We start from the raw sequence: 144,179 nt of genomic DNA on the forward strand, positions 1-144,179 counted from the left end.
GGGTATAAGATGGTTTCCATGAAAGTAAACAATTCCCAGGCATGAAGTTCCTTGTAAAGAAAAATGCCCGACTTTATATAGTTAAAAAGATTAATGAAGTTAGAGTCTAAATACAAGAAAATTTTCATTATAAAAGCAATATACCCAGAACTAGGAAGGCTGAGGCAGGAGGATTGCAAATTTAAGGCTAGCTTTGACTACACAGTGAGACTCTGCCAAGATAAAAAAAGAAAGAAAAAAGAATGGGAGTGAGAGAGGGAAAGAGAAAAAAGGGCAAAGAGAAAGACAGAAATGGTTTTGCAGAGCTAAGATGGCCAATCAGTGTCAGGCTTGAGAAGGGCCTAAGAGTTTGCCCTCCCATAAGCTCTTGAGTTAACCTGCCACTGTGTATGGATATTTACAGAAGACTAATGAAGCTCTTCAAGAAGGGCAATTTATTACTCTCAGTAATTAGCGGCAGCAGTGTGCTTGTGTGTGTGCATGCAGTGATTTGTAGTGTCAAGTTTTTGGAAGCCCTGGCTTCTCTAAACACGGTAAGCGTGGTGAGCTATAGTCTTGGATGAAGTTCGCTGAAATCCAAACCATTTATAACAGGCAGCAGGCACTCACTTTGCTCTCAAGGGTGGCACCCCAAACTTCCAAATGTTCTCGAAGAGGGGGTCAGAACAAAGGTGACCTCTGCTCAGTCAAGAGGGACCCCTGCAGAACTGTCTCGCACCGTCTGTAGCAGGGAATTCCAAACATGTATATAAATGGGATCGGGCCTTTGAAGCAACCGTATTGAAAGCAAGCCAATCTTTCCTGCTTGCCAGGACCATCCACTTGTAGAATCTGCCAGAACAAGGTGAAGCCGAAGAAGGCTGACCAACCAACTTCACTTACTTCCTCCCCCAGGAGCCTAGGCATGGAGAAAGCATGTACCAAAAACAAACCTAGCCTTGATTACAAAGTTGAGCCGGTACCAGAAAGCAGGTTATGAGGGCTTTGTCTGTAGCTGTTTTAACCTGAGTGTCCTATTGAGACATCAGGTGCGGTATTGTGTGGTGCGGTGCGGCGCGGTGCAGTGCGGTGTGAACGGAGTCAAGGGAGATGGGAAGAAACCAGGTCCTACAAAGTAATTCATCCTCAGGCAAAAATGCACCAGAAGCAAGACAGAACCCGTGAGGATCTCTCCATGGTTCTTCATGGAGAAGCGTTCATTCAGTATGCTCCTGAAGTTGGTGGAAGGGTGCTCACAGAGCCTGGGCAGCTGGGTATCTGAGGCTGAGAAGATGCTCTCCCATTCACAGGCAATTTATAAATACATGGTAGATTATTCTCCAAATCACCAAGGAAATGGAGCTAGTTTTCAACAATAACCCTGCAGGTTTATTTAGGATAAGAGGAATTCAAGTTAAAAAAAATATACACTTGTGTCCAATATGAAAATGACTTTCAGAAAGTTCCAACTGTCAAGTGTACTTGTTTTTAGAAAGATCACAGATGAGAGCTCTGCTACCCCACAACATTTCTTTCTGCATCCTCCTGCACTTGACAGCACCATTGAAAGGGCATGAGCCTTGCACACAAAGGTGAGAGTCAGTCTTTCTTTCAGAGAGAGGGATGGACGGAAGCACCCCCAAAATGGACGGAATCCAGGGAAGATACCAAGAGGGACTCCCAATGATAATGGACTTATATGAAATTCAGTGCTACCGGTGTATGACCCACAGCCCTGGAACCTGCTCTTCTCTTGCTAAACTGGAGTCACATGGATGGTGGTTCATGTTCCCAGCAATTGTGCGTTCTTCAAAAGATCTGGAAACAACCACACTCTCCTCTACTGTTGCTAAGCTCATTTTCAGTCTTTCAAGGAGACTCCGGGAGGTAGGTAAAAATCCAGTATCTTGTGCGTTCCAAACACCTTCCCCGGAGCTCGGTTATCTTGCCTTCCCAGCAAATGGATATGTGGCTATTCCATGCTCAGCTAATAGGCCAAGTCCAGGGGCATTATATTGGGTCAAGGGGTGAGGGAAGGCGTATAAGTGTTCTGAAACAGAGAGGTAGAACCAGGGTCGGGATGCTGAGCAGGGAGCCTCCTGTCTCCAGGTATGAGGAGGAGCTCAAGTGGCTAAAACCTGCCCATCATCAAAGCCTGCATCCCATTGCCACAGCTCAGAGATCTGAAGCAACTCAACTCCAGCTCTTCAATTTCACTCCTAGGCATGGTACTGATGGTGAAGCCCCACAAGAGCCAGGAAGTCCAGTGGTCATGAACCATGGGGAATATTGGGGTTAGACTGGCTCCTGTTTGAGTCTGAGGTCTAAGGTCTAATTACCACTTTAGGGAGGCTGTCAGCTCTCCTGAGTTTATCTTCTCGGATGAACAATGACGACGATATGGCCTGCTTCATGAGCTTAAAGCCGGAATTAAATAAAGGTACAAAGAGGCTTTGCGCAGAGTGAATGCTTACAAGCGGAAGCATACCATCAAGTTTAATTTGTGTGTCCCAGGGTTCCGCGGAACCAGACGTTGACATCATCCTGCAGTGACGAGCACCTGTGTGGTGAAGAACCAGTGTGTCCATGGGCCAGCTGCCTCCTGCAGCCATTGTGTAAATGAAGGAGACTGACCTCAAGTCAACATACCCTATAAGACACTAGGGGGGCTCAATGCGGGGATCTGGAAAAACAAGTACTGTGGACTTAGGGCATGAGTGTAATGGGTCCGAGCCGACTGAGGCCTGTGTTGTTTTAAAGCTCAAGTAATTCCAACAAACACTCAGACCCCAGAACCACCACCCTAGCTGGGGAGGAAGGCATCTTCTAGAAGATGCTTTAACGTTCGCTGACTTCTTTGATAAGCCAGGCATAGGACTGGATGCTGAGTTACAGTCCATTCCCCAGAATGGCAATGCCAGGGCCTGATCTGAGGGATTCACATGAGGGCAAGCAGGTAGAACATTGTTGGTACGCGCTGTGATGGGGTACATACAGAGCCATGGAGGACATCTTGGAGGACTGGGGTAATCTGTTCCAGCCCTCTCAACAGAGCCAGTTGGTGAAGAGGGTGTTCTAGGCCAAGGTAAAATATTTTACTAACCCCTGGTGAGAAAATTACATGGGGCATTCTAGAAACCACAAGGGTTCAATGATATCCAACAGGACCAAAAATTGAAGCAAGGAGGCAAGGGCCATGTTCTTCTGAAGGTGTGACAAGGGGTTAGTTTTGTTAGACAAAGGCGATTGAATCATTCTAATTACTAGGTAGAAATAGCAGAAAGAGATAAAACTGGACATGGAAAAGCCATTGCATTGGCTGTGCAATCTAAGGAGGTTCAGCATGGACAGGCTTAAAAGGTATTAATTAAGCTTGGTGACTGGGTGTTTTGGAGAGGGAGAGGAACCAAGAATGTAGCCTAACATCTACCAGGATCACCCAGGAAGTCCGGTGATGCCATCGAGCAAGGGAGAAAAGCAAGGCCAGAGCACGCACAAGTGGGATGAGAGACCTCGGGTGGAAATGGGACTCCTGCTTCACCTGCTGAATATGATGCCGGCTGGTCAAGCTTGATAGAAACCCTGCACATATCACATATTCCTGACTATTACTGTGCATGGCATTCTATTAACAACTGGAATGCTTTCTTAATTTCAAATCCCTACAGGTTTGTCTCAGATGGGAAAAGGGGAGTCTGAATGAAATGAATGGGGGCACAGCTTGGGAGAACGCAGGAATAGGAGCCCACTCAGGGCTGAGTACACATTGCTGGTCTTGCTTCTTTCCCAGTCCAAGACCATGGTGGGTCCTCTGCTGAAGAGAGCGAGAAAAATGTCATGATTAAATGCTGGCACATACTTGGAAAAGAGTGGCTAGCCCTCTGAGTGCTTGGTATCTTCATCTGCAGAGAATGCAGGAAAGAGAACGTGGCCTTGCAAATTCTACAATCATACACACAGACGAAGTGAACATGGCCTTGCATAGTCTGCAATCATACGCACAGACAAGCTTGTAAGCAGCTCCCTTTATTTGAGTAAATAGCTTGTAAATAAATCATTGGTAAACATTACAAAATTAAATACATTTCCAAAAGCTTGCCAGTATACAGAAAATTCACAAACATAGTTCTTTTAAAAAATAAAATATGTTCAAAGCACCCTTGATATAAAATGCCTGGTCCCTGTCTTCAGACAGGGCCACCTGGAGACTTCTTACAGCAGGCAGGGTATCCAGGGGAGGCAGTAGGGGCTTCCTGGAAGGAAGGAAGGAGGGAAGGAAGGAAGGAAGGAAGGAAGGGTTCCACTCATTTTTTACCCCGCCTACATCCCATATGAATTTTAATTCTTCTCTAAAGAGCTGGTATGTAACTGAGGGATAAGGGTAGGCACTCAGGCCTAGCTCCCAACATGGAAATCAAAGTCACAATTAGGACCATGAACCACTGAGAGAAACCAGAGATGAAGCCACGCTTCTAAATCAACAAGCATCTTGCGGGGGCTTCCCATCTCTACATTTTCTCAATACTCAGTTTACGCTTCCAGACTGATGGTATCCAAGCACAGAAGGGGCCAGAATCTACTTCTAGGGAGGAAGAGATTCAATCTGTTGGCTTCCCTTTGGCAGGCTTTCACTGACAGAGATGATACACAGTATTGCATTGAAAGTAGAGAACCCGGTTGCTACATGGGGCTTCCTTTCTCCATTGCAAAACTCTCTTCAGGAAGTGTGGGTATTTCTTTAGAAATCTGGTTGGTTCTTGAAATTAAAAGTTCATAAAACTTCAAAAGACCACAATGAGGCAATAAGGATTTGACCTGGCGAAGCATCTCAACCAATGAAAAAAAAAGAAAGTTCATATTGTAAGCCCTTGACCAACTCAACGTGTGTCGTATGGCTCATTATAATAATGAACACACCTAATTCTTCCACTTTGGCCCAGAAAGTGGATGCCGAAGGTAGACCACACTTGTATGAAGAATGCCTGGAGGCATCTTGAAAACACACATCCTGTGACCTCTTCTATCAGGACAGGCACAGGTTTATTCCATCAACGTGAGATAGAGGTCACATTCTATTTTTGACTTAGAGTTTGTAGATATATATATATATATATACAACCATGAGACATTTTTGACATCTCAGTCAAATGTATAACTTAAAAATGTCTCATCAAACTGACCACAAGAAAACCGTCTTCCCTGTAGAGTAAGATCCTAATTACCACTGAGTCCTTAACAGAAAACACTGCCTGGCTTCGCCCATCCTTACAGATGCATCTGTTTTTACAGTCTTTGCTTGGGCTGCAGTCCAAGTTGTGATAGCTTTGCCATTAAAATATTACAGTAACAAAAACCCTTTAAAGTAACAAAAGAAGGAACACTTTTGAATAAATGTCTAACCCCCCCTCCACACACATACACACCAAAAAATGTTGTTTGTAAAAGACAACTATGGTTATTTAATAAAAGTCTTCTGAAGTCCAAATCCCAGGTTGCTTTTTTCGTCTCCGAGAGAATTCTACCCTGTTCCAAAATTATACATTCTTCTTCTGCGGAGGGCTCAGCTTTCTCATGCCTCTTATCCGGGAGAGCAGTTCCCTGATGAATTCCTAAAAGACATGAAGGAAGTTAATACAAGAGGCCACGTTATTAAAACCTGTGCTTGTGAATGTGCCTAGTGTCATTGATATCAACTGCAGTGTGTGAATCTGCTTGGAGGTTTAAACTCTGATGTAAAATAGCAAAGGAAGTTTTAGGAAGCTGCAAGGTGCGCGAATTTCACAGCCCAACGCCTTCTCCTTGCTCTGCTCTCTGTAGGGAAAAAGTCAGGTGATGTCACTGACAGACATCACCCATGTGGATTCTACGCGTGACTTCTGAACTCAGTCCAACCATGTGTAGGAATACACCGAGACATCTTGTGATCCTAACTGTGTAGGGTCAGGTTAGAGCCTAAGATTCTGTCATTTCCAACTAGATTGCAGCTGGCCCTAGACTGTACCTGGATCAGCAAAGCTGGGCCATTGGTTCTCACAGCCGATTATCAGATCTATCCAGGGGATTTAGTGACAGGCTGCTAGGACCACCTCCGTGCATCTGGCTCAGTACATGACTATAGAAAATGACAAGGTGCCTTTTTGGCAAGATCCCAAGTGAGACTGATGCTCCTGAAAATCAGTCTCTCCAACTGCTTAAACTGTGGACAGTGACCTCACGTGGGTGAGGTCATGCAACCAAGTCCGGCAGCCATGAAACATTTGTCAACAGTGCAAGGTTTTGGCGCACACAAGGCCTGGGATGACGGCAGAATCACATGTATTAAAGCCCAAGGCATTCCTTGTGGCACCTGCTGCAATGTTGTTTTTGCTGTGCACCCCAAGTGTTCTGATGTGATAGAAACATAATGCTTTAATTATAGAAAAAAGACTTTTAATAATTTCTACTGTCTATCATAGAAATGTCAAATTATTATATCCTTGTACTGTGTCATCTTGAAAGCTTTGATTTCTAAAAAATTGCTGATTGAGTTGCTTACTTTATATATATGTGCGCGCGCACACACATACACACACGCACACGTATATATAATTATTTAGTATATTTTGGCTTAAGATTGGGACAGAATTTCCAATGATTTTGAAATGGCCCTAAATGTACTTCCGTCACATTATGCTAAGTATTTCTGTGAAGTGTCTGGTTCTCTGTATTGTTTAGATCAGTAGTTCTCAACCTGTGGGCCATGATCCTTTTAGGGATTGAATGACCTTTCACGGGGCCATCAGAAAACACAGATTATTTACATTATGATTGATGTAAGTAGCAAAGCTACTGCTATGAAGCAGCAATGAAAATAATTTTATGGTTGGGGCTACCACAACATGAGGAGCTGTATTAAGGAATCACAGTGTTAGGGAGGTAGAGAACCACTGGGCCATATCAACCCATTCTGGAAAAAACTACTAAAATGTTCTATACCCTGAAGTTTCAAATAATCAACCATGTTTACCTCTTTATGTAAAAATAAACAAGTACATTGCTAGAATAAAAAAGTTTTTGTCTTAATAAATGGTAAACTACATGTATAACAAAGAATTGTTTTAAAATACATTTCTTTATAATTTATAAATGTCTTTATAATTTACTGTCAGTGGGTGTTTTATTTGTATTCCTGTTTTAAATACCTATAATTTTTCTAAGGCAAATACATTGTGTTCATGTATGACATTATCAAAGAATAAATATAAATATTATACTAATTACAGAGAAATTCTTGCGTAAAAAGGTACTGCTAGTAGATAAGGTTTTAGAAGCTCTGCTCTGGGGCATGCTAAGGATCCTTGAGATTTTTTCTTCTTCTGTAAATCATACAAACAAACAAACAACCAGAATCACATTTGGTGTTACAGATCGGTGCCTACACAACACCTGCATTGAAACTCTCAGAATAAATCCCTGCTGTGCACGTGCTTCTGTTTTCTATTCTCATCAAATTTATTCACAAAGAAATGCTGGGGAGACCCACTGAAGTGTGTTCCTGATCTGCACTGCATGACTGATTTGTGCAGAGTTGGGGTGAAATCCAGGACTTGGAGCAAGTTAGGCAAGCATCCCAGAGATGGAGTCAGATCCCTAGTCCCGGTGATTGCCTGGAGACCAAAAACCAAAGACTGAGCACTGACCTACAATAACTGTCTTGTACCATTAAGAAACTGTCATTTTTGCCTTGTATTTTTAAATGCTCATGTGCTATCAAAGTCGCATGTATTAAGAAATGATTGCATCTTTTTCCTATTTTGTATTTGTAAAGACAAAGCTGGTAGCCAGCCGGACTTTCTGGCTGGTAAAAAATAATAAAATTATGTGTCATACCAGGGCCAACTGAGAGTAGACACAGATAAACTGATCTTATGAAAATATCATGGCTTAACTATGTGGAGACCTTTCAAAAACTAACTCTCTGGCAGTCTCCTCCTGCCAGCTACACCTGCAGTCATTAAGACCCAGGCTCTGTCAGTCCTGCACTGTTATCGGACCCCACCCAACCCATAATAAGCTGTAGCATGTGATACTTTGCCTACCACCACCATAATTTGATTTTTAATAGTCTTTGCTAGTATAAAACTAATACGTGTTTTGCTTAAATATTTGGGAAATACAAACCAGGAGTGGTATACTCTGAATTAATCGCACTTAATGAATTTGCTGCCGTAAACCTTGACTTTAGCTACTTAGATCACACTGTGATCCTTGTTGTCTACTTGACATCATGCCAAGCTTTTCCTCACTATAAGAAAGTCTTTCTAAAAGCAAATGCTCCTGGCTACACAGTCCTTTTATAGACAGCATCAATACTAAATTCCTCAGTACTAGATTCTCAGACGCTTCTGGCATATTCCAAAATATAAACAATGGTATAAGCGAAATCTATGTGCTCAATAACTGTCCTCAGTCCAGATAATTCCTCTTGGAGACTGGTCCCACAAGCTGGTCAGCGAACTCACCCATCTTAATGCCTGCCATCCCTCACAGAGGACAGCAGAGGAGTGAGATGAAAGCCCTATTTTATTTTTCGGTACACCTATCTCATTTAAAGAATGCTCATGATTGAAATAACACCATTTTCCCCATTCATATCTAACTTGCATTTTGCGAAGCTAAGTTTCTCATTGTTCACAGCCCATAGCATTTGGCACATTCAGTTTTCCTTTCACTGTTTTGGAAACTGCTATGCAAATCATTGTTATGTGTATGAATGCCATGCAAATGAGCGGCAGGAGCCCAGTATTCCACTGTGCGTTTCCTCTTTTGATAAAAATCCAAGGTCAGAATCATTAACCTCATCATTTAGTTCATGAATAACTCTGCTGATTTTCTACTCTTTTAATAAAATTTTCACAAAGTAAAGATGAAAATCATGAGGAGCAGCATACCCTAAACTGAAGGCCTACTTCCTCAAGACAAAAGTGGCTTTATCATTTAAATCGAATTTAAATTCCACACAAATTTATCATAAGGTAGGTGAATCTCATAGATTAAAATGTTTCAATAATATAATTTGTGTTTATAATTAATTGTGTGTGTTATACTATGACAAACATGTAAACCAGGGGACAACCTTGGGGTTTTGGGTCTTTCCTTCCACCAAGTGGTCCCAGGGAACAAACTCAGTCAAGCTTGGCAGCAAGTGCCTTTATCCTCTGAGTCATCTTGCTGATCTTTCATTTTAATTTTACAGAAACATAACTTTGATAGACTTAATATACTGTCTGTACATGTGACGACTAATCCTGGTGGTCAATTCATCTGATTACATCCGGAATCAACTAAAATTTACCTCACTAGGCAACACCTCCGAGGGATTTTCTTAATCAGATTATATGAGGTAGGAAGAACCACCCTAAATCTGAGCTACACTTTCTAGTGCAGCCCACATAAAATACCACAGAAGAAGGAGTCTTTTATTTTTTGCCTGCTTGCCTTCACTCTGACTGACAAGCTTGATTATCTTGTTGCTACAACAGGTATTAAACCCAGCTTCTTCAAGATTCCAACATAGACCAAAAACTATTAGCTCTCCAGGAACCCTCTGGGTCTCCAGCCCTAGATAGGGACTGCTCAGACATCCAGTCTTGTTGAGTAAACATTACTGAGTTCACTGACTGTCCCATTGTGACAGCCACCCCTGCACCAACCAGGCTGGATCCTGGAGGTCAGTCTAACAACACTCCTATTTATTTATTTATTTATTTATTTATTTATTTATGATTTCTGCATCCTCCCCGCCACCGCCTCCCATTTCCCTCCTCCTCCCCCAATCAAGTCCCCCTCCCTCATCAGCCCGAAGAGCAGTCAGGGTTCCCTGCCCTGTGGGAAGTCCGAGGACCTCCCACCTCCTTCCAGGTCTAGTAAGGTGAGCATCCAAACTGCCTAGGCTCCCACAAAGCCAGTACGTGCAATAGGATCAAAAACCCATTGCCATTGTTCTTGAGTTCTCAGCAGTCCTCATTGTCGGCTATGTTCAGTGAGTCTGGTTTTATCCCTTGCTTTTTCAGACCACAACACTCCTTTTTAATATACATCAGTTCTGTTCATTTAGAGTCCTGACTAACACAAATACATAATGCCTGTTTAAATTATCCATTAAATTTGCACATTTGGGTGCTCAGTTGAGTATGTGAAAAGCAAGAAGGCCAATATGTATTCCCCAAATGGAAATGTGGCAATGGCACTTATCCAGAAAGACTCAGTTTATTTTCCAGATGATTCTCCAGGAAGACTCAAGGATTTCTAATCAAGAATACCTAAATGACTCTATGTTTGTTTCTCAAAGATACTTTCAGCCAGTAACAATATAGACCATTTATTAAAAAGAAAAAAAAAAAACCCAGCCTTGAACTGAGGACACAGATTTAGACGAGGGGGGGGCTGTCCCTTTGAAGAAGTGACCTCTGAACTGAGGCCTGAATTAGTTGGTGTGGTAGTTTGAAAGAAAATGGCTCCAAAAGGGAGTGGCATTGTTAGGAGGTATGGTTTTTTTGGAGTAGGTATGACCTTGTTGAAGAAAGTATGACACTGTGGAGGCAGATTTTGAGGTCTTATACGCTCAAGCCACACCAAGTATCTCAGATCACTTCCTGCTGCTTGTGCATCAAGATGCAAGAACTTGCAACCCCTTCTTTAGCACCAAGCTTTAGTCTGCTTGCATGCTGCCTTGCTTTCCACAATGATGAAAATTGACTAAATCTCTGAACTGTAAGTGAGCCACCACAATTAAATCTTTTCCTTTGTAGTTGTTGCCATGGTCACCGTGTTTCTTCACAGCAATAGAAACCCTACTCAGAAAACTGACCATTTTAGAGGAGGCTTGGAGGGGCTTGCTGACAGTACAAGTACAGAGACCTTCAAATGAGTGAGTCAGGAGATGGGTATCCCTGGAACAGAATGCCAGAGTGAGTGGGTAGGGAAATACTGGGGTTCATAGGGCCAGACAGTCAGGACCTAGTTTGCCACATAGCAGAGTCTTGTCTTTGCCACGGAAAGCCATGGGAGGCCTTGAAGCATAGAGCAATGTGATTTAATTTAAGTGTCTGAAATAACCTTTTGGAAGCTGTATGGGCTTTGAAGACATGAATGGAAGGAAGGCACATCAATTTGGTGTTATGGTAGTGAACCTGGCAATCAAAGCCATGGTCAACACTGAAATAAACAAGAGTATAGATTTTGCATGCATTTCAGAGGCAGAGCCAACAGACCTTCCTGCTAGGCTGAACATGGGTGTAGGATGCGGAGGGGAGAAGAGGCAGAGAAAGCCACCATGGCTCAGTAAAAAAGGTGATGTTGTTGGCTGAGATGAGGACAACTGGAGGGACAGTAGCGGGCTTGCAATGAGATGACAGATAAGATGAATGTGAGGACTGTGGCCCCACACCAGCATCCATCCCCATCAGAAGCTTTCAGTTTGAGTACAAAGGAAATGGCCATTATTGAGTCACAAAGACTCAAGACCAAACAAAACAAACTTTCCTGAAAGAAATACAACTGTTACCATTCCATTTTGAACAAACACAGGTCAAGATCAGCTAATAGGTCCATAGGGAGGACTTGTGAACAAAATAGCTTAGAATCACACACTTCAGGACTGTGGCCGCTGAGTGCATACGGCCATTGAAATAAGTAAAACGTAAAATATTTTCTGTTAGTCACACTGACCACATTTTAAGCAACCCATACTTGTATGGGTACCCAACGGCACAATGCGGTCAGCTAGGTAATATTTACATTACACCAGAAAATTCTATGGGTCAGTGCAGATGATGACGCCTTAAGCTGCACAGCTGGATGAGGAAAGCTTGGAGGCAAGTGTAAGCACAGAAATGCAGATGGAAGAGCAAGGCAGGAGGCTGAGGGACAAGTGGGGACTGGTGGAGGACAGTGTGGCATAAGAGGTGGGGGGGATGCAGACAGGAAGTGGGAAAGGAGCCCAGAGAAGCATGTGCTTCTAGAAGGAAGAGGTGCTAATAAAGTCCCATGCTAAAATAACAATAACAATAGAATAAAAATGTTGGGCAAATGAGGGACAGAGACAGAGCCTCTGGAATGGGTGGGAAAGTCACTGTGTCATGGAACAGAGAAACTTTAACATAATGATTAGAAAAGAAGCCTCCATCCCTAAGAGGTTCCTAGGGATTTTTTTAAAGAAAGAAAACAATAACAACAAAACAAAACAAAAAACAAGAACACCTCCTGCCCAGTGTATTAAGGTTTAATCGAGAAGCTACAAACTAAATATTCTAAGGTGTACAAGTACCACAAGCGTACTGTCTAGACCAGCCCCACTCAGCCTGTGGCTCATGACCCTGTAGGCAAAGCTCTATCTCCCAAAATATTCACAGTTCATTCTAGTAGCAAAATTACAGTCATGGAGTAGTAGCAAAAATAATTTTTTGGTTGCAGGCCACAACACGAGGAACTGTAATAAATGGTTGCAGTATTGGGAAGGTTGAGAACCACTGAACTAGATAATCAATATAACAGAAATTCAGAAATTTCTTCATCACTCTAGAATCCCTCCCTTCTCCCAACCCCAGAGAAACATGGCTTTGTTTTCTGACTATATGTTAGTTTTTATTAACTAGACTATCACATAATTGGAATCCTAACAGTTTGTTCTTTATCTACCTTCTTTCAGTCAGCCTATTTTGAAAATCTAGCAGTATTGTGGTGTATATTAAAAGTCCCTTCCTTTTGATTGCCAAATAGTATTCTATTTTATAGATGTACCACAAGTGGTTTATCCATTCACCCAACTGACAGAAATCTGTTGTTTCTGGCGTGGGACTGTTATAAATAAGATTGCTTAAAACACACACACACTCACACACACACGTATGTATGTCTTTGAATGAAATATGCTTCCATTTTTTTTGGTATAGGTTAGGTGTGGAAGAGCTAAATCTATTCATTTGTCTTTCTTTTATAACAATAACGCACTGTCTCTGCAAATACAATCTGTAAGTCCTGATAATATTAGGTAATGTCATTCTGCCAATTTTGGTGACTTTTCTCCAAATGATTTGGCCATTCTAGGCCCTTTAAATTACCCTAAGAATTTTAGAATAAATATACGAGTTTGCACTCAGCTCACACTATTCCAGGAAGTCCCTGCTGCCCCGCTCCCACAATCCTTTTCTAATAGCATGCCAAGTCTATGCTGCACACTCACGCTTCACTTTCTAAACCCCATGGTTCCCTTGTTCTGCCTCCGTGGAGTTTAAAGGGTCCCGCCTCCACTGCTCAGTCTAACTCTAAATAGAGGTTGATGACCCTTTCTATGCCTCTGCTAACTTTTGCAATTGCACACAGATTTCACACCGCAGTTTCGCACAGGGCCCTCGGAGGCACCTTCGCTCATGTTTCCCAGCCAGGCGTGAAGCACAGAGACTTCCCATTGACGCTCCATTATATTCAGTCCCCAAGTGGATGCATCACCATTTATTTACAATTTGGAAGACTAGTGACAAAAACCAGGGAGGAAAAGAGTGCATACGATGAGTATTTTACATGACCGGGTGACAGTGGGTGGAATGTGTGGTCTCACCCTTCCTCAAAGGAGTGATGCTGGATTTTGAAGGATGATCATTATGTTCAAATACTTGCCAATTTGGGAAATCTGTGACCACAGGGACTGGGTTCTGCTGTCCCCTTACTGTAATACATAGCTCTCTCTAGCTCTTAACTCGGTTTCTTGGTTTTTAGAAAAGCAAACAAATAGTTCAAGTGAAATGCACATCCTGCTTGGTTTCTGGCACACTGTCTCTACCAATCGCTTCTCTCAAGACTGCACCCATCTACCCGGGAACTGGATGAGATAAGCTTAGAGAAAATTCTATTATCTATTCATTAATTTGATTTTGATATTTTTGTGTTTGTATTTTTTTTTTTTGAGGCAGAGTTTATGTAACCCAAATTGGCATCAAACTCACTGTGTAGCTGAGGGTGACCTTGAACTCCTGAGCCTCCTGCCTACTTTCACATCCCTAGTGCTAAGATGACAGGCAAACCAAATGACACTATTCCCAGTTTATATGGCATCTGGGATCAAACCCAGGACTTCACCCATGCTAGACAAACCCTTTACCAGCTGAGCCACAACCTCAGGCTGACTTAAGAGATGCTCTAGCAAAGACATTTAGTGATGTTTTTTCCCCTCCAAGCACTGCTTGAACACGTCTTTCATTTTCATTAAATTTCAAAATATCTTCTTGCTGGGTGGTGGGGGCACCCACCTTTAATCTCAGCACTCAGGAGGCAAAGGCAGTGGATCTCTGTGAGTTCAAGGCCAGCCTGGTCTACAGAGTGAATTCCAGGATAGCCAGGACTGTTTCACAGAGAAACCCTGTCTTGAAAAACCAACCAACCAACCAACCAACCAACCAACCAAACAAACAAACAAACAAACAAACAAACAATGTTCTCATTTCCCTCTCATTTGAAGTGTGACTTGAATCCCTGCCAGTATGAGATTCGTTTTATGGCTCAGAACATTTCTACACTGGCTACTGTTCTGTGCACGTTTTATCTAAAAATATAGGCTGCTTCCAAGCCCAACAATTTACCACTGCCTTTATATAGCTTCCTCTCTCCTAAGCCCCATGCACTACACATGCTGAGAGAAAGACTGGCTGCAAGTGGCTTCTCGCTGCATGCTGAAAAGTCGCTTCCCACTGCAAGCTGCTGGATTCCCATAGGAAAGTGAGGGCCATTCAAGGCAATGCCCTGCGCACAAAGGCTGTGACTTTTGCAATACTCAAAAGGGGTAATTCATTCTTTTGGGGACTTTCATTCTCTGGTGACATGGATGAGTGATGATGGATGGAGTGCTCCCTGGTGGCTGTGGATTCTGTACTAGGATCTGGCCCTGGGTGGGCTGCACACAAGAAAGAAGAAAACTAACAGTGATTGATATTCTACTTCAGTACAAGTTGTTCATATTAAATCAGAAGACAAGTGTTTGAATGCAGGACTGTTGATGCCATCTGAATTGGACAAATGTGGGCTAAGCCCATACTTAGTCCTAGGTGGGATCCATAAATGATTCTGTCCTAAGTACTGAGCTATGCAGTGGAAGTGGTTGGAAATCCTTTATTCCAGGGGCTCCTAGGCCAGCTGGGAAGGAAGATACAGAAACACATCCATCAAACAAGGCATGAGATGGAGTGTTAAGTGTGTCTGTGTGTACACTGACAGAGGGGCAGCTATGGCGGCCAACACCTGGATCTTATAACTGGACTCTCTCTCTGATGCCAGGACAAATAAGGGCCATGGTCCTGAAAGTTTATGAAAGAGGAGCTGCCTAGTAATTGTAAGAGTTGCAGCATCAAGACTGACTACTCTGGTCCATGCCCTTGACCTCAGCATTTGAGAGACGGGAGCGGAATCTATGAATTTGACACCAGCCTGGTGTCATAAACATAAAAAGTTTCAGCCACCCAGGCTACATTGTAAGACCCTATCTCTAAATGTTTTTGAAAAAGGAGGAGGGATATGGAGAGGGATGGGAAGGGGAAAGAGGGAGGAAGGGAGGGAAGGAGGGAACAAGGAAGGACGGGAAAGAGACATTGCTTTGGAGTAAGGCCTTGTCCTCTACCACCTTCCCCTTCTTTCTCTCTTTATGAAACTTGTATTAGCTAGCAAGTTTTTAAGATCTGGCCACTCTAGATCCCTGAACATTGAAAGACTGTTTGGATTAACACAACAGGCACAATTTTTAAAAGGCAAAAAAATCATTTTTTCTCTGAGCCCTGTTTCAAAATGAATTGTTTATTTTATTTGTAGCTGCTTCAGCTGGCTTTGCTCAAATGTTCCTAATGTAGCACCTAGAGATGCCTGACACCACCTGAAAGTCACCCTCCGGTGATTCCCTGTGTAGATGGGCGAACTGGAGAGGACGGGACAAACTATCGCTCCCAGAGACACCTTTTTGCTGCTTTGTAAGGAGGTGTGAGCCCAGAGTGTTGAAGACTGGAAAGTGAGTTGAGACCCAAGAAGCAGAGAACAGAAGATAAAGACTCCTAGCTGTGAACACAGGAAGGACCCTTTGAAGTAAATGCCTCAAAAAGTCATAATGGGTTTATTCTAGAAGAAAAGAGTTGAACTGTATACACTGGGTAATAAATGGTGCAATTACATGGCAAGGATTGGTGATTCTCATTCAGGAATGGCAGGGTGTAAAGGTTGTGTACTCTTGCTCAGTTGAGTCCTCCAACTTGAAGCATCCTCTCTTGAAGGGAGCAGAGAACCTCAAGTAAAACACCAGGATCTCAAGAAGTTTCCAGATTCACAAGATCCTGTCCCAAGGTTATATAAGTAGGGACAGTTGCCAGACAGGGAAGATGTGCTCACCAGCCAAGCTACTTCTGAGCTATGCTGGGCACTCCAGGATATAGCTTTCCTGAGTTGTCACTGTTACGGAGGATTTGAATGACACTTCTTCCTTTGAGTCCTGTAAGCAACACCAATGAAGTCACAGGTTCCCCTGTGCTGGGTGTGGGGTGTCTTTTCTTTGTTCTCTCACCCATGCCCTATCTGGGGTAAATAGACATTTGTTATCTCCCCAGGAAAAGTGATGCAGCAGTTAGTGTCCCTCTCTTCTAAGTGGGAGAGATGCTAGTGAAATTGCCCTCAAGTTCACTGGAAAAACTCAGCAAATTCACAGGTGAGAAGTGCTTAGGAAAAACCAGATCACAGTAAGTGCTGTGTAAAATCCCTTGTCATCAGCCACCCCTGTCATGGCTTGGCTAGGAAGTGTTCCTCCAAAGGTTCTCATACTGACACTATGGTCCCAGTCAATGGAACTTCTCTGGAAGGTGCTCTAGACTTTAGGAAAAGGGGCCTCAATGGAAGAGTTAGCTCATAGGGTATCTTGTTCCTGGTGTTCCTTTCCCTAGAAGCCATGACATGAAGAAGTTTCTCTTATGGCTCTCATATGGCTAGGATGACTTATTGAGAAGGGCACAAGGCTCGGCCCTTGGGGAAGGAGGCCTCTAAAAATGGGAGTAAGATAAACCACCATGCTTCGGGGTCTGGGCAGCATCACCATCATGATAGATAGACCACCATGCCCCAAGGTCTGGGTAGCACCACCATTGGGACAGGTAAACCACCATGCCCGGAGGTCTGGGTAGCACCACCAATGTGATCAAGACTTCTATTCCTAACTTTAAGGCTATGTCCAGTCTTCTCTGGTTCAATCACATCCTACTAAATTCATGTGGAACTTGAATCACTATTATGACAGTATTAAGAGATATGGTCTGGAAGAGGTGAGTGGGCTCTGAGGTTCTTAGAGTGGATTAATGTCATGATCCTAAGAGAGGATTAGTTCTCTCAACAGTAGATTAGTTACCTTGAAAGTGGATTAGTTATCCTGAATTGTCCTGAGAAGATAAAAAGTATAGAGAGTCATAAAATAAAATTTGTGCTTTAAAAAAGGGTGGATTAAGAGAAGTTAAAAAAAATAAGTCATGTAAAAATGGAAAATTCACAAAGAGTCTGGATTATGTATACTATCTGAATTTTTTGACTGTGAATGAGCTAAGTACAGAAAGACATTTCATTGTATGGGCTGCTAAGCTAAACCAGCATGTATATTATAAAGGTATCATGACTTCCAAATTTGGGTCTAAGGATATGTTTCCTTGGAAAAGAGGTTCTTCTCTTGTTTCCACAGAGGATGAGAACCTGTGAATTGCTTCCAGACCAATATGGTTTGATGGACTAAGACCCCCTGAAAGGTCGCCTTGAACACCCCTCAAAAATTACTTTGCCCAACTGCTGACTGAGATGAACCTAGCACACAGGATACACCATAAAAAACCTGATTAACAGTGCCTCCAATCAGCAGGAAGCAGTATGGACAAAACTATGCCCATATTCCCAAATATTGTCTATAAATGTTTGTTTACATTTAAAGGGAGATATGATATAGATATAAATAATTTGCAACGGTATGGATCTTGGTTTATTGATACAAATTAAGTTCAATTTTGTTATATGTATATGTATTTCTGATATTGATTAAGGTATTGTGTTTGTGTAGCTCATTTTAAAATGTAATGTATAATATAAGTTAATAGATACTCATCTATAATAGTCAAGCTTGTAGCTATGTTTCTAGATGTATAGAGATATATTAGAATATGGCATTTAAAATGTTTTAATAACTTGGGACTTTTTATAACAATAAGACACATCTGATCCTGGCAACACCAATCTACTTCAAGAGGAAGATGGGCATCGAAAAGGCTCTTTATGGAGTTTGTTAACCATTTGGACAAGAAACTGCTCTTGCCTAACTGCTTAACTGGACATGCAGGACCCACAAAGAAATGACTACTGAACTTGCCTAAAGCTGAGATGGTCCTTCAGGATTCCTCTTTCATGAAAGAGTCTGCTTCACATTCTGCAGGACACAGAAAAATGTGACAAACTGCCAGTATAGGCGGAACTGTCTCTGAAATTTCTTGCATTGTGGAAAAGTCTGCTAGATACTATGGGCCTGTAGGCTGAAGATGGATGCTCTAACAGTACAGAGGAACTTTGGGTGACTGTCCAGGTAGCAAGAAGTCTCTGTCAATTCTAGAGTTTGGAAGTTGTTTACAATGTACTTCCTGTTTACTTAGGTAATATATCCTTCTGGAGTCTTTGATTAAGTTCAAGGATTTATAGTTATAGCTATAGTTTTTTAGTTATGATAAAAGATAAAGTATATATAAATATTTTACCTGTTTTGTTATATGTAATTTTACTGTGTTAAAGTTGAAGCCTTCCTTTTTGTTTAAACAGAAAAAGGGAAATGGTGTGGGAGGTCCTTCAGTCTATGTGTTGTTTTTATTGGTTAATGAATAAAGAACTTCTTTGAGCTCATGATAGGACAAAACAGAGCTAGGTGGGGAAAAACTAGACTGAATGCTCAGAGGAAGAAGGCAGAGTCAGAGAGATGCCATGGAGCCGCCAGAGTTTAGCGGTAAGCCACAGCTACAGTCACGTGGTAATACACAGATTAATAGAAATGGGTTAAATTAATGTAAGAGCTAGCCAATAAGAAACAAGAGCTAACAGGCCAAGCAGTGATTTAATTAATACAATTTCTGTGTGATTATTTTGGGGCTGAGCAGACCAGAACGACCAGGTGACCTCTCTCCATGCAATAAGCCTCTCCCAGTACCTCTGAGCAGAAGGCCGCAGTTCATCAGACTCCTGCCTTTTCCCTCTCCTTCCACAATCTGAAAGACAGGAGCTAACAAATCAGCCACTCCAAACCACTTGTGTTAAGTAACTTCCCCTCTTAAAGGCTTGCAAGTGAGTATTTGCTCTTTTTCAAAAGGAGCTTGAAGTGAATGTGGAAACATTCCTTCAGCAGCATTTCTTAGCAGTCACCACCCACTACAATCCACACCATGCACAGACAGGCATGTGTCCCAGATATGTGTCACATAAGCGCCCCCGCCCCCCCAGTAGCAGCACCACCAGCACCACAACTGCCACCATCTCCCATCTCCAACTCTTTCCTTTGAATCTGAGCCTAGGAGTGCCATACTAGGCCAGAGTAACTTCTTTTAAAACAACCAAAAAGCTTTTTATCTTCAGTGAACACTTTTCTTCTAAATGACCTTTGGGCCATTCAGTGCTAGTGACTACCTTTGTATCTAAGAATGCCTCACACTTAGTCTTTACATATTTTAGTTTACCCAAAGCCTTTTCTTTCTCATGGTGTGTGCATTTTGCTTGGAATTGTACCATGTTCCATTGGTACTCGGTGCCTGTTGAGGATACCTTCCAGATTAATGCTTTTTGAGCTGTGTGCTGCAGCCCCTTGTGGGTCACTGAAATTAATGTGGGGATTGGGGATTGTGACACATGAGTGACATTAAAACGTTTCTGAACTCAAGTGATCCAAAACTTTGTAGCATGCAGAGGGTCCCTTGTTTGTCCCAGTTCCCACACCCAGCAATTCCCACAGAAATCACATAGAGAGTCTATATTAATGATAAACAGATTGGCCCATTAGCTCAAGCTTCGTATTAGCTCTTATCACTTATATTAACCATTATTCTTATCTATGTTAGCCACAAGGCTCGGTACAGGTCACATCTTGCTTCTTTCATGATCTGGGTAGTACTGGGAGGAATGGGCTTCCTTTTTCCCAGAATATTTCTGTTCTGCTTGCCCTGCCTCTACTTCCTGTCTGGTTGACCCACCTATACTTCCTGACTGGCCAATTAGCGTTTATTTAAAACATGATTGACAAAATACAGACAATTCTCCTGCACCAAAACTTAATAATCCACACGTAATGAAGTCGTGTTTGCCTGTGTCGTAGACCGTGACTCCAACACAGCCTTGGTTATGACCAGAAACCAGTCACATTTTGTACTGTGCATATGTGTTCTCATACCACACAATTCCACCAAATGCTCCCTGAAGCACCTCGGCTCAGATTTGAGGTATTTGTTTATTTGTTTTTGAGATAGGACATTACTATATAGCCTTGGCGGGCTTGTCAGCTCAGACCTGAGGCTACTTTATGTCATGAACTGCACACAGGGTTCTGCTCTTGTAGACACAATGGTTTAAGTATGGAAAACAAAGATTTTTTATATTTTCCTACTGGCATTCTTCAGCGTGAAAGCATTAAATTAATCTTTGAATTGGGTTGTGTTAGATAAAAAGCACATTGATCTCATTCATATGCAAATTCCTTTTATTATTTACAAATGCTGATTTGCATGTATGATGATTATTTTAAGGATAAATTTCTGACTTATTATTAGTAAGTCATAGTAATAATGGGTATGTAAAATGTCTCAGGTGAAAGGGGTTACAAGTAGAAAAAGCTTAAGAAGCTTGGTCCATGTGCCACCTGGTATGACATGTACTGTCTGACTTAAACAGTACCAATGTCTAAGAAAACAGGATGCCGATTTAAAGCAGCAGATCCCAACCTGTGGGTTTTGACCATTTTGGAGGTCAAAGACCCTTCCACATAGGTTGCATGTCAGATGTCTTGCATATCAGATATTTACATTATGATTGATAACAGTAACAAAATTATCACTATTAAGTAGCTATAAAATAATGTTATTGTTGGGGGTCATCACAGCATGAAGAACTGTATTAAATGGTTGCAGCATTAGGAAGGGTGAGAGTCACTAATTTAGAGACTTTCTTGGGGTCATGCTGCTACTGAGTAATCAGACCAGGATTCAAATACCATTCTGATGCGAAGACATAAGGAACCTGGAACCACCACCTGGTGGTTGAGTAACCCTGCCTCTGTGCTACCAATACTGAGGATGAGAAATTCCTTTTTTTAGAGTTGTCGGGTTATGTGATTTCAGTCTAATTACAAACAAAATTACTAAAGATACACATGCCACACAGAACAGCCTTTTCATTGTGACTGAAAAAGGAGGAGAGGGATGTAAAATATTGTGTCCCTGGGGAGACTCTGCATTTTGTGCTGGGAATATGAACCTGTCTTCCAGTTTTGCCCATTGCCTCTTCCCAGCAGCAGGCTGCCAATGGTGGGTCCTACCGGGAGGGAAATTTGGTGCCACTCAGAAAGGCGTTACAGAACAGTGGAGGTTAGGAACAGTGTGGTATAATATAGCAAGATGTCAGATTAGATCAAATTATAGCAAGATTTCAAATTAGATCCCTACCTCACACTCTATAGGCAGATAAAATGAATAGATTTTGAGTGCATGGTTAAAGTAAATACATAAAAAATAAATGTTTAAAGTGAAATGCAATGAGATTATCTTTAAGACAACCGTGGCAGCAAACAATTTCATTCAAAATATTTTATTTTTAGTGTATTTAATCATGTGCATTTGGCATGTGTGCATATGAGTACAGGGTCCATGGAGGCCAGATCCTCTTGAGCTGGAGTTACAGACACTTGTGTGCTGTCCTGAGTGGTTGCTAGGAACCAAACCCAGCTGTACTGAATCACTGGGTCATTTCTCCAGCTCCATAAACAATTTCTTAAATAAACTTCTAAGAGATTACTCATCATGAAAGATGTCATTGCTGAACTTGGCATTAAAACTTATAATTTCTGTACATAAAAGGCATTACACATTGAAATAAACTCTAATCTGAATTGTCCTCCTAGATATTCACATATATAAAGAATTCTTTAAAAATTGATAATGAGCCGGGCAGTGGTGGTGCACACCTTTACTCCCAGCACTTGGAAGGCAGAGGCAGGGGGATCTCTGTAAATTTGAGACCAGCCTGGTCTACAAGAGCTAGTTCCAGGACAGACTCCAAAACCACAAAGAAACCCTGTCTCGAAAAACCAAAAAAAAAAAAAAAAAAAAACCGATAATGAAAATGCTAACACTTAAAAGAAACACAGACAGCAACAGCTTCAAAATGGGATTTTCTAAAGGAGCACACACAAATGCACGTACACACAGACACACACAAATGCTAGTTAAGTATACACCCCCTCCCAGCCAACAGTCATGGAAGATCTACTGAAACAATGAGATCTCATCAGACTGACAAATAAGGCTGAAGAAAAATTTCACACTTACTGATGTGGAGCACGGAGCCAGCCCAACAACCAAGAGGAGAGTCATCTCCTCCTATATTCCTTGAAGAATTCTTGCGTACCAGACATGAAGGCAATAGTAATATTAGTATTCTCAATAATTAAAAGTTGAACACAACACAAGCAATTACCAGGGGAAGAATGGATAACTACAGGCGTGGCAGAAGAGAAAACTGACTTTTGTAGCATCCCTCTGACCTCCACATAAACACTGTGGTGCACACATAAGCACACACAGTGAATAAATGAGAAAAAGAATGCTATACACAACCAGACAGATGTCTTGGCAGATAAAAGCCTTTGTTGAGCAAGCCTGAGACCTGAGTTTGAGCCTCAAAATCTCCACACACAAAAACAAGCTGGATTCAGTGGTATCAATCTGTGGTCCTGGGGCCCTTACAGTGAAATGAGTGACAGAGACAGGAGAAACAGCCAGACGGTTGCAGGCTAGCCAGTCCAAAACATGCAGCATGGCAGAAACAAGAGAAACCTTGCCTCAACAGGGTGGAGGAAGAGAACCTGTTCTGCAACATTTTGACTGCATTCTGACAATAAAGTTTGCTTTGCATCAGAAGATGGAACTAGCGACTAGCTGACCAAAATTAAAATAGAGGTTTTGGAGGACTGAAGCTAGATAGACAGGAAGTAGTAGGGTGGGGCTTAGAGAGGGTCTTGGTCCTTGGGGATGGAGGAACAACAGAGCTATATAGTAGGTCACTGGTCGCTTCTCCACCGCTTCTCTGATCATTCAGGTTCTTACCCTGATATCTGACCCCCAACTTTTTACTGATAAAGAACAACCATATAAACGCATCAAGAACCAACTCCTGAAGACTGTCTTCTGACTTCCACACGAGTGTCCTGGCACATATGTGTGCCCCCTCACACACACACACACACACACACACACACTAATAATAATAATAACACATAGAAATAATTTTTGAAAAGGATGTTGAATAGTAAAAGATGATGAGGAAGAATTAACAAAGTATACATCCCATTGCATTAATAGTTAATACAATTGTTAATACCATTGATAGGCAAAATAAGTAAGGTTTCAAACAAGAGAACTGGTAACATAATCATAAATTGAAAAAGAACACAAAATAATCTATGTGTATACTTGCCACCCCTGTGTCGTCATAACAGTCTAGTTCCACATTGCTGTTTGGTCAAGACAAGACATTAGGAGAAGCCCAGCAAGGATTTGTAGAGAATGACCTGACGGAATGAGTGAATGCACACAGTGGTGGCATGGAAGTAAAGAAAGGGGTATGGGGACCTGGAGACATGGCTCTGCTGTTAAGAGTGCTTGTTGCTCTTACAGAGGACCCAGACTCACAACTGCCCATGACTCCAGTTCCAGGGGATCCAGCACCCCCTTCTGGCCTCCACCCACACCAGGCATGCATGTGGGACACAGACACACAAATAATCAACACTCACATACATACAATTAAAATACATAGATTTGGGGGTGGGTGGGCAGCACTCATGTCTTTAATGTCCATTAGGGAGAAAACTGTAGAAAATATCCATTGACTCAAGGAACTCTGAAGGCTCTCAGGGGTATTTCTTTAAGACTGGATAAGTAATGAGTAATAAAAAAGTGGAGCTTATGTTTTTTTTTTATATATAATGAGAGAGAAAAGGGAGGGAAGAGTAGAGAAGACTGGATGGTAGGGGAGAGGGAGGGAGGAGGAGGAAGAGGAAGGGAGGGCAGGACAGGGGAGTCAACACAATCACGGAAAGGCTAGCTTTCCCAGGGGTTTGAAAAGTTAACTCCCAAAGCATGCGGTCACCAGATTACTAGGCAGCTGAAGACGAAGTCAAGGCAGGTTCCGAGAAGCCCTGGCAGCAGCCCCGAGAACAGACGGCTCTTTCTAGAGGCAGAATTGGTAACACATCTACTCCGAGACCTTATTTTCCCGATCCCTCTGGGCCCTTTGGCTTTTAGCATCCGCCCCCACTGCCCACACACAAGCCTGCCCCAGCCTGTACCACAGGCAGCAGATGGACACATGCTTTGTAATTATCCCTGTAGACAGATGTCGGGGGCCTTCCTGGGCCATGCAAAGTAATGAATCTGTTTCACCCATTGGTGACAGTGTGCTGCTTCGAAGAAGATGGGTCCCTGGAAACCAGAGCTCTCTGCTCTGTAGATAAACTACATTTAAGTCATCTCTTCCAGTATTCCGCACCACTTAGAAAAAAAAATAAGATGAATAGATACTAAACAGCGACTCTTTAATTAGAAGTATTTCCCAATATGAGGACTCTTAAAAGCCACTCCCTGGAGAACAGTGTCACCAGCCGCAGTGACAGTGCCAGGGAGGCAAGCTCTAACAAAGTGTGCCTGGAAGAACTATGGATGTTTAACCTGTCTTTCAAGGAAATACCACCTACTCCTGAAGCCTAGCTCAGGACTGAGAGCAGAGATGGAGAACACATGAGAATTCTTAAGGATGAGATACACAGGGGACACCAATCCTGCCCATGCCCACATGGCCATGTGCCCTCCCTTCTTTGCTCCCCAAAACAGCCACTGCCCTAAACCTGCATATTGACAGAATCTACCCACCCCGGGGCCCAGGTTCACTGCCAACTTACGGGAAGTCTAAGGGTTTCTCTGGGGTTTTGGTTTATTTGTCATTGCCGTTTGCTTTTGTTTTGTTTTGTGAGTCAGGGTCTTGCTATGTAGCCCAGGCTAGACTTAAATTCAGCCTTAGTGTCTCACGCACTGGGATTCCAAGTGTTTGCCATAACTGGCTTCAAGTGCGAGTTTGTGCTAATTAGCTTTTCGTCAACACAGTGAAAAGCAGAGCTGTCTGGAAAGAGGGAAACTCAACCAAGACAATGTTTCCATCAGATTGCTCATAGGGAAGACCTTGGCTCATTCTCATGACAAATGGTTGGTGTGTTCATACTGGTTTTGGTCATGATGTTTATCACAGCAACAGAAGATGAACTAGAACAGTAGCCAAGGTAAGAATCAGGCAATGTGCCAACAGGGTGAAGAGCAGAAGAACCTCCCAGTTCAGCAAAGTTTAGATAAGCTGGTCGCACCGCTTTGGACGAGTGATGGCAACACCTGGAAACTGTTCAAAATAACAAAACCTTGACACAGAGAAGTATCTAGATATTATCTAGAAAAATCACTTCAGAATTTTACTACCTTAACGGTACGGTTGCCCAGGAGACCAGGCAGGAAACAGCGAATCACCAAGGCAGAATCCTGCTTCCGGGTGTGCTCAGCCCAAGGGATGCTGGGATATACTCCCAACCCTCACAGCCTTCTAGCTCCCTCCCTCCAGTCTCACTCACCATTGAGTGAGAAGAGTGTTTATTTCCTCTGGATGCCAGGCAGGGATTACTTTTCTCTCCCTGTGCTGGGAGGGCATAATTGATCCTGCTTTCATTATCTAAAAAGAGGCTTAAGGAATCTCCTCCAGGTAAGGTCTGTCGCGGCTGCTGTCACGGTGACTTCTGCCAGTGCCAATTCCCAGAGGCCTTAACTACAACCTGGTTTTGATTTCCCTCCTTTAACTTGAAGCCACAGATACCACATTGTCTGCTTGATTTCTGGACGTCTGCCTTTAAAATTTATTTTACTGCAAGGGCAGTCCCCTTAATCTCAGAGATTCGACCACTGCTCCTAGATGAATTTGTTTTTTACCCGAAGTCCTCCTGTGTCTGCATTCAGCAAAAGAAGCTCACTAGCGGGGCTGGAGAGCCGGCTCAGAGGTTAAGAGCATTGCCTGCTCTTCCAAAGGTCCTGAGTTCAATTCCCAGCAACCACATGATGACTCACAACCATCTGTAATGGGGTCTGGTGCCCTCTGCTGGCCTGCAGGCATACACACAGACAGAATATTGCATACATAATTAATAAATAAATATTTTTTTAAAAAAAGAAGCTCACTAGCGCTCCAAATTATCAACTTTAGGATGTGTAACTCATTCTTTGCTTACTAATGCACTTCTTGGAATCTTTGCATTCACAATTCAAGCAATACTAAGTAAAGTCCACATAAATATCCTAACAATGGAAAGCGATTGACAGGACAGAAAAAGAATGAAATGCTAATTTCCAATTTTCTAATCACTAAAGAGACTAAAGTAATTCTACCACATGAATAGAATGTTATATCTTAATATTTGCTCAGGTGGTCTGTGAAGCAAACAGGCTTTTTTTTTTTTTTTTTTTTTTTTTTTTTTTGTGGTTGCAGAGCTGCAATTCAGGAAGCATAGATTCCCATGGAAACCAGGATGTGCCCCTTTAGGGAGGCTTAGAGATTCCTCTCAGGGTTAACCAAGAATGTGTATAAATGGCTTACACGGGCTCTTATCAAGGACAACGATTGGAGGATAAATCTGCTTCTGTAGCTAAGGGCCCAGCACAAATCCTACAGGGCCATACCACTGTTCTAAGAAAAAGTTCAGGATTTTTCCTTACATGGCTCTCTTGTGATGTGTCACCAAGTTCAGACTAATCACCATGGCACAGGAGGGAGTACTGGTCACAAAATGAAGTCAGCTGTAACTTTATGTGGTGGCTTCAAATACCCCTTTTCTTTTTATCCTGGCCACATTTGCCAACGATATAGAAATCTCAAATGCCATGTAGTCATTAATCTTTAATTCCTATTTATTTAGGTCTATGTAATTCTAAACAGAGAGAAAACTGAAAAAGAGTGATCGTTTTGAATTTAATAATAAGAAGCCATAAAGTCACCAACAATCATTAGACAATGTCAACTGGGCCCAGTGTTCTTTGTAGGCTGTGCGTCATGGCTGGGGACACAGCTCAGTGGTAGAGTACCAGTCTCAAACTAGCAAGGTTCCAGTTCTACTCCTAGCACAAAGAAAATAAAGTCTGTGTTTTATAAAAATAACATCATTAACTGCGGATGGCAAGTATTCAAAAGCAAGATGTGGGTGACTCTTCCCATGAAAACATCTGCTCTTTCCTTTTGCTATTGTTGCTGTTGTCGTCATCATCATCATCATCATCATCATCATCATCATCATCATCATTGTCAACATCACCCCTGTCACTGCCCTGGGCTCACCTGGTGCCTTAGTTAGGATTTCTATTGCTCTGAAGAGACACCATGACCACAGCAATTCTTACAAAGGAAGCATTAAATTGGGGCTGGCTTACAGTTTCAGAGATTTAGTTCATTACCATTACGGTGAGGAGCATGGCAGCGTGCAGGCAGACGTGCTGCTACATGTTGATATGCAGGCAACAGGAAGTATAATATGATAGCGGTGTGGCTTGAGCATATATGAGATCTCAAAACCCACTCCCACAGTGACATACTTCCTCCAACAAGGTCATACCTACTATGACAAAGCTATACCTCCTAATAGTGCCACTCCCTTTGGGAGCCATTTTCTTTCAAACCCCCACACCTGGGATCTAAGACTGGGTGGCACAGAGTAGGTCTTCCCTCTGCCCTCGTGTCCTGAAAGGTCACTCCCTTAGTATGTCTTCCTCAACAAAGTCTTTTTATTTACTTTGGGCTAAAATGGTCTAATGAGGTGATTTCAAGTGGGGGTTTTGGGCCAGAGTATCACCTAGGGACTGAGGTCAGCTGTGTGGGTAGTCAATCATGTCAATACATTCAATTCCCCAGACAAACTCTGGACACCTAAGCTCAGAGGAGTCTCCAGTGATGCTACTCTGAACATGTTGTCCCCTATCACTGATGAGAAAATTAACTGTCCAGTCCACTGTGAGGAGGAAACTAGAAGAGAAGCAGCATGTCTAGAATCTTTCCAGCTTTGTCTCCTCGTAACTCTTCCCTTCTGTTATTTTAATCTGTTGTCTTGACCAGACAAATCGAACAATAAAGATAACAGATTTCAGTTCTTCTGTGGGTTCCTCTAGAGAACCAGTCAGCAAGCACATAGCTAGCCTGAGGTACCCCTCCACTGCAACTGGCTTTTCAGTGAGGGTGGTCTTGTGAACAGTTCTGTAACTTTGCAGAGAGCTGAATCTTTACTAAACAGGAAATAAACACACACTTTTGTCCCATGACACATGTCAGGAAACTCTTCCAGGATGTTTTCTCTCCATAAAGACAGCCTTAATGGGCTTTATAGATATCCCAGCAGGGAGCTGATGTTCACCATGTAGGAGTACAGAGAGAAGTAGCAAAGAGAAGAGAGAGCATGGGGTTTATTTTAAATGTCAGTCCAAATGTCAGCTCCAGCACAAACTGGGCAGAGAGGCCTGGGGCGTACAGAGTAGGAAGGCGCTGGGGATGCAGCTTAGCGGGCACAGTGCTTGCCTAGCAAGCTTGAGACCTAGGTTCAATCCCCAGCACCACACAAGGCCAGCATGGTGCATCCCTGTAACCCCAGAACTCTGCAGGTGGAAGCAGGAGAATCAGAAGTTCAAGGTCACCCTCTGCTATGCAGTGACTTTGAGGCCAGCCTGGCCTACATAGAACCTTAAAACAAAACAACACAAAAGGCTTGGAATGAAAATGTGCAGGGACCGAGATCCTTTAGCCACCTGCTACAGCCTCCTGGGTATCTCACCACGATTAGTGAGATTGCTTCTTTAGAATCTACTGCCCTGTTACTCTACAGAGCTTCAGGGCTGTCCCACCAATGGCTGTAGCACTGCAAAGCAGCTCCTTATGACTCTGGTTTATCTTTGAAAGCACCAAGTTCTGTCTTCTGAGAATGGCAGCTTTGCTTTTCCTTTGTTCTTGGTAAGCCCATGCTTATGGTGACTTTACTCTTTCCCCAACATCGTTTTATTAACTAGGGATATATAAGAAGTTTTCTGGGGATCATTTTGAATGAGGGGTGAAGCGTAATACCCTTCAAAGGACAAGTTTCTTTTTGTTTTTGTTTTAAAATTTTTATTCATTTTATATACCGACAGTTTCCTCTCCCTCCCCTCTTCCCACTCCCTCCCCCTTCACCTTCCTCCACTCCTCAGAAAGAGTGAGGCCTCCCTTGGGGAGAAGGGTATGTTTCCAATTCACTAATCTCTTACTTCGACAAATTCTGTCCCTCTTGTATCTTACAGAGACAGAGACCAACATTGGAGCACTGGACTGAAGTCTCACGATCCAAAGGAGGAGCAGAAGGAGAGTGAGCACGAGCAAGGAACTCAGGACGGTGAGGGGTGCACCCACACACTGAGGCAATGGGGATGATCTATCGGGAACTCACCAAGGCCAGCTGGCCGGGGTCTGAAAAAGCATGGGACAAAACCGGTCTCGCTGAACATAATGGACAATGAGGACTACTGAGAACTGAAGAACAATGGCAATGGGTTCTTGATCCTATTGCATGTAATGGCTTTGTGGGAGCCCAGGTAGTTTGGATGCTCACCTTAATAGACCTGGATGGAGGTGGGTGGTCCTTGGACCTCCCACAGGGCAGAGAAACCTGCTTGCTCTTTGGGCTGAGGAGGAAGGAAGACTTGATTGGGGGAGGGGGAGGGAATGGGAATGGAATTAATTAATAAAAAAAAAAAGAAAAAAAAAGTCTCATCAGGAGCCGGTTGGGGAGGGCTTAACATGGGCATAGTACAGAGTTTCCTGCCTGAGAACTCAGAGCCCTTAGGCTGAGCAGTGTGGATGCCCCATGCTGGAGCAGTTCCTCTAAACCTGGCAACCACTTCAGTTCCTAACTTAGAAAAGCACTGATGGGCTGAGCAAAGGGTGGTGACGCCTTCTTTCCTATTTTGATAATCTTTTGAGCATTTAAATTCCAACCAAAGTTGCCTTCTAAAGAGATTGCCTTTTATATAGCACTGTGTGTTCACTGTTGTGGCCCCGTCTTTAAGTCAATCACAGTCTGTAAACATGTGGAGCAAATGAGTAAAGCGGTTGAGGTAAAGCAAGGGCTGTGCCTCCTGCAGACACCCACACAGCTTCTCTGTGCCATCAGTACGTCAGTACTCCGTTCATATGACCTCTCCACCCTAACCTATTCCAGGAAGACTGCATGGGTCAGTCCATGGCAGCATAAACAGGATAACAGCTTGCAAGACTGCTTAGGATGCTACACTGACAGAGATCTGAAACACACATGATGAACTAACCACAGCCACCACCAAAGCCCCTTAGAAAAGTGACATGCACCAGGCTTGAACGAGGAGAGTCTGCCTTCTTCCTGCCAGCAAGGGGGAAGAGCAACAGGGGAGGCTGTCTTTCACAGAACACCTGTTTTTGTTGATAAACCACAGCATGTTTACCAGGGCATGCCCCTGACATTTCTGTGACCCCACAGATGATTAGGACCCGGAAATGCTTCTTATCACCCCTGCCTTTCAGGCTGAATCATCCTGAGGACCTCTGATCGCACAGCAACTGACAGGCTTTGATTGTTCAAAGCCAAGCCTGTAGCACAACTGCTGGGCGAGCAATGACATCACAGCCCTGAAAGGAAAACTCAATGTTTCTACCCTGAGCAGCGGCACAAGCACCTTCAGCTAGAAGCGGACTTTCCAGAACGGCCCACCCTTGGTCTTGCTGATCTGTTTTTATATCAACTACATCACAGATGTATTTGATAGATGGCATACACTCATAAGGAAAAGCTCAGAACAACACTCTTGGCTTTAGACCTCTCCTTCCCCCGTCCGCCTCTCTGTGCGCATTTCTTTGTGTGAATATGGTCGCGGCAGTACCACGACACATATTTGAAGATCACAAGGCAGGCTTGTGTATTAGTCCCCACCTGGTTCTTCCTATCTCCTCACTACACAGTGAGCCGGCCCTGACTACTTTACGAGTTTGGGTGTACCCAAGTCAAGAAAGGCACGTGTGCCAAGAGGCCATAGTGTGGATCTAAATTAAACCGAAGAAATGAAACCCTTCAGTTGTATGCGGCACACAGAAGAGGAAACCATAGCGGAAGAGAGATGACAGAGGGTGACACGCCCAAAACAATATACTTCTGAGAAATCAGCAGGTTCTTTGAGAATCACTTTTTAATATCACCATTCGAAGAATGTAATGGGTGGTGAATTGGGATATTTTGCATGTTTGTATGTAAGTGGGAGGTTACTTTATTAGATTCAAATTCAGGAAGTAGGTTATAGCTCTCTTGTGCACTAGCTTTACCTTATGGGTTTTCTTACGTACTTTCACCTGTCTACAGACAAGCATGGGGCTTTTGGTGGCCTTTCTATGTCTCAGATCCCTTAACTGCTGGCAGTGGCGTTCATCTACTAGCTATAGTGTAAAGATTAAATACATCTTCCTGTTTCCAGCCTGAGTCAGAGGCATCCATACAACCACTCCTTCCTACCAAGAAGCAGAAAGCCAGCAGGCAAATGGAAGCTTGGCAACCCCTTTTCAGATCTGTAAGAGAAGGGAGGCCACGGGAAAACTGATAATGTGAATGCAGAGACTGGTAGGCCAATATACATGATTAAAAATGGAACTAGAAAAATCACAGGAAGCAGTTTCTGTGGGGACCAACACCCAGATATAGGTGGGACCCAACCACAAATGAGAAGTTATTGGAGAGATAAAAAAACACAAAGGGGACTCCAGTCTGAGTGTGGCATCAGTTTGTGAATTCTGCCAAGTCCTTACATTGAACATCAGAGGGGAATCCTTTGTGTTTCTAGAATATAGGACCCTTGGGAGATGCAAAAAAACACAACTCTAGCTGTCTGTATACATTTCCGGGTGAGGGGGTGGAAGGCTAGAGCAAGGTGCAGTAGGGGTGCTGGTGTGGATACTGAGAGGAACTGGTAAACTCTACAATCCAGGGACAAGAGCTCACCCAAAGTCTGAGACTGTGTCATTAGCTTGTAGAATGAGTTCCTTCTCTGCCCAGACCTAGACTGCCAGTGATGAGTAATAGCAATCTCCTGTACCCGATTCATCAAGAAAAAAAAAAAAAACCACACAAGACAACAAAAGAGATCAAAGGTCACAATTTAAAGAAGCAGCAACCCTCATAACGGGATTCAGATATGACAGGAAACTTCTCAGGCTAAGAATCTAAACCAGCTACGGCCCCATACCAAAGGGTCTGGGGAATAGGCAGACAACACACAACCAAAGTAGAAAATACAGACAGAAAGTCCTGGTGATGGAAAACACTCACAGAAATGTAGGCAAACTCTGGTGGTTTGGTGACTGAAGAAGAGATTGGACACAGTTAAGGAAAGAATCCCTAAACTTGAGGCTATATGAATAAAAACAGACAGCAGGCCTGATGGTTGGTGCCAATTGTCAACTTGGTAGGATCTAGTGTCAGCTAGGAGACAAGCCTACAGGTACCTATAGGGACACCTATGAGGGATTATCTAGGTGAGGTTAGGAGGGGCTTATGGGGATTATCTCGGATGGATGGAGTAAGGTGTGAAGGCCTTCCCACTCTGGGCGGTGCCATTCTCTGGGTAGGGTCCTTGACCACATGAAAGTGGAATGGGAGATCTGAGCACTGACATTCATCTTGCTCTCCGCTTTTGGTGTGGATGTGACATAGCCAGCAGCTTCGCGCTCCTGCTGCCTTGACTTCCCTGCCATAAAGGACTGCATCTTGAACTGTGAGCCGAGATAAACCCTTCTTGTCTTCATTTGCTATTGTCAGGGCATTTCATATCACAGCAATGGGGCTTAAAGAAACTAATGCGGGGCGATGGTGGCGCACGCCTTTAATCCCAGCACTCGGGAGGCAGAGGCAGGCGGATCTCTGTGAGTTCGAGACCAGCCTGGTCTACAGAGCTAGTTCCAGGACAGGCTCCAAAGCCACAGAGAAACCCTGTCTCGAAAAACCAAAAAAAAAAAAAAAAAAAAAAAAAAAAAAAGAAACTAATGCGGGGAGGGATCCCAGTTCTACTGGTGAGAAGACACAGTGTCATCAAAACGGTGATTCTTCCCACAATCTCACAGGAAGTTTCTTTTGTGGTTACTGCTAGCTGATTCTAAAGTGCAGAGGCCCGGGACTGACAACAGTGATCTTAACACCAATAGAAGAATGCCTTGTTTTTTACTGCTGAGTAGTACTCTAATATGTATATATTCCATACTTTCTTCATCCATTCTTCCATTGAAGGACATCTAGGTTGTTTCCAGGTTCTGGCTATTACAAACAATGCTGCTATGAACATAGTTGAGCATATACTTTTGTTGTATGTTTGGGCATCTCTTGGGTATATTCCCAATAGTGGTATTGCTGGGTCGAGAGGTAGGTTGAACCCGACTTTCCTGAGAAACCGCCACACTGCTTTCCAAAGTGGTTGCACAAGTTTGCATTCCCACCAGCAATGGATGAGAGTGCCCCTTTCTCCACAACCTCTCCAGCAGAGGCTATCATTGGTGTTTTTGATTTTAGCCATTCTGACCTGAGGCAATGGGGATGTTCTATCGGGAACTCACCAAGGCCAGCTGGCCGGGGTCTGAAAAAGCATGGGACAAAACCGGTCTCGCTGAACATAATGGACAATGAGGACTACTGAGAACTGAAGAACAATGGCAATGGGTTCTTGATCCTATTGCACGTAATGGCTTTGTGGGAGCCCAGGTAGTTTGGATGCTCACCTTAATAGACCTGGATGGAGGTGGGTGGTCCTTGGACCTCCCACAGGGCAGAGAAACCTGCTTGCTCTTTGGGCTGAGGAGGAAGGAAGACTTGATTGGGGGAGGGGGAGGGAATGGGAGGTGGTGGCGGGAAGAGGCAGAAATCTTTAATAATTAAATAAATTAATTAATAAAAAAAAAGAAGAATGCCTTGGAGAACTGATGCTATCTCTCTTCAATCCTTACTCTAAAGCTCGAGTAATTGAGACTGTGAGGTATTATGAAATAACAAAACACCCATCTATGACATCGAATGGATAGCCAAGAAATAGAGCCTTTATCTTTGATAAAGGATCAAAGGCAATAGAGTGAAACAAGAATAAACTTTTCGCAAAATGGTGCTGAGACGATTGGACATGCATATTCAAGAGAAAAGCAAATAACGTAGATACAGCTTTTCTCTCTCCAAAAATTAACTCACTATACACTTCTCAGAATGGCTCAAAGTCCGGAGTACCAACAACTCTAAATGTTGTGGGGGATTGGGGACAGGAGGAACATTCATTTCTGATGAGAATGAAAAATGACCTGGCTACCTTAAAAGGGTGGTTTGATAGTTAACCACAAACTCAAATACAGTCTTTTTTTTTTAAGATTTATTTATTTATTTATTATGTATACAACATTCTGCCTTGATGTATGCCCACACGCCAGAGCAGAGGAGGGCGCCAGATCTCAGTACAGATGGTTGTGAGCCACCATGTGGTTGCTGGGAATTGAACTCAGGATCTCTGGAAGAGCAGCCAGTGCTCTTAACCTCTGAGCCATCTCTCCAGCCCCTCAAATACAGTCTTAAGATACAATACTGTAATCATGTTCCTTGGACTGTACCCCAAAGACATGGAACCAGGTCATTACAAAACCTTCACATGAATATTCAGAGCAGCAATGTTAACCCTTGAAGGCAGTCAAGACATCCTTCAGTAGGTGAGTGGAAGGGAGTGAGCTGTCAAGCCACGGAAAGATACAGAGGAGACTAATATGTGTGGGTACAAAGAAGCCAGTATGTTGGGCGACATGATGTACGACTCCATCTGGATGACAAGCTGAGGACAGCAAAGAAACCAGTGTTGTGTCCAAGGAAGAAAGAAGGGATGAGAAGGCAGGATGCAAGGTAGTGAAGCTACTCTGTAAGACCCTATGATGATGGACACTGGCCAAAAATCCCTGAAAACTTGTGGTAGGACAAGTGTGAACCCTAGCGTAGACTATGGACTTGCATGGTTACCATGTGTCAAGGCAGGTTCATCAGGACCTACAGATGGCTGCACCGGTGGGGATGCTGATCATAGATTAGTTTGGAGGTCTGGCAGGAAATCTTTCTCTCCTCTGGACTATTACTTTTTGGACCTAAAACTGCACTGAAAATCTAAGTCTATGGAAAATACTGAGCCATGAATGACTTAATACGTGTTTAAAGTGTTCATAAAGGAATAGTCAATACACAAGATGTGATTAGATCAATGCCCAGCTTATTAATTAACTAGCTATTACTGTTGTTATGGCTGTTAAATTTTTCGCTGCAAATAACCGTTACTGAAATGCAGGGGGATGGATGGCTATGATGCTTCCATCCACGGGGGCCTCGATGACGAGAGGAAATGGAGGCTCAGAGAAGTTGAGAGCAAGAATTAGGCTTACTGAGCACTAGCTGGTTCTGCCTGAAAGACTCAGCTAACTCAGAACCCATTCTCCTTCCCACTGCCCATCCCCTCTCCACAGCAAGAGTCTGTAAACCAATCTATCTCCATCAGTAACGACTCCTAATTTACATTCCAGACTTCTCGGTGACATGACTGTCTATAAAGAGACTTTGATCAAATACAGCAGTCCAGAGATGGCTGCTTTAAAAGCAGGGGGTGCTTCAATTATTCAGCATCTCGTTCAGATTGGGTAACACTCTTTAAAGTTCTGAACCTCTCGCTGAGGCTGGGCACTTGGAAGACTGGTGGGATGGAACGACAGAGCTCCAGGCCCAGTGTCAGAACTCAGGGTCAAGCACTGGCTCCCTGGCTCCCTGCTCTGGCCCTGCAGACAAGGTGCCCGAACCCTCTGCAGTCTAACTGATGGCTGTGCAGATTAAATATGACAATGTAGGTTGATACGGTGTGAACCACTTAACTGAAAATATAGAAGCCGGTGGCTTCTCTCACAGTCCAGGTGTCACAAACTGTGTCATACGAGCGCACACCAAAACACAAAGCACTCCACCTTTCTCAGGGAACCCTTTAGGGTAAATGAACAGAATCCCTCATGCGGCACTGTTTCCATCCCTCGAAACCGTAGGCTAAAAAAAAAATCCAGAGACGTTCGCTTGGAAACTCCAGTTCACTTCCCTCCTTTCGGAATAGTTAAAGCCTGCATTGTTATTATTACTTCTATTAATCTTCTAAACCTCCACATCAAGCGTGGAGGTTGAGGCTAAGGAGAAAGATAACTCAGCTGGCAAAGTGCTTGCTGTGGAGGAGCATGAGGAGTCAAGTTCAACCCCCAGCCAAGGTTGGTAGTTAAGACTATAATCCCAGCCCTGGGGAGGGAGAGGATGGAGGATTCCTAGGGCTTGCTGACGAACCAGCTTAGGCTATGTGGAGAACTCCAGGCCAATGAGACAGCCTCTCTCACAGAACCAACAAACCACAAAACCAGGCCAAGATGGACAGCACCTGGGGAATGACAGGCAAGGTCGCTTTCTAGACTCCATGCATCCACACGTGCTTACATCCACACACACACCCATATGAAGAAGTATGCACAAACGAACATGCCAAAAGGGGGGAGGGTGAATTAGCCAAGCTCTGCTGCAGGAACAGGACCCTCTGTGTTCATTTATTGGCATAGCTGTGAACCACTGGAGAATTTTGATCTCCAGGCACAGCAAAAATCAGGGAACACAAAGAGGGTTGTTCAGGGTGCTGTCTACAGGGCTGATCAAAATATCTACCAGCCAGTCCATGCTGGCTCATTTAAATAGCCATCCGGTTAAGAGGGGAACAGAACAAAAAGGGAGTGAGTGTCTGAGAAGCGACTTCCTGCACTCACCAATGTGGTTGCTCTCAGCAGCAACTAGAGCCTCTCCACAGTGCAGGCATAAGCCATTGCTTTTAACCTCAGCCCTGGGGATGGAAGTCAAGACCCTGCTCATGCTAGGCAAGCACTGCACACCGAGCTACATGTCCAGCGGAAGCTCCATCCCCAGCAGCCTTGTCTAACCTGCCAGAACAGCTTTAAACCCTTCTCCAAACATCAGACTGTTGTAATTCAGACTCATTCTTCAGCGCTCCGTAGCTAAACAAGCTCTATTCCCCAAACAGCTAAGGAGGGAGGTTCTCCTCCCTCCCTCTGCTTCCAGAAAACCTGGAGTCAAGCTGGCACTCTTCTGACAGGCGGCTAGACCAATCAATATGACAAAACCTGAATCTCCCTGGTGTGTGTGTGTGGGAGGAAGAGGTGAGACATCGAAGTAGTCATCCACCACTTAAAGTGGGGGATCTGTTCTCAGGAAAGTGTGTGATATTTTTGTTGTGTAAACAGAAATCTCTGTGTTTATGGCAACAATGGTGACAGCTCACTATAATGTAATTTTAAGAGGCCAGCATTTTTACATTGCTCATGATTATATTGACCTTCTCTCATTCCACATAAAACAGCATAAAAAGTCTGACTGCCAGGCTGCTCACCTCATAATAAGACCCAATAATAAAATTGAAAAAAAAAAACACCTGATTAAAATCCTCACATAGAAAAGGGAATAAAATTGAGCCCTGAACCAGGAAGAAAAACTAACACAAATGGAAACCAGTTCAGAAAGACATCTTGGCTGTTAGATGTCATTATAAGATGTCAATAAAATCACTAAAATAACTACAGTCCAGGAAGCCTTTCAGAAGCTGGGATGAAGTGAAGGACAGGGAAACCAAAATGGGAATGAGCTTCGAGGTTCCATCTTAAGTTGATTTCTAAGAAAGAAGAAAGCCCAAGATGCAGAAAGCTGAGGAAGAAATAAATAAAAAGAATGAGTAAAACATAGGTGATTTCTGAAACACAGAAAGCTCTAAGAGTTAATAGAATACACAGCATCACACCAGAGCTACTGTGAAATTTAAAAATATAGAAAGAACTCCACAAGATCACTGGAGAGAAGCCGGCACATGCAAAAGTCTAAGAGCAGAAATGGCTTTGGACTTCTTACCACTAGAAATGATACCCACCACCATAGAATAGTGTATTTCAACTTGAGTTTAATTATGACTTTATCTTAGACTTCTATTATATTTTCTGTTAAAATTGATTGAGGTATAGTATCCCATATACTGGAATTCAAAAAATGTACCTATAAATATCCTTTCCAAAAATATTACTGGATGGTGGGTCCCAACCATCTCCAAAGTACAGGAGACCGGGATATGGAGGCTGATGATCAGGGACAGCAATGAACAGAAATCTCAAGTCGAGCTCTCAGCAGAGCCCGGGAACAGCATCTCTAAACCACTGAGCAGCAGCTCCAGGAGGAAGGTTTTAGGGAGAAGGGGCGAGAGTGAAGCACTGAGCATGCGGGAAACATTATGGATAGACAAAAACAGTGGAAGTCGACAAAAATAACACCAGAGATGAGGCTAGATCAAAGACCCAGAACTTATCAACTCCAGGAAAGTCAAAGGGACACACACACGCACATACACACACACACACGCACACACACACACACACGCACACACGCACGCACGCACACACACACGCACACGCATACACGCACACACACACACACAAAAGGAGCCATGGCCCTAGTTTACTGTTGGCTTAGTAGTGAAAACACTTCTGTCATAATATTATAGGCTTCAACTATTGATTTAATAAAATATGGCTAGATTACTTTATTGAGGTGATTTATGGAAAGGAATTATGGCAATTCCTAAAGAACTATCATTTTTCCTCTCAAGTCAACAGACAGATGAAGAATAAAAGCAATAAATACATATCTAGGGATATAATAGCAAATAAAAAGAATTAGACAAATGTGTTAAATATAAATGTTAAATTTGTGATTCTAGAGATACGGGGGAAGGAACACAACCTTTGCTTTCTCAGGTATTATAACATTTGGAGGTTTTCAAAAGTACGAATGTATGTTATGTTCACCAAAATGCACTTTTAACAGACAAAATTAATCATTTAAATTTCCATAGGATGTAATCAAAACTGGAGGCTTTAAATATATAGTTCTCACTGATATCTACCCTCAACCAAATGATTACAAAACACTTTCAACTCACACATACACACACCTAAAAGCGTTTTTCCTACATAATTTACTACATCAGAAATCAGAAGAATTATCGCCATGCTTTGGTATTAAGTAACCCCCCAAACACCTGGTAAGTTTTCTAATATCTCTGGTTTATCATAAGAACAAACTGAAAGTATTTGGCAGGGGGCAATAGTTTCATAACTTTAATATCTTAACATCTTAATATCTTAAAATCTTAATATCTCCCTTGTTTTTGCTTTTAATCGTTTAGATACTACATCGATTGATTTGGTCTAATCAGCAATATCCATTGTTTCCTCTGCTAATGCATATCACTTGAGAAATACCCAGAGAAGGCATAACATTTTTCTCCTAATAAAGGCAATCATGTGTATGTTTTCCTGCATGTATGCATATACACCATATGCATAGGTGTATGTCTACTACCCACAGATGTCAGAAATGGGGCACTGAATCCCTCGGAACTGAAGTTACAGGTGGTTGTGAGCTGCCATAGAGCTGCAGGGAACCGAACCCAGGTCCTCTGGAAAAGCAACCAGTGCTCTTAACCACTAATCCATCTCTCCAGCCCCGGTTTTAAGCATTCTTTAAAAATGTATACCCATAAAGCCATAAGGTATATTCTCCCTCTATGATGATTCTGCATCCCCTCACAATTTTTTGTGAAGATTTTTCCCTAAAGCATAAGCACACCCTGTTCCATTAGCATCTTCCTGAACTAAACAGGTTGAGGCTTAGAAACAACGACACCAGCACAGCGAGAGCACAGGCACTCAAGGATGGAAACCGGCCATTTGTATTCACTTGCTGTAGCTAAGCTTTCAAAACAGACAAATTGATTTGACAAAAACCAATTCTAGCACAGTACTTAGTAGAGTAATTTGCTTACCTCTGTTGGTTTATAGCAGTCTACGAGAGCTTCCTAGAATTAAACACACAGAAAGTCACTTTTTATTTTAAATTCATTGCCTTTAAAGTGAAATAAAAAGTCATTTATTCTTAATTTATTTTATCTCAAAGTATGTATATGGTATGTCTGTGGAGTATGTACACATACGTGCAGTATCTATGAACGCCACACGAGGATACTGGACATCCCATGGAGCTGCAGTTACAGGTAGTTGTGAGCTACCTGATATGGGAGCTGGGAACTGACTTCTAGCCCTCTAGAAGAGCAGGAGGTGTTCTTCATTGCTGAGCCTTCTCTCCGGGCCCCTCATTTCATCTTTAAATTATCATTTAACAACCGTCTGCCAAGACTTCCTTTTGACTATCTACAATCACATTTTATTTCAGTATCACTTGGTCAGCTAAGATATAAAAATGTCATTCATATGCAGCCATGTTTTGTCCTTAGCGTGGGTACATATGCACACAGATACTCATAGAGTTTTTGATTTACAAAAGACTTGCTTTGGGGGCTATTAGGGTTTGGAAAATCAGATATAACCCTCACTAGGTTGTAAATGCCTTATTGAGCAGAGTTTGCTTTAAAGATTTTTTTTTACCTCTTTCTACACACACACATGCACGCACGCATGCATGCACGCACATATTCACACCCTTCCCTTTGAACTCTCTACCTGGTTAATATTAAACTAGACATACTTAAAGCGGAGACCCTGCCTATGTAAAGACGGTGGCAACCACGTGGACATGGAGAGAGGGCACTGGCCATGCTTCAGCCATAGATGGTCCTTGGCTCTTCTTTCCTTACTCACCTGGACCAAGCAAGAAAGGGACTGGAAGATAAAAACCTTTCCCAGTTCTCAGCTTATTTTTTATGTCATTTTATTTTCTACAGAACTAACACCTATTTCACTTTTTTTTTTTTTAAAAAAAAAAAGCTATTGTCTCCCGGTGAAATCTTCACACAAGGAATAATCATTGTAGCAAACGCTGCTCTCCACTCCCAAGGGCACTGGTAATTATGAACACATTAATCACATCAATGAAATAAAATGGGCACTTTGACTGGTGCCAGTCACCCTGTGCCACTGGGGATTGTCAACAGCCACCAACAGTGATTACCAGTGGGCGTTAAGAACAATGGCAGGCCATGGGTTAATTAGTTTTAGAAACTGCGCAGTGCAGATGGAGAAGTGGTGGACCCGATCTCCCATGGGAAGAACTGTGTTTCATTGCTTTCTGATATGGAACATTAAACACTTCAATCCCAGCTGTTCTGGCACAATACAATCAAGTGAGCACCTAATAAAAATATACTTTGCTAAACCGAATCACATTCCAAGCCATCTAATTCTAGGAATTGCTCTCATGAATGATTTAATCCACAGTTGCAAGACTAGTGCCCAGGGCTTGGATATTCCCCAGTCTGGCACAGTTTCTTTCCTTCGTACCTGCCTGCATGGTAACCCTCTCTTCCCTGGAGATTGACTTTTCAAGGTAGAGACAACTCTGTCTCCCAAGATAATACGCCCTCGGGAGCACTGCCCCAGAAGGTCCCTGGACCACTGTCTGCTGTCAGCAGCTGTTCTATTATCAGACATGCACTAATTGGTGAAATGCTAGCACTAATGCCCTCTGCTCTGCCAAATGCCACTGTTCAAACCCTGGTGACCGCCAGTGTTCCCACCAGGCAACATCAGTTCTGCCCAGGTTCTGGAAACCAAAGTAGATCAAACATCCATGCTCAGAAGAATCTAGATTCTGAAAGCTGTTTACCTGTAATTTCGAAGCTCTTTCTTCCTCGCTGTCGGCATCAAGAAGGTCATCAATGTCAATTTCTACATCTGGCATTTCTTCTTCCTGGCGGGAGTGAAGAGGAAGACTTTAGTACAGGAAGAAACGAGGTAGTACACACTATGGACTCAGTTATCCAGCCAGAAGGGTGATGGGTAAGAAGGTGAGAGCAAGGCTAGAGGGATGGGTGGAGGTGGAGAAAGAGGGTGAAGAAAAGGGGGGGGGAGATGAGAGGTGGGACAGGAAAGGGAGAAAGGAAAGGAGGGATGAGGGGAAACGAAGGAGCAGTTAGCATTGCATTCTGCTTCTAACAGTAAATCACACCTTTGCATAGACGACAGACTGGCAGAGCAGAGCACAAAAACGGTGAGAACTACAGTTTCTGATCCAGCATATGCTTCTCTCTCAGTGACCACGCCAGTCTTTATTGTGGTCCCCGTCTTCCCTCACACTTCCCGGTCTGTAGAAAACCTGAGGTCACCTACTCAGGTACAGACCCACCATGAATGTGGCATCCAAGACCCAAGGGGATTCTGAGAAAGGTTCCCTCCCTCTGGACAAGTTCAGGCTGAGGAAGTGGGGAGCCCTGGACATTGCTGGTAGCCTCTTGCTGCCATAAAAGAGACCAAGTTTTGGACAAGGTTGACACAAGAGTGGGGAGAGCTGGGAGGACCAAGACAGTCACAGCAGGACAATCTCATATATATAAAACAGGACAGGAAGGGTGGGAGAAGGGTGGGCCAGGAGGGAGTAGCGGGGAGGAGAGGGGAATGAATATGGTCAAGATATGTTGTGTGAAATTCTCTAAGAAATAATAAAAATATTTTTAAAACATTTTATAGATAAAACTAAGACACCAGGTCAAAGCACGTCTGAGCAGATGCCTTATATTATATTCCAGCTAACTTGGGCTGAGCAATCAAAGACATCCAGGCCAGAAAAGGGGGCAGGAAGGGTGAAAGCCTTCACTGGTTTGGAAGCAGAATATACAGCACTCGGTAGCCTCGGTCCCCTGCCCTCTGCTCTGTCCCCTGAGTCTTCCCTTTAATCACTGAGTAACACAGTCAAATGTGAAAATAAACCAAAATGCAAGAGAGATCTGCACCTCTGTGTTTCATCTTGCTACGCGAAATCACCAACTGTCTGACTCTGTTCAGCAGCAGTGAGAACTGAGGGGAGTCAGCAGTGGCTGGCAGGAAGCTACACATGTGCATGCACCGAGGGTCACATGGCCTTAGCCACTCCTTCTAAATAAATTACCTGGTCTTGACTTCCAGGCAAGGCTCACATTCTGAACCTCTCTAACAATCTGATTTTATATATATTTGAAATCTATTTTTGAAGTTATATATTTGCAATCAGGGCAGAAAGGAACACTGGGAGGGGGAGATAGGGACTAGAGGGTGGGGGATGTGGTAAACAGATAAGCAGTAGCAGTTTAGACTTTTCATAGATTCTCCACAGTGAAAGGACCAATGAGGATGCAGATACCAACAGTGAAGCCCAACAGAACAACGGGCAGAGTCCAGCAGGGATGCAGGGTACTGTGGGAGGACATGCACTGGCGATTCATCCGTAGGTGGTACCAGGCCGGTCATTTACCCCGTAGGCATCTCCAGGCCAAAGGATGTACAAGGCCTAATGATGAGCCCCCAAGAAAACGAAGCTGGGGAATTCAGCTCCACCCACAGCTCATCACATCTTCATTCAGTCCCTCTTAACACAAGAACACCTTCGCAGGTCTCAGCTGGCTCCATTCAAGGAAAGCCACAGCAAAACAGACCCCCGAGTTTTAATCTAAGCCGCAGATGACAGTGCCTCCCTCTCGCCTTTGTCCCTACTCCTTCCTAGAACAGATCTCTGGGTTCAGTATTTATCCTGTGTGGACACCGAATATTTAGGTCATGGCTTTGTGAAATCAAACAGAGGAACCTGGCATAGACCCTGCTCAAGAAATGGGAGCCGCGGGCAGTTTAGAGTTCTCCGTTCTAGGACACAAAAGCGCAGTCAATAATGACTACCTTTTCAGAACAGTACAGCAGTGGGGTCCTCCCCCCCCCCTAAAAAAGGATCACAGGAACAGAAAACTGTTTGATGGTGAGTCAAGCATTATCAAACCAGCTTGGACTTGTGTGATGACGCTTGCCCCAGGGACGGGCACCTCAGTCAGATGTCCTCTCATTAGGAGTGCACAGGGCTGTGGCTCTCTGTTAGCGCCTATGCTTGACCCCTTTCCCCAGACCTGGAGAGCTAGGTTGTCTAACATGGTTGCCGCGGGTGGTATTTGAGCACCTCGCAATGCAAGCCAGACATGGATTCAGTTTTTCATTCACACCAGCCACATTTCAAGAGTTTGAGAGCGTGCGTGCAGCGCATGGCTTCTGCACTAGATTTAGAACGTTTCTTCATCACAAAAGGTCCCGATGGGTAGCATGACCGTGAGGACGCTAGTTCTCTGAACCAGAGTCAAGAAGCAAAGTCTCAATCCTACAAAGCCTTAGTCTCAACAGAGATTAAGAGGTGCGGAGGAAATATTGAGTCTTGAGGTCACTCCCTCCCGGGTCACGCCTGAGACAGGAGATCTCCTGACTGGAGACCTCTGCGCTCGAGGCAATGCTGACACAGGGGAAGGGCTGACTGAGTAATAATCACAGGCACCTCAGGTAGCCACAAAGTCTCCACCTGACCAGATGCCTCAGAGGCCTGGGGCAGCCACGTGCAGCTTGAACACAGAGCAGAGGATTTCAAAGGCTGGCGAGTGACTCTACATGCATGGAGGTTCTCTTTGGCTTTGGACTGTGGATGTTGATCCTAGAACAACGAGGGACCCAACCATTTCCTGGGCGGCAGCGAAGGCTCCCAGAGTCTACAGGGGCCTAAGAGAGTTTGACTGTCTTTTGATATTTGCCCCATATTAAAGATGTATCCCCACACAGAGGCTCTGGTGTCCAGAAGTGAAGCCATGGTCTTCAGAGTGCTGGAGAATGCTAGGCAGCCCCGCTTCCACGCATCTTTAGGCAAGAAGTCTGCTGGTACTGAGGCTGTGACCCGAAGTCCTGGTGGGAGAGAAGTGATTCTGAGAGACACTTGATTTCTCCCTTCAGCTATCAAGATAACACATTTTTATTTTCAGATATAAAATGAGTGCATTTAACAGGTACTCGAGAGTGAAAGCCGAACCTGACCTCCAAAGGCTTCCATTCACCACCTATCACAGGAATGGACCACAGAACAAAAATCCCAAATGGATGGGTTTTTTTTGTTCTGCGGTTTTGGGGGTTTCTGTGATGGATGTATTCCGCCATCCACAGAAACCCCAAAGATGCCTCTCTTTTAAAAAATTACAGATCTTTAAAACATCCCACACATTCTCTCAGCTTGGACTCCAATAAAAACAGTTTCTATAACAAGAAGGAGGCAGAATGGGACCCAGGTCACTTGCCCCAGATCGAATAACAAACAAACAAAAGCCGTTAAGCCTGACCAACAGTCAAACTGAAGTACGTTCCCGCCATTGTCTCACGGTTTTCCAGAAACTGAGTGAGAAATAGATACCCACCTCCCCAAAGTCGGCCAAACTGTCATCCTTAATGTAAAAAACATACAAAAATCTCGGTTTTTAAAGACTTTCCAGGAAATAGGAGTAGGGGAAATGAACTTGGACAGTCACGACTGATGTCACCTTGCTGAGAACATGGCCGCTGAAGGCCCCTGAGCAAGTGTGGGAAAGGACAAAGGAAGGAGCTGGGCCAGTTACAGGCCAGGCTGATGGGGAAGCTGGGAGGCTGTGTGGACAGGGCTAGTCTCATCCAGGTGTGAGGCAGCTGGACTGGAGCGGGAGCCCTCAAGAATGGAAGGAAGAGTTAGAGAGTGTGAACACCAGGGAAGGAGAATAACATCAGGAAAGAACTGAATGCTGGGGCCGAAAGAAGAGAAGATCAGACCCAGGTTCTGGGCCCAAGATGTTCTAGAGAACGAGGGAAATAACAGGGACACAGGGACCTTGAAGACTTTTCCAACCTACCCAGCAGCTGTGAGGTCAGCATGACCAGCCTCCCCACAGCTATGAAGAAGAGACAGGATACCCACTCTGCAATGCTCAGGGCCACACTGCAGCATTGAGTGACAATGTGTGGCCCTGATAGCCGGGAGCTCATCACGGGCTCTGACGTTAGTACATGGCGCTGCAGCCGAGGCAGACTATGAAGTCAAGTCCTCCTGCAGCAGTGACAAATGCCCTCGCATACACACCACCACGGACACACACACGTGTATCTACACCACTATACTACACACATGTTCACATGCACCAACGTGAACACTGCTCATACCACCACACACCCCACCGTGCATGCTTTCTTTCACATGCACACTCTCACACATGCACACGTATGCATACAAACTGCCTGGATTACAATCTCACTGCCATACACCACACCACGCATAACCTTTCTCTCCCGCTCCTCTCCCCCCCTCCCTTGCACCCCCACATATATACATATACATACACATATACATATACATATTTCCAACTAGCCAGAAGGTGCACACTGAGAGTGGTCAATGCAAATGCCACCCTGTCCCAGCAGTGCAAGGCCAGCAGGATGCTCAAGCTAAACTTAGATTTGGAAAAGATAGTGTTTTCCAGCTCTATACAATACAGCTCCTCTGCAGGGCTCAGAAGTCTCCATCCCAAAGCAGGCATGGGAGGACACAATGATATGAACCGCTATGTAGGCTTTGGCATCTCTAGAGAAGTAGGGGGCAGCAGAGGGGGAGGCTGAGGAGCCTAGTAAACACCAGCTATTGTGGGCTGTCCAGACACTCACGAGAAAACCATCCAAACATCTGATGTCTCACCTCTATGTAAGCCTGTGTGGAGCAGGGCGATTGCCATAGGAGAGACAAGACGAGAACAGAACCCTTAGTAGTGTTTGAGTGCTCTATGAAAACATTAATACCTCATGTTTTCCTCCTAACGACAATCCCCCAAACTTCCCATAAACAACAACAACAAACAATCACCTATGACCACATCAAGCTGGGCCAACTGCATTTACACATTATGCCAAACGGGATTTACATTATTTGCTATGGGCTAATGAGACAAAGATCAGAGCGTATTCTAAATTTATACAAATTTAATAAAATGGGAATGACTCATTCACACCAAGTGATGCTGGGAGATGTCATCCAGCCGACCCTGAGCCGCAGCAACAGGTACAGATTTTCTGCTACAGAAAGAATGATGTCAGCCATCCCAGTAGGTAAATGGTGTACATTTAAGATGCTTGTGGCTTATGTTTAATTTGCAATTCCGGTATAATTTCATAATTGGAAGAAGCATAAGCATCAGGAGTTTATACCTGTTTTAACTGATACATATGCAAATGATATGGTAATATTAAATATCCAGATTAGCAATCTGCAATAAATTAGTCCCATGGAAAAGTATCAAAACCCTGGGAATTAAAGACAGACCAGAGGCTTTCACGAGGAATCGGGATGCCCACATTAGGTTAGAGCACCAAATCCAGCAGGCTTCCCAACAGCACACTGAGTGCTCAACACCAGGAGCCAGCCCTTCATCTGTTTTGTGTAGCTGTAACGCGAAGCCTAAAGCTGAAAGACTTACAAAGAAAAGAGGTTTATTCAGCTCACTCTTCTGGAAATCCAAGAGCATGAGAACATCATAGTGGCATCACACAGTAAGACACACGTAAGAAATCAGATGGGAGTCAGGAAACAAGGGGCAGGGGAGGGGCCGGGATCACCCTTCAATGACAATGGACTCATTTGGAAACTGACCCATGCCTGTGAGACTAGACCCACTCCACTCTGCCATGCCGACACTAACCTCTTCATGAGGGGACAGTTTGTATGATCTAAGTACCTCCCCCCTCTTAAAGATTCTACCAATTCAATATCACCATATTGGGGACCAAGCTTGGAGTACACGGGCCTTCAGAGACAAGCCATACCTGATGCAGAACAAGCAGGGACTCCAGAATCCGAAGGAGAGATATTTTCTAACTATGACGCATCTCCTCCCCATTAGGTCAGTCAATGGTGACAGGAAACACCATAGGCATGTTGACACTTCAGGTCTTTCATCTTAACATTTTTACCTCCTATGAAAGAAGCTCTCTGGAGAAGCAGAGAAATCAACTGTGGAAGAAGAACCTGGAGAGCTAGCTGACAAAGCTCAGAAGGGACAAAATAAAATCGTGACTGAGGAGAGACGAGCTGGCAGGGGCTTGAGGAGCCACGGCTGGCTAGCAGTGTGTCTGGGAGCCTCACTACCAAGACATATGGCCAGTGCCCAACCCCCATGCACACTATATAAGCAGCATGGCCTCCTAGCAGGGCCAGGGTGCCCTCTGCTTGGGTGATAAACAACAGGAGCAGATAGGAGACACTGTTCCAATCTGAGAGCACACCGTAGTGGTTGTCTAGCACCTGCTCGCTTTAAAGACTAATTGAACTCATTCAGCAGAAGTCTCCTCAGAGCTGAGCCACCAGTCTCACCAACTACTCCTTTAAAAACATCACAGCAACCAGACAGGCTGACACCTGTCTGTAACCCCAGCGTTCAGGAGGTGGGGCAGGACAGTCAGGAGCTCAAGTTCATGGTAAGTCAGAGGCCATTCCTGGCTACCTGGATGACACATATGCATGCACACACACACACACACACATACACACGTGCATGCACGCGCGCACCCAGGCACACACACACAAATGCACACATGCACACACGCATGCGCACACTGGCCGCAGAAGACTACAATAAAGGGATGTTTCACACTCTATTTATAGGAATTATTGTTTTTGTCTCTCAAGACAGCAAGGCTTAGCACCCCCTTGCCACACACCCCATAGCTTATGTTCTTTTCTGAGGCACTCAACACCACGACAAGTGGCAACTGCTGCAGATGGGACCAGGCTGCTACACGTGCCGTCCCAACCCCCGAACATTCTGTCTCCCTTGCTTCCTGTCCCTGAAAGCACATAGGCTACAACTGACCATGAGTTGCATTATTTTATAAACACCTTGCAATGTGTTTGAAGTTTTGACAGCTCCCAGGCACCATTTAGCACTTCCAGTTTTATTAACAAAGGGCTCGTGACACAGCCGCATGTCGTAGCAGCCCAGATCTCACTGCTGTCTCAACACAACGACAGCGTCAATCAAACAAATGCTGCTGCTAGACAGGAAGACTGACATTCCTGGTGGTGAGAAATGAGTCTAGAACAGAGGTTCTCAACCTGTGGGTGGAGACCCCTTGGGAGTTGAGAGGTTGAATAGCAGATATCCTGCATATCAGATACTTAAATTACAATTGATTCATAACAATGGCAAAAGTACGGTTATAAAATAGAAACAAAAATAATTTTATGCTTAGGGGTCAGCACAACATGAGGAACTGTGTTAAAGGGTCTCAGCATTAGGAAAGTTGGGAATCACTGCTGTAGAAACAGGCAAACTACAGTAGGATCTCAGGAATCCTATCTTACCCCTTGGCAGAGAGAAGAAGTGACCCACTGGCAAACATGCTTGCTTCTTTAGGGGGAGACAGAGGACAAGGACATTGCTTCAGGGTAGGTCTCTTTACCTGAGATGCACAGGACCAAAGGTAATCAGATCTTAAGTTTTGGAGCATCCTCAAAAACTGTACGTTTGACCACCTCGAATCTAAAAACCCAACGTGCAAAATTCCAAGTTTTATTTGCCTTACCGTCATTGTGGATGGGGGCATGCCCGTGTCTATGTGCACACAAATGTGTGCTCACTCCATGATGGATATGCCAAAGTCAGAGGATAGTCAGTCCTCTCCCTCCACCATGTGGGTTTGCGGGGATGGAACTTAGGTCATCGGGTCTGAGCAACAAGGGGCTGGGACACTGTGTTCACTACGCTTCTGCTGCTGTGATTAAAACAGAAAACCCAGGTCACTGTGGTTTATGGTTCCAGAGGGTATGAGTTCACCGTGGCAGGGAGGCATGGCAGCAAGGCAGCAAGTGGGGGCGTGCGTGGCACCAGGAGAAAGAAGCTAGGGGCTCACGGCTTCAAATACAGTCTGGAAGCCGTGAACGAACAGGAAATGGCTCCAGGCTTAAACTTTCAAAGCTCACCTCTAACTGACACACTTCCTCCTGAACCTCTCCAAAGAGCACCACCAACTCAGGATTAAGGGTTCAAATACCTGGTCCTATGGGGGACATTCTCACTCAGATGACACAAATGCTCTACCACCATGCTGCATCCCAGCTCCCAAATCTAACGCTTTTGGGGTAGTAACATGACCTCAGAAGTTACAGATTTGGGAGTGTTTTTGGATTGCAATATTTCAGATGGGGGCTCCTCAAACTGCATAAAATAACATGTGGTAAGAGGTGACAAGCCTTTCAGGGGAGGGGAGAACGGGTGAGGGATGGAGTTAGGGCAGTAACAGGGTAGGTCTCAGTGAGATAGCTCATGAGAAGATATTGACAAGAAAAAGAGACAGTCTTTGGGGGAAGAACAGGTACCAAGCTGTAGCTAAGAAGATGCAGGTGGCAGGGGCACAGGGTTCCCAGTGGATGGAGGGCCACCTGCCGAGAATCACAGGGCCCTATAAAGCATCTAGCATGGCGGCTCTGCGTGGAGGCTCTGCCTGGAGAGATGACATGACCCGGTTTGCCTTTGAAAGGTTTCCCGCCTGCGGCTTGCAGAAGCATGGGCTTTGGGGAGGGGAGAAGACACACAGAGACAACTTACACAGTCCCAGAAATAACTGGGAAAAGGCAACACAGGCTCAGAGCAGAGCAGTCACATGATGTGTATTCTGCTCTTACAACTGGGCTCTTATGTGGGTCACTGCTAATGCAAATTTCACAGCCAACAGAGGTGTTCCTTTTGCATCTCTGCTAGAGACTGAAGTGGGTGAGGGCAGAAGTCTTTGGGTGGAGATGGATACATCTAGCCTGCAGTGACCAAGCAGCAGCAGCAGCAGCAGCAGCAGCAGGCTGTGAGGCGGCCCTGCAGATCAATGAGTGAGAGAGGGCACTGGCTGAGGAGTTGCCTAGTCTTAGAAGGTAACAGGACTATTTGACTTGGGTTGAGCAGCAGGCAACCAAGCTGAGGAGAGGTCACCTAGACTGTCACTACTGGCCATGTCGCTTCTCCCTTCTTAAAACTCTCCCTACCTATAGCAATGCATTTTAGGGACATCTCTAAAGAACTGCTTACACTCTCCAAACAGGTCTAAATAAAATCCTCTAAAAGATTCTGAGAGGACTGGGAAGACAGCTCAACTGGCAAAGTACTTGCCTCACAAGAATGAAAACATGAGTTCAAGTCCCAGGACCCATGTTTAAAGAACAAAACAGAAAACAACTAGGCATGATCGCATATACTTATAATCCCAGCAGAGTACCAGGAAGGAGAGACATGCGGATACCTGAGGTTCTTCTGCCAGCCTACTTGGAAAATTCCAAGCCAATGACACACTGTCTCCATTGTCACAAAAACTCTAGATGGAAGATGGAAGACATCTGAGAAATGACAGTTGAGGTTGTCGTGTGCCTGTGTGCATGCATGCCCACACAATACACACACGTATTCAGACACACAAACCTACACATGCAGGTGCACGCGCGCACACACACTCACAGTCACATGATACAGAATCAGGCCAAAGTGATGGATACACCTATCTTTTGTCTCAAATGTCTCTTGACTCCACTTCCTTATGAAGTTAAAGGAAGTCAAAGAGTCTGAGTGATAAAGCTCAGAGTGGGAATCAGAGAGAGCCTAAACCTCTCTGTCCTGCATCTGCTCTGGCTGCCCTGCTCAACAGTGAGACAGCAGGTCAGAGCCAGGGAGTGGTGGCCTGCCCAGAGCAGGGGTTAAGGAGAGTCTGTGGGTGCTGGGACACCTACCTCCCCCCATGTACCATGCTGTCATCCAGGGCTACTGTCTGATTCTTAGGCTGGATGAAGAGAGGCCATGGTCGGGCTCAGGTATGTGGTACAAGCCCACTACATAGCAAAGGGACCAGAGTGGACATGAAGTGATCACCATATCCAGTCAACCAGCTTCTCTCTCAAACATAAATAAATTCTCAATGTGAATATTTCTTCCAGGAAATTTGTCATTGCTCATGTATAAAAAAGAAAAAAAACACAAACGAAGGCCTAACACATTATCAACTTGCTCAAAACCACGAGGATTAAAAGGGGAGAAGAGAAAAGATAAGAAAAGAAAAGAGGAGAAAAGTCAAGCAAAAATCCCAAGATAGCATGCCAGGAAAGAGTCCACACTGCCCAGAAAGGGACTTCCACTCAGTGTCGAGAGAAGCCAGGGCCACAGCTGACAGACAGCATCCTGGCCAAACTTCAAAACAGACAAGAGTCCAAATGAAAAAATGCCAAAGAGACCAAGCCAAGGCGCAGAGGGCCCGGAGCAGGGCGCTATGAGTAGAAGGGAGCAGCTGGGTCACGACACTTCCACGGTGCCCAGTCAGCATGGCTTGGTGGTTGAGATCTGGGGGAGGGGCAGAGAGAGAAACCCAGACACCATGCTGGCAAGCCCATCCACAGGGCTGCTCTGCATGAACTTGCTGGAATGTTCCTTCCTTCACTTCCCCTACAGCACAGAGGAGAGGATCTCCCGTTGGGTACACCAGGGTCAGAGGATATGTTTTGCACATCTGCCTTTGGGAAAATTCCAGTCTTCGAGGGGCCATTCATAAAACAAGTCAGCTGCTACCAGAGCTTGCCTGCGAAATGAGCATACCAAAGGGCAGGCTCCTTTGTGAACAAAATGCATAACCTTTTCCGACTCATGGGTGTGTTCTGTGTGGGCAGGGTGACTGTTCACAGGACCCCTGAGTGGACCCTTCTCTTCCTAACCTATTCTGTTACTCTCCACGATGACCGGTCACTCTATAGCCCAAGTGTCCCTGAATTTGTGTTTTTTACAGTGAGTTTACTGCCTCCTGGCTGCGCTACAGTGGGACACCATGACCATATCTTCCCAGCAAAGTGGGCTGTACACTTTAACACCAAATGAAGCCCATTCCCAACCGAGGCCTCCCTGTAGCTGAACCACCTTGTAAAGATCTGCTTAACACTGTCACATTGGCTGTTCCGTTTCAACACGTGACTTTTGAAGCAACATTTCCACATTGCAGCAGCGCTTCACTAGGAAGCCTGGAGAATGGTTTTCAAGTCATGACTCAGGAGCATCCACTCAGAGTCTCCTGTGGAGTCATAAAAAAATGGCAGATTCCTAGAGACGCCTTTCAACACCAACCAAACCAGTGTCTAAGTGAGGGCCCAGGGAAGAATGATGGCTACGACTGTGGAGGTTTTGAGTTCCTTTTAAATATAGGAAGTCTTTCATTGAAAATAATGACAAGAAAAAGAAAGGGAAGGAGGGAGGGAGTGAAAGAGGGAAGGAGGGAGGGAGAAAGAAAGGGAAAGGAAGGGAAAGGAAAGAAAGAAAGGACAGGAGGGAGGAAGAGAGGGAGGGACGGAGAGAGGGAGGGAGGGAGAGAGAGAAAAAGAGAGAGAAGAAGGAAAGAAGGAAGGAAGGAAAGAAGGAAGGAAGGAAGAAAGAAAGAAAGAAAGAAAGAAAGAAAGAAAGAAAGAAAGAAAGAAAGAGAAAGAAAGCTAGCCACAGTGGAGTGGAGGCTCTGACTTCTTTAACACTTTTGAAGAGAACCACACTTTCTACTTTATTTCCTGACTGCGCACTGTGGTTTGGGCATCGTTCAGAGATCGGCAAGCTATAAGAGTCACATCTACAGTTCAGGTCAGCAGGCAAGAAGAATTTAAACAAGTAATGTTGAAGGAAGCAGATGGCCATGATGTGAGATGCTCTTCCCCTTGGCACAGGGGCAACATGGAGTAACCTGAGGGTTGTTGTCGGGGGCATATAACTCAGCTGCTGACAGTCTTGGCTTCTTCAGAGACCCTCTGAGAACAGATGGCTCTGATGCGGTCACCTTAGTACTTCTCAGAACTTGCTGGCACCTCCATTTGGAAAGAGAGTTGAGGAAATCATCTATTGCTTTTGTCAAGTGCATATGTGGATCTTCCCCCCAGGAAGGACATCAGTGACAAATTGGGAAGAGGCTGTTCTGGGTAAAAGGTATCACTCAGCCCTTCACACTTGCCTTGGTGGGAAGCTGTCCACCCTCTGAGGAGAACTAATGATACCCACACAGCCAAAGCCCAAGCATACAAAACCAGGCAGGCATGTTCGCTCCTCCCCCGAGCAGGCAGGGGACAGGTGTCACAGCAGATTGCCGCCACACTGGAAACAGGACCACCTTTGTCTCTGCCCAACTTCAATAACATGAATGCCCACCCCAGGCATCCTGTGACAGTCTGGAAACCAGTTTTGCCACTCTGTGAAGGCAGTCTGTCAGCTTTGGCCATCTGTTCCCTTCTCCCTAACCTCAGAGACCCCAGGCGAACAGTGAATGCGCAATCCAGTTCGATCACTGATTGTCAAGCCATTGCAAGACAAGCAGCCCCAGAGCCTGGCTCTGGAGTCTTCTCCTACAAGTAACTGCTGGGGATAAGATTTAGGAAAGATGTTCCCTGATTAACTCTCCAGATAAAGGGCAAGAGCCCTGGTTAGGTTGCTCACAAGTGTTGGGCCTGAGGTAAGTGCAACCTAACTTCAGGAGAACTGAGTTTGTGCCTCATTTCTTACCCAATCTTTTCTGTCCCCATAAAGAACTGGACTGAGGATGTGGCTCTGTGGTAGAGTGTTTGTCTAGCATGTGAGAGGCCTTGGGTTCAATCATGTGAGAGAGAGAAAGAGAGAGAGAGAGGGAGGGAGGGAGGGAGGGAGGGAGGAAGAGAGGGAAAGAGAGGGATGGAGAGAGAGAAGGGAGCTTTGCCTTTTACTTCATGTCTGGGCAAGGAGAGCCAACAGTCCTTGCAAGCCTTCTATCAGTCTTCACTGTGAACGAGTGCCCCCCACCAAGGTTACATGGCAAGAGGCAGTAATTCAAGTCAGAGAGAAGACTCAGAGGGTAAAAGCCCTTCTGCACAAGCCTGCTGACCTGAGAGTGGTGATTTGAACGGCACGTCCCTCCTAACCTGGCATTTAAGTACTCATTGCCAGTTAATGGAGCTGTTTGGAAGATTTAGAAGGTGTGACCTTGCTGGAGAAAGAACATGACCAAGGGTGGGCTTGGAGGTTTCAAAAACCAGCTGCATTCCCAGTCAGCTCTCTCCACTCCCAGCTTACAGTCTGAGATGCAAGTTATCAGTTGCTCCAGCCACAATGTAATGGTGATGGATTCTTATCCCTCTGGAACCCTAAATCCCAAATAAACCTTGGTCATGGTGTTGTATCACAGCAGTGGAAGACTAACTTATACACTCTGACCCCCTGAACCCCGAGGGAGAGGACACTCCACAAAGTTGCCCTCCAACTTCTACATACACGGAAGTGGCATATATGCTAACCCCAACTCCCAATAATAATCAAAATCAAATTGTAAAGAGGCAGCAGTTCCAGGTTGAGGTCTTGCAGAGTAGCTATTGGTCATAGGGGACAATCAGAGACTCTGGGCTCTTCCTGGCCCAGCGAAAGTCTTGCCTTTTCTCCCCAGATGTTGTCAGCCTGGTTAGGACACATTCGCCTTCATAATGCAGCTTGGATGCTTATACTTGAGGAAAGCACTCCACTTCAGAGGCCCCAATTTTGTTATTCTGATTCAGTAGCAAAGCAGGTTCCATCTCCCTCCCCCCACCACATCTGTCCTTTTCACTACTACAACACATTCTGATTAGGAATCCAGACACTCGCATTGGCAGAGGGAAGGAGGGCCAAGCTTCCATTTTAACTTTGTGAGCCGACAGGAGCGTGTGCTTATTGTAAAACAAAAGAAAGGTGACAAAAATAAGGGGCAGGGTCATTATGATAATCTTTGCTTTTGTTTACAGAAAGAGGCATTAAATGCTTAAAATCTTTCCATAACACCTCATTTTCCTACCGCATGGGGTAGATTTTGAATTGAACACAACAGATTCAACCATGTGGATGTGGGGTGGGAGGAGCTTGAAACAAAAATGAGATTCAAGATTCTAATGCCTTGCTCTGACTCCAGCTAAATATTAATAGAAGAGGAAGGGCCACAGGACACTTCATACCCGTGGATGCCCCTTAATCGTCTGCTGCCAAGTGACAAGTGTGTGATTTGACCTGAGTCCCTGTGGCTCTAGGGAGCTTGCTCTGTTATCATGAAGGCAAGCAAGCATGGCTCACAATTTATGGTTGTTCAGCTGCTCTCGATGACCATAAATCCTTGCTTATTTCTAAGCTGTCCCAGGTGGCTCAGCTAATAGTTGAGTGGACAGAATGAGAGAATATTCTGATGGTTCCCTTAAGGTCAAGGCTCTTATATAGAAAGAGGGATGTTAAACGAGAACATGGTTCTTGTTCTGTGTGTCCCAGGAAAGGAACATGCTGGTCTCCACTCATGGTGACACGCTCTTCAGTTCAAATAAGAGCCAGACTCAAGAGTCTTGGGTCTTTGGCCTTTGGTCTCTTGTACACATTGGAGATGGGGGGGCATTCAAGCAGAGCCATGACATTTGTCTGACACAGCATCAGCACAGGAAGGTCCTGTCCTCGGTTACCACACCTCTATGGTCACTCATATGTTAAAATGCATCATGAGTGGACCCTGGGTTCCTGTCAGGGGAAATGAGAAAGTTGAGAGAAGTCTGATGGAAATGATTGTGCAATGATGTGAGGTTCTTAGTTCCAATGAAGAGAATGGTTAACGATGGTGAATTTTATGTCGTGTGTATTCTACTATAGTAAAATCAAAACAGGGCTCCATCATCTCCACCTACAAACTGAGCTTTTTGAGGTCAGGACCACACTTATTCTTCTCTGTCATCCCTAGACACAGCATGGTATCCACACTCAAACCCAAGCTGTGCAATTTCTACTGAGTGGTGAAACTTGATAAATAAACTGAATGATAAAAAAATGATGATAAAAAGATAAATAAACAGAAGACATTCCCAATAAGATGCTTGGGCCTGCAGTCATCACTAAGTGCATTTTCTAATGTTCAAGTTGATAAGAGTAACCCAGTGGCTCAGTGGCTCACACTTTTAATCTAAGCATGAGGGAGGCAGAAGCAGGGGGGTATTTGTGAGTTTGAGGTCAGCCTGGTAGACAGAGTGACTTCCAGGACAGCCAGGGCTACACATAGAAACCATGTCTTGAAAAACCAAAACCAAACAAACAAAACAAAAAACAAACAAATAAAAAAAACCTGGGTACTTGGGATTTTCAAACTCACCCAAATTTGCAGAGAAGATCAAGGGAGCCATGGTTTTTAACTATAAGAGAATAACTATAATTATTTATACTATAGTCATAAGTACCAACTGCTCTAACTACAAACTGCCAAGTCAAATAATGCAAAGGGTTTACAGCTTTTGCCTTTTTTCTCCCTCAATTCATCCTAGACACAGTGACTGTTGAGTCAAATGTTTTATTCGAGTGGGTCTAGCCTTACCCTTAACTGTGAGCCAGTAACTCAAGGAGTATGTGGAACCAGCAGACTTCCTCTATAGTCAGACGCTGAAACATGGGAAATATCTAGGAGCAGCAGTTCAGACACAGGGAGCGGCATTCTGCAAGAACCTCTTACCTTTTTACTGCAGTTAGGCAAGGCATTTTATTGGGCCATCAAAAGACAGAATTGCTTGTGCTAAAGAGGGGAGCAGCAGGAGGCCCAGGTGATTAAATAAGGTGTAAAATCTTTTAAATGCAACACTACTTAATCATTTTGACAACATGTTTTAAGAACACCATGGGACAGTAAAATATTCCTTGATAAAGAATCCCTCCTTGAATGAAATTAAAAAAGATTACGATTGACATATAAATTATGGTAGAACATAATTCACTTTTCTTAGTGAAATTATACATACCACTTCAAATCCTGCTTATGGTATCATTGTACATGCTTCCCAGAAAGGATGAGAGTTTCCTGTACAAAGAGAATTTTTAGCTCACACTGATCACATTCTCAGAAGGGTTTTGAATTCATTGATCATTTCTTGGGCTAAGACAAAGGTGACAGAAGTAAAAGAGAAGATTCAAGGACAAAGGGAGAAAGGGAGTAAAGAAAAGCAGGCTCACACATCAGGCATCCAATAACTGTCTGCTGATGAAGAGTCTTAGAGCCAGGGAGCAGTTTGAGAGGGCTCCAGGGCTGAACCAGATAAATGTCAAAGGAAATAAATAAGGAGTAAGCTGTAACCGGGAATGGAGCCTTCCAGATGTGAGAGAGACAGATGTGAGCGTCCCAGCAGAGGTTGAAGGAGTGCTGCATCCCCACTACGTGTCTTGCTCCCTCCCATTCGTCATCCAATCTTCTTTACCCACCATACCACTGTCCTTGTTTCACATCTCAGCAGCCTCCTAAGCACCTTAATGTCCTACTCACTACTGGGAATTCTCTAGAAAACAGAGACTTTGGTGCAGACAGGCATCCATACCAACTGGGGTAAAGCAAATGGACTCTGTGTTGTTGTTGTTGTTGTTGTTGTTCCTTGTGCACATTTTCCTACTTTCTGAGCAGTCTGGTATTGGGGAGTCACTGACACAGCCAAGGTTTCGCCTGGCACAGCAGTCTCTGAGATCTTCCCACATTCTGAGACATAGCTGTTGCTGCCACTACCTCTGCCTTCTCTTCCTTTTTAATACGGATTCTTGGGCCCATTCCCTGGAGATGCTGATTTAATAAGACCCAGATAATTTTGAAAGCCTCCCTTACCCCAGTGATTCTTGAAATTTTCAGTCCTGAGAAAGCCTGGTCTAAGTAACTTCTTCTACCCTCTTTCTTTATGAATCTCGGCTGGGGCAAGCCTGCAGAAATGGTGCTTGCTTTACAGTTAAATAGAGGTTTAAAAGACAAAAAGTGTGTGTGTGTGTCTGTGTGTGTGTTTGTGTGTGTGTGTTATGTTATGTTATTATGTTCTCTTTGAATTGTTTGAATGCTGAGGAAGGAGCAACAGTTGCTAAGAGACATTTGATTATAAATGTTGCTAGATTAATCCAACATCCATATTTTGAAAATGCTTTGACTTCAAAATTTAAGTCAAAAGATATGTTACTTTGGAGAAAAGATTTTGTTTCTGTTTCCACAGGAAATTAGAGGTTGTGGATTCATGCTGGGCTAAGAAAAACCATGTTTGATCAAGGAAGACCCCCTGAGAAATCTCTGATAGGAACAGATGGCCCAGATATCTGAGTTCTACATCAAAACAGATTCAAGACTGCTGCCTGAGATGATCAAGCCTCATAGGATACTCCAGTCAAGCCTTGATCATAATTCTAAAATTTCATTAGGTCCATGTAAGATTATCAATACCCCTAATCAGCAGAAAGTATCCTGGAAAACTACACCCACACTCCCAAAAGAATGGATTATGGATATTTATCTTTGTTTGGAGTGTTGGTTACAGGACGTTATGAATAATGGTCTGGACAAAAAGCTAAACAAATGATATTTGATTTAGAGTTCTTGTTTTGAGAAAATGGGGTGGGAGCACTGTGGGACAATGGTCTGTACCCTGTCACTTGGATTTTAACAAAACACTGATTGGCCAATAGCTAGGCAGGAAGTATAGGAGGGGTGATTAGGCAAGAAGTAGAGGCAGGGTGATGAGAACAGGAGAATTCTGGGAAGAGGAAAAATGCAATCTGCAATTGTCACCCAGATGCAGAAGAAGCAAGATGAGAAGGTCTCTCTAATAAAAGGCACCAAGGCATGTGACTAACACAGATAAGAATTATGGACTAATATAAGTTATAAGAGTTAATAAGAAAAGCCTGAGCTACTAGGCCAACTAATTTATAATTTTAAAAAAGTATGTGTGTGTGTATACACACACACACGTACACACACACACACACAAACTGATCAGTAGAACATTCCAGAGTTAATCAAGCATGTGACTGTGCCCATGTCACCTCTAGCATTTTCAAGTGCAGAGGTGTAGGCGGAGGCTGTTTGTTAATACCTGGTTGCCCTGACCTGAAATATTCACACAGAAACTGTATTAATTACAACATTGCTTGGCCTATTAGTTAGATAACTAATAGTTATTAGCTAAATAACTCTTACGTCTTAAATCAACCCATTTCTATTAATCTGTGCATCACCACAGGTTGTGACCCACTGGCAAGGTTCCAGCATCTGTCTCCTCTGGCAGTGGCTACATGGCATCTACCTGACTCCTCTTTCTTTCCTCTTTTATCTGCTTGGAATTCCCACCTAGCCCTATTCTCCTAAGCCACCGGCTGAAACAGCTTTATTTATTAACCAATTAAAGCAACACATATACACAAAGACTTCCCATACCACAGAGGAAATAACCTAACTGGTTCATATAGCCAATGGGGAAAAAAAAAAACCTACAGAGAATGGCCGGGATCCAAGTCAAGTGCACAGAATGAGTGTGCAAAGACAAAATGAACCTGCTGAAATCTGCATCTACTCACACCTCAGTTATAGAATTTCTGAGCCTCAGGGGGCCTGAAGAGATAACAGAGAAGAGGACAGCACAGACGACTTAGAAACAAGCAAAACCAATGCATTCATTCCCCACACTACCCGGAAGCTCAGTCACCACAGGCCTGGTCACGTGTTCCTCCACACCTGGAAGGTTCTGTTCTCCTGTCTACACCTCCATTCCCAGCTCAGAAGCTAATCTGCAGCCGAGATCCATTTCCTTCCTTGATTCTCAGAAGGACAGGCCTCTTTTCAAGTCTCCCTTTACATTCTCCACCAATAACTATGTGCCCCATGAATACATTCTCCAACACTTGGCCTTCCCTCTGAGAAGGTTGATAAGGCAATAATGTGCCACCAAGCAGTTCAATAAACAAAACAGGTCTGTGGACCTACGTAACGAGAGGAGGTGCCATCTTTGTCTTTGCTGCTCTCTTACTGCTGTGAGCTTCATGGGCTTCATGCACAGCTGGTTTTCTTTCTATCCCTTCTAATTCTGAGCCTCATTCTCAACATGTGAAAAACAAGATCAAACATTTCCTGGGTTTATTCAGTGTTTACAACACACCAGGAAGTGTTCTAGGTGCCAGGGAGAGGGTGGGTGACAGTTGATCTGAATCCTCACTTGATGGGACTTAGAATTACCTGACATACCTCTGGGTGTGTCTGTGAGGTCATGTCTGGAAAGGTTCAACTGTTAGGGAAATCCCATCCTGAGTGTGGGCACCCATTCCATGGTCTTCCTGACTATGGACACAGTGTGATCAGATGGTCACATTCCTGCTGCCCTGCCTTCCAAACATGATGGCTGTCCTGTCTTCCAAGTCACAATGTATTCTATCAAAATCGTGAGCTTAAGAAAATCCTTTCTTCAGTTGCTTGTGTTGGGTGGGTATTTTGTTACAGAAAATGAGAGAAGTAATTAATACAGAATGAAAGACAATATAGACAGAATCTTGTCCTTTGGGTCCTTTCTGAAAAGCAAATTTTCCACCAAGGGAAGAGCAACTGGGGAAAGAAAAGTAGCAAAGAGATACAGGAGGAGGGGCCTTGGCAGCAACCTCTCATCAGTGCAGGGGCCAGTCCCTAGACATTGATCATCTGTGAACAGAGTTGTAAAGGCCTCTCAAAAATATAGAGGGAGAAATTTTACAAGCTACAAAATAACCCAAGCAAAAGAAGTTGGCCATAAAGGACCAGGGCAGAGGGATTGCACTTTGGGGATACATTGAGGGAACTTGCTATATGATTGAGCAAGGAATACAAAATCAAGGATGGCTCTAAGACAGTTTTGAATGGCAGTTAGGCTAGTACTCCACTAAATAAGAAGGCAGGAAAATGGTTGGCTAAGGAACAAGAAGAAAACTCAGAAGTTCAGCTTCAGGTGGACCCGGGATCTCCATGTGAGCTTCCTGCTAACACGGAGATGTCAGAGAAGCAGTGGATGGGTAAAAATAGTCTGATGAAGGGGTTAAGCTAGAGATGCTAACCTGGATTCACCAGTGTAGTATTATCATCGAATCCTGAAAGATAGAATATATTCTATCAAGAGAAGAGTAGCAACTGGAAAATTTGTGGTTGGACCAGCAAAAGGGCTCAGCCATTCTGATGCCTGGGCAGCCTGATAAAGCAGAGCAGTCTAGGGGAAGGTTGAGCTACAATCCTGCCTGGGAGATATGGATGCTAAGTGGACAGAATGAAGAGCATAGAATCCATTGGCTTCCCAACAAAGCAGCTGCTACATGGTGTGGGCACAAAACCCACAGTTAGTTCAAAAGACAACAGAGAACCGATACTGGGTTCGGAGCGCAGTCTGGCTAGCTCTAAACAGAAGCCAGCCAATGCCCACTCCTATCCCTTGCTGTTGGAGACACTGTGAACTGTTTGGGGTTATAACCACCTTTCCCCTGAAACCCTCATCCACACAGACCACATTCAGCAACTCACAAAAAGGTCAAGGCCAGGAATGGTATGGCTTAGCAAAGCTTCTGGGCTCTTAGCTCCACCCTGACTCCCTGTTACAGGTTTTAAAAAAAATACCCCAGTGGTTTTGGTTTACCTATCACCTCTGTTCATCCTCTAGCCCCACTCCCATCCCACACCAGCTGCCTGATGGGGGGCAAATCATGTCTCTTTTCCATGTCTTCCTCGTGTGTAACCATAGCACCATCCCTCAACCACTGTTGGTGTGAGCATCAAGACATTGACTATAAGAGTCATCAGCACTGTGCTTAGCACAGTGGTCTGGGTCGATAGCAGCTATTACTGTTTTGAAAAGAGGACACTGTCAGTTTTGTACTTGTAACAAGACTGAGGACATCACCATGTTGTTGAGAGAAAAATAAGGCACAGATTTATGGTTGATGAATCCATCTTTTATCATTAATCAATGAATGAAACAGTCGTTAAGACTCACTGACCCTCACAAGTGCAAATCTGTCCCCGCTGGGCAGGCTTTTGGAGAGAGGCCAGAAACTGGACAAATGGCCTACTGAAATACAGTCTGAGCTTGAAACAAAACATCACCCATAATGCTGTAGACTTGGGATCCATGTGGATCTCTTGCTGCTGGTCACCTTTGTAGTCAGAGGGATGCTGGGAAACCCATGGCCTCAAGTAGGCACTCTTACTACTCAATCCCCTTTATAGGTGCAGTGGGGTCATTGCACAGATATGAATAGTGGAACTGGGATCAAAACCTTGGCTTTCTTAGCTCTACAGTCAATGCTTTCCTTTTTAATTGATGATTCCTGTTCAATTACCACGATTACACCTTTGGATGGAGTTTGCACATGGCAGGCTGTGACCTCGGCTGAAGTTTTACAGATGCTGTTACTGTACACAGGCATTCTGTATTGATCCTAGAAAAACTCTCAAAGGCTTCAATATGGACACTTCCAGAAGATGAGATAGGAAAGGTTCCTACTGAGTGGAAGGCTGAGCAATCTCTAGTGGATGAGGCTAGCTGTCACAAGAAATCCCTGCTGCATGAAAGAGAGCTAAATGCCATGCTGTACTGGAGACATAAGTGCTAAGTGCTGCCCCAGACACCCGCATGGATATAGGAATGTCTCCCAAACTCACTCAAGGCCACACTGGAGTTGCCATCATATCCATTCAAGAGACCAGAGTTTCCTTCATATCTAGTAAGAGTGACTATGGGAAAGAGAATCAGTTATAAATCAGGTCACCAAACCATGTTGGCATAGAGCCAGGTATGGTGGCTTGTGCCTGTAATTCCATTACTCTAGGGGCTGGATCACACTGTGGCAAGCCTGGGCTACACAGTGGGCTCCAGTCTGCTTAATCTACAGAATGAGACCTTGTTGCACAAATAAAAGAGTAACAGCAATAACAAAAACTTACCGGAGCCATGTGTGTGCGTGTATGTGTGTGCAGACCCTTAAGAACTGACTTCAGAGCAAGGAAATAAAACTTATAAAAATGGAGAACTGAGCACTTGAACAACTGTCAGCTGGAACATCCCATAAGAAAGAAATGTCTTGCTCTGTGCTTTCTCAAGCAGACCTGTGCTCCAGCACAGGATGACTAGTGGCCTGAGCATGTGACTACCATCCACCCCCTGTATCCCATCCCCCCCCCCCGTCATTGCAGTTATGACTTCCTGTCTCCTAGGAGCCCTGAACTCTCCCCTAACCTTTAGAACTGCCCTCTCCACCTCATCTTCTGAAGGTAGAACGCTCTCTTGAAAATTCTAGTCCCCTGAAACCACTTATAGCAACAAAATCTCTGGCTTTGGAATGTGTCGTGGAAATACTTGTCCAACCATCTAATTAAAGCTATTAGTAAAAGAGTCACATAAATGAATTCATCGCCATAAAACTGGAAGTATATTAATCAGCTCAAAATTAGAAACTCTGATGTTTTAAGTCCATAACCACAAGGTTCAGATTTGACAAAACAACCAATCACAACATTTGCCTAGTGAAATAAGAAACCTGGATAATTTAACCTCCCCTAAGAGTGGCTGGAGCCATGTTAGAATACAACATTCTGTATTGCTTTTTTTATATTGTCGAACATTTTCTGTAAATAAAAAATACTGGAAAGAATTAGCATTAAAGGCAATATGCTTAGTCTGTGTAAAATAAAAATTTTGACTTAACAACAATATTATAGAAAGGAAATAGTTGTGGAAATAAAAATTATAATAATAATTAAGGCAAGTATAAAATAAAAATGGCAAGTCTGAGTTAAAATAGAAATTTAAGCTGTACCACTATCAACCCTTCATCAATGAATTTCTCTTAAATTTAAAATTCTGACCCCTCACTTGGCCCATGGAGGTCTCAAGATGGGAAACAGACAACTTCCATAGCTTCACCTTATGCAATGGAACTCATGCAACCAAAATTTTTTAAAAAATATAATGAACTGAACAGGCCAGTGCTGGATTACACAGAACTTCTTAGTGGCATCGTATCTTCAAAGTAGAGGAGAAAACTGTACCTATAGGCTTTGGGATTGTTCTGGTTCACTTTCTGGGCTATGAGAAAACAAACAAACAAAACCACACTGACCAAAGCAGTTTAGAAGAGGGGAGAGTCGTGTGACTTACACGTCTAGGTCACAATCTACCATTGAGTCAAAACAAAAGCTCAGACAAGAACTTAGACAGAAACCACAGAAACCTACTCGTTCACCCATGTGTAGGCTCATGCTAGGCTCACTTTCTTGTACCTGCCCAAAACCACCTGCCGAGGGATGGTGCTGCCTACAAGCACAGTGGGCTTGGCTTGCCACACCAGTTAACAATCAAGACAAATCCCGGGCAGACATGGCCACAGATCAATCTGGTTTATGAAAATCCTCAATCAGTGCTTCCTGTAAGGTGACACCAGGCTGTGTCAGGTTGACAATTAAAGCTAGCCAGGAGAGGAACTTTCCACAGAGGAAAACTGTAACTGATTCATCTTCAAGAGCCAAAAGAATCACTTGCCCTGTTACCAAAAGTAAAACTCAAACACTGAGAGAGGTGTAAATGCCCCCAAATAAGCATGGCACCCCGTCTAATCTCAGCTATTGGGGGGGTGTGTTTGTGGTGGTAAGGAGTGTGTGTGTTTGTAGTATGTTTGTGTGGTGTGTGTCGTGTGTGTGTGGTGTAGTGTTGTGGTGTGGTATGTGTATGGTGTATGTCTGTGGTGTGTGTCGTGTGTGTATGGTGTAGTGTTGTGGTGTGGTATGTGTATGGTGCGTGTGTGGTGTGGTGTGTGCTGCATGTATGTGTGTGTTGTGTGTGTGTGTTGGGTTGGGGATATGGCTAAGTGGCTAAGTGTTTCCTGCTCAAGTGTGAGGACCAGGGTTCAGATCTTCAGAACTCACGTAAATACCTGGGTAAATCTGGCCTCTGAAGGCACAGATGGGGGACGACCCACAGCGAGCTGACTCAAGGAATAAGATAGATGCGTGCCTGAGGGTGATAAACCAACACCAACCTCAAGTCTCCACATACACACACACACACATACACACACAGACAGACAGACTGACATGTACACATTCATACACACATACATACCACATACACACATTGAAAGTGGAAAATAGATTTGTTATTAAATTCTATGCCCATCATTGAGACTTCCCTGTTTCGTTTACCCATTTTAAGAATGTCCCCTTTTGGTTACTCAGCAGTAGGTTCTTGATGACTCTGTGAAATCCAACTTTTGGAAGAATCTTTTTGGGCACTGAAACCCCCTGAATTCCTAAAGGAAAATACATTTCTTATTCTATTTATTTTCCGTAGAGACAGATAAATAAAATTGAATTTATGAAACATGTTCAACTCATTCCTTTTTAAAATCTCAGTGTTAACTGTGTTACAGCAAAGTCAAATGAATTTTATAACTAAAATCAGCCAGAATTACTTGCTAATAGTCCACGATGACTCATATAGAAACAAAAACAGTCATTCTTTCCCCAATGTGAAAGTCTAATGTACTGCAATAATTATGAAAGATATAATATGAAAACCACTGAATATTTATTTATATTCATCAATGTCTAAAACATATCACTTTTGTGGTATCAGGCACGATCCTCTCAGCCTTACATATATTATTTAAGCCCAAGAACATCCCTCTAAAATATGCCTAGGCCCTATTCTCTCCACTTTACTGCTTACAAGTTGACAATGCTAAAGAATAAATCTGTACGTGGACCGAAATTATTCTGTTGATATCCTAGACTTGACATAGGGTTATTAGGAGATGTGATTTTTGGGAAGTAATTTGGTCATGGGGGTGGGCCCCTCAAGAATGAGATTAGTGCCCTCATAAGAGATCATGAAAGACGAACCCTATGAAGACAAAGGGAAAATGCAAACCAGGAAGCGGCCTCGCAAGACAACAAATCCACTGGCTCCTTGGCCTTGAGCTTTCCCGCCTCTGACTGTGGAGAGCAGCAGCTGTGTGAGCTCCCTCAGCTGTAGTCGTCTCTTCACCAGTAGCTGTCTTCACCAGCATGAGCAGACAGACAGAGAGACTGAATCATTTGCCTCAAGATACACAATGTGAAAATGGGAGGCATAAAATCCGCAGGCCCTGGTGTGATAGACACTGTGTATCTAAAGGCTACGCTAACTAAAACTGCCGCATCTGATCACTGCTGAAAGGTAACAAGTATCCCATTTGATAAAAATGCCTGAATTTAGTCCAAGGACAAAATTGAGTTTAAATTGTATTTAGTATCGTTTACACCCACACTCGTTAGCTATGTTGCCAACTTGACACTCAGGATTTGGGAAAACAAAAAGCTAATTCTTATTCCACCCCTGAATCTTATTTCCCACTTCAACTAGCAATGGCTAGGGGAGGGGAGGAAGCAAACAAACAGCCTGCAAACCATTTACTGCAGGAAGCAGTTCTAGCTCAAGACAAATTAGGGCAGCAATGAGAAGAGAAATCTGCCATCGCTCTAAATCCCGAATAAATCAAGTCACAGTTAATGAAAGATCACAAGCATACATACAAAGTATGCTGTGTTTGTTAGAGAGATGGCTCACACAGACTGAGCAAAGCCAGACGCTTAGCCCTCCGGTGAGCCACAACCACCACAGGGGTACCGTGCTAGGTTTGGAAACACAGCTAAGGTCATATTTCCCCTCATTTAGACACACAAGAGAAAGAATAGAAACTGCACGGGGAGCATTTTTAAACTGGAGAACTGGATGCCCCGAGGTCAAGGCGATGTTTCTAAATGCCCCACCGTATTATTAAGGTCTCGGGTTGGGGGTGTACCGCAGTGCTGAAGCACTTACCTAGCATGTGGGACTCCCTGAATTTATCCCCAGAGTCACAGTTAGTTAATTAACCAGTCAATTAATTGAGTGTCCCCTAAAGACAACCCAAAGCCAAAAACTGAAAGGGAAAATACCCACCAGGCCCAAAAAGCAGGCGCTAAGCGATAAGGGGGCGCTACGCCAGGCAATCTTTATCAGTTGCCTCCCTGATCATGATGTAGCACCTGCTGGCACACGCTTTAAAGGAGATAAACACTGCACTTCACAAGAGAGCACTACAGAATTTCACATCTAAGAAAAAAGATAAATTTGTCAACTGTGCCTAAATATAAGCATGACCTTCAGTTCTTTAGAAGTCGTGTCCCTCTGACTTCCATTTAGCAAAACAAACCTCAACTGTGACTTTGCCCTCATGAATATGGACGTTGACTCTAGCAAAGCTGCAGATTTGCCCCAATCATGTCTCGTTCCATCCAGGTGCCCTCTAGGACCTGCTCATATAGCCCAGGGTTGTCACACAGCTCTGAGAACCTCACGCGAACGAAGAACTTAGCAGCCAGTCTGACTTCCATTTCATCCAACACGGATTCTCACACCTTGCTCACCATCCCCTGGCCACACTTTTGGGTTACAGTCCTAAACCAGCACACACTCCTTTTGATCTCTTAGTGTGGCTTTTAATTTCACATTACAAATTCTCCAGGGTCTTACTTTCTGTGCAACCCACTGATATGACCCTGGCACAGCTTCAAGACACAAGAGAACATCTACGTTCAAGAGACAGAGGGAAAACTAAGGCATAGCACAGACACTTTACAGATAGGAAAATCAAAGGCCAAAGCTTGACTCATTCTCCAAGGTGACAGTCATTAAGTGTGCGGCTGAGCCATGACTGAAGCCCTTGTCTTTCTCACTAGCCTATGTGTGGATATTGCTTTCCAGTTTTGTCACAGCTGTGGCATTTTTCCAAATTGTTTTATCTCATGTATACAGCAGGGTTAACTTGTATATATGATTAGTTTTTCTAATAGCCGAGGATACCAGCAGCACAGATTTACCGCGAGACTTGATACTAGGATTTAGAATCTAGGAGAGGGCAACTTTGCACAGTTGGTTTCTGTTTTCACAGGCACACACAGAACCTATACCCCGGCCAGGTCTGGACGCTACATGAGTATCCTGTCTCTGGGTGTGTGTGTGTGTTGCCATGGCCACGGCCCTGCCTGTGAAGATGAAGACTCCTCAAAGACAGGCTGGCTCTCCACTCCCTCCGACTTGCCCAGACTGTTCTACCCAGTTCTAATCTGAGGTCGGGGAGACACCACAGCCCTCCAGAGGAAGTAGGCTAAGCTATGAGATATTTTAGGAAGTGGAGCAGAGCATTGAAAAGCACAGCCACATGCCTTCCCTAGAGAGCTTGCTTTGCCTCTAGCTCACACTCGGTGGGTTCCCCAGCTCCATGTAACTTTTTCTGTTCTTCCCTGATGATGAAGTTTGTCACCTATGAGCCTTGAAAACCTCCTTGTCATAGAGAGCACCTAGATGCTGGGGCCTCTTCAACCCACTCTCTCTTCACTCTACTCACTGACCATTGCTGTGACAGGACCGAAAAATTGGTCAATGACCTGATGACACTATTGTCTTTCCATTACATTATTTTGTATCCCAATTTTGAAAGCCAAAAGTGATGATAGCATACATGATTTCATGTGAATGAAAGAGGAAATAAAGCAGCCACGGCAGCATCCATGACTATGTTTAGGTTAGAGGCAACAGTCAGGCCTTTGAGACGTATGTGGTTGGTCTGTAAATAAATCCGACTGGCTTAGCTTAGGTTGGAGAATCAAACTTCAATATCCAGTCCCGCTAAGCGGCAGTCATCAGTCTCCACCTTCAGTAGCCTCTTCCCTCTCAGACCTACCCTAGGGTCTCCTAAAGATAGCAAAGTTTGCCATACTCCTCCGTCACAGAAGCAGACTTTGCTGCCTGCATTTGGGGTTTCCTCCAGTCTCTGCCACAATTAGACCAGCTGGTACCCAAACCCCCTGAGGTACCTTCTAGGCAGAGCCAAGAAAGAGGAAAGTGAAGCCTGCAGGGGACATGGAACATTCACAGTTGACATTAGTGGAAACACGCAAGCTTTCCAAGAGGTAGACCACGTCCCAGGGCCTTCTGGGAAAAACACATTCACAAGTAAGCGGCATTAACCACTGCGTGGCTCCACAGCCTCTCTCCATTGGCAGAAGGGCAACATGTTCATGAATGAGGCAAAAAGATAAAACAGAGGGTAACGGTAAATCAAGATGGGGGCTTCTCTGAAGAGTCTGTCCCTAGCCCAGTGGTTGGTAGGTTGGGTTCCAGGGGTCCAGCTGTCAGCCTGACTGACTTCTACCTACTCTCTCTCCCTTTGCCACGTGTCCTGAATTGAACCCAGAGGACCAACTCAAACTAATCTCTGAGCAGAATACAGGATCATGGGATGGGAGGGGGATAGGTTGTAAAGGAGGGAGAGGAGACTTTTGGTATTGCTCCTAGGCATGCACCCCATAGCCCTACTGGGAAAAGAGATGGACAAGGATGGGAAGGGCTAGGGGTGCTGGCATGGCTACCATGATAACACCAGACCCTTACAGAAGCTATAACCATAGCCCCAGAATTCCACACATGACCCCTGCCTGTTCCCCTTGGCTGTCAACACATTCCAGCCTTCAGGCACACGGGCAAGAATTTCCACTTATCTTCCAAGATAGTTCTCTTCCCAATATAAACCTGGCCTAAGCTGCCATGAAATGTGACTACGCATGGCCACAGATGATCTCCGTGTTCTCTGGCTTTTCTCTCCACTTCCTTTCACCCGCAGCAACCACCAAGGAAATGGTACGTCTTCACTCACTAGGACACGTGGAGAAAATTTCTCCTTTCAGATGGGTGGGCAGTAGAGGGAAGGCTGGCCTCGTCTTCAGGTGTGAAGCTGGCTCAGCCCTGTTTCGAGAGCAGTTTGGTGTCACACAAGGACATCTACAGCACAGTCAACCACCAGGGCTCTGGTTGCAGCTAGACCTCAAGAATGGGGTAAAGGGTGACAGCAAACAGGATGTGAGGTCAGGAACACAGGAAGCCAGAAGGTAGAGAAACTCGTGAGCCAGCACACAGGGAAAGTCAGATCACTTGGCCATCACACCAATCAAAGCGAATTAGCCACTACTGGTGTTCACTCACCCCACTTCACTGAGTGGGGTGAAGGCCACTGATTGGCCTCAGCATGCCCACACCACCAAGACTCTCCTCATGTAAGCCACTCCTTCAAATCTTCTGCAAAGGCAACCACCTGTGTCAAGGGTAGGGCCCTGTGCTTACACAGGCCTCATTCCTGAAACTAGCCTAGGAGTAAGTCTCTAAAATATCAGTAGAAAGGCATGGGTCGTGAATTGAACTAGGAACCTTTCCCTCGAATAACGTAAGGAGGGCCTCATGTCTCCTGAGGCCCGAACTCTCTGCACTTTAGCTAAAACAGCATAGAAGGAAGCAGAGCTGTTTCCCTGCATCTCTGTGGCCTGAGACAGTCAGGCAAGGGAACAGTTGTGTTGAATTGAAAGACAGCAGGAAGTGAGACAAGAAGTGGTTGCCAAGGAAGTCAGACACAAATTGCACATGGCATCCTGCCTCGTTTCATTTTTAGGAGCCAATTCCAGGCTGGAGAACTCTGGCAGACCATGGGCACCCCTGGAGAAGGAGAATAAGAGCCTGCCAAGCTTGGGCCACCCAGACTGGCCAGCTGGGCTGGTTGCCCATATTGCCTGGGATCTACCTCACACTCCACAGCCTGACCTCACAGGGCCTACAGGGTCCCTCCTATCCACTCTAGTCTTAAGACCCTGTTTCCCACAAAAGGGGCACTCAGGTGGGATGCCCTACAGAGGGAAAATAGGACCAAACCTTAGGAAGTCTGTGTTTTAAATGCTCTGATGGAGTTTCAGATTTTTCTTTACTGAAGGTAACACATTTAGAGATCTTGTTACAGAGAGAGAATCTCGGAAATTTCTAACGGCCCACTATTACAAACAAATCTTGCCAACCAAGAAGTTCTGTGAAGCAACACAGATATGTTGTGCCTGTGGTTCAAACTGCAGTTTCTACCTAGCGCCTGCTAACCAGGTTTTAGTTCAACTGATCTGGCTGAGAAAAAAAACAGCAGCCCTAAGCATAGCATCAAGAGCCGTGTGTTAGGTTACCCAGTAACAGGGCTAGAGCATGTGTTTGACCAGGGAAAAGTACACAAAGCCAGAATCCTGGCAACTACTCGTACACACACAGAGACATGTACATAGACACAAATACACAGACACATGCACACAACCACACAGACACATCCATAGACACAAATATATAGACATCACCAACATGAATAGACAGATACACACAGAGACACAGACAGACACACAGAGACACATGCACAGACAGAAAGACACAGACACACAGATACAGACACACACATGCACACACACACACAGACACACACACACACACACACAGAGTAGCCAAATCACTCCTAGAGAAATGTCAGGGAATCCACGTACTTGGGAATTTGCTTTTATCAAGTCTTTTTGTTACTGAAGTGATTTTTAGAATTGAAACTACTAAACAGCCGTAAAGAGAAAGGATTTTATAGTCATTGTATCAGCAAACTGTCCTTCCCCACAATGCATTTAACATATCCAAATTTTATATCTTTAGTGAATGATTACTCCTTACAAAAAAAAACAAAGTTCATTCTGGGTTCACGTGTGACCTGTGTTAGCAAAGGCCCCATCACCACAGAACCTAGCCCATAAGAGAAGCCCTTGTGTGTATCATCTTCTCTATGGTTCAGAGTTAAGTTACTAAACCTCTCCCTTCCCGGGTTACGATAATCTCAGATCTTGAGTGGATGCAGACACCATCTATCGTATGGAACCCTGTACACAATTTTTCTGAGACCATTGCTGACTCCTTGTATGAGTGTACAAGCTTATAAAAAGTGTTGACATTTGAGGAAGCTGAGCAAAGGGTGCATGGGAGACTCTGTGCCATCTTTGTATATCTAAAACATCTTTTAAAAACAAAGACTAAGACCCTCCAGGCCTTTTCGTCTGACTCAGCAGATCGTGGACAGAAAGGGAGGCTAGGGCAAGCCCCGGCTTGGAACAGAAGTGATGAGCTGATTGAGGGAACAGACAGCGCAGTGTGGAGAGGCTAAGGAGATGGGCACGCCACTGTCGAACCCAGCCATTTGATGAGCATGCGCAAATATGGCTTTTTAGGGACATGGACTGGCTGACTGCTGGCTCGGGTTTCCAGATTCACCTCTGCTGCCACTGGATGTCCCCCACACTGTCCGCAGCTCAGCTCCTACTGTGGTAGCCACCCACCAGGAAAGCCATATAAAGTCAAGGGTCCATGAGCAAGTGTACACACACACACACACACACACACACACACACGCACCATAAAAGAGCTTCATCTCAGTGTGAAGACATTTACACTGGGGGGTTAAAGAGATCTTTCCAGAAAGCTGCCTGCTCTAACTGAACCGAGAAAATCAAGTGTTTCCTTCAGATGGCCATTAGGCGTTTGAGCCATTAGTCTTAAATATAAAAGCACTACTAATAAATATTTTGCTTATTGTAGGGATATAGCCCCACCCATTGGGGGCGTGTTTGCCTCAGGCTAATGTTTACTGATAAATCTGCCGGGCTGATCCCAGCAGCCCCTTTTCTCTGCTTTTCCTGTTCACCACGGGAACCTGTGGTCCTGTAAGTCTATTTCCCTATTAAAGCTGTATATATTTTTATAATCTGTCTGCATTCATTTACGTCATCACAGCTTATATATGTTATACATACGCACACGTATACTATATAATGAATATACATAGGTTGCCTATAACCTAGTTCTTCATGACTAAAAAAAAAAAACCCAAATACTTAATAAGTGCAGTAGGTCATTCACCAACTACTTAATTCCATGATTTTGAGGTCTTTGAAGTCATCCCCACTTTAATGAAACATGTCTTAGACTAATTATAAAATCAGGAATAGGGTTGTTTATGTGAGACTAGAATTAGGAAAGAGCAAGAGGAAGGGATTAAATTGCAACCCTGGTCTGTGCCTAAGAAGGTCCCCTGCATTTCAAGTGTGTGTGTCAGTCACTGATTCTGGGCAGGATGTGAGAAATCTGAACCTTGGCAGCCCTGGGAGAGCCTTTTACTGGCTACTGATGGAATCAATGTGTCAATCAGAGAGGTTAGAAGCAGCCGTCTCAAGAAGCATCTCTTCTAGCTGTGGGCTCCTGCGATTTTCTTAGAGGGTCATCAGGGTCAAGTAAAATAGCAAAGTGTTCCTCAGTCATGGGGTGTTCCGTGTGCAATGGTGTGCCCATGCTGGCTTTACCAGTTCAGGACAGACAGCTGTATTTTTAGAAATAGCACAATCCAACTGTTAAACACGGTAGGCAGAGAATTTTCAGGCCAATGAAACTATTCTGAATGATGGTACAGCATTAGATATTATATATTTATTGACATCTATAGGAAGTACCACATAGACAGTAAACAGTAGCATAAATGATGCACTTTGGGTAACAATACGTTTCAATCTAAGTCTGTTGATTATAAGAAATGCACTGCTCTGGTTCGGGGTCTTGACAGTCGGGGAGGCTATGCATATGTGGAGCAAGAAGAATATAGGAGTGCTGTGGGACAATGGTCTTTTATCCTGTCACTTGTAGTATTGTTAATAAAATGCTGATTGGTCAGTAGCCAGGCAGGAAGTATAGGTGAGGCGACAGTGACCAGGCAGGAAGTAGAGACGTGGCAATGAGAATTCAGGGAAGAGGAAAGATTCAATCTGCCATCGTCACCCAGACACAGAGAAAGCCAGACACAGAGAAAGCAAGATGTGACTGTCTCGCCGTAAAAGATAGTAAGCCGCGTGGCTAATATAGACAGAAATTATGGGCTAATATAAGATATAAGAGTAAACAAGAATCCTGAGGTACTAGGTCAATCAGTTTATAATCAATTAGACCTCTGTGTGATTTCTTTGGAACTTAACAGCTACAGGAACTGGGCAGGACAGAAACCAGAAATCACAGTCAATATTGGAACCAGGCACTGATGACACCACACCCTTTTAATCTTGGCCCTTGCGTGGCAGAGGCAAGTGGATCTCTGTGAGTTCAAGGCACAGTAAATTCCAGGACTACACAGTGAAACCCTATCTCAAGAAAAAAAAAGGAATATACGTAAGGAATTTGCAGTTTGTTCTTAAGTAGGATAGCTTTACTAGGCAAATAGCAAACCTTACCATGACCTCCAAAGCTGTCTGTATCTATCACTCCTCTCTATCACCCCTGTCCTCATTCATTTCACAGAATGAAGAGAGGAAAGAGGTAACTTTCATCTCTTTTGTTTTCTTGTGCCTCATAAGTGTGCCCATGGACTCTAGCACATGATAAAGTCTACTGAATATTTTAATTCCTTCTCATCACTGTGTCTTATTCCTCTGTGGCTTGCTGTAGGACAATGCTTTTGTGTGCTGTAAAGACTTATCGCTCATATTGGTTTAATAACATGTTGATTGGTCAGGAAGTATAGGAGGGGCGACCAGACTAGTAGAATTCTGGGAAATGGAAAGGCTCAGTCTGCAGTCACCAGTCAGACACAGAGGAAGCAAGATGAGAATGCCTTACTGAAAAAAGGTACCAAGCCATGTGGCTAAGCATAAACAAGAGTTATGAGTAAATTTAAGTTGTAAGAGTTAGTTAATAATAAACTTGAGCTAATAGGCCAAACAGTTTATAATTAGTATAATCCTCTATATGTTTCTTTGGGACTGAATGGCTGTGGAACCGGGTGGGATAGAAACTCCACTTACAGTCGCTACTTGCATTTCCAAAGTGTGGATGCAACATTGTTTTCACTCTAGCTCCCCATTTCACTAAATGTCTTGGCTTGACTCCCCCTCCCCCCCACACACACATCAGAAAGAGAGATCCACGTTTCCCTTCCTTGGAATCTGGGTGGATTGGAGACTAGAACCCAAGGGATAACACTGTGACTTCCAAACTTCTTGCTTGGTTTCTTAAAATGTTTCCTAAGAACCAGTCACTAGACTGCAAAGAAACTGAAGAGCACGTGGGAAACCTCCTGTGTGAAAAAAAAATGGCACAATGGTTCACAACCCCAATTGTTTACTGAACCTCTGACAATGGACACCTCAGCATTAAGCTAGCCCCCAACCAATTCCTCACAAAGCAGAGAAGAGTCATCCCCATAAAACGCTGCCCAACTGCAGAATAGTAAAAGGGAGATTCGAGGAGGTCTGTCACCTGACATGGGAAAATAATGTCAAACCTAGTGAATTAGCTCTTCACATGCAGTTTTTTTTCACTTTCATATTCTTCTCTCTGCAGGTTTCTCACCCAGAACTTATCCTGTGCCCTCACTTCCTACAAGTCTTTGGTCCATGTGTCATCTTCTCTTTCCATCAGAGATTGGTTAGCTCATATAAACAAGAGCAATGGCGTAATTGGGCATAGGCACACATGTTTATAACCTCAGCATTTGGGAGTCAGAAGCAGGAGTTCAAGGCCATCTGCACCACATAGACAATGTGATCCCTGCCTGGGCTACATTGAGGTCTCCTCCACCCCATTAAAGTGAAACAAGATTTTTAACAGCAGCTATGGGACCAACTTTTCTTTTCTTGCCCTTAACAGAGAAAACCAAACTAATTGGCTAATGGTGTGTGTTCAACAACAGTTCAAAGATGCCAAGGTGAGCTTTCTTTTTGTTTTGTTTTTTGTTCATTGTTTCTTTCTTCTTCTGTTTACACACAGGAAGTCTGAGAAAGGGCAAACATTCTATACCAACAACAACAATGGCAAAACACTGAAAAGTCATTAAACACTCCATACAGTGAACTCCATTGTCATCCCACTGATCCAAATTAAGACTATCCCCCTAAATACACTGCAAAATTATATATTCCAAGAGAACAAAAACTCTTATTAATAATCTCATATTGATTATATACTAACCATTTTGGATAATTGCATTAAATAAGGTATTTTGGAAATCTGGGCCCACAAGATGGTTCAGTGGATAAAAACAATTGCAACCAAGCCTAACAATTTGAACTAGATCCCTAACCCCACTTGATGGGAAGAGAGAACCAACTCCTGAAAGTTGTTCTCTGACTTCCACATACATGCTGTGAGATGCACACATGTGTATACACTCACATGTGCACACATGTGCACAATAACTAAATATTAAGTATCAATTGATTATATTATATAAACATGCACATGAATTAACTACATTAAAACAAAGTAAATATTAATTTTCAAGTTATAATATTTTCTGTGATCTATGAAGTTGAGGTTATTTAAGTACATGGCTTTTGTGTTCCCCGGACCACACCCAGCCTTGTAATGAAAGCCAGGGAAAGGGTGCTCACCCCAGGGAGTATGTTATCGGTGTAGGGCTTTTCTTCCTGGGAACCACTGTTAAACATTTACCAGAAGCCCACTGAATAGAGGCAAAACTCGAAGACGTGGAAAACATAAAAGAGTGTTTTGTAGGGGTGGCACAGGAAGAGAGGAGGAGAGACACAGTAGAAGACAGAAGCAGCACAATTATGAGGAGAAGAGTCAGGAGTGAGGGGGAATAATGAAAGGGAGGGGAAAAAACACAAAATCCCAAGGAGGAGGGAGAGAGAGGCAGGGAGATCACTCCCAAAAAGAATGGTTTGGTTTATTGACTATTCTGAAGAAAATGTTCATTACGTATAAGGAGAAGATTTGAAATAACTAAAACAAGCCCTTTTTCTGCAAGTCTCTAATGCATTCACTGCCCATGTGCTGGCTTTCTGTGACAGAGAACTTCAATGTAGTCAAGCTTCCTTAACGGCTCAGGCTTCCTATAAGCAAACGTCCTATTGCACTACTCTGTGGCAACACAGCTCCCGGGCACATGAAGGGAGCTCTCTTGTCTTGTATAAAAAATGGTCCTAGTCTTCATGTTTTTTGGGGGTTCTGTCTTCCCACCTTGCCATCAGGCTGTCAGTCATCACCCCCCTAAACACACACACACACACACACCTAAACACACACACATACATACATATACACACACATACACACACACATACACACACACATACACACACACACACAGTGTTTCCATGTAGCAGCCTTATTTACTGCTTCCAAACCAAGATGCCAGAAGAATGAACTTGCTAGGATTATGTCTAAAATCAACAAGCTCAGCCTGACCACCAAGGCTATCTCCAGGAAGGAATGGACGCAGCAGCACAGTTTTGTTGGGTCCTTAAAATCACTCCTGTTTTATTTTAGGTTCTCCAAGAGCCCCAAGTGGTTGATATTGTAGAATTTAGAGTTCCTAGGTAGGTGAGGCTTCATGAACTATATAAAATATTCAATGGAAAGAAACTAAAAAAGAAAGAAAATGGAGAAGTATTAATTAGGTAAGAATTGAAGTTCCATCATGTCAGACATGGTAAGCGAAAGCACTAGATGCCCTGGTCCCTTAGCAGGGTAGTCCCTTTTCCGAAGGTAGACCTAGCTCCATGGCTACCTCTCTTCTTGTCCACAAAGGATTTGAAGAAGCAGAGTGGCAATTAGTCACAGTCAGAGGTAGACAAGAAATGCTAATGGAGGCAGCCCCACCTTCCAACAGCCATCACCTGGGAGCTGACCCAGCTCCCTTGCCCACTCTCTGACACTCTTCACGCTTGTGGCATCTTTTTGTATGCAGTGAAGATGTGTCTCTGCCAAGACACCTTCTTATCGGTTTAATAAAGAGCTGAATGGTCACTAGCTAGGCAGGAGAGGATAGGCGGAACTTCTGGGCAGAGAGAGGAGCCATGAAGAATCTGAGGTGAGCAGCATTCCCTAGAGAGAGTGAGTGGAGGGAGTCGGGCTTACAGTATGGAGGAGAGGTAACAAGTCAACTGACAGAACATAGATTAATATAAATGGGTTAACTTAGGTTATAAGAGCTAGTCATAAGGAACAAGCCTAGCCTAAGACAGAGCTTTCATACTTAATAAGAAGTCTCCATGTCATTATTTGGGAGCTGGTAGTCCAAAGAAAGTCCAGCTACACTTCACTCTCATTATTCCAGAGAGGAAGGAGAAGACAGGCTTTTGGACACGAGTCCAGGACCTAGGGCATTGGTTCTCAACCTTGCTAAAACCACAGCCCTTTAGTACCATTCCTCATGTTGTGGTGACCCCAACCATAAAATTATTTCTGTTGCTACTCATAACTGTAATTTTGCTACTGTTATGAATCATAATGTATTTTCTGATGGTGTTATGTGAGCCCTGTATAAGGGTCAGTCAACCCCCAAAGGAGTCACCATCCACAGGTTAAGAACCACTGCCCTAGGGTAACTGAGACAGTTACCAAAGGCGTGGTGTCCAGGTCTCTTTGACTCTGAGTGGGCAGGAGCAATAGCAGCATGGACCCCTTGCAATGCAATCTGATGTAATGACTCCGATGGGTGTTATCTGAGTCTACACTAACCTCCTACAAGTGCATTTTCCTGCTACTGTGAACTGAGTCATTGGTCACAGCACAAAATTTTGAAAAGCATATTTTATTGAATTCACTGTGTGCAATACTGTGCATTAAAAAATGTTCATTTCATGGAGTTTGTTTGTTTTCGAATGTGGTCTAATAGCAACATAAAAGCTAATTCTTTGGCTAACTGCATGTTTGCCCAGACTGTCACACACAGAAAATAATTTAAATAGCTATGATACACAAAGCTATCCCAGAAATAAAATTTCCAAAATTACCTTCTCTGTGCTGAGCATTTCACTTGTAAAAAAGAATCAACAAATGTTCCAAAAGTAAAAATAGAAATTCTGGAAAGAGCCCCATTATTCAATTCCACTTTCTGCCTGGCACCAAATAGGGCAACAGGAAAGTCGGCTGACCTTCTCAAGGAATCTGGTGGGCAGGGTTGGTCAAAAGCCACATTTAGATTTCTTGTAAAAAAAATAATATAACTGTTCTAGTTAATTCTCTGAAACAAATTTTCATATGTTTGCTCTGAGCCTAAAACTTCTGGAAAAAGACTTGTATGTTATGGGCAACATCAAACTCATTTGTCAACCAACTGCTATTTGTGAACTACTTTGGGTAAGGGTCTTGGTACCTAGGGATGAAATATAGATAGCAAGATAGGAAGCTTCACCCAACATTAAAATTTACACACCAGGCCATTTCACTAAGGCTACCAACCCAGAGCAGTGAGTCCCTGACCAGAGGGCAGGCCTCAAGGTCCCCGCCAGAGAAAGCTGGCCCTTGCTGCTGGGGCTGCAGTCTCTGCTGTGATCTGCTGGACCTGCTCTGCCTGCGCCCTACTTCCCTTAGTCCCTGGCTCATTGGGGCATCCAGGAGTTCCTGTGTAGGTGCCGAGAAGTTTCATCGGGACGGGTGAGTGTGTGCTATCCTGGGGCGGACTGTCCCGGTAGAGAGCACAAACACCCCTCCCCCAGCTCCTGCTGCAGGGCTTGCTCTCCTACACACCCGCCCCCACCCCCACCCCCAAACCTGCCTTGTCTGCAAGGTCCTTAGCTGTGGAACAGTTTCCTGCCATTTCACTAAGGCTACCAACCCAGAGCAGTGAGTCCCTGACTAGAGGGCAGGCCTCAAGGTCCCCGCCAGGGAAAGCAGGCCCCTGCTGCTTGGGCTGCAGTCTCTGCTGTGATCTGCCGGACCTGCTCTGCCTGTGCCCTACTTCCATTAGTCCCTGGCTCATTGAGGCATCCAGGAGTTCCTGTGTAGGTGCCAAGAAGTTTCATCGGGACGGGTGAGTGTGTACTATCCTGGGGCGGACGGTCCCGGTAGAGAGCACAAACGCCCCTACACTAAGGCTACCCAACCAGAGCAGCGGGCAGGCCTCAGCAACCCCCGAAAGGGAGCGCAGGCACCTCCAGCTTGTACTGCAGTGTCGCCTGTGTTCTACTGGACCCCGCCCGACCCCTTGCATTCGGCCTTCTTTACGCGGGTCATTGGAATACCACGCATCCATGTTTTGGTGTTGAGGAGTTCACCTGGAAGGGAACGGTTCCTGCCCCTACACTGAGGAGATACACCTAGAGAGTTAGTCACAGCAAAGACTGGTCCAAGACATCAGGCCTCTCCTGGCTCCATTTGAAGGAAAAGATGGGCAGGCGCCAATGCAAGAATTCCCCCAACAACTTGAAAGGCAACGTGACATCACCAGGATCCAGGAATCCCGAAATGAGAAGTCTAAACCCTAATACAGAAGAATTAGAAGAATTCGACTCAAAAGTGAATTTTATGAAAATAATAGAGGACCTTAAACAGGAGGTGAAAAACTGCCACAACCAATTAGAGATTACAAACAAAAAGGTAGAGGAAATGAATAAATATCTCAAAGATACCCAAGAAAACCAAGAGAAACAAGAAAAAGTAATCAAACAGGTAAGGGAAACGGTTCAAGACTTGAAGAACGAAGTGGAAGTAATAAAGAAAACACAAACCGAGGGAAGGATGGAGATGGAAAATTTGAATAAACGAACAGGAACTACAGAGACAAGTACCACCAACAGATTACAAGAGATAGAAGAAAGAATCTCAGACACTGAAGATACCATAGAGAAAATAAACACTCTCAACAAAGAAAACAGCATAACCAACAAATTCTCATCACAAAACATTCAGGAAATCTGGGACACAATAAAAAGACCAAACCTAAGAATAATAGGGATAGAAGAAGGAGAAGAAGTACAGCTCAATGGTCCAGAAAATATATTTAATAAAATTATAGAAGAAAACTTTCCCAACCTTAAGAAAGATATTCCTTTGAAGGTCCAAGAAGCATACAGAACACCAAATCGACTGGATCAAAAAAAAACATCTCCTCGTCATATAATAATCAAAACACAAAACATACAGAATAAAGAAAGAATATTAAGAGCTGCAAAGGAAAAAGGTCAAGTTACCTATAAAGGTAAACCTATCAGACTTACACCTGATTTCTCTATGGAAACCATGAAAGCCAGAAGGTCCTGGATAGATATACTGCAGAAACTACGAGACCATGGATGCAAGCCCAGACTACTATACCCAGCCAAGCTTTCGTTCACTATAAATGGAGAAAACAAAGTTTTCCAGGATAAAAACAAATTTAAACAATACGTAGCCACAAATCCAGCCCTTCAGAAAGTAATTGAAGGAAAATCACAAACCAAGGAGTCCAACAATGCCCACAATAACTCAGACATCTAAAGACCCTTCACCAGCACAACTTGAAGAAGGGAAACACACAAACTCTACTACCAAAGAAAAGAAAGAAAGAAAGGAAAAATGACCGGAGTTAACAACCACTGGTCATTAATATCACTTAATATCAATGGACTCAACTCACCTATAAAGAGGCACAGGCTAAGAGATTGGATACGAAAACAGGATCCAACATTCTGCTGCTTACAAGAAACACACCTCAACCACAAAGACAGACATCTACTCAGAGTAAAGGGCTGGGAAAAGGTTTATCAAGCAAACGGACCTAAGAAACAAGCAGGTGTGGCCATACTAATTTCTAAGAAAGTTGACTTCAAACTAAAATCAATCAAAAGAGATGGAGATGGACATTTTTTACTCATAACAGGAACAATTCACCAGGATGAAATCTCATTCCTGAATATATATGCCCCTAATATAAAAGCACCCACTTATGTAAAAGAAATGTTACTAAAACTCAAGGCAGTCATCAAACCACACACACTAATAGTAGGAGATTTCAACACTCCTCTCTCACCAATGGACAGGTCAATCAAACAGAAACCTAACAGAGAAATAAGAGGATTAAGGGAGGTAATGAATCAAATGGACTTAACAGACATCTATAGAACATTCCACCCAAATAGGAAAGAATATACCTTCTTCTCTGCAGCTCATGGAACCTTCTCGAAAATAGACCACATACTCGGTAACAAAGCAAACTTACACAGTTACAAAAAAATATCGGTAACCACCTGTGTCTTATCAGATCACCATGGATTAAAGTTAGAATTCAACAACAATGCTATCCCCAGAAAGCCTATGAACTCATGGAAACTGGACAGTCAACTACTGAACCTCACCTGGATCAAGGAAGAAATAAAGAAAGAAATTAAAGTCTTTCTTGAATTCAATGAAAACGAAGACTCAACATACTCAAACCTATGGGACACTATGAAAGCAGTGCTAAGAGGAAAATTCATAGCATTAAGTGCCCACTTAAAGAAAACGGAGAAAGCACACATTGGAGACTTAATAGCCCACCTGAAAGCTTTAGAAAAAAAAGAAGCAGACTCACCTAGGAGAAGTAGAAGACTGGAAATAATCAAATTGAGGGCTGAAATCAACAAAATAGAAACACAGAAAACAATCCAAAGAATCAATGAAACAAAAAGCTGGTTCATGGAGAAAATCAATAAGATTGATAAACCCCTATCCAAACTAATCAAACGGCAGAGAGAGAATACGCAAATTAACAAAATCAGAAACGAAAAGGGAGACATAACCACAGACTCAGAGGAAATTCAGAGAATCATTAGATCTTACTACAAAAATCTGTATGCCACAAAATTGGAAAATGTTATAGAAATGGACACTTTTTTAGATAAGTACCATATACCAAAGTTAAACCAGGACCAGGTGAACAATCTAAATAGACCTGTTAGTCGCGAAGAATTAGAAGTTGTTATAAAAAACCTCCCCACCAAAAAAAGCCCAGGTCCAGATGGCTTCAATGCAGAATTCTACCAGAACTTCCAAGAAGACCTAATACCTATACTCCTTAATGTATTTCACAATATTGAAACAGAGAAGTCATTGCCAAATTCCTTTTATGAAGCTGAAGTTACTCTGATACCAAAACCACACAAAGACACAACCAAGAAAGAGAACTACAGGCCAATCTCACTCATGAACATCGACGCAAAAATACTCAATAAAATACTGGCAAACCGAATCCAAGAACACATCAGAAAAATTATCCATTATGATCAAGTAGGCTTCATCCCAGAGATGCAGGGCTGGTTCAACATACGAAAATCTATCAATGTAATCCATCATATAAATAAACTGAAAGAAAAAAACCATATGATCATTTCATTAGATGCTGAAAAAGCATTTGACAAAATTCAACATCCCTTTATGATAAAGGTCTTAGAGAGATTAGGAATACAAGGGTCGTTCCTAACTATAATAAAAGCTATTTATAGCAAGCCGTCAGCTAACATCAAATTAAATGGAGAGAAACTCAAAGCTATTCCACTAAAATCAGGAACACGACAAGGTTGTCCACTCTCTCCATACCTCTTTAATATAGTGCTTGAAATTCTAGCAATAGCAATAAGACAACATAAGGGGATCAAAGGGATTCAAATCGGAAAGGAAGAAGTTAAACTTTCATTATTTGCAGACGATATGATAGTGTACATAAGCGACCCCAAAAACTCCAGCAAAGAACTCCTTCAGCTGATAAACACCTTTAGTAGCGTTGCAGGATACAAGATCAATTCCAAAAAATCAGTTGCCCTCCTATACACAAAGGATAAGGAAGCAGAGATGGAAATCAGAGAAGCATCACCCTTCACGATAGCCACAAATAGCATAAAATATCTTGGGGTAACCCTAACCAAGGAAGTAAAGGATCTATTTGACAAGAACTTTAAGTCAATGAAGAAAGAAATTGAGGAGGATACCAGAAAATGGAAGGATCTCCCTTGCTCTTGGATAGGGAGGATCAACATAGTAAAAATGGCAATTCTACCAAGGGCAATTTATAGATTCAATGCAATCCCCATCAAAATCCCATCAAAATTCTTCACAGATCTTGAGAGGACAATAATCAACTTTATATGGAGAAACAAAAAACCCAGGATAGCCAAAACAATCTTATATAATAAAGGATCGTCTGGAGGCATTACCATCCCTGACCTCAAACTCTATTACAGAGCCTCAGCATTGAAAACAGTTTGGTATTGGCATAAAAACAGAGAAGTCGACCAATGGAACCGAGTAGAAGACCCTGATTTTAACCCACAAACTTATGAACACCTAATTTTTGATAAAGGAGCTAAAAGTATTCAATGGAAAAAAGAGAGCATCTTCAACAAATGGTGCTGGCAGAACTGGTTGTCAACGTGTAGAAGAATGAAAATAGATCCATATCTATCACCATGCACAAAACTCAAGTCCAAATGGATTAAAGACCTCAATATTAGTCTGAACACACTGAACCTGATAGAAGAAAAAGTTGGAAGTACTCTACAACATATGGGTACAGGAGATCACTTCCTACGTTTATCCCCAGCAGCACAGACATTAAGGGCAACATTGAATAAATGGGACCTCCTGAAACTGAGTAGCTTCTGTAAAGCAAAGGACACTGTCACTAAGACAAAAAGGCAACCCACTGACTGGGAGAAGATCTTCACCAACCCTGCAACAGACAAAGGTCTGATCACCAAAATATATAAAGAACTCAAGAAACTAAACTTTAAAATGCTAATGAACCCAATAAAAAAATGGGGCACTGATCTGAACAGAGAATTCTCAACAGAAGAAATTCAAATGGCCAAAAGACACCTAAGGTCATGCTCAACCTCCTTAGCGATAAGGGAAATGCAAATTAAAACAACTTTGAGATACCATCTTACACCTGTCAGAATGGCTAAAATCAAGAACACCAATGATAGCCTTTGCTGGAGAGGTTGTGGAGAAAGAGGCACACTCATTCATTGCTGGTGGGAATGCAAACTTGTGCAACCACTTTGGAAATCAGTGTGGCGATTTCTCAGGAAATTTGGGATCAACCTACCCCAAGATCCAGTAATACCACTATTGGGAATATACCCAAGAGATGCCACATCAAATGACAAAAGTATCTGTTCAACTATGTTCATAGCAGCATTGTTTGTAATAGCCAAAACCTGGAAACAACCTAGATGCCCTTCAATGGAGGAATGGATGAAGAAAGTGTGGAATATATACATATTAGAGTACTACTCAGCAGTAAAAAACAATGACTTCTCGAATTTTGCGTGCAAATGGATGGAAATAGAACACACTATCCTGAGTGAGGTATCCCAGACTCAAAAAGAGGAACATGGGATGTACTCACTCATAATCGGTTTCTAGCCATAAAATAAAAGACATTAAGCATATAATGTGTGATCCTATAGAAGCTAAATAAGAAAGTGAACCCAAAGAAAATCATATAGTCATCCGCATGGAGAGGGGGAAGTAGACAAGATTGCAGGGCAAAAACTGGGAACTTGCGGGTGAGGTGGCATGGGGCAAAGGGGAAATGGGATGAGAAATATGAGAAAGGGAGGATGGGAGGAGCTCGGAGGATTGGGATGGTTGGGATATAGGAAGGATGGATACGGGAGCAGCGAAGTATATATCCTATCTAAGGGAGCCATCTTAGGGTTGGCAAGAGACTTGACTCTTGAGGGGTTCGCAGGTGTCCAGGAATATGTCCCCAGCTGGTACCTTGGGCAACTAAGGAGAGGGAACCTGAAATGACCCTATCCTATACTGATGAATATCTTGCATATCACCTTAGAACCTTCATCTGGCGATGGATCGAGGTAGAGACAGAGTCTCAATTTGGAGCAACGGTCTGAGCTCTTAAGGTCCAAATGAGGAGCAGAAGGAGGGAGAACATGAGCAAAAAATCAGGACCACGAGGGATGCACCCACCCACTGTGACAGTGGAACTGATTTATTGGGAGCCCACCAAGGCCAGCTGGTCTGGGACTGAATAAGCATGGGTTGATTCCGGACTCTCTGAGCATGGCGGTCAATGAAGACTGATGAGAAGCCAAGGACAATGGCACTAGGTTTCGATCCTAATACATGAACTGGCTTTGTGGGAGCTTAGCCTGTTTGGACGCTCACCTTTCTGGACGTAGATAGAAGGACCTTGGTCTTCCCGCAGGGCAGGGAATTTGGACTGCTCTTCAGTATCGAGAGGGAGGGGGAATGGAGTGGGGGGAGGAGAAGAGGAGTGGGGATAGGGGGAGGGAAGTGGGGGGAGGGCAATATTTGGGAGGAGGGGAGGGAAATGGGAAATGGGGAGCAGGTGGAAATTTTAATTAAAAAAGAATAAAAATAAATAAATAAGTAAAAAAAAAAAATTTACACACCAAACTCTATCTCGGTGGTTCTCAACTCCTCTGGGGGTTGACTGACCCTTTCACAGAGGTTACCTAAGACCACCAGAAAACACAGATATTTACATTACAGTTCATAACAATAACAAAATTACAATTATGAAATATCAAGGGAAATTTTATGGTTGGGGGTCACCACAGCATGAGGAACTGTATTAAAGGATTGCAGAGTTAGGAAGATTGAGAATAACTGCTTTGTCTAGAGACACATAAGCAAAGCCCTCTGTTTGGGTCAGTTTGGGGATGCTATAACAGAATAGAATAAGCTAAAAATACTTAATAAAACAAATGCTTATCATGTTCTAGGGGCTGGAAAATGCAAGATCAAGTTGCCAACAGATGCCTTGCCCCGCAAATACCAACTTCCGAATTCCTGTAGGTGTGCCTTTCTTTGGGTTCTCTTTATCTCTGGTAGAGAACAGAGAGAAAGGAGCTCTCTTGTCTTGTGAGGACACTCGTCCTCCTGACAGGAGTCCCATCATCATGACTCATTTCTCACAAGCACTCTCTCAGTACCATCGTGGATGCGAGGATGCTCACTAGCTGGGGAGGGGAAGCACAAACATTCAGTCCTCCACACACATTGCATCATCCTCTGACATATGGCGACAGCATTAGAAGAGCAGCATCTTTACAATGAATGATGCTGGGTCAATGAATGTCCACGGAGGAAACATTCAATCTTAATCCACGTGTCGCATCATACACAAAACCAGCGCCATGTGGACTACAGATCTAAATGTAGAAAGCAAACCGCTGAGACGCAGAAGAGAGAGCATCCATGCCTTGGAACAAAGGATGTTCAAGGATGCGGAACGAATGAGCCAACTGAAGGGGTAATGGACAGAGTGAGAAATAGTAACACATAAAGCAGTGTACAGGGCAACTCCAGGGTAGGAGGACACACTCGCCGTGCATATTTCTGATAACAGGGTCTGTTGTGTACAGATAAGTCCAGGATCCGCTAGACAGACAACATGAATCCCCAAATGGGCTTTTGTTGTTATTTTGTTTTTCTTTTTTTAAACAGACGCTTTATAGCGAACATTTTCAAAAACCAATCTATGGATGGGGCTGTCCTAAACACACTTGGAGGAGTTGGGAGGGTCAGACGCACAAGTGGAGGGTCATCTGCCTGCTTCTCTGTCTTTCCACACACACCAAACATCCAACAGTGTTTTAGGTGCCCATTCTGAAGATATGGAGTAACTGATTTGAATAAATAGGCTAGCTTTTTTTTTGTAAATATTTACAATTGATTTTTTTTTTATCTTCTTCAAAAAGAGAAGCCTTGAGCTGTTCTAAGCATGTTGTAAGCTATGATTCCCAAGTCCCTCCACCATGCCTGCTGAATTAACTACCTTTGTAGCTGGATTCTGAAGCAGAACCTCAGAGGGCCAGTGAGGTAATGAGGATTCTGCCATCACCAATGCTATTACTCCAGGGAAGGGTTACTTACATGTAATTTCTGATAGAAAGGCTGCGGTTGCTTAGCCCAATCTCTCTCTCTCTCTCTCTCTCTCTCTTGCTCATTTGTTCTTCCAACATACTATCCCACATTTCTAAGACTCTCTCCCCAATGTCAGCCCCCAGCACCATACCCTTGAGCCACTCATCCTCCAGAGTGTGACCCAAACAACCTTCTATTGTTTGCAAAGTACCCAGGCTTTGATATTCTGTTCCAGTGCCAGCACAGCATAAAGCCATGCTCGTTCTTACTTCTGACTACAGAGAGAGTAGGCTATGTAGGCCACCTACGTTTTCAAAATAACCTCCAGGTTCTTCCTATATAAAATAGCTGTACACATTTATCACACAAAACATAAGCAAAATTAAAATTACCCCTCCAGATACTAAAAAAGCACAATTAATGTTTTTATATGTTGCTCTGGTATCTTTTCTAGACACACATAAAACATACCCAAGTCATTTATGACTCACATATGTAGATGCTTTGAGAAGGTAATTCCTTAAAGGAAACCAATGAGGATTTTCCATTTTGGTATTCAGATCATTACTCTATATAACTGAACTCAGTATATGCTATAAAAATGTAAAAACAGAATAACACAAAAAGACTTCATAAGGCTCTGCTTCCTCATTGGTCAAATAATACAACTTTAATTTAAATACATGCTTTAACAAAACAGAATTAGGTGTGATGAACACCAGAAGATGCTGTTAGCATGCGCTGGGCTTTTCTTAGGAATGTTTGAATATTTATTTTGTTTTAAGGTAATCTCTGAGAAGACTAGAATATTTAAAGGGGAAGGCCAAGAAGAGGGATTTTTAGCCCCTCAAGAAGATAAGGAGGATGGGGGTGGGGGACCAGTCCATCTTAAAAGGCAAGGCTGCTACATGGGTCACATAAAACCGTGGTGTGACCAGTGGGGGCTTTGCAATAGAAAACTATGTCACACCAATAGCAAGAGGCCATATACTGAAGAATTTTAAGTCTTGATATTATACAGTTAGGCCAGAGGGAGGCAGATATGACCTAGATAAAGGTCTGGGGAGGAAGGCTGGGTGCACACATAGCCCTTCTCCCTAAGCCTTGCACTCCTGGTGTGCAGATAGCAGTGTGGCAATGCTATGGTGCAATGACTAACATGAGAGTTTTGGACTCAGCACTAAGGGGATCTTAGATCTCCTCATCTCCCTTCCCAGTTTACAACATCTTATCAGTACAAAAGCTGTTCCTCGCTTGTTCAGTTGTAGAGTGAAGCATTAACCAAACTTCAGGTTAGCTTACTCATTGGCTACAGCCCAACATTCATCCATCTCCAAGTTTAACATGGGCATATTTCAGAGCACTGAAGTCTGACCAGGCACTGTTTTCAGAGTCTCGGGCAAGATAAGGTGATGGCTTGTCCAAAAGCGGACAGGTTTCATTCGCTAAACATCTGCCCGTGTAAACTGGTTCCGGTATGAGATTGCTCAGTTCTTAGAAGTCTGATGAAGACACGGATTATTCTAGCTGAACAAAAGGCGCTTGTCTACCAGAGACGCTCCATGCTGTTTTGGACTCATGCTATTTGTAGGATGCTTTCATTGTAGCAAGCATAGTCATGTTTTAGCACCAAATCAATGACTCATTTGCTTTTGACTTGTCAGGGAACTGCCCCACCCAGTGAAAACATAAGAATTCAGCCGACTAATTAGAATCGTAGAGTATTTGCTCATGGGAACTTGGCAAAAAAACCTCTCTCTCTCTCTCTCTCTCTCTCTCTCTCTCTCTCTCTCTCTCTCTCTCTGTGTGTGTGTGTGTGTGTGTGTGTGCTCCAGTCTGAAGACTGCACCTTACCTTGCCTTAAACAGATTTAATGCCATTAATATGAGCAGAAACGAAGTGACAATTACACCTGTTACACACACACATAAAATTTAAGAGAAGAAAATGAATAGATCATTGGCCACAGATAAGGACCTGAACAAAGGTATCCACTGATATCAGCAAGCAAGTTAAGGGATTTTAGCATTTTATTTAGAGAAACAATGTCTTTCTTTCTGTCCATCAAAGATAGTATCTTGTACTTTCAGGTATGAAGGGTAGAGCACATGCAGTAACCTAGGGCTTACTCATAGTAAGTCTCCAGGGGGCTGACGATGTAGTTCGGTGGTAAAGCACATGAGTAACATGGGAATGGCCTGGATTTGGTCACCGACACTGAAATCACAACAGTAACAATAATAACGACTGAAGTGAGCTTTTAGCTTTAAACCACAAACTAGGCTGGGCCTATAGCCAATTTTGTCCAACTAGGTAGACGGAAAGCATAGGCTCTGTTGCTAGTTACTGGTGCAAACTGGTCATCAAAGAAATAATTCGTATTCTCATTCTGGTGTCCAGAGCAAATGTATTTGGGTTTTTTCCTAAACAAATTGTGGAAATGGTTCAGCTAAGAAATGACAGAATCCCATCCATAGTTCAACCAAGACAAAGCCCTTTGGAAAGTGGATCAGACATATAGCAGCACAACTTGCCTAGTGGAGGGGTCAGACGTGCTAGCGTTCATGGACGTATCAGGAGCATGAAAGTGAGGCCGAGGCCCACAGTCGCCGAGGCCACGCTTGCCCTTTGCTTCCCTTTTCCTTGGCCTGATTAAGCATGTGCATGCCATGAAGTTTCTTTGAGCTTTGTTTTCTCATCTTAGAAATGGGGTAACTACTTGTATTTTAGCGTTTTGGTAGGGGCTGGGTGATATTATCTGATGATAATTCAGGATACCATCATTATACAAAACAAGCACATAGTACATAAAAGTGACAAACCCTGCTTCCCACAGCCTTCCATAACTGCCTTAGTCAGGGTTTCTATTGCTGTGAAGAGGCAACATGACCAGGGCAATTCTGATAAAGGAAAACATTGAATTAGGACTGCCTAACAGACTCAGAGGTTTACTCCATTACTGGCGTGGCCGGAAACACAGCAGCATACTGACAGACACGGTGCTGGAAAGGTTACCAAGAGTTCTATACCCGGGTGACAGGCACCAGGAAGAGAGAGAGAGAGACAGAGACAGAGAAAGAGACAGAGACAGAGAGACTAGGCTTGGTTTGAGCACCTGAAACCCCAAAGTCCGGACACACTTCCTCCAACAAGGCCACACCTACCACAACAAGGTTACACTTCCTAATAGTGCCGCTCCACAGTGACCAAGCATTCAATATATTAGCCTATGGGGGCCATTTTTTCCAAATCCATCACAATGACCACAATAAAACCTTAATTTCTTTGTGTCATCCTGTCATATTAATTCTAAAAATAACTATAAAACTCCCCAGCACAAATCTTGTACATTTTACCTTTTGAATTTTTATTCCTTAAGTTTTTTGTGATTTTTCTTTCTCTGAAACTCATTTTTTAATCTTAACTCAAACTTCCCTCAAGTTAAAACAAATGCCATCATTACTGCACTGTGAGCTGACAAGGTAAAGGACAATAATACAGGGAAGGCCACTGCTGACGGCCAGTATTGTAAGCTATGTGCCTAAAATATTTAAGTCAAATATGTCACTTTTCTTAAAGGTCAACCCAATTAAATACAAAAAAATGTAATAAGGGTGATGCTAAATGTCTATACTGTCAGACTTCAATTTTAACTCAAAAGCTGATAATTGAGAAATTTTTTTTGGAGAAAGAAATATCATTTTAAAACAATTTTCAATGGGTCTAGCAAGATAAACCAGTAAGCAAAATGCTCACCACGCAAGCATAAGTTCCCAAGTTTGATCCTGAGAACCCTTGTAAACAGCTGGATGTGGTGGGGGTATATTGTAATCCCCACACTGGGAAGGAGAAAAGAGTGATCCCCTGGGACTCAGAGGCCAGCTGGCCTCCCTAATAGGTGAGTTTCAGGCCACTGAGAGGCCTTGTCTCAAAAAACAAAGTGGGCAGCACCGGAGACACTGTGGATAAAATTGACCTTTACGTGTGCCTATAGCTCATTCTTTCTGTGTGTCTGTCTCTCACTGTCTGTCCCTGTCTTTCTGTTGCTCTCTGTCTCTGTCTCTGTCTCTCTCTCTCTCTCACACACACACACACACACACACACACACACACACACACACACACACACTCATCCTCACATCCTCACTGAGACACAGTGCCCAGGGCAGGACAGCTTTACTCCCACTCCAACTGGAGGCTGCATCAGATGACTGGCTGTTTGGTGAGCTACTCTACCAGAGTCTCTGGCTCTCATTTCTCTGCTTTAGAAATCGCCACTCCTGTAATAAACTTCATTTTCTCATCAAGCTTTCTGGAAAAATCGCTCAAGTTCGGAGCTGCAAAAACACAGGTCTCCCTTGTTTTGTTTTTCTGTTTCTTGTTTTTTCACATGAGGAAAGAAAACTTGAAAATAAAACCCAGTGGCAAAAATGATTTCCCAAGGCTATAGGCTGATAAACCACAGCCTGTCTAGAAGAGAGTTCAGGCATCCAGGGCCCTTCCCACTGCATCATGTGAAAGTGAGCAAGCCTGATTTGATGTCAGAGATGCCAGGGAGATTTCCACAGCCCATGAGGAACACATCCTGCCCTAGTGCGCTGCACTCATCCACAAAGTCATGTGACAGCTCACTTTCTCTTCCCTGAGACCCGACATTTCCCACAAAAGTAAAAGGTAATTAAATCAGTTCAGGATATTTGCATTATAACTTCAATGAGCTTGTCATAGACTCCCTGGAAAACTGACTGGGGCTGAAGGAAGAAGTTACGAAGAGACATGATGATCTGAATAAATGTATTAACAAATTCATTGACACACAGGGAACAGACATAGGTTCTGCTGTCATACGCTTCCAACCATCCATAATTCCTTCCTTCTTCTATAATGACTTCTTGACAACCTCACCTTTGCCCTTGCACGTCTAAGAAGGATGATGTCTTCTCATTCTCTCTGTGGTGGGAGGCTCGAGCACATGGTCCCAAGATGGTGGCATTATTTTGGAAGGTTTTAGCACTTTTAGGAAGGGGAGCCTTGTGGGAGGAAGTGAGTCACTCAAGAGTGGGCTTTGAGGTTATATAGGCTCCACTTCCTGTCCACCCTCTGCTTCCTGTTCAAAGATGTAAGGTTTTCTAGTTGCATATTCCTGACACCAATAGCATTACCTACTGCTATCCCTTCCCCTCCATGATGGATTGTTTTCCCTAAACTGTAAGCCTCCCTTCCTTAAGTTGCTGTTTCTTGGCTATTTGGTCACAGGAACAAGAAAAGTAATAAATCCATCCCTCCCCCTTTGATCTATATAAGCATCTCCTGAATGAATGAATTGGTGAATGGATGAAGGAAGGAAAGACAGAGGGAAGGAGGTAGGAAGGAAGGAAGGGAGGGATGAAGGAAGGAAGGAAGGAATAAGAGAGGGCAGGAAGGAGGGAGGGAAAGAAGGATGGAGGGAGGGATAAAGGGAGGGGCAGAGTGAGGTGGGAAGGAAAGAACAGAGGGAGGGAGGGAGGGAGAAAAGAAGGAAGGAAGGAAGGAAGGAAAGAAGGGAGGGAGGGAGGGAAGGAGGGAGAAAGGGAGGGAGGGAAGGAGGGAGGAAGGGAGGGAGTGAAAGAGTAAGTGAGGAAGGAAGGAATACTGTGCCCTCCACAGTTCATTCCATATTTGCCCCAAAAGAGTTCTATGAAAAAGAGAATCCCCGTTTTCTTCATTTCCCCCTTCTGTCATGAAAACAATACTTTTTGAGACTAGAATATACTTTTGTCTAACTGGAACAGGTTTCCAAAAGCATCAGTGCTGACTAAGAAAATCGTGGTGGGAGTTTATTGGCCTGGACTTTTCAGGGGAGTCAGAAACCAGGGCCTTCATTCTGAGTTTGGTGAAGACCTGAGTGAGCCCATCACTCTGAATCTCCTTTGCAGAAGGCAGGCGCTCACCCCATCAGAGACCATCCAACTGTTCGTGGTCCAATGCGGTAGGACAGTGTCCCCATGAATACCAAGAGCTCCAAATGACAGAGGAGGCCATGCTGACCTGTGATTGCCTCCTCCGAAGACTTTTATCCCCACTCCCCTTCCCCGTGAATCTGTGCTTTATTCGGGGCAACTTCCTTCAGCTCCCAGGTTCAAAGGAACACACAATTATAATTTGCAGTCAGGCAAAAAGAGCCATGACTTCAAGTCAACAATGAAAGAGCAGGCTTCAAGGCAGGCACAGCAACATGATATCAATGAAGTTAATTTAGGGTGTGCAACTAAGCCCAGAAATGCCACCGATGCTCTGAAGGGTCAATTTCGACCTGTCTCACTCCACTGTCAGATATGGGACATTTGGGAGCTGATTCTGACTTCTATAGCACAAGGCCAGACTAGGACTAGACAGCGGCCATTCACCTCTCCCGCTGTCAGAAGCTAGAAATCTAGAGAATGTCAGCATGACAGCTTCCCTCTGAGAGACCTCTTCTAAGACATAGCAATGAGGCACTAGTAAACTAGAAGAAGAGAGAGAGAGCTCTCTTCTCTTCATCCCTCTATAGGAGCACTAAGACCACCAAAGGGGCTGTACTCTCATGATCTTATGGAGTACAGTCCTCTTCCTAAAGCCCCATGTCCAAATACTATCATTTTAGAAAAAAGGATTTCTAATTAGGAATTAGTGTCAAAGAAACATGGTTACGCCATAGCAGGGACACCTAGGAGCAGCCAGAAGGGTGAATCATTGGAGCTACAGATAGCACAAGAGTCCACCCTTACAAAGGTGTGGCAAGGCAGGGGATAGGATAGTAGAGAGGGCCGCCTAGAAAGGCCTAGGATAGTAGAGAGGGCCGCCTAGAAAGGCCTAGGATAGTAGAGAGGGTTGCCTAGAAAGGCCTAGGATAGGATAGTAGAGAGGGCTGTCTAGAAAGGCCTGTATAGGATAGTAGAAAGGGCTGCCTAAAAAGACCTACCAGCCAGCCTCCTGGAAAGATGGGATAGAGTGGCTTCCTGGAGGAGAAACGGCCTGTGTCTACTTGAAACAAGGCGAAAGCAACATGTAACATGAAGGAAGTGGAGACATATGATTCTGGCCAACGGACTCCCTGATGACCTGTATGGAGAGCCTGAAAAGAGCAGCCTGGTGTGAGCAGGATGTGAACAACTCCACAGACAACTCCAGAGAAGTGAATAGGATAGACCTCTGAGCCCTGGGTTGTTCCATCCTAAGAGGCCAGGGGAGAGAGGGATACAAATTTTCTATTTGGATTCTAGCAAACAACCAAGCTTCTGGAGCTGGCTTTTCCAAAGCACTAAGACACAGAGGCAGAGGGCTGGAGGCAAAGGTGAAGGAAACCATGTCCCCAGGACCATGGCCCATGGCTCAAGCACTCTGCACCTTGGCCTCTTCAGTTCCTCTTTAGCGATGCAAAATCAGTAAGAACTTCATGCACTCATATGTCAGGAGTAATGGCAGCATCCTGGCTAAGTGACTTGGGAATTAATATGGCCCTGAACAAGGATAAATGACACCTCTGATCTGTTTTTTTTCACTACAAAAGGAAGAAGGAAGACAACATCCCCCCTCACACACATACACAATTCATAGAATTATGGAAAGAACTGAGAAATGAAATGGATGAGTCACCTGAGTCATGAATTAATGGTGGAAGCAGTAATAGCAGAAGCAGCTGTGGTCAGGGGTGCTGATGGTTGCAGGAGTACTGGTCCTTTAAAGGCAATGAGTGACCCTTGCTGTAAAGCAAGTAACAAATGAAAAGGTACTGGATTTCAGTGGTAGCTAGGAGAAGTCAGGAAAACTAGACACAACCAATCTGAGCAACAAGCACCAACAAGACTTTGGGACTACTGGGTGTGTCAGGCTATGGAGATGCCAGCGATAAGGATGCCACATATTTTCCTGGAATGACTATGAATACCCAGAGGGAACTGAGGAAGAAGAGCAAATTTGTAGAAGAACATAAGCAACGCCCTCACAGACAGCTGGCCATGAGCCTCCCTTAAGGCATCTAGGGAAGATGTCCATTTCAAAGTACCTTGCAGATGCCTGGAATTCAGGCTAAAAAAGACAGATTTAGAAGTTGTCAACAGACGGACGTCAACTGGAGGCACTGTTAGGGAGAGTTACATCACCCAGAAAGACTATGCACAAATGAAAGACGCAGTAAAGGAGGTGAGCGGGGGCTGGAGATGGGCCCCAAGAGGTGTCATCGTGGAGGCAGACACTGTACAGACTCAGAAAGGATCTGGGAATGGGAACTCAATGAGAGTGAGGGGATGAATCCTCGGGGGGGCAGCGCTGGCTTAAGATGCTCAGGGACAAGGGAGAACTTCAAAAGGAACAGACAGGCTGCCTACACTGTTAGAAGTCAAGTCAAAGTCAATAGTAAGCAAAGCCACTTGACTAAGACAGAAGACAGTCCTTAAACCAGTGGTGATGGGATCTGACATCATTTTTCTGTGGCTGAAAGAAGTATGTTTTGTGGGTGGAGAAAGACCTGGGAAAAAATAGAAAGGAAAAGAAAAAAAATAAGATGGTACCCAGGGTACATGGCAGAAAATGAGAAGCATTGGTTTGGGTAGAAAAACAAAATGGCGGTAGCTACTTTAAACTGAGGAGAAAGATTTCTAGTGGCTAGTGAAATTGAAAGTGTGGATGGAAAAAACAGTAACAATACAGACACAGAGGGAGCATAGTCAGTGGAGAGGTGTGCCTGGTGCAGCCTCCTGGGATACCAGCTAAGAAGACACCAGTGGAGAAAGGAGGAGACAACAAGAGCCTTAAAAGTCTGCCAAAGCTTGAAATACCCAAATGCAGGAAATGAGAGACAGTGCCATGGGGAGGGGGGGGAATTTAATGAAACCATGCAGAGGAAGCACAGAAAATAAAATTCAAAACAATGTAGCACTCACTTCCCTCACTCCAGGGCTAGGGCAGGTTGTGTGCAGACAGAGAAAAGGATAGAAGACATCAGAAACAAACACACATCATCATCATCATCGATGGGCCTGGCAGAGTAGCATGGCAGGGTCACTTGAGAGCAGCCTAGAGACACATGAAAGGTTGGCTTTTCTAATGCACTCCCTCAATTTAAATGTACACAGCCATTATCCATCTCTGCCTCCTTGATGTAGCTCTTTGGAGCCACGAAGTTGGAATATATTTAACAATGCCAAAATACAACAGTAAGGATCCAAGATAAGATATGAGTTACAATAACGAAATAGATGGACTTTTCTTTGTTTACTACATCTACAATAAACATTGCTAGTTAGTTCTAATCCTAAAACACCATGACTTTCTGTCTTAGTTAGGGTTCCCATTGCTGTGATGAAACACCATGACAAAGCAAGTTGGAGAGCAAAGGGTTTATTTGGCTTATACTTCGACATTGCTGTAAGTCAGTCACTTAAGGAAGTCAGGACAGGAACTCAAACAGGGCAGGGTCCCAGAGACAGAAGCTGATACAGAAGCCAGGGAGGAGTGCTGCTTACTGGCTTGCTCCCCATGGCTTGCTCGATATGCTTTCTTATAGAACCCAGGACCATCAGCTTAGGGATGGCACCATGAATCATGTGGGACCTCCCCACATTGATCACTAATTGAGAAAATGCCTTACAGCTGGATTTCATGGAAGAATTTCTTCAACTGAGGCTCCTTCCTCTCTGATGGTTCTAGTTTGTGTCAAATTGACACACAAAACCAGCAAGTAGATTTTCTTAGCACTTTCTGGTTAGTCCATTTTCCTTCATCCAAACTAATCCTTAAAAGTTCAGGAACCGTGCCCTACTAGAGACAAGCACAATGAAAAGTAACGTGGCTCTTGTTTTCAAATAGTTAAAAAACACTGAATTATCTAATATCAGGAAGACCCTGGAACATATTTGCTTATGTTCAACTGAAACAACACACAAGCCTTCCATCTACAGTGGATGCAGATATGCTTCCCCGAAGCTTAGCATTTGATTGACGCCAGCACCTTGTTTCCTGACTCCTAGTCCACTTTCTCCATATCACAAAGAGTCACCAAGGGTTAGTGGCCAGTTAGAAAGCCAACAAAAACAACAAACACATACCAGCTATTATACTATCCTTGATGTTTTGCCAGCCAGGTGAAGCATGAATAATAAAACCTCAAGAGAGAGAAATTGGAGTTTGAAAAAGCAAAACAGCCAGCCACTGGCTCTTACCTCTATCTCAGTCTGAACTGATGATCCTCCCTCCAAGAATCTCAGAATGAGACTGAGCCTGAGAGCTGTCTCCTCCCGTTTTATAATTCTCTCTAGGGCTGAGATTAAAGGTGTGCACCACTGGGATTAAAGGCATGCACCACCAGGTTTCTATGAAGCTAGCGTGGCTACTGGGATTAAAGGTGTGTGTTACCACTGCCTGTTCTGTAAGACAGAACTGTTTTACACTCTGATCTTCAGGCAGGCCTCCATCAAGTATGATCCCTACAACACAGAGGGGCAAAAAAGGAGACGCAAGAGATCAAAGGAATTGTCTAATCTCATACACCATTGCTAAATAAGGGGCAACAGTAAAAATGCAAGTTAATCCTGCCACAGAGTACAAGTTCCTAACCTCAGGTTTCCCTATTTCTTACTTTGCCAACTACTGCAACAAAATATTTGACTAAGAGAAACTTAGGGCTTACTCTGGCTCACAGTTTGAGAAGGTACAGTCCACTGTGATGGGAATACAGAGTGATGAAGTGACTGGTCTCACCGCTGCTAAGTTAGGGAGTAGAGAAAGGTGAATGCTGGCATTCCCGTCGCTTTCTGTTTTTATTCAGCCCAAGACCCTAGATGTCCAGGATCACATTGAGTCTTCCCACCATCTGTTAAATCTCTCTGGAAACAACCTCACAAGACACTCCAGTGAGTTTGCCTCCTACAGGAGACTAAGTGTGTCTTTCTTTTCTTACATTGGAAATTCAGAATTCTTTTATCCATAATGTTGGTTTTTTGTTTTGTTTGTTTTGTTTTTGTTATTTTATTTTTCTTTGTTTGCTTTTTTTTTTGCCTATTTAATTTATTCTTTTGTACTAAGGGCTTAAAAGTCTTTGTGCTTACAGACATGCACTAGGGGAACCTGGAATGTTACACACACAGGGTTGCTCCTTCAAGGGAGGGAATGAAAAGTCTGTTTTCCACAGGGAAGGCTGGAGTGGACGAGCTTTCTAGCCCTATGACCCATGCGATATCTGTGTGGCTGGAGCTAGCACCATAGCCTCCTCCAGACACTTGACATAAAGTTATTTTTCTCAGTAAATTGCAAACCCATTTTTTTTCTCAGTCAATATCCAGAACCTGTCTTTATGGACTTTGTAAAGAGTTTCAATGTAGCCATGTCTGATCTGTGTTTTAGCTTACTTTGTTCCTCAAGGAGACCTATGTATACTTTGTTGTGCGCAGGACATCAAGTTAATCATCACCAGAATAATTTTTGCCAAATTGATCTATGATTAAATATGCCTATAATAAACCACTTGTGGTCAGACTCTCAGAATCTGAACCAGCATCAACTATTGAGTTGCGCTGAACCGACTGCCTTCCTGCCTCCCTCAGCTCATCTCTCCACTACCTGTGAAGGTTACAGAGATCTCCACACCTTAGTACTACTCTCTGTAGGTTGCATTTATGGTGATTAAAAAAGTAATAAAGCTTTAAAGTCCATTCCTAAATACCCCGAGAAGCGGGATTCAGCACATGTCCCATAGGCTGAGTCTAGGCAGCAGCTTTATCTCCCAGCTGAGATGCCAACGCTGCAGCAAGGCAGGCTAACTCGATGCTGGCGAGCAGAGGGGTGTGCTCAAAACAAGGACTTAACGCAGAAAATGAGAGGTCTCTTCTGAACATGAGAGTGAACCCACAGACAGACCTGTGCCCTGGAGGCCACGCGGGGCCATAGGACATGATCTGCACAAATACAGAAAGGTCACAGTGAAACATGATAATCTGTACAATTGGCACACCTATGTGAATAATGATGTCTTTTAATTTTTAAAAATAATAGGATGGGACCAGCAAGATTACTCAGCGGGTAAAAGTGCTGTGGTTCAAATCTGACTGCCCAGATTCAATATTCAATTCCCAGGACCCGTGGTAGAAGCAGAAAACTGACTCCTGTGAGTTGTCCACTGACCCTTCATATGGGTGCCATGACATATGTACAACTGTTCTCTCTCTCTCTCTCTCTCTCTCTCTCTCTCTCTCTCTCTCTCTCTCTCTCTCTCTCTCACACACACACACACACACACACACACACACACACTCTCACACACACACACAGGAATGACAAATTAAGAAAAAACAATAGTATGATTTTGTAGTATGATCTTGGAACACTAATAATCATAGGTCCATAAGTCAACTAAAAAGTAAAGACTGAAGGCTGAGGAGTTGGCTCCCTTGCTCAGCAAGCAGGAAGACCTGACTTCAGATCCCTAGCACCCAGGTGAAAAACTGAGCGTGGCTCCACATGCCCGAAACACCAATGTCAGAGGGGCCAATAAGTCAGAAGACCGCTTTTAAAAAGCAAAAAGATCAAGAAGACCTCAAATGTGGAGGATGAGCCAACACTGGAGAATGTTCATGGCTAAGGTATGCTACCATCCCAATGATTTGCACTTAGCAACAGATTTTAATTTCCAAAGCAAACCAAAATGCAAAATTAGAAATGCAGACGTTACCTTGAGGTTGGGAAAGCTTGGAAGAAAATGACAGGATTTACCCAGTAAACCGTCTTGCAACACTTGTCAGGGTAGACATTATGCCAGATTTCAAGTCTCTTAAAAAAAAAAAACAGTTTGGAAGATAGCAAAAATTCCTTAAAACAGAATTTTTTACATATGGATGCAGATTTAACCTAGCAGTTCTGTTACAATCAGATTCCTAACTCAAAATCTCACTGTGTAAGCTTTCTCACAAGATTAAAAAAAAAAGAGCTGTAAGCACATAACCCATCACTGCAGGATTTAATGACCGTGTTTGTCTATGAACACAAGTCTCTTGGACTGGGTGAGAAGGGGCCTAGTCCTGGGCTCCACTCCTTCCATGCCAAATGGGCTTCGAAATAATTTTAGCTTATGCTCCAATTGACCAGAATTCCTTCATCTATTGTCAAGAAGCTTTCAGAGCAAGAGCAAGCTCCACCTAGATGGGCATGAGCCAGAGGCATGGGCACAGGAAGAAAAAAAGATGGTAACAAATCCCGGACACGGACTGAAAAGAAGGCTGAGTTGGTACAGGCACACACCATCAAGTCTGAGCCCCCAGAGTCCACATGTTGGAAGGAAAGCCTAGCAGTACATGTGGCCAAATGCCCTCCACCAGGTAGGACTGCCCCGGGGGGAGGGCACCAAAAGAGAAGGCACCTGGGTCTTGGGAAGATTTTTCTCAATTCTATTCCAACTCAGAGCTCTGGGGCATGTGAGAACTCAACATTCCACACTTAGTCTTGGCGATTAATTCATTATAAGGATGCAGTTATCAAAGTAGATGGGTAGAACACATTTACAGTCACACCTATTAGCTTAAATACATAGTGTTTCCAATATTGAGACATCGAGACATGACCTCTGTGAGTCATTTGTTTTGTACAGCTACAGCTGGGCCCATAGTTACATGGTGGTCACACTGCCCCTCTCCCGAGACACTCCCACCTATGTGAGCCTGTTCAAGCCTCTTAGCCTTCCCTAAGTTGGTTTCCTTATTTGTCAAGACAATGACAGCAAGAGCCCTCTCATCTTAGGAGTGCCGTGACCAGGAAATGAACTGGTGCATGCCAAGTGGCTAAAACAGCTCCTAGGACCAAACAAGGGCTCTCTACACGTCCACTCCACTAATCACCAAACAAAGTTGCCTGACTCCTGGAAATTCTATGTAAAAATCTCGGCCAGGCCTCTGTGTTGCTTCTTCCCCTTTCCTTTCTAACTTCAAATGTTTTGTTTTATGGTTTGCAAAAGAAAATTGTTTCCCACCCTCAAAAGGACAACTCATCTAACTGCCGATATGTCTGGTACAAGTCCTTCTAAAATTAAATATGCATTCTTTACTGCCCAGCTCGGCAGATAATGCAGGCCTCTTGCTGGTATGAAGCTCGAAGTCTAGCCAACTGGCTTGCTGTGCCACTAAGCATTTGAAAGACATGGCCAGTTCCAATTTTAAATATTAAAGTAAGGATCTCTGTGAGTTCGAGACCAGCCTGGTCTACAAGAGCTAGTTCCAGGACAGGCTCCAAAACCACAGAGAAACCCTGTCTCGAAACCCCCCCCCAAAAAAAAAATATTAAAGTAATACTTCCTAGTCTTCACATTCATAAGGTTCAAATCTATAAGCCAGGGTTCTCATCATGAAGCCAAGGAAGCGGTGAGAAACTCCCACTTAAAACAGAGCCCCTCAGTGGAGAAATATATGGGAAGAGGTCCACCATAGTTGTGTAGTACCCCACATGTTTCTTTATTAGTTACCAGGTTCCCCATCATTACAGTACGCTCTAACTGCTCACACTCTCAGATTGACTTCTGTCCTTCTAGTCCTTCTAGTCTCCAACGACTGACAGCGTTGAAGGGAAATACGGACACACTGAAATGTGTGCAGAAAAATCTTACAGAATTTCACACACACTCTAGTTGTTTGTTATGGTCGAAGGCCTAAAACCTCCACAGGAAAGAGTCAAGGTCATATTTACCCCTTTGAAATACTGGTCTAAACTACACATTCAATGCAGTGAACATTCGAACTTACACCACCAGCAATTACTCTGAAGAATTTGCAGAATGTATTATTTGCTGGGCTAAGCAGGTAGAACGCTTCTCCTTTCCCACGGTATCTCTAATGAAGCATTGCTAAACTCACAACAGTTCCTCTAGTAACTCAAGTCTTCTCCAAACCTAACAAAGGATACAAAACTCAACAGGAAATAAGGGAAATTAATTATATTCTACAGAGGCCTGACTGAACACATCCAATAACCCAGCAAGAATTCCATCTCAATCAAACACATTGCTTCTCTAAAGAGTTTCACCAACTCCCTATTTTAAAAACCCATGATCTTGTCCAATGTTGCCAATTTTTACTTAAGCAACTAAATGGGCTTTCGTGAAAGCTAGACCAGAAAAATAATTTTTACAAGCTTATTGTTTATACAGTCAAACTTCATTATATTGCAATCATTCATCAGTAGCCAGCATGGAGAATGCTGTTGCCTTGTGCAGTATGAGTGCTAAAGAAAATATGTGTTCACAATAGGCCATGAAATATGTGAAAACAGGAGGGCCACACGGATTGGTAAAGCCAGCGAGCTCATCTGGCTTTCATTTTTGCCCAAGAGCCTACCAGTTACAAGAACGCAAATCTAGCTTTAACTTGGAAACCACATTCTTAATTATTAATCTCCTCCACGCTTGTTTTCATTCCTTCCAAACTCCACTAGGCTAACTGAAGTAGAACACTTCACTGAGAACCTCTGTTGCTAAAGACTCTGGGGAAATCATTTGGCCTTGGTCATGTTTCTCCCTACATCAAATGTATGTGTGTCAGACCTGTGCATGACCTCACACCCTGAACTGTGGGGAACCGGGGGCTGTCGGGAAGAGCTTGGCTACCCTGAGCATGCAGCTTGGGAAGGCAAAGTAGCAGCAACAAAGCTCAACCTGAGTAGCTTGGGGAAGAAAGAGCCTTGAGGACTCACGAGTAGGGGAGGTGGGAGGCTGAAAAAGAGAAAGCGTTGGTTTCACAGTTGTGAGCTACAAGGGGACTTTGAGATCCCCAGAACCTCTCCTCTCCATAAGCTTCTTAAGGTTCTTTCTCTTTATTCCCACAGAAATCCGGGCTACCCAGGATCACGGCACTCACTAAAGGCTCTCCTTTCCCCAGTCTCTACTAGGGTGCAGGCAAGGTGAGGCACTCCGAGTGCCACTGGGTGTAGTTAGGGCTGTGCAGACAAGCTCTGAAAACTCGGAGGAAAATCCTGGGCTTCTCGAGACCCAACCCTCTTCCCACGCCATCAGGGGAGCCCGCAGCTCTCCGGGTACTAGGCTGTTGAACCCAAGTAGAGGTGTCCCAAGTGCTGCGCCCCAGCACCCAGGGGAGAGAGATCGCGCAGTGACCCGCTCTGGGGTTTGGTCCCCAAGAACCGGAGCAACGCACACGCGGGAGTCAGAGCCACTGAAAATTCCCGGGAGGGCACAGAGGGGTGAAAGAGAACCCAACCCTCCAGCCAGTGCCCAAGTACCTCGCAGCCATACAGCTGACCCAGCTGCTCCACGATCCATTCCTCCAGCACCAACCGTTTCCGAAGCTCCTTACGGTCATATTTCACTGTCACTTTTCCCTGCTGGTGACGTCGCTGTTGCTGTTGCACCTGCCCGGTAGCGGCCACTGTGGCCACTGGCGCCGAATCTTCCCTTGAGGAGCCCGAGCCGCTGCTGGATCCCGGGCTGCCGCCTGTGCCACCACGGGGACTCTGGAAGAAGACGCGCGCACCGCCGCCACCGGCACCGCCGGCCGCCTCGCCACCGCCAGTCACCACCGACATGTCCCCGAGTGCCGGAGCCCGAGAGTGGCCCGGAGAAGGGGCGGGCGAGCGCCCCGCGCCGCTACCACCGCGGCCCCGGCAGCCGCATACGAGGGCCCGCACCTGCTCAGCAAGTCTGGCCGCTGGATCCTGGCGAAGGGAGGAGGGAGGAGGGCGGGCAATGAGGGCGGGACCGCAGCCTTAAAGACGCCTCCGAGGACCCTGGTGCTGTAGCCCCAGAGACCGCCCCCGGTTTGAGAGTCGTCTGAGGTGGAGAATCTGTCCCGGGGGAACGGGCCCGTGTTGGGTTGTGTAGTCCAGAAAGGAGACTGGCGTGGATTGTCTGGGTGGCAGGGGAGAGGCGGTCTTGCACACGGGTATCCTCGTCTCTTGCTCTGCTCATTCGAACTGTGCTTCTTTCGCAGTCCCGGGGAGCACGAAATCTGTGGACTCCCACAATCTGGGTCAGCTCTTTCCCACAGGGTAAAAGGTCCTGGGAAATGACCGAGCTGCGAGGTCCTCTCGCCCGAGGGTCTTCCAGGATGACTGAGAATGTCTCCTCCCCTCTCCTTCGGCTGGCCCCACCCGGTGGTTCCAAGCACACATTCCTATTCACGCCATGACCACCACGGATGCCCCTTCCTCTGTCGGATTGGTAAGAAAATTGACGAGGCGATGTTTGTGCAATCAGGCAATCACCACGATTGAGAAATTATTCCCAGACCGGTTTTTCCTTTTCTTACTAAGCGCCCTTGATTCACCCTAAGCTGGGAATCAAAGGTTTGAACAGCACAGAGAGTGAGGGGCTAGTGCCATCAGGACCCCAAGCGTTTCGGGGTTAGCTGGGCTTAAAATCTACTGTTGTGTTCTCAGCTCAGACAGCTTTCCTCCCAGGGCCATTTCTAAACAACCTCTTTTTCCCCCCAGGAAGGCAGCCGCATTGACTAGCTTACTTGAAAAACATCATGCAACCAAGTAGAATTACGAATGAATGAGCTTATTATAAGGTTGAGGGCAGAGAGGTGGGATGCGGAATTATAAACAGAAAAGCATGTGTGTGTGTGTGTGTGTGTGTGTGTGTGTGTGTGTGTGTGTGTATAAAATTACAGGGAGACACTAACATATTCCTGTTGTACATAACAACTCATTTCTGTTCGGACAACTGGGAGAAATCACAAAGACATTCAAAGAGAAGTAATCAACGGTTAAGATTGTTAAAACAAGCTGGTGAAGGTTCCCAGAAGCTCTCAGAAGGAAAGAAGCCATCATTTCAGCTCCCTCTGAGCGGTTTCCCCTGGAGAAATGTCTAGGTGGGCTTCTCCGTTGTAAGACAGAAAACAAAGCCGTGGTCAGCAGGTCAGGCTGTGCATCACCCACTGGCTCTTCGGTTCTACCCAGGTTCTAAGATGCCTTTGTTTCTCCAATGTGGGGTTTTCCAGCAAGAATGTGAGGGAATTTTCCCAGGCTCCCATGCCTGCAGTTCACTGGGAGGACATCATGAGGCCTTGAGAATCACAAAGGAAGGACCTTAGAGAGGGTGTCCTGTGCCAGGCTGTTTCTTTGAGGCCACCAACCAGCTCCCAAATTATGACAGAGACTTATTATTAGTTTTGAATGCCCAGCCTAGCTTAGGCATGTTTCTGACTAGCTCTAACTTAAATCAACCTGTTTCTCTTTATCTACCATTTTGCCTGGGGCTTATTACCTTTGCTACTTCTGTGTGTCTTACTTTTACTGCTTCTCTATGTCTGGCTGGCTGGCATCTGCCTGGCTTCTTGCCCCCAGGCAAGTCCCCCATTCTCTCCTCCATCCTCTCTCCTTTTTTCTTGTTCCTCCCTTTTCTTGAGCCTACATGTTTTCCTATTTATTCTCGCCACCAAGTAGCCTTGCCTATCCCGCTTCTGACCAGCTATTGGCCATTCAGCTCTTTATTAGACCAATCAGGCGTCTTAGGAAGGCAAGATGAAACAAAAGCAGCCCACCTTTACAGAATTAATTCTTACATTCTTACATTGTTTAACAGATGCAGCATAAACAAAAGTAACACACCTTTACACAGTTAAAGTAATATTCTGCAGTATCAACAAATGTAACACATCTTTGCCTGCCTGGTTAAACAAATATTCCACAACAGTGTCCTACCATAGGGTGGGTAAGGTAGGTCTTGAACTCCTCTCAGAAGAGTCAAGACAAAAAAATAAAAATAATAAAAACCAGATCTCTGGAGAATGCAGAGGCCATCTGATCACTAGGTGAGCTTTCCTGCAAATCTGTCAGAGATGAAGGAAATGAATTACCATGTTAAGACCCTGGAGACAACAACCATTCTCTATGTCATCCACCCACGGTTGCCTTGTAGGGTATTTCTGACTGTCTTAAACACCAAAGGCACAGCCAAGTGGTGAACGTCTTCACAAAATCCACCTGCATGCCAGGAGGAAGTGGAGGGATAGAGGGAGCACAACAGTCAACAGTGATCCCCTCCTGCGTGAGCTCCTCCTCCAGTCAGATGGCGGGTTCCTTGCCAAGTTCTCGAGACCAGTCCTAACCAACTGCACTAACCAGAATCTAAATCAAAACAGAAACCACCGAAATGTTAGTGAAGGAGAAGCTATACAACATGTCTGCCCTGGCCTGGCGCTGAGACCCTACAATACTAGTTATTTTGGAAACTGTTGTGATCCCAAAGCATGGCGAACGGTAGGAAATTCCCGCGCCCTGCCCTGAAGTTTTGGACAATGAAGTCAGTCATTCCAGCAAGGCTTCAAAGAAATCGTGAAATTTTCACTAAGTTCTTTCTGAATTATTCTGAAGTCAAGTCTTTCTCGCGGCGTAGGATGAGATCCTTTCCCCCCTTGGTGCTTAAAATTCAGTTTTCACTTGCGATTTCAAAAGGGACAAAGTAGATGCCATGCACCAGACCTTGTAGGAACAATCACCAGTGAGTCGCATAGCTTCCATGCCCTAATGAGTCACTCTTACAGACAAGTGAGAATGGAATTAATACAGATCCCCTCTCTCGAGAAACGCATGTTTCTCTGACCCATACATCACTGACGTTGGAAGTGAACTCCACCACCCTACACACGCTTCCTTCCGTGCTTGAAAACACAAACCTTCACACGCAGATCTCTGCAGACTCTTCACCAACTGCTTTATAGATTTCCCAAGGCAAAGCCAAGATGTTTGGAAATAAAGTAATTCTTTTTAGACTGGGTCCTTTTATTAAGAGGAGTAGTTAAGCTGGCAGAATTCAGCCTTCAAGAGCTCTTGCCTCATACCAGCAAGGTCCTGGGAGCCATCTCCATGCCAAAAGAAAGCAAAAATGAGAGCAAACTCAGCAAAACTGAGAGTTGTTCTCATTTGTAGTATATATACATATGTGCATATTATATATGTATACATACACAGGGGCAATTTTTTTATTCTGGTAAATCACAAATGTTTGCTTTTGTATTTTAGTAAGTGCAATGGAAGGATCTTAGAAAGCAAGAGATGAACTTTCCCCGTAGGCAATTATTTCCTCCTGAGAGCGACCTAAGAAAGTGGCTGTTGCCAATCTCCTCTCTTCAGATCTTTGCTTTCTTATTTTGGCTGTTTTTTCCTCCCTTGATATTTTATTTGGGTGAAGGTGTTTTGTTTTCTGGAGTTATATAGGTCTTCTATCTAAATACGATTTTTATGTATGATGTTAGAATTATTTAAGAAGCAGTTCTGGGAGTTCTTCAACCTCCAGTGAAACAGATGCTTCATGAATGTTTATGCTCAGACACAAATTTCCTTGCCACCAAAAAGACCAGATATCATCATAATTACACAACACCTGGAGATCTCCCTTGGGGATGTTATAATTAGACCCTAAGGTCACAAACTTAAACACAGTGTTCTTAGCTAGAGTAATAAGGCCAGTAATGCTATGTTTAAATCCTTGGGCTGGCAGGATGGCGCAATGGGTACAGACACTTGCTGCCAAGGCAAGTTGTCCTCTGACCTCCTCACAAGCTGTGTGTGTGCATGCACGCACCCGCGTGAGCACGTGTGCATGCGCGCGCGCGCACACACACACACACACACGTAATGGTGCATATATCTTAATTTTCTCAGGGTATGTTAAGACAGACAATTAAACAGTGGTTTTAAGTCTGGTTTTCATCTTAAACAAGGAAGAAATCAAATATGTGCCTTGGGAATCTGTCCATGATGCACAGTATTTTCAGTTGTCAGAAGAAAGTTAAATAGAACAGGGCTGTTCCCAGTATATATCAGCTGTGGTCTTTCTTTTGATCTGTGTGTCATCTGTTTTGAGCTTCTTCTACCTCTAGGCCTTTGATTCTGTAATTTAGTCAGAACTCCAACATGAATCCAGCTCTTACTTGCATAACAACCAGCAGTTATTAATCATAAGTCTAAAACTTTGTCTCCATGAAAATTCTTAGCCGGCCACCCATACAAGATAAAAGATATGGGTTGATAGGGTGTTGGGGGGTGGGGAAGTGGGGGGTGGGGGAGAGGGAGTGGGGGGGTGAGATGGAGTAGTGTGGGCATGTGGGGGAGTGGGGCATATGGTGGGGTGGGTGACAGGTGTGGGGAGTGAGGTGGGAGGATTCGCAGTTTTAAAAAGTTTAAAATCCTTCCCATTCTATTGACTCTAACTCATAGTACATCTTGTCTCTTTCTGTAGAACAAGGTTTAAGTTTATGGAAGTTGTTATCCTCCCATCTAGTCAAGGACTTTTGTCTTCTTCCCTTTCTTTGCTGGAAGCCTCATCTTTTCTCCTGTCCCTGTCCGCTCCTCCACAGTTCTGCCACTACCGGAAGTGTCCTCAACAAGGTCACCAGCCAACTCCTGTGGCAGGAGTCCTTAATAGCTTGTATAGTCCTTGATACACTTTTGTAATTTGACCTCCTGCCTTCTTTGATAACCTTGATCTCCAAGCCCTCTCCCCCAAGGTCTCCATCTCAACAGCCTCGTGGTTCTCGGTTGCCTGCCGATTGAGGGCTGGCAGTGGGGTTTGTGCCTTCTTTTTCCCTTAAAGGTAGGTGGTTCCCAGCCCTACTCATGACCTGTTCTTTGCTCATTACTTATGTCAACTTACACAACAAATAGATCCTTCAAAGGTAACGAGTTTGTCTGGGCTGTCAGTGAATGGAGATGCATGTGGGCAGACTCAAAGAGAGGGAAGGAAGGGGGAATTCTAAAGGCACGATGGGAAACATTGCACAAGCTCTTTTGTAGGAATAATCCTGGGGTACAGGAAACAGCAGCCAGGGTGATGACAACACCAGGCAGGGAGGTATGGCACAAATGCCGCTGCAGAGACGGCCTTTGGTTAAAGTCGCTGTGGTCCTTGTGCGAGGCTGTCATTTGCCAGAACTGCAGCTTCCGGCAACGCTTACTACACCTACCTGCCACAGAGATCCCACAAGACTGAGCTGGTCTTGGGTCCCAGCTTCAGATGGACAGCAGAGGCGTTCAGAGCTGAGGCACTGGGCAGACATGATTAAAGTAAACAAGTACATACTTTTATTGAATCATTAGAGGAAAAAAAAAAACCTTACATAGTGAATATTTGGGGTAACTTACACTCAGCAATGTAAAAGGTGCTCCATCCCAGTGTTTTTTAAGTATCCATCCGCCCCACCATCCGCTCCACCATCCGCCCCACCATCCGCTCCACCATCCGCTCCACCATCCGCTCCACCATCCGCTCCACCATCCGCCCCACCATCCGCTCCACCAGTCACAATAAGCAATATACTTTTGTTGTGACCCAAGTATCTACACACATATATAATTCTTTATATTGCGTGTGGTCCACTTTGACACTCTAGAGTCTGTATTCTATTCTGCTCCACTAAGTTTAAAGAATGATGGTCACAGCCTGCTAAACTGATTTCCCAGCCCAGTAGTACAAAGACTTCAGCATACCCAGTGCTGCTGTTGGCGGAGTGTGTCGGTAAGGCCCAGCCCCAGTTCTCCTTCCTCTTGATGGCAGTCCAGGCTGGTTATTGGTTCACTTGGCACTTTATTCCTCTAATATTAAACATCCTAGCAAAGCAATTTTGACCCTGGGTAACTGACAGGGATCATATGTAAGATCCTTCCAAAAAGAGGTGCCACAAAAGAACCAGAGAGAGCCTGCGGTATGTATCTCAGTGGTATGGTGCTTACCTAGCATGTATAGGCTCTGGGCTCAAGACCAGATCATGTGAGTGAACGTTAATGATTCCATGGTTTGCTTCTGTCTCAGCTTTGTCCCTCTCTCCCAGACTTCTGCCCTCTCATCTTCTGGCTTTGGGTCCCTCCATCTTGAAAGCCTTCCTTCCATTCTTGCTGTTGCTAATGCAAATATGGCCATGTCATGATGAGTGAAAAGCGCTTGCAACGCCTCCCGAAATTTCCATTCCCTTCAGGCTACAGTCCAAAACAAGCTGGCCTTGTGCACAGGCTTGTCTTGAGCTGGCACTGGCTCTATGTTTCAGTGTCTTCTCAAACTCTCCCCACCCTGTTCTCAGGAAATTCTTTCAGCCCTCTTTTTCCTGTGTCCCCAACCTGTGTCTTCCCAGGTTCCCCGGTGTCAGGCTGGCCTTCGTTCTGCCTCTGCACTAGCTCTGCTCTCTGCCCTTGGACCAAGTCCTTCCTGACGACCCTAGTCTGAGGGAACTTCTGCTTTCACACTTGCTCTTGGTCACCATGCCTGCCAATCTCCTGTCACCCAGGAAGCATTCGTGTGACCCACTCTTTGCTCAGATGTCATTCCCCAGACAGGCCTTGCCTCTACACCCTCTAGCCTCTGCCCTCCCTCTCTTTCTTTTATTTGTTTGGAAGTTACATGTGTATGTGTTCATCGGCCCATTGTACCAGTAGAACGTGTATAAATAAGGACAGGGATTTTGTAGCTCACATAGATATTTCTACTTTCTATAACTATGAAACAAACAATGGCCACTATATCTCATTAATGACAGGTTAGTGGTCATCTGCTTCTCCCATTAAACTGAGAGCTCTCAGAGATAATGGCGTAGCTAGTGGTTGTATCTACTTTCAAGCACAAGAGCAATGCTTCACACATGATAGATGATGCCACACACTAGTGAGAGAGTCGGCCTGTCTCCACACACCGTTTCTTCAGATTCTCCACCACAAATATGGAAAAACTCAGATCTAAGGCTAGGGGTTTAGCTCAGAGGTAGAACACTTGCCAAGCATGTACAAGATTCTGGGTTCAATCCCTATTACCAAGTCATAGAAAAGGTGAGAAGAGGAGAGGGGAGGGGAGGGGATGAAAGGGAAGGGGAAGACATAAGATGGAAGGAGAGGGGAGGGCATGAGATGAGAGGGGAGGAGATGTGGAATGGGAGGGGAGGTGATGGGATGGGACAGGAGGTGAGGGAAGGGAAGTTTGGGTTTGTCTCACCTCCCCCAGCACAGGCCCCGATAGAGTGGTACTGGTTTCAAATCCTAGGGAGCACGCTTCTCACTCCAAAGAGACACTCCCCTGAGTTTTATTATATTTCCATAATGAACAAAGACACAATTGTCTCTCAGTTCTACCCATGAGTGGAATCTGTACCCCCTTCCTTCAAGCATCCGCCTTAGCTTTCTAATTCACCACTGTGAGCAAGGGACTGAGGAAGCAGGTGGCAAGCCAGTCTGTAACTCTGACTCTGTAACCTCATCCAGGAGTTCCATGAGCTCTTTCTCTTGCCACAGCTGCGTAAGTAGGAATAATCTCAAAGCTGCCCCTAAGGCTGCAGAGGCCTTGTTTTGTTTTTATGAGGTTCACTGTAGAGCAATGTGTGGTCTTGTAGTTACAGCTAACATGTAGCTGATGTCACTGTGAGTCACTGTATATGACAGCATTCTGACTAACTTGGAGCCTGTGCTATGTCTGTGCTCTGTGTCTAATAACCCAGTCAAATGCCTCAAAAACCGTAAGCATCTATCTTGATTGGGCTACTTATGTCACCGTGGGCCAATAGCAGACTACTCAGAACCAGTTTGGGAGCCACTCTGAAACACATTGTACTGGTTTCATTTTGCAACTGTAAATAGCTTATAAATTTTAATAACTATAATGATAGCAATAGGAATTGAGTGTTGCCCTCCAGCCTAAGAGAATGCAACACTGGCTTTAATTTCTTGTTTGAAGATCTTCCATTAAAATGCCAGTGATCCTAGTGACCCAGAAGGAAAAGAACCCTCCCACTGAGATCACATGGTCATCACATGCCAAGTACATGCCATGCAGAACCGTGTGGATTCCTTGTTTTAGAAATCCACAGCCCTGTGTGGATCTATAACTGTCAGAATCATTGCATGATGCTGAATACTATAACAGGGTACACCACAGTAGAGGGGTGTCTGGATACTGGTAAAGACCCGGTACATCCACTATCAGTGTCCTGGAGGACTGGATGCTCTTCCACAAGTCAGAACTCCCTAGCTACTGCCAATGAAGATGGGAAAAGCACTTACTATGGCTCTGTGGTTAGATTCAGGAGAGTTCTAGACCTCACTATGCTGTGTATACTCACTTCAAGGAGGCGGGCCACTCTTCAGGGTAGGCAGTTCCTGTGCTAGTCTTATCTGTGCTCAGATGACCTAACCAGATAATGGTTTGGGTCTAATGATACCACAAGTTATTCATCACTGGCACCTACTATATCGTAGGCACCCTATTTTAATGTTATCTCATAAAAAGTTTTCAATTACCCTGCAAGACCCTAACTCATTTACCGTTACTCGTTATTTTCCCCCCGCTGCTGTGACAAAAGTTTATTCCACTCACATTCGGGAAACTGGGAAGCCCAACAGCATTTGGTGAGGGCCTCCTTGCTGCCTTATAACACACATGGCAACAATCATCCCATAGTGAGACTGAGCAAGCAACCAGAGCGAGGTCACGTTTATAACAAAGACACTCCTCTGACAAGCCACCAACCCGCTACTGCCTGAGGGTTTGAGTCTAACTGTGATCAAGGGCTTTCTGGAAGCGGTCACCTCCCAATGGTCCCACTTCTTCCCACAGGGGATACAGTTTCCACATATTCAGAGTCACTCCCTGGGTGTGTGCATCTACCCTCAAGGCTGCATCGCTGGAAGATAAGGAGGCTGGAAGATGGGCTCTGAGGTAGAGCTCCTGCTAGGTATGTGCGAGGCCCTAGGTTTGATCCTCAGAGAAGGAGGGGTGCTAAGGAAGAAGGAAGGATGGAGTACTAAGGATGGGGAAGGGAGGAAGCGGGGAAGGGTGAGAGAGAGAAATGGAGGAAGACAGCAATAGAATTAGAGAATTAATTTATTTGGTGCTGGGAATATAGCTTAATAATAGAGAATTTACTTGCCTGTCATGTGCTAGATCCCAGGTTCAACCCTTAATACACCATTCTTCCCTGCCAAGGAAGAAGTCATGCCTGTAATATATAATGCCAGGGGTACGTAGTAAGACTGTGTATTGAGAGAGATTGAGGGGGGCAGCTCCCAACTTCCAGAAACTAAGCAATACTCCACACTGAGATTTAGTTGGGACTGTAATTTTTATCTGATGATGCTGTAATCTGTAAGATCCTACTGGAATGTTCCCATCCCCTCAGTTCTGGGTCTTTAGGGCTATGTTGTAGGTGAGGCTGGAATCTCAGGGTTATGGCCACACAGAAGAACCCCTTTTCTCCCATTCTAGATTGTTTTGGTCAAAGCTGCAGTCTTCCTGAGAAAATCTCTGGGGGACAAGCAGCCTCAGAGAAACACACACCCAATCCTCTCCGGGGTGGCTCGCAGAGCTCCAAATGTCCTTAATGAAAGTGGTTTTTCTTCCTCCCCCTCTGGGCTCTGAATGGTTACATTCTTAACTCACAGGGCTCACCAGCAGCCCCCTGCTCCTTGGTGAATGGAATACAAATCTGCTGCTGGACTCAGCCCAGACAGACAAGACAAAAATCTCTGCTGTTCCCTCTTGGCACTGGGGTCATCTGAAAATTCTCCGATTATTCTACCGCGCAGCTAGGATTGAGAACTAGTGTCCTAGACCACCAGGGACCATGTTTTGGATGACAGCTACGTTATTCAAATATTACTCTCATTTCTCAGCCTCCTACCCCTCCTTCCCACTCCTAAACGCTCTCTGCTCTGTGTCTTTGCTCCACAGAAAACTGAGTCAGCATCACGGCTGCACCACCACCTCCCCATAAGCCTTGAACCAGTTGTGGTCATGGGTAAGCACGCCACAGCAAGCATGTGGAGGTCAGAGGTCAACTTTCAGGAGTTGGTTCTTACCTTTCACCTTGAAGCCAACCTGGTCTACAAAATTAGTTCGAGGACAGCCCCGGGGGTACACAGAGAAATTCTGTCTCAAAACAAACAAACAAACAAACAAACAAACAAACAAACAGTGCGTGGATACTGAAGTATGGAACTATTGACAGTCAAGGATGATTGCTGAAGGAAAGGCTAGTTTTTGGTTTTATTTGTTGGTTTGTTTGTTTTCAGAGATGAGATCCCTGAGAAGCTACCTATGGTCTAGTAGATGGTCCTATGTTCATGTACATACAGGCAGCATTAAATGAAGTCAGTGGATTGATGGGGGTGTAGAATCTGGAGGGAAAAGTGAACTTTGAACTATGAATTTTGGAGGGAAAGTGGTGGAATGATAAGGGAAGGAGTTGGGTGGGAGGATATAGGAGGTGGATTTGACCAAAACACATTATATGCATGAATGAAATTCTAAAACAATTTTTAAGCTTAAGAACATGGTCTGTCATAATCTTGTATAAAGAACAATATTATATTAGAAATCACAATATATTTAAAAAAATAAATAAGGGTGCTTCTGTTTTTCATGCTTGAAGTAACAGAAAAAATACTATTGCAATCTGTCAAACACATACCGCTGAAAAAAAAACAGATCAAATTATTACATTGGTGTTGTAATACAGCAAAATGAAACAGCCTAGAAAATGAAGCAAGCGGTAAGTGTGCCAAGTGTGAGCAGGGCAGACAATAGTGAAAACAGGCAAGGCAATATGCAGTGGAATGTGGCAGTGGCCCATTCCCACAAAAAGAGAAAATTATAAAATATTCCACAGATGCCCTTTGGCTGTCTGAGCACTAACAAATGGAGAGAAGGAGATTTAAATGGAAAAACCCAGCAATGCATTAGAGCATGGTGGAATGAGGAGGAGCCTCAAGGTTCTTCCAAACCTTTGCTCGTACATATCAGAACCACAATGGGAATAACTGCCATCAAGTTCCGAGATAAAAACTCTAGTCAACGCATGATTCTCGTGAGCTAGGAAATCTCAGACTTTCTGAGGAACTCTAAGAAGTTTATTTACATATCGTGCTGTATCCTCTGGTTTGCTCTTTCAAGGCTGGCAGGCATGGGGCAGGCCAGATGCCACACAGGGCTGATAAGCCAGGCCATCTGCAATTGCTGAACCTAAAAGACAGTGCTGGGCACGCTGGTGTCCCAGGGCTAATCTGTGTGTGAGTGAAGTGGGTGCCTCTCTTGACCTTCCAGGCCACCCTGTTCTTAGGTTCTTGCTCCACGTGTCCCATCCTCCAGCGCTGCTCTTCCTGGCAGTTTTCCGCAAGCCTGGCCTTTTCTCATCTCTTGTACTTGGTCCTTCCAGGCTGGTACTCTTTCTCATCTCCAGGAGAGTAGCTGCTTCCAACTGGTATAAACCACAATGAGACAATAACAAGGGCAAAAGACCTATACTAGGCTTCAGTGCACATATATGTACAAACACACATACATGCATAGGCACACATGCACGCAAATATACAAATGACTAAAGACACCTATATTACTTCCAGGGATGCTTAGCTCTCCACATATTAAGGGTCCTGGGGTCCTGTCCAGGCCCATCGAGGAATCACAAACTGTGGGCATCAATGTTTGTCAACCACGGTTTCTGGTGTGAGGGCAACAGGCCAGTCCCATCTTGCCAGTCCCGCTGGAAATGCTTCCCAAGGCCAAGGGCATCATGTCTAAGTGGATGACCTCCACAGGCACATGTTCTCACTCTGCACTTCATGAGGAGGGAAGGAAAAGGACATAGAGTACCACACTTAGAATTAGAAATAGCCTTTTACAAACGCTAATCATCCAAAAGTCTAATTTTTAAAAATGATAAATTTTACACAAATGCAGAGAATGGCCACCACGATTAATAGAAACTGAGCCCAAGACCTAGTAAGTACACCAGGGGATATAAAAAAGAGTCCAGAAAGAAAGGGCTAGCTTGGACAGGATGCTAAAAACTAGGTGGGCATGATCAAAATATATTAATTACATGTATGGAAATGGCATAATGGAACCCAGTATTCTGGACAATTAACGTATGCTACCAAAAAAAAAAAAAAGAGAGACTCTGGGCCAGTGAGTCATGAAAGTCACTTTCTGCTCAAGCCTAATGGCCTGAGTTCAATTCCCGGGACCGCATGTTGGAAGGACAGAAATAAGCCTTGCAAGTTGTTGTCCGACCTTTATACATGTACTATGGCATGAGTGCCCACTCAACACAGACACACACACACACACAATTAAATAAATATTATAATGATTTTTAAATGTCCTTAAGAATCTTTAAAGGGACAGAAATCTGGGGTGTCCAACCTTTTGATAATCACCACATGCAAATATCCTATACAATTGTGTTGGTCTATATTTCTAGCTATGCTAGAACATATGTCCCTCAGGCTACAGGTTAGACATGTCTAAACTGGCTTGTTAAAGCTTGGAGATTTAAAATATAAAATCAAAGTGAACTCTGAAAAAAAACTGTGTGGAGCTAGAGATAGAAACTAATTTCAACACAGGGTATAGAGCAAAGATCTCAGAAGAAAAAAATGGGGACTGGATTTGGCTTGTATTAGAATGGAATTCCCAGTAGCTATCATGGTATTTGGCAAGCAGCAGGTATAATGAATAAATTTATGACTATATGTGTTAATCTAAAATATAAAGACATTTAAACTTCAAATGCTGTTTGGACCAAAAAACATTATCTTTATAAGCTATAATAGTTTCGTATTACTTTTCTCTTCAGTTTTCTAAGAGAAAGACATTACGAATCATGTCATTATCCTAGAAGTCAATTTTTAAAAGAAATATTAATATTACTACTGTAGTAACAATGGCAACCCTGACATAACCCTTGCTAAATGCCAGCCACTGTCCCCAGGGTTTTATTCATAGATGCTGCTTAATCCTTGAATTACCTTGCAGAGGGTCAGAGGAAGTCTATAAGACAGCCTGTTATGACTGTCTCCTTGATGCAACCTAGAGTCACCTAAGAGGAAGAACCAAGGAGCCAAGTATTGCCTGCTTCCATTGGTCTAGAGCCATGTCTGTGAGAGCCTGTCTTGACTGATGATGGATGTGTAGAGGCCAGCCCACTGTGGACTGCACTATCCATAAGCAGTTGAGTCTGGGCTGTGGTAATATTCTTCCACAGCTGGCTTCTCCCTCTGAGTTCCTGCTCTGGCTTCCCTCAATGATGGACTGGAACCTGGAAGTTTAAGGCAACTAAACTCTTTCCCAGGTTTTCATCACAGCAGCGGAAAGAAAACCCCAACACCTGCCAAGTTTCTCTTGTCAAGGCCGTCAGCCACTGAAGCCATGTGTCATGGGGCATCTCATCAAGAGGATTCTCAACAATTGTGTACAAAGTGCCCCCTGTGTGCAAACATGATGTATGCCCATTATATACAGACAAGAAAGTTCCAGTGTGTCTCTGCAGAGCAGATTCCTTTTGTCGTGGCCACTCATGTTCCTCCAAACCCAGGGTCTGTTCCTGAAACAGTCTCCTTCATAAATTTGATTTTCAGAACCAGGCATCATGCCATATATCTATAAACCAAGCACTTGAGAAACTAAGGCAGAATAATCTTGAGTTCAGAACTAACCTGGGCTACACAGGAAAGATGAACATGGATCAGTATGAGATCCTGTTTCAAAAACAAAGCGAATCTGATTCTCGGTCTCAACAAGCTCTTGCTTACCGAGCCAGACAGGAACCAGCAACCCTTCATCTTCACACTGTGAACAAGGTGTGAATCATAACGTCACAGAAAAGAATAACAAATTCAAGCTTGTCTTCCTGGGAGGGACGGTGAGTGTCTGCAGCAGGTTAAAGCAGCTTCCTTGAAGAGCTGGTGTGTCTTTGCTGTAGTAGCCTGTCATTTGAGATGCTGCCTTTCTGCTCAGCCCAGAATACCCAAAAAAGAAATTAAGTTTGAGGCAAGCATGTAAGAGGATGGTCAGGAAGGGTCTGTTTTGTAGGCTCAAGACCTTGGCTTTCACCAAACCTCCATGAGGTGTTAATAAATTTTCTGCATGTACATGAGAAATGAGACCGGTACCTAGGGAGCTTAGTTAATGGGAACCATTAGCAAGCCTGATCTGGCAATATAATATATGAATCATGTTTTTGTATGGACTCTAAGCTGCATACCCCTAGACACCTCTCAGGCTGTAACTAGTTAGCTGGCCCTTACTGGCATTAAGTAATATTTCAGAAAACCTTGAATAAATACATTTGCTTTCTGGGAAATAAGCAGCAGCGTCAGCAGGCCCTGCCTGGGTTTCATGGAGAACGCATCTCCATCTGGTTCGGGTGTCTCAAGCTCAGCTCCTGCACCTGCTGCTCTATCAGGAACACAGTGTGTGATCATTAGAGCAAGCTAAGTGCTGCAGCAGATGCCCAAAATATATAACTGGTCCACCACAGTGGGCCTCCGTTCCATGCTTACCTACTAACTGCAGAGAGATGAACAACCCTCCTCCATTTAAAAAGCTATTCCTGCAAGCTCTGTATCTTCGAGTTGAAGGTCATGTTACTTCAAGGTCATACTGGGTGCTGAAATCAAGCCGCCAGGGGAGGCTGAAAGATAGCATAGGGTGGGTTTTCATGGGCCGTGGAGGAGAACACATGCATTCACTCTGCCCAATACTGTTGTGCCATTCCTAGTGTAGAAGGATTTGGTACACAGGTTCAGCTATGTGTCCAGGGAGGAAAAGGAAAAGCAAGCTTAGATTTTGGACTAGTGCTTTGCAGTCTCTACCCTGTGATAAGTTATGAGATTGAACCCTGAGTTTTATTCCCAACTCTTAATAAAAGAAGCAACAATATAGGCTGCAAGACACATTTGCATGCTTTGATGAACATTTCCAAGTTCTGTTTTGGGGACTTTTCTTGGCATATATACAAACAGCTATGAAAAGAAATACAAAAACAAACAAACAGACAAACAAAAACCTCAAATGCTGCAGTAATCTCTTCTAGGCCTGGCAGCCAGGTAGACCTGGATTTGAATCTGGCATCTATCCCTGTTCAGCTTGTTGATCTGGGGAAGGCATCAGTCTTGGTCTCCTTATATGAAAATTAATTTAAGGGTGACACCTCACAGTGGTGTTGGAAAGATTCAGTGGAATCATGACTATGACTCTGCATAGTCCGAGTTTTCCCATCCCAACAACCTGTTCCCAAATAACTGGTAGTTGCTTTCCAAATAACTGACTTGGAGGCTTAAGATAAATTATAAATACTTGTCCAATAGCTCAGTCTTATTACTAAGTAGCTCTTACTACTTAACCCATTTCTGTTCATCTATGTGCTGCCCCAACTGAGGTTTGTGACTTTTACCACTATTCCATTTTGTGTGTCAAGACTCATTCTCTATCTCACTGGTGACTTCCCTGACTCTGCATTTCCTCATCCCAGCATTCTCAGTTCCCACCTAGCTTTATCCTATTCAGTTACTGGTCAGTCAGCTTTTTTATTAAGCTAATCACAATGGCATATGTTCACACAGTGTACAGAAGGATTATTACATAGCAACTCTGTATCATGGGGCCCAGCACATAGAAATCAAAGCACATTTTGCCATGATTCTCAGTGGTAGGTAATGGCACCTCTGTCTTAGTTAGGACTTCTTTTGCTGAGACAAAATACCAGAATCAAAAAGCAAGTTGAAGAGGAAGGGGTTTATTCGGCTTACACTTCCATGTTGCTGTTCATCACTGAAGAAAGTCAAGACAGGAACTCAAGCAGGGCAGGATCCTGGAGGCAGGAGCTGCTGCAGAGGCCACTGAGGGGGGTTGTTTACTGGCTTGCTTCCCATGGCTTGCCCATCCTGCTTTCTTATAGAACCCAAGACCACCAGCTCAGGGATGGCATCACCTACCATGGGGTGGGCTTTCCCTCTCTGATCACTAACGGGTGGCCCTCCCCCACTGACCATTAATTGAGAAAACGCCTTATAGCTGAATCTCATGGAGGCATTTCCTCAAACGAGGCTCCTTCCTCTCTGATGACTCTGACTTGTGTCAAGTTACACACAAAACCAGCCAGTACACCTTTTAAAATAAAATATACAATCAGTGTGTAGAACTCATTAAAAGTGAAGGGAAAGAATCAGAGAATGCTCAAAACCATATTTTACATTAAGAGGATGGGGAGCAGGAGGTGGGCTGCTGGAGTGTCGGCTCAGTAGTTTAAGAATAACCAGCTGCTTTGGCAGACAACCCAGCACCTACATGACAGCTTACACCAATCTATAACTCAGAGCCTCTGACGCCCTCTTCTGGCCTCTTGGCACACTGTATATATATATGCTACATATACAGACATACAGGCACGTGCACACACTTGTAAAATAATAATAAATACATGTTTACTTTAAAATAAGGAGATTATGAGTTGAATGGATTTAGTAATTAAGGGTCTGCTCCTGAGACCCCTTCCCCTCCCCCAGGGCATGTTGTCCAGGTGCCTGAGAGCTGCATCTATGGTTGGGAGGGGGTCCATAGAAATTCATAGGTAAACTAATAGTAGGCTTAATTGTAAGATATGAAGCTCTACTAAAAAGGAAACATAAGGCCATTGGGACATTTATCTAGACAATAATGTTTCAAATATCACTCTCCCTTTAAAACACAGACAGCAAAAGCAAAAATAGACAATTGGATTCATTAAACGAAAAATCTGCATTGCAAAGGAAATCATCGCAAGCTATGCATGTGCTAGGGCCCAACGATGGAAAGGATACAGGGAACTCGATGTCCTGGCACATGGCTCAGTAAAACACAGGCAGAGTACTAACTAGGCATTCAGCAGAAGGGACACAAATGGCTCGACACCACTAATCATCAGAAAAACGCAAATCAAAACCTGGAAGGCAAACCATACCTGTTAGAAAGGTTATCTAAGTAACGAGAGGAAGTAGGCGTGCTGCCAGGCACCTGTAACTCCAGGATTACTGCTGCGATCTTTTCCCCAAAAACAAAAAGATAAAAGGTACATTTCTGGCAAGGATGTAGAATAAAGGGGATTCCTACTGCAGTGTTTGGGGGGGCGATGTAAATTAGAGCAGTCATTATGAAAATACAGTGAAGATTCCTTAAGAGAATTCAAATTGGAACCTACCACACGAGCCGGCAAGCTTACTCTTGGGTGTGTACCTAAAGGAAAAGAAACAGCATGTTAATACTGGGGCTGTAGCTCAATGGTGAAGCACTTGCCCAGTGTGGGTGATGTCTGGGGTACAATCCCCAGGACCACAAAAAGGTATAAATGAATATCCGCACGTCAAAGATCTGTGCTCCTGTGATAACTGTCAAAATAAGGGATTGATCTCATTGCTTACCAAAACAGCAATGGATGAAGAAAGGAAGGAAATAGTATCGTTTGTAAGAACACAAGGGAAACTATAGAATCTAATACTAAGTAAAATAAACCAACTGCAGAGAGACAAAGACTGCCCAGTTTCACTCATGCATGAAAGCATAAAAAGTCCGATTCACAGAAGCAGAGTGGAATGGACATCAAGGTCAAAGTAGGCGATGAGTGTGAAGTCATGCTGGTGCGAGGCCCTGGCATCTCACTACGGCCGAGGAGTACGCTTAGCACACCTGTGTTACTACAGTAAAAACAGTGCATATGTGAAAACCACTGTGTCCTTCTAGCACAAGAAGAGAGCTATGTCAGACAACCCTATGGAAATTATCCTGATGCAGCCCCTCCACATGTATGTGTATATATATATATTTCAAAACATCATATTGTAAACCATCAAATTTAAATGCTTTAATTATATATCTATGGTTAATTATATGTATAATTCAATTATATAATTATATACATAATTAAAAGCACTTATAGATATATGTTATATATGTGTGTGTGTGTATGTATGTATGTATAAGCATTTAAATTTAATTTAATTGCTGTAAGGACCACATGTGAATGGGAAGTTTTAGGCCCAGACTCCAGTATAACTTATTTGGTGAAATAGTACATTGGTTTTTTGTTTGATCCTCAAAGCAGTTGGCTGAGGTCTTTTATGGCAGCTGGATATGTAGACTATATTTGCTTGGGAAGGAAGTAGTAACCCTGAATAGACATCTCTCTGTAGTTATTCAGTGGCTATCCTGGGGCAGTCAGATCACAGGGAACTGCTCTGTTCCCCTTGTGGTCCCAGCTGGCTCGACCTGGCTGCCTGATGTGTAACACTTTGGCAGAGTTGTTACTTTCATGGTGTGTGAGGCAGCAATAGCGTCCCACTCACCCAGTACTGATGGGGTTCCATGTTTTCTGCATCCTCCAGGTGGTCCTAGCCCCCACTGGCTGGTTCCATGATCTCCTTGATGATCACAAGTCTTCTCGAGATCCCAGAGCTATGGGGCATCTGTGTTAGTTACTTTTCCCATCACCAACACAATAGCTGGCCAAGGGCAACTTATGGAAGGAAGGGTCTGCTTCAGCTCACTCTTCTGTGGTAGTGTCCATCGTGGTGGGGAGATCATGGTAGCAGGAATGAGGCAGATGGGCATATCCCATCCACAGCTGTGGAGGGAGGGAGGGATGAAGAGAGGTGGGGAGTGGGGAGAGGAGGGGAGTGGAGAGAGAGAAGAGAAAGAGAGAGAGGGAAGGAGAGGATTACTGATGCTTAGTCTACATTCTCCTTTCTACACAGTCCAGGATGCCCAGCATGTAGAGTGGCACAGGGCATCTTAAGGTCGAGTCTTGCAATTTCAATGAAGTCAGTCTAGAAAATCCCTCACAGACACAGACGTGCCCGAGGCCTGTCTCTCGACTGTAGATCCTGTCAAGCTGACAATCAGTGTCAGTCATCACAGCGCCAACTCTTTAAGTTGCTTTAAAGTTTCCAGTTTCAGAAGCATCTCCTCCATGAGGCAGGGAGCCCTGATTTACTGAGCTCTGCCAGGACAGCCTACATCATGTGGTGAGGGTACACTGTAGCATGAAATGCCACCCGTTGGGAAACGATCGGTAATTTCAAGGCAGCAGCTACTTGTTCTTGAGGCTAGCCCTGAGCTCCCCCATCCTGCGTCTCCAGCATGCAGCTGCCCTTTACCTCTGAGGAACTTCCTGAACAACACAGCCTTTGAGTTGCTCAGAAGTGTTTGATCTGGCTCTGCTCCGAAACTATGTTTGCTAAGGTGTGGCTGCATCCCTTTTCGTTCCAGACATGCTGCCTCTAAGGAGAGAATCCTGGCTCCTGGCTTCTCCAAGCTTCTTCCGGCACCTAGCACCTATCAGCCTGGTGGCTGTCTGTTTCCCAGCAATGTCTTCCCCCTTCATCCTGGCAGGAATGAAAATATTCTAAAGGGAAACAATTGTACCCTCCCCTTTGCCTATCAGACTATTGACATTTCTCTGGGGATCTCACACTAAGAGCAGGAAAGGGCTGAAGCTTGGTGCTAGAGAGAGGAGGAGAGATTTCACAGTTTTGACTTGTCAGAGCACCCCTCAGGAGACTCTGGAGCCCACACAATGAGCCAGTGATGAACTGAACCACACCTTGATGGAGCCTATTTAATTATTCATACCTCTGACCCTCTGTTTAAACCTAAACCTCATCAGGACCCTAGTGATGGATTTGGGGGCATGGGTGTGTCATTGGATCCCTTTGATCCTCTACCCAATGAGAACATACTGAAGAAACCTCCCTTCTCTGCTCTTCACTGTTATTTATCTCTTTAACTGGCCAGTTGTGGGGCTGGAGAGAGAGCTCATTGGTTGAGAGTGCTTGTTGCTCAACCAGAGGGACCTGAGATTAGATCCTCGTGCCCAAATCAGACAGTTCACAGTTCCCTAAAATTCCTTCTTCTGGCCCCTCTGGACATCCACAGACATGCATACATTGTACAGATACATACACATGGACATGAAAACACAGGCATGTAAATAAAATAAATTGGTTTATTGAGTCAGATAGCTAAATCTGGCTTACAAAGGCTGTGCAACCAGGCTCTGATCCTACCAATTCTGGTACAAAGACTGCTCCCCCTGGGTTCACAGCAGAGTCCAGTAAGCCATCAATATACCAGGGCCACTCTTCACTTCCTTACTTCTACCAGGACCCATTCAGGTCCAATAATCCAGGTCTTCAGGCTTTAGGATATTCTGTATTTTATATGTGGTGCCCTAATTCTAAAGTGTTGGCAGTTAGATAAAAAATTTTAAAGAGAACTATAAGAGAAATAAAGGTATCTCTGGCCCCATCTGCAGTGAGCAGTTTTTCAACTTCGTCTCATGTGAGGAATCATGCTAAGATTTGAGGGAGCTTTGGGTGTATCTTGAGACTTCATGGGTTTAAATCTAACCCCCACTATGAAATGTTGAAAGGCTAGCAATGTGGTCTAACTAGGGTATTCTTAGGCATGGCCTTTGGGGGTGACTGCATTAGTTAAGGACATCCCTAGAGGATGAATATAGGCAGGACGACCAGACAAAAAGTAGAGGCTGGTCAATAAGAACAGGAGAATTCTGGGAAGAGGAAAGTCCATTCCTCTAGAGTCCTGGCCCAGACAAAGAAGAAGCAACATGTGACTGCCTCACTGAATAAGGTACTGAGCCATGTGGCTAACATAGATAAGAATAATGGACTAATATAAGTTATAAGAGTTAATAAAAAGCCTGAGTTAATAGGCCAATCAATTTATAACTAATGTAGACCTCTGTGTAATTTCTTTGGGACTTAACAACTGCAGGAACTGGGCAAGACACAAAACCTCAGACAACAGATGAATCTGGGTAAAAGAGAGAGGTTTAGAGATGGAGCTCAGTTGGAAGACACTGCTTGCCTAGCAAGTATTAGTCAGCCCTGAGTTTGATTCCAGTACCCATAAACCAGGTGTAGTTAGGCATCTCTATAAATTCAGTGCTCAGAAGTTCAAGGTCACCCTAGATTACACAGAGAGATTGAGGCTAGCCCAGGCCACATGAGATCTTATTTTAAGGAGAGAAAGAAACATAGTAAGAAAGAAAGAGAGAGAGAAATAATGAAAGAAAGAGTGAGAAAGAGAAAAAGAAAGATAGAAAGAACAAAAGAGAAAGAAAGAGGAAAAGAAAGAAAAAGAAAAAGAAAGAAAGAAAGAAAGAAAGAAAGAAAGAAAGAAAGGAGAGAGAGATCAGTCGATACACCTATGTGCACTCCTTGTCTCTTGTCATGTGAACATCCTATACCTTAGGCTTACTGGCCCAGAAGGCCAACGCCAGATACTACCTCTTGCCCTTTAAGCAGAACTGTGAAACAAAATACCCTTCTTTCCTTTGTTAAGTGCCTGGCCTCGGCATTTCTCTATGATAGCAGAGGGTACTCTAATCCAGTTCCTTCCGCAGTAACTCTACCATCTCTAAGAGTCATTTCTGCCAGCCAACTTGTGAAGACATTCCCTTCTACAGAAGGAAGATTTCCGTTTGCCTGCTGTCACCTCCCTAAGTTAGACTTCCAGGAGAGAAGCACACAGTTTTATTTACATGGACATGAATGACCACAACAAAGTGCAGACTTGACCTGAAAAAAAAAATGACCAAGCCTAAGGGCTCCTGTTCCAGTCTCAGAATATTACAGTCTCAGAATATCTGTATGTGTGGGTTGAACTCAGAGCAGCAACAGTGGGGAAGTACCTCACATGTATGAGGCAGCCTATGATGATTCAAGCTTGTAATCCCAGCACTTGGAAGGCCGAAGCAGGAGGATCACTGTAAATTTAAGACGAGTCTGAACTACATGAAGTTCTCAGCTAACGTAGGCTACAAAGTGAGACCCTATTTTAAAATTAAATAATAAAAAAAGACGCACGAGGACCTTGGAAAAGGTAAGAATTGTTTTAACAATGTCTGTGTAGATGGATGTCGCCTCCTTTGTGCCTATCTGGTGAAACATTCCCTTCCAGACCACTCCCAGTGTTTCACGGTGATGAGTTGGCTAAGTGAGCCTCCCTTCCTGCTTCAGGGCTAGAATCCCCAAACAGTTTCCTACCCTGGCAGCCCCAGTGACTGGCTGCCCAGCTAAGTCTGCAGGATCAGCCACCTGTGAACCCGCACGAGGAGCAAACACTTGTAGAATTTACTCATAGCTCTCATTGTGAGTTTCTGTTTGGTGAATTCCACGTTCCCAGGAAGTGCCCTCAGCATTTCATAACCCAATAGCTCTTGTTGGGCAGTGGGCAGGGGTGTGGGTGAGGGACAACTTTGTAAAGCCCCAGATCGACACCCTGACTGGGAACAGACTGTTGGACACCATTCCTTCTCAGAACCGCATGTTACCTGGAGAAGATCCAAGGGGATTAGCCTGGGAAACCAGGAAGGAGAAGGCAGAGATGGCACAAGCAGCTGAGCCTGTCCCCAGCCCCATGGTGATATGCTTCCACCCACGACCTGGGGACTTGAAGTCAGAACAAAGAACTCCATGCCCAAGACCAGACACTGACACTAGTCCTCAGACAACTGAAGTTGCCAAAACGGCTAAAACAGAACAAAAGCCCTTCTCTTGTCTTTTAGACCACAGGCTCAGTCTGGCAAGGTTACTGTCCCCAGTCACCGTGTCAAAGTCTAGCCTTCAAAATGAGTGTGCAAGTGTAGAACTCCATGTGAATTAACAGGATAGTAACGGGTGATGTTTATATCCCTAACCAGATTACTGCAAGTGTACGTTTACTAGTTATGTGTGGTGTAGGAGGTCCTTCTGTATTTGTGTTGCTTTCATTGGTTATTAAAGAAACTGCCTTGGCCTTTTGATAGGGCAGAAATTAGGTAGGTGGAATAGACAGAACAGAATTCTGGGAGGAAGAAGGCAGTGTGACAGACACCATGAAGCTCCTACCTGAGACTGATGCTGGTTAGAATCTTTCCTGGTAAGCCATGACCTCGTGGTGTTACACAGATTGGTAGAAATGGGTTAGATCAGGATGTGAGAGTTGGCCAAGAAGAGGCTAGATATAATGGGCCAGGCAGTAATTTAATTAATACAATTTCTGTGTGGTTATTTCAGGTGTAAGCTAGCTGGGCGGGACGGAACAAAAGGACCCTCTCTCCTTACTACATATGTGTAATTGTAACCGTGTGCAAAAGGATAGGGAGTAGAGGGAGGGTGGAGAAAGGAGAAGAGGGAGGAAAAAAGGTTAAGGTGTAAGAACGGTGAAGGAAAGTTGGGTGGGTAGGGAAGGGGTGGATCTGGGAGGAGGTGGGGGAGGAAATGACTGTGACCAAAACACATAAAATTCCAGAAGAACTAATACAAATTTTAAAAAGAAGAAAGGTGTGGGAGAAGAATTTGTAACACCAGACAGGAGTGGGTGCAGTCACTTTCCCCAAAGCCAGAAAGTGGCAAAGTACTTAAATCAAGTTATAGGACTGCCAGGCATGCTTGTCAGAACACTACCCCGTGCGGTTGTTAGTGTGGTCAACTTTCACACTCTTTAGAATCTTCAGTAAGAGAGTCTCAGGGACGGGTTGTCTAGATTAGTCTGGTCTGTGGGCATGTCTGAGAGATGCTGTCTAGATCAGGCTGGCCCATGGACATGTCTGAGAGGGGCTGTCCACATCAGGCTGGCCCATGGGTGTATCTAAGAGGGGCTGTCCAGATCAGGCTGGCCCGTGGGCCTGTATGAGAATAAATTGTCTTGATTTTGCTTGTTAAGGCCAGAAGCCTTGCCCTTTGTGAGTGGCACCATTCCCTGGGGTTGGGTAACGGACTCTTTTATAGAAAGGGGGCTGGGTACAAGAAGCAGGCATGCTTTCATTTCTCTCTGCCCTTGACTGTGAATGTGATGACTAGCTACTGCACGTTCCTGACTTGACTTCCCTGAAATGATGGACTGGGAGCCGGATTTGTAAGTTGTATAAACATTTTCTCCCTTAACATTACTCTTAGTCTTATTGTTGTTGAATCACGACAGCATAAACAAGATGGGGACACCCAGCTACCTCAGCACCCTCATTTCCCACCAGGCGGTTTGCTGTTCCACTTGCTCATTCAAGTCATGGGCACCAAGGAGGTACCTCTCCTGAAACCATATGTGTCCAGCATTGATTTATGATGCAAGAATAAATGACAGCTTCACATCCTGTCCCAGAATTAAGTAGGCATCACTACTTCAGGTTTCTCCGTTACAGTCTGATACTCACCGTCTTAAAAGAAGACTTGGCTTCTTCCTTGATCTATCCAAGTTTTCAGTGTGCTGTCGTTTCTCCCAGAACTGACGAGGAAAATACCTCATAGCTACCAAGTCATGCCTTCCCACGGCTGCTGAATGGTACTTAAAAATTAAAAGCATCATGGAGACCATGTTGGCTTGGGAAGGCTGTATACATAAGAGGCTGAAGATCCGTGTATGCCTCTGAGTGCTCACTGGAATTCTACTGCACCTCTGCAAGGGATGTTGTTGTGTAGGAGGGTAGCTGAGACCAGGGAGTGGAAACAAGGCTCATGAGGAGCCGGTGAGCCAAACGTGATCTGGAGCAGTGCTGAGCATCTAGGTACAGTGGAAGAAAACAGAGACAATTCTGTGCAGAGAAGGTGAACAAATCATGGTGATTTTTGCTTCTACTGTAGAAGTCCTGCCCTCCACATTGCCTAAGCTATGGATTTGTGAAGAACCAATTAAAGTAAGTTTTTAGGGGCTGGAAGATGGTTCTATCAGTAAAGTTCCTGTCTTGCAAGCATGGGGGCAGGGGGTTGGATTCCCAGAGCTCAAGTAAAAAGCCAGACATGACAGTGCACCCTTATAACTCCTGCACTGAGGGGCAGGGGGGAGAAAGGTGGATCGCTGAAGCCCACTGGCTAGGCAGCAAATCTTATCAGGGAGCGTCAGGTTCAGTGAGAGACCGTGTCTCAAAGAATAAAAGATGGGGAGTAAATGAAGGCACCCAAGGTCAATCTCTGGCTTCCACAAGTGCAGGCACACATGTGCGCGCACACACACACACACACACACACACAGTCACCCATATATCCACACTAGCATATACAACACACATATGCTTTATGTGCCATGATTATTAGTTAAATATTGATGCAGAAAAATTTGCTTCAAGAATTATTTAATAAAACAGAAGCATTTACCATTTCACACTATCAGAATGTCAGAAGTTTGGGAGCGGTTTGTCTGGGTTGAGTCATCTCCAGGTGCCCATGAATTACAGTCAGAACCATTGAACCTGGACCAGCTGCCTCGGACCACTATCGCCTGAAGGCACAACTGAGCGACAATGTCTGCTTTCAGGATGGTTAGTTGGTACAAAATAACCGGTGTCACACACTCTCTATAGGGTTCTACAGGCCCTCACACTCTAGAGAGGCTCTCTCCAAGAACATGTTCTGACAGAGCCTGCTGGAATCTACAATATTCTCTACAGTATAGCCGTGGAGTGAGTCATACTCTGTCCTTTCTGCAATGCTCTATTGTTTACACAAATGTTGACTAGTTAATTAAAAGTTAACGCAAAGCCTTCCTTCTTGACAGAAGATGGGGACACCACTCCTTCTGACCTTGGCCACCACAGCTTAGGATTTCCAGTCACTCCATGTGAGAATGACTTTGTCATCATCAGAGCACTGGGTTTATACATGGCACTTTCTGTGTTCATTTCTCTGATGTTGATGCCATTCTTCCTCATCTGCATCACGCTGACAAATTGTCCCTTTGGCCTTTATATGAGAGCTGGACTTCAATGAATTCCCATTATCCCTTAGCTTTGATTGACTGGTTGATTGGGGGCGGTCTTTGCCTTATGGTTCTGTCAAGCATGTGCTGCCACAAACTCCCCATTAGTCAAAGAGAACAATGGAAAGAGGCTGTGGTCCTGTCTGGCTTCTTCCTTGCCTGTCCCACCTTGGAGCACACTCTGACACTTTGTGGGTATCAGCGGCAGAGAGTCAAAGGAAGGTGGAGTTCTGCTGTACTTCTGGTTCAAATGCAGGGTGAAGGATTTGAAACTTGAACAAGACTGGACTTCCTGAGCATTTCAGTTAGTCCTCTTTTTTCTAGAATGTGTTATCTGTGGTTTTGCATTTTCTGTGGTGTGGTTGCTGTCCTCCAAGACCCTCACATCTTGACTATCCTGTGCCATACAGGGAAACAAATTTTGTGTAAACAATAGAGCATTGCAGAAAGGACAGAGTGTGAGTCACTCCAAGGCTATACTGTAGAGAACATTATAGATTCCAGCATGTTCCGTCAGAACATGTTTTTGGAGAGGGCCACCTCTCGAAGAACATGTACTAGTTAGCTACTGTCCCTGTCTGTCTAAAAGTCCTCTTCTTCTAAAAATGCTAGCTGATCCACCATGATGATTTCATTTGAACTTATTATCTTTGACCTTAATGCATCTATTCACATTCTGAATGGCTAGGGTTCATATGAATGTGGTTGTGAGTACATACTTCAGTCTATAGCAGATGTTTTAAACTCTATCTAACTGACATCTGTGTTCAAAATAGTTCATCTTTTTAAAGGTGTTTGTGTGTGTGTGGGGGGGCGGGTTGCGCGAGCTTGCAGAAGCCAGAAGATGGGCATCAGATCCCCTGGAGCTGGAGTTACAGGCAATTGTTAGACACCTATGAGGGCCCTGGGAACCAAACCTGGATCGTCCATAAGAGCAGTCAGCTCTTGTAACCACTGAGCCATCTCTCTGGCCCTAAACATCAATGTTAAACACTGCAAAGTTTTGCTCTCAAATGGGTCAACCAACCTAAGCATCAATTATTCTGAACATTATTTCTGTTCAGCTTCCTACAAAACCAACAATTTCATTTTTTAAAAAACATAAAATAAAAGGAAAAACACCTCCTATAAAAAGAAAACAAGTCTGATGAGTGGAAGATGTGAACATTAACAAGAATGAGATTTATTCTCAGCTCTGATATAAGTCATGGACTTAACCTGGCACTCATTAAAAAAATTGCAATGACAGTACTGGTCCTAATTAAAATAAAGTTAATCTCAGTGTCATTCCATAAACACTGGCAGAAGGCACTGTGTCCACAGTTATTGTGCAGTTCTCATTAACCCAGGATTAGAGCCACTATTATCTTCCACGACTCAGTCTGAGGCCGACAACATTTGGAAGAAAAATTTAGAATTCAATCATGCAAAGTAAGCAAGAATGAGACAGATATGACTGGAATTCCTTTCCTTGCTCTCAAGTGGGTGTATTCCAGAGAACAGCGGAACTGGAGTGACAGGAGATCACCCCGCGAGCTCTCAGGGACATTTCATAAGCTCAAAATGTTCTCTCGCCACAGTACTTCAAAAAAAAAAATAAATAAATAAATAAAAAAGGCATAGCTCCTAAGTGAACTCTGACCTCCTTTGAATTTTCCCACAATGTATTCTCAAGATTGCAAATCATACCTTTCCTACATCCTCTCCCCTATTCCATCCAACTCTCTATTCTCTCACTAACGTGTGGAAGTAACAACTTTCCGTTTTCAAAGTAAAACATGTATTACATCTCTCAGGATGCCTGTTCTAGCTGGCCCATGAGAAATCCTTATTACCTTATTATAAGTCCTTATACAACAAGGGTAGTTTACACGTTACAAGAGACAGTCTGGCATCAAAACACTATAATAGTCTCCTAAGCCATGGTTTTGCTTCCCATGATTTCAGTTACCTATGGACAATTGTGATACAAAAATACCATATGGAACGTTCTAGAAATAAACATGTCCTAAGTTTTAAAATGTATGGAGCCTGAAAACTGTCCTCTTCCATACGTTCCAAAATGAGAATGATCTGTTTTCCCAGTGTATACACACTGTATATGCTACCATCCTGTAAGTCATTTAGTAACAGTCTTGGTTATCAAATTGGCTATTACACTGCCAATTATACATACTTGTGCTCAAGCAACCCTTACAGCATTCAATAATGACCCTCAGTTTCAAGGATAGTGATGCAAAGAAGGCTTCTGAACAGAAACAAAGAAAGGTCAGCTCTGGTACAGTGGGCTGCACTGCAGATCATATAAAAGAAAGCTCCACATATGTAGGATTCAGAACCTTGCAGGGTTTCAGGCATCCACTGTGGGCCTTGAAACAGTCCCAGCAGATAAACAGTGTCGATTAAACTTTCCACCAATCCCTCAGTTACACTTTCCTGCCCCTCTTCTTCCTAGGGAAGTTAACCAGAATCATCTTTTTCCTCTTTAAGTGAGTTATAAAATTAAGAACAGGCAAAAAGCCAAGAAGACCCTGTTAAACAAATCTGTCTTCCTGGTGGGCACCTCCCCGTGTTGTGGAGACGCTCTATATCACAGACCCCATATGGTTCCCAGCTTCCCCAATAACCAACAACACACAAGTAATTCCCAGCTTCAGCATGTCATAAACTCTTGTCTAATGATGAGATTAAAACAGTATGGAGAGTCAAAAAGCCACCTTCTAGATGGGCATAGATATATAGGCTACATATAGGAAGCAAGAATAGAATCACATCACATTTACTGGGTGAACCTGGGGACAGGAGGCAGCTTGGGAAACCAGTATGAAAACCTCAGGTCTCACCTATACAGCAACGTTAACTCCTCAGTTGAAGAACCAAGGGACCCTGTGACCTCTCATGTTGTCCCTGGTTTCTGGGTAGTCAGGGGATCCCAGCCAGAAGCCTGGCAGAAGGCAAGAGTGAAGGCAGATTAGAAAGCTATTTGTAGCAACAAACCCAGTAAGAGGAGATGAGTCCCTGGGTTAAGTCTCTGCAGTCAACAGAAAGGTCAGACTTACAAATAATATGCAATGGAGCTGGTTGGATATGGCGAGGGGTGTGAAGAGAGGAGGAGGAAAAAGTGAGGACTCCAGCCCAGTTGTCTGCATCCCTGAGAAGGGAAGAGGGGGGGATTTGGGGATTGATTTTCAAGTTAGGTTATATTAGAAGCTCCTTTTAGCAAATGAAATAAAGCTGAGCTAAAAGCATGGAGCCAGAAATCATACAGACAGTGAATGCCAAAGCCAGGCCGTGCATGCCCTGCCAAGCTCTATTTTTGGGCAGCATCCAGAAGCCAGTTCTGTTAGTACTTCATCACACAACTGAATCCTGTCTTCTCTTTTCCAGCTCTGAGAGCATGCATTCAAGGGCCGCCACTCGGAAAAGCTAAATCCATTGTCTAGCGAGGATATTGTCCCAAGGAACAGCTGTGCTGATCCTGTTTCATCCTCTGTACTGGGCATCTCAAATGGTCTACTTTGGGGCTGCTCAACCTCTGCCGTCTCATATTTCAGTCTCCAGGGACATTAGTTCTGGGAAGTCGGCTGTCACTTTCACCACCCAAGCCAGTGCCTGTCAAAGAACAGAACAGAATGAAGTGCCCTGGGAACCTGCGATGTGCCCACACATGCCCAGCTTGGAAAACTGCCAAGTCAACACTTCACGAAGCATAGCTAGGGTCTTTGGTTACAGGCCTTGGTGGACAGCGCTCTCCCCTCCCTCCATTTCATGTGGCTGCTCAGGTGATGTACAGTTAACAACTACTGCAGGCAACTTGGCAGCAGAGCCTTCCCTCTTTCCCTGAGGTCGCACTCCACAGGAAGACCTTCATATCATTATTTATTTATTTATTTTGCTTAGCTCTGCTTTCTGCAAAATCTAGGCCAGGACACAATGGGAATGAGCAAGTAGAGAAACAAAGCCATCAGCTTGCTTTTAATTGTTCAAGTGTGTAGGAAAAGAATGGAAGAAGGTATCCCTTTGGGGATATGTACACCAACTCAAATCGCTCGGACAGCCACGGTAACTTTACTTCCAGAAGAGCCAGCAAGGAGCTAAACAATACGGTTATTTTTAGCATTTATATTCTAAAATCCACGATTCAAAAATACATATATCGTGCAAACAGTTCAATATATATTACTTTAATGGCCCTGTTTGCAGAATTTTTAAGTAAAATCAGCTACTTTCTGAGAATACCCACCTAATACTTCATTTCCTGGTCACAGATAGACACACTCCTCCTTTCTTTCAGCTCTATTATGTTTATTTCTTCATTAGCTTCTTCCTTCCTTTGGCCAGATGTACTAAAAGCCAACATTTTCCATAATGTTCCTGAAAATAGGACCTATGTAAGTCTCAAGTTTTGAGAAAATTAATCAAAACATATCCCCCCATCCCCCGCAAATGACAGCTCAACAGAAACCACTGCCTCTGGTCCTTTGGGAAAATGAAGTTATGTAATAAAGATTAATAGGAAGTAGGAAGATGAACCTCCAGTCAGCTACGGGTTGGGTTCTCACCTGTCTACAGAAGTACAGAGGACTTTGCAGAGGGAGACAAACTGGGATTTCTTTCTGCCCAGAACGGGACATCTCCTCTCTCATCACAGTAGCATACCCACGATGCATTGCGGCATGCAGCCCTTAACAAGAAGGTGCTTTCCAGTCTCCATGGATCTTTCCAAGCAGTGAGATCAGAAGATACTGCTTCACATGGCCAGGAGCTCCAAGAGGACATAGGTCCATAGGTGACCTAACAGACCAATTGCTCTGCGTTTGACCCCTGCCTTCCAGGTGTTGGCCACGCTCCCGTCAGTGGTGCCTAAGACCACTCAGCCCACCTATGTGTGGCTCAGCTCCCAGGTGACAGAGGACCTTCTACTGATACTTCATCCCTAGAACCAGCCGCTGTTCTCTGGGCTACATCTCAAGGTTCCCCTCTTCAAGGTATCACCTGGGTATGTCATCGGGCTTAAGGTTTACGATTTACGCTAACAGCTGGGAGCCGGAGTTAACCCAGCACTGCCACCCCCCTCACCTCCTCCCCACCCCCCGCTTAAATCAGCAATGTTCAGACTTTTGTTTACCCTAACCTATAAGGAGAAATAAACTGTACACTGTTTCAAAAAAAAAACTTTTTATAGAGACAATTATGTACACATTTCAGGAGCAGTGAGATGGTTCAGTGAGTTAGGGCGCTTGCGATCAAACCTGAAGACCCGACCCCACCCAGGGCTCCAGTGGTCGGAGAAGAGAACAGGATCTCATGCATTACCCTCTGACGGGCATGTGAGCATCCCGCATTTTATGCACATTCACACATAAATAAATGGGTTTAATTTTAAAAACTGGTGATGAACGTGTTTCAAAGTTATTTTTTATAGTCAAGTGTGGTGGTGCACGACTTTCATCCCAGCCCTTGAGAGACAGAGATAGGTAGATCTCTGTGAGTTCAGAACCAGCCTGGGGTACATAGTGAGAGCCTGTACAAAAAAAAAAAAAGACAGACTTACTGCAATGAAAAAGCCTCTAGCAGTCTAATTCCAAAGCTTTAATTGTGGCAAGCACACCTCACAGAAAAAAAAAGTGGGCTTTCTTTATTTTATTGGCATATAAACATTGTATAAAACACTGGCTTTCATTATGACATATCCATAATATTATATACTTTGATCATTATCAACTCCAGATGTCTTAATTTGCTCCTCTCTTCTTACTGGTCTCCTTTCTCTTTCCAAACAGCCTCCCTTCTAATTCCATGTATTTTTAAATCTAACATCCACACATGAAAGAAAGTGTGCAATATTGATTACTCTGTGTATGACTTGTGCCAATACCAAAACAGTGGTCAGTCCTACCCATTTTCCTGCAAATGATATGACTGTGTTCTTTAATCTGATAAAGCCGGACTGTTTATGTGCACCACACACATTGTCCTTATCCATCCCCTTGTGGATGCCTCCGTGGACCTCTTATCTTGGTTACTATGCACAATGCTACAGCAGACATGGGGGAGCAGGTCTCTCCACGGTGTGTGACGTGTATTACTCCATGTTATAGCCACAGGAGTGACGTAGCTGGATCATACGGCAGTCCCAATTTTCGTTCTGAGCGATCTCCATACTTATTTCCATAGTGGCTGTACTAATTTACATCCCTAAGACGGTTACTATTTAACTCCAAAAACTGCTTGGTTAAAGGTCACTAAAGTATTAACTCAGCTAATAGTCAACTAGTGGGTAGGTAGCTGGCTTCCTTGACCAAGTCTTAATCCTGTAAGGTATATCAGAAAATTGCTTAAATGTTTCCTCAGGAAGAGAGCTTTCATTCCAGAAAGAGACTACGAACCCTAATACACCAAGGCTTCTATTTCAGTGGAGATTGGAGACAAGTTTCCCACAAATGTTTGTATCATTGAAACAGAAGTCACAAGAAATACATGTCTGTTCCAAAGAGTTAGATTTTTTTTCCTCTCCTTTCTGTACTGTTTTGGGGTTGATGAAATGGTCTGGTAGGAAAAAGCTCTTGCTGCACAAGCCTGACAACCTGAGTTTGGTCCCTGGATCCCACAGTGAAGAGAAAGAACAGACTCCTGAAGGTTGTCATCTGACCTCCACGTGTGCACTGTTAAAATAAAAGCAATGTCAAGGGTTGTTTTCAAAAGTGTCATTCAAATGTGCCATCCACTTACCCCAATAATGCCATTGAACTTGTTGTTCTTTGAGTTTGGAGACTTCAAAGTGCATGACTGATGTCATATCATTTGTCTGTCAAATGTTTCTATGAACCCCATTTAAGATTTTATAACAGAAGCCAATATTTAAAGACAAGAAAGTTCATGGTGACTTTGTAATACCTGAAAACCAGAAGCAACACAAATGTCTTTCAGCAGAAGAGTAATTGGTCCAGAGAGAATTATGAGAAAGTCATACAAAAGAATGCTACTTGGGATCTTAAAAGAGAGGACTTCGGATGCACAAACCAGAAAGACACCCACAGTCATGCCGAGAACAAAGGAAGCTATACATGAACAAAGATAGGCCACGTGAGTCTATTTACATGAAGCCAAAGACCAGACAAAACCAAACCAATGGTGAGAGGATTAAGAACGGTGGTTGCCAGGGATGGGGCAATGACTAAGCAGGTAAGAGTAGGCTTCAATTCCCAGAACCTACCTGGTGGCTCCCAATTCCAGTCCCAGAGGACAGAGCGCCTTCTTCTGGCCTCTCTGGACACTGCATGTATACGGTGCATAGATAGAAATGTAGGCAAAATACCCATACATATAAAATAAAACTTTTCTTTAAAAAAAAAAAAGAAAGAGGAAAAAAGGTTTCCTCTGGATATTATAAGGGCATGATGATATTTTCTGGATGTGGAAGCATTAGTGTTTGTTTGCAACTTTATTGAAACTTTATTGTGGGGTGATCATATCAAGTTGATAGCCAAATTGGACTTGCTTAACATCTTTATGGGTGGTGAGAGCAATTAAGCTCTTCTTTCCAACAATTTTCAAGTAAACAATACTCAGTTATTAATATATGCATTATATACTGCAGTAAACATGCTGCATAGTAGATCCCGGAACTCTGCATTCTTTCCGCCACTCAGACCAGCCACTCAGACCAGCATCCACCACCCACAACCTATAAGAACCATCATTTACATCGTTGCTCTTTTGGATTCCACATACAAATGAGACAAGACCATATTTTTCTTGAACTTGTAGCTTCTTTCACTTAAAATATTATTCTCAGGACAGGCAGTGGTGGCTCACACCTTTAATCCAAGCACTCGAGAGGCAGAGGCAGACAGATCTCTGTGCGTTCAAGACCAGTCTGGTCTACAGAGTAAGTTTCAGGACAGCCAAGGATATACAAAGAAAGCCTGTCTCGAAAAACAAAAACAAAAAACAAAACAAACATATAGAATATTATTCTCCAGACTTAACTATGTTATTACTTAAATGAGATTTTGGTTTTTTAAGCTGTATAGGAATCCAACACACACACCATCTTGTCTGTTCACTTGTTGGGGGAGATGCATCCACTCTTATGAGTAGTGAGAGTTCAAGTACCACTTTTGAGCAGGTGACTGCCTCTCCTTAGGCGATCTACCCAGAAACAGAACTGCTAGATCAGAAGGAATTCTATTTTTATTCTTCGAGGAACTTCCATTCTGCTTTCTGTAAGGGCTGTGCTAATTTCCACCCCACTAACAGTGTCTAAGCGTCTCCTGTTCTCCACACCCTTTCCAACACATACCATGTATTTTTTTTGATAATGTTCGTTTTAACAGGTGTGAGATGACGTCTCATTATGATTTTGATTTACATTTTCCAATGATCAATGACATTGAGTAGTTTTATTTATACCTGCTGGCCATTTGCTCATCTTTCTTTAAAAATGTCTATGTATATGTTTTACTCATTAACAGATTTCTTACTGTCAAATTAAATTTCTTATATGCTCTGGACAGTAAGTCTTTATTAAGGTTATGCTTGGCAAATATTTTCTCCCGGCCTACAGTGTCTTTTCATTGTATTGTCTCCTTTGCTGTAGTGCCCTTTGGTGTGATGCAATCTCTTTGGACTATTTTTGCTTTTATTTCCTGTTCTTTTGTGGTCATGTGCAAAAAAAATAATCTTTTTCCAAACCCAATAATAAAAGTGTCTACCTGTGTTTTCTCTCAGTAGTCTTGGAGTCTCAGGTCTTGCATTTCACTCTAACCCACTTTGAGTCGATGGTTGTGTAGGATGTGAGATAAAGCCCCAACTTCACAGTTATACAGGTTTCCCAATGCCATTATTGTTCAGGTGGGATGATCTTTTTGTACACTGTGAAGATGTGTCTATGTTTTGGCTCACCTGCCTAAGGCACCTGATTGATTTAATAAAGCGCGGAATGGCCAATAGCTAGGCAGGAGAGAATAGGCAGGACTTCCAAGTAGAGAGAGGAAATCTAGGAAGAAGGAAGGCAGATTTTGCCAGCGGGAGTGAGTCAGACATACAGAATGGAGGAGAGGTAAAGATGCATGTGGCAGAATACAGAAATGGGTTAATTTAAGTTATAAGAGCTAGAGAAAGAAGCCTAAGCTAAAGGCTACACTTTCATAATTAATAATAACTCTCATTGTCATCATTTGGGGGCTGGCAATCGAAAGAAAGTCTGATGAGAAAGCCTGCTACACATTATGTTAGGTTTTGCACTGGGACAAAGCATCCGAGGAAGCAACTCAAACTAGAGGAGGTTTAGCTCAGCACACGGCTTCCTAGATTTTAGTCCAAGGTCAGATGGCTTCCTTCCTTTGGGTCTGAGGTGAGGCTGGAATGTCATGGTGCATAGAGGACGCTGAGCAGGAGGCAGAAAGAGAGAGGAGAGAGATGAAAGAGAGACGAAAGAGAGGGGGGAGAGATGGAAGGAGGGATGGAGGGAAGGAGGGAGGGATGGAAGGAGGGATGGATGGAGGGAGGGAAAGGAGGGTTCTGGGGACAAATACCACCTCCAAAGGCACACCTTCCCAGTATCATGTTTCCTTTAGTAAACCTCAGCCCCTAGGAGCCCGTTCAGCTATGAACTCATCTCGGGCTGATCCACAAAATAAAGTTAGTGCCCTCATAATCCAGCTGTCTCTCAACAGAAGCACCAAGTCTTCAGAGCATGAGCCTTTTGGGCTAGTGAGAGGACTCATCGTGTCCAAACATAACAGTTCATAAAACTGCCCTTGCCCAGTTGCATGCTGATGCCATTGATTGCAGTGTGTAGACTTTAACCTCCAGGCTTTATCTCAGATGCTGTTGACTGCAGTGTGTAGACTTTCTCCAGGCTTTATCTCAGATGCTGTTGACTGCAGGATGTAGACTCACCTCCAGGCTCTCTGCTTAATTCAGATGGTTTTGACAGCAGTGTATAGACTTTCTCCAGGCTTTATCTCAGATGCTCTTAACTGCAGTGTGTAGACTCACCTCCAGGCTCTCTGCTTTATCTCACAGCCTGTGCATCTGATTGCCAGGTGAGCTTCCTAGCGCAGTGTTATTTTGATTGCTCCAGTTTTATAGAAGAGTTTGACATCAGATAGTGGTGCATTTCTAGTCTTACTCGTTTTTTCTCAAGATAACTTTGGCTATCCATGATCTTTTGTGATCCATGCTAATTTTAGAGGGTTTTTTTCTATTTATGTGAAAAATAATGGGTTTTGGCAGGGATTTCATCTAAGCTGTAGTTTCAACTACACCCTTATTCCGACATCTTTACTTACTTTAGACATAAAAATAAATTAACGCTATAAATATACAAGAGACAGGTTCAGAGTTCACAATGGATTTAGGAACGCGTCAGGATTGGCACTCAGGTCTTCTAAATCCAAGTCAAAAGCTCCCTGTAGCAACTGTCACCACCTCCCTCCCTGACCAGTCTCTTTAGGACCTCCCTTTGGCTCGCCCTCCTTAGGGGACTTGTGGCCTGCTGGCACTCGCCGCTGCTACATGCTGTGCCCACATCACAAGCAGGCAATGAGTTTCTCCTCCATCATCACAGCTGGTTTGCTCCCCTACAAACTCGGGCGGAGATTATCTAGCTCCCTTTACAGGCGCAATAACTGCGGCTCTGGGAGATTTGATCACCTCCCCAGCGTCACATGGCAAATCAATGGGGTGACTCAATCCCAGGCTGCCTGACATCTGTGTCCTTCAGAGATATGTGTCTGTCTCCTTTCCCAGACTTCACAAAAAGCAGTCTTCCATGTAAGTGAGCACAGCTATGACCTGCCCCCACCTCGACCTAATTGGTCAGTTTCTGTCCTTCAGCCTGTAACTGTTACCTGTCATAGCCAATCTTTAGATTCTCAGGAAAGGAAATCCCTCGGGATCTTCCTCTACCACACAGATGCTGCTGGAGTCAGGAGGAACAGGGTTTAAAGAGTTGAGATTCCCGTCAACACCCAAATCAGCTCAGTCCAATTTATTTACATAAAGTTATAAGGGGGGGGAATACCATATTTCCTCATAAACAGGCCAAACTAATGTGCCAACTTTGCCTTCATAACAAGTCGGTGTGTGCTAGAAATTGCATCTACACTTCAGGGCCAAGTGTTTTGAAACGGAAATTTCAATTGACAGCTCAAATAGCACTTTCTCACCTCCGGTGGAGGACTCAGTTCCAGGCTGAGGTCCCACCAGCTCTCCACAATCTACTGGTGAGAAAGAGAAAAGTTCCTGCCAGCCAGAAGCTGACCTGGTATGCATGCTCTAGAGCAGGCAGAGCCACTCTGTGACCCCTATCTGCTCGGATGGAACCAGGTTGCTTCGTAATCATTCCTAAACACAGCTACAGACAATAGTACTGAGTAAGCTGAAATGACCAGCGCCCCTCCTCCTCGTTCATGGAGAGGTTGAGAGCCTGCTGCTCCTTTCTCAGTCTGGATCTTCTCCCACCCCTCTGCCTCTGGGTAGGAATTACCAAACTATTCAGTCACAGACGCCCTCTACTGACTAACAGCGTCCAAAGCAGAACAAAGCCTGAGCTTAGCAACTCTCACCCCACCAGAAATCTTCCAGGTGGTCCAAGCAAAAGGTCTGCAATTCTCTTCTTAAACTCTCTAACTAACACACGCCAAGGTCCCCCAGGGTGGGTCTCCCCGCTTGCTATAAGGAGTAATTTTTTTAAAGTTTAGTTTAGTTTTGTTTTTATCAGTCTCACTAGAGTGTTCTAGAAGACCTTTGCCAAAGAGTAACGTCCCCGCCACCTGCCATTCTGTTACTATGTCACTGAGTTATATATTGAATTAAGAAAATGATATGAAATGTACTAGTATAATCCCTGTTTCTTTAACAACTGAGAATTCTATGTAACGCCAAAGAAAACAAGGTCAAAATGTCAGCGAAAAAGCAAGAGCTTTTGTCCAAGATTACGAGTATTTCATCTTTTAAAGATTTTAATTTTTATCTTCAATTATGAATGTAGTTATATGTCTATGGGTTTATTTATTCATGTATTTATTTATTTTCAATATAAGTGCAATCCCTTTGGAAGCCAGAAGAGAGCGTTGGATCCCCTGGAACTGGGGTTATAGGTGGTTGGGTACTGCCCACTATAGGTGCAGGGAGGGAAACAGGTCCTCTTGCAAGAGCAATATGTGCTTTGAATTGCTGAGCCACCTCATCAGTCCCCAATCATAAAATGTCATGAGCATCTCCTTAAGCAGGTCATATTCGTAGCTTCTCTGTCATTAAAAACTTAAGATAAGGGAGAAGTGAGCTGATAAAGAACACTCACATCTGGAGGCCACACATCTGGAGGCCACAGTCCGCGGAGGAGAAGGAGGAGCAGGAGGAGAAGGAGGAGGAGGAGGAGGAGGAGGAGGAGGAGGAGGAGGAGGAGGAGGAAGAGGAGGAGGAGGAGGAGGAAGAGCAGACAGAAAGCCTGACCCAACATAGGAATGCTAGGCACCTCACTGTTCCAGAGGGAAGCAGACAGACAGGATTCTTGCCTGCAGGGGGCATGTGTTCTCACACAGGAGACAGAAAACAATACACAGGAGAGGAATAAGCAGGAAAGAACAGGACTAGAGATAATGCAAGAGGGACACACAGAGAGTATTCTAAATAGTTGAAGTGTTATCAAAAATAGTTGAAGTGTTATCAAAGAGAAAAGCACTGTGGCTTTGGGTCTGTGAACCACATGTGATACTCACAGGCTGCCACTCTGATGAATTGCTATGACGGTAACATAGTAATTCTTTTTTTTTTTTTTTGTAAGAAATCGGATTTTTTTTTTGTAAGAAATCGGTTTTTTTGTAAGAAATCGGGTTTTTTTGTAAGAAATCGGTTTTTTTGTAAGAAATCGGTTTTTTGTAAGAAATCTGTTTTTTTTGTAAGAAATCTGTTTTTTTGTAAGAAATCGGATTTTTTTTGTAAGAAATCGGGTTTTTTTTGTAAGAAATCGGATTTTTTTGTAAGAAATCAGAATTTTTT

General features: G+C 44.0%; 1 protein-coding gene across 1 annotated transcript; it reads right to left on the bottom strand.

Annotated features, from left to right (window-relative positions):
- Positions 1-3,989: 3,989 nt before the first annotated feature.
- Positions 3,990-105,648, bottom strand: Ppp1r14c (protein phosphatase 1 regulatory inhibitor subunit 14C). Its single transcript, XM_057761893.1, has 4 exons — positions 104,909-105,648; positions 42,128-42,211; positions 40,332-40,364; positions 3,990-5,588 (listed from the first exon to the last, which is right to left on the bottom strand). The coding sequence occupies exons 1-4, from the start codon at positions 105,209-105,211 to the stop codon at positions 5,514-5,516; spliced, it is 495 nt and encodes a 164-aa protein (XP_057617876.1). The 5' UTR covers positions 105,212-105,648; the 3' UTR covers positions 3,990-5,513.
- Between the last annotated feature and the right edge of the window lie 38,531 nt (positions 105,649-144,179).

Source organism: Chionomys nivalis, chromosome 2 (assembly GCF_950005125.1).
Source record: "Chionomys nivalis chromosome 2, mChiNiv1.1, whole genome shotgun sequence".
In the NCBI taxonomy this organism is placed as follows: domain Eukaryota; kingdom Metazoa; phylum Chordata; class Mammalia; order Rodentia; family Cricetidae; genus Chionomys; species Chionomys nivalis.

Bases quoted from the DNA above. Each gene is read 5' to 3' on its own strand.
- Ppp1r14c (XM_057761893.1), bottom strand. From the start codon at position 105,211: ATGTCGGTGGTGACTGGCGGTGGCGAGGCGGCCGGCGGTGCCGGTGGC. The intron at 42,212-104,908 runs GTACTTGGGCAC...CACTCCCGCCAG, and splicing joins GTCAGCTGTATGGCTGCGAG to GAAGAAGAAATGCCAGATGT. The intron at 40,365-42,127 runs GTAAACAGCTTT...GTTTAATTCTAG, and splicing joins AAAGAGCTTCGAAATTACAG to GAAGCTCTCGTAGACTGCTA.